Source organism: Protopterus annectens, chromosome 13.part0, assembly GCF_019279795.1.
Source record: "Protopterus annectens isolate FY-2018-M chromosome 13.part0, PAN1.0, whole genome shotgun sequence".
Classification (NCBI taxonomy): Eukaryota; Metazoa; Chordata; order Ceratodontiformes; family Protopteridae; genus Protopterus; species Protopterus annectens.
In genome coordinates this window covers 983,772,680-983,895,179 of record NC_056747.1, presented here as the reverse complement: position 1 = coordinate 983,895,179, position 122,500 = coordinate 983,772,680, and the positions used below count along the sequence as shown (strand labels likewise).

At 38.8% G+C, this 122,500-nt stretch overlaps 1 long non-coding RNA gene across 1 annotated transcript; it reads left to right on the top strand.

Moving 5' to 3' along the window:
- The first annotated feature begins 885 nt into the window (after positions 1–885).
- Positions 886–56,152, top strand: LOC122788394. Its single transcript, XR_006362651.1, has 3 exons — positions 886–970; positions 10,438–10,653; positions 55,809–56,152. It is a non-coding gene; the product is annotated as an uncharacterized LOC122788394 (long non-coding RNA).
- The last annotated feature ends 66,348 nt before the right edge of the window (positions 56,153–122,500 follow it).

The window sequence follows — 122,500 nt, the reverse complement described above, 5'->3', positions numbered from 1 at the left end:
TAACCATCTTCTTATAAACATGATAAGGCTACCTGTCTCTTTGCTACAGTGCATAGAAGTTAGAATAAAGCTTTTAGCAGACCTGAATTGAAGTGGTAATTTGCAAGACAAGAGTAAAGTGAAAATATATGCTAAGCTGCTGAAATGACTTTAAACAATTAAGGCTGCATGAATTCTGCTTAATTTGGTATGTCGTACATAGTCCAGAAGGCATCACTGTAACACAATTAGACTGCAAAACAATGTGTACTTAATAGAATCGTTCAGTAAACTAAAATCAGTGCAGTATCGTTACCCAGGTGTACTGCCACACAACAGGAAACTGTCATTTATAACAGAAGTTTCCAAGCAGACACTTTTTAGTGGAATAAAGGTCATTAAGAGATGTATGTGTTTATGTGGCCAGAAGAGTGCTTGAATAGTGCTTTCCATGGGGTCCATTTGAAATAGGAATGAGAGAGAAAGAGATTTTCAAGCAAATGCTGGCTTTTAATATTTCCTGTGCTACAGATTCAGTAGATTAAAAATATGACAAAAACAGTAACAAGAAAAAATAAATCTCTGCATGAAGCAGAAAAGGGAAAGGGAGAATAAGATTTTTTTTTTGTTTCTGGAGCCTTAATAGAGAACTACTACAAATAAACATGATCCTAGACGTTAGTGTGACAACGCAGCCTTCATGAGACAAGAATGAAGCAAAGTAATTTAACCTTTAAATATGGAAAAAAAGGTCTATAACTGACATTAGCATCATTTATTTGCTAAAAATAAGAAGACAGATAAGAGAATGGTGCTAGGGGAGGGGCTATCTTTCCACACTGTAGTCTCTCCTTCTTGCTTAGGTAATAGGTTTTCAAGCTGGGTTAGGTATATAAGGATGTTTTAGTGACAGGGACCTAGAAAGGTTCGACAGAAGGTGGCACCATTACTGAATGCTGGCCAGGACTCTTTGAAGAGGACATTATAGCAGGTATAAACTTAACAATACGCTACTTGAATTAGAAGAAAGTTCTTACAGGCTTATTGTGTGCTAGCCTAAAGCATGAGCTGAGTATTTCAAAGTTCGTTTAGTTTTGCTTTATTTGTTAATACTGCAGATTGTTTCCTTCCATTGCTGACTTTAATATCTGCTTTAACTTCTGAAGTAAAAATACAGTTCATTTTATATTCTGAAAATGCAGTAAGATTCAGATATTTGATATGTGATGAAATAACATGTTCTGTAAAACCAAGCAGCAGCTGAAATTTTAAAGAGATCAGACGTCTTCCAGCCATGATATACTGCACTTTTATTTTAGCTACAACTTGAAGTGTAGTTCTGAACAAGACATTTCATCAGTCAATATTCCTGAAGCACCCCTAAAATAGACCCATGTCTCCAGTGGGCTTAACTATTTAACAAATAAATAAATAAAAGAAACTGTTAATTCAGACACAATTTAATGTTTCTGATTGAATTTATCTTTAAGTGTGAATTTGTTAATTTCATACTCAAATTACTTTTACCAACAAACAACACTCCTTAGGAAGAAACAAAATGCTAAAATGTTTTGCTGTTGTTACAGAAGTGGATATACCTATTCAGTCTCTGTGCTCTCATTTTAACTGTGATTATTAAATGTCAATATAGAGTCATCGCTTGGATTTCTAGTTCTTTACTGGAACCATGTTGGCTAGATAATTATTATTTCTGCCTTACAGGTCTCAAATGATTCAGGCATTGCCTTAATGCTAACTCTACCTGCATGCTGAAAGCAAAACATACAGGTGAAATTTGGCTAGACTGAGGTCTGTTCATTAACGTGCTCCAGAATGTGATATTATAATCGCAAAATCTATATTAGTGAAAAGCTCTGTCTTAAATATTTTTAAAATATTGTCCAAAATTCTACACAATTCTATAGAAGGTAGCTGAGTATCCAAACATAAAGCATGCAACTCTGGAGCAATTTCCTGATAACTATAGCTCTGAGAAAGCTACCATGTTTGCCTACTGTGGAAATACTTAACAATTAGGTAAAGAGTTTATGCAATCTACATTTTAAAATAACTGATGAAATAAGTCTGTTCATTTAATCTCAATGATTTTATATATTTCAGCCTACTTTTTAATTACTTTTCAAGCTTTTCAGACAAGAATATAAAATAAGGCTCTATTATTTTATTTAAAGCTGTTATGCTGCATTTTGGTGGTCTTCATGCTGTGAGCCAAAAGGGTTTGGGAGGTCAGGTGGCCAAGTAAACATCTCATATTTGCATAGGTGGTAGTTGTGGTGAGGGTTTGCCCTGTGATCCTTTGCATTAGAAATTATATATCTGAATCCATAGCTAACAGTGCTTAATAAATGAGCGTAGTATATAAATGACCCTTAAAAGAAAGCACCCTCCCCCAAAACAACGCTTCGTCTGCGCAATGAATTCAGTTTCATGATTGAAAATATAATAATTTTAGCCCATGTCTTTCCAGAGTGAAATATATGCTATACATGCCATGTGGTTTAAACTTGGGATTTATGAACAGTGTGAATTTGTAGTTTACATGACCACATTTCTACACTGAGATCAGCAACTGTTTCTGTGCTTCTCCAAGGGCAGAATGTACTATATGCTCACTTTATATTACTGTAATGCATGGGCAAATCAAATGAGTTTGGGCTTGCAATTCTTTAATAGCTGAACTTCCTGCTTCAGCAGTGTGACCAAGCATAGCCTAACATTGTCCAGAGGCAATACATTTGTCTTAGACAACCAGCTCAAAATTTCTCTTAGAGATAAAGTAAAGCACTTGCTGCTTCAGCTTCAGTGACATCCTAGAGTTGCCTCAGACTACTAAATGGTTAAAAGTGTGTCAAAAAATAATGTACACGTATACCCGGCATTTCTTCATTCAAGATGTAAGACTGGGATCACAGTTGCATAGTGCCTGCGATATAGCAGCATACGCTTTAGGTGACACATGAATAAATAAAGAGCCCACAGAGGTATGTTAAAGCAGCAACAGCCGTTTATTGACAGACAGTTGTGATGTCATTCAGCTGGGAGGAAAACACTGAGAGAGGAAAAGAGAGGTTTGGATTATTTTGCTCTTCTACAGAATTCGGTACCTTCTTTATATCAATTCAAGGTCAACTTAATTTTAAACAACTAGTATTTTAGGTCTTAAAGGGAAATCACAGCAGCATAGACCTTAGAATACCATTACTTAAAAATATGTTTTCTTTAATCACCATATATATATATATATATATATATATATATATATATATATATATATATATATGTGGGTATTAGTTTAATTTTGGTTGTTAGTTTTTAGAAATGCAGAATGCCTACTATACTGTTATTTATGCAACAGTGTGTTGTTATCACATCTTTTGATAGTTCATATTTTGCCATTCATAAACAGCCCCTAAATAAATAAATCAAATGCATACTTTTGCTGCAGAGTCTTAACTATTGATTCATAACTGGGTGAGACATCTATGCTGGTCATTGAAGTGTTTAAACTTGAATCACATGCAAAAGATTTTCACCATTAACATTTATCTTGCTTGGAAACTTCTGTTATAAATAACAGTTTCAGTGAATTTTACAAACCAAAAACAATTATAAAATGTAGGTTTTCAATTAGGCATAGTATAAAAAAAAATCAGTGGACAGCTTCATAACCCCAGCAACAGGGCATCCTTCTTTACATTAAAAAGCCCAGGTTCAAAAATAAGCAAGGGCATTACAGCTTTAGCGGGTGATACAGCTTGAGAGTCCAATGGGCTGCTGAACTTATTCAGAAGTGGGAACAGGCAGCCTAGTTGAAGGTCTGGGTGAAAAAAAAAAGTTTCTGTTGTGCAAGATGTGGCCAGGAGGCAACCTTACATAGACATATGTGAAGTACTTGCAGCCCCACCAGTGTGCACAGCTGAAAGGTATGCAGCCTCACCAGTGTGCATAGCTGTAATGCATGCAGCCTCACCAGTGTGCACAGCTGTAATTAGGGTTACCACCTGTCCCACTTTGCGAGGGACAGTCCCTCTTTGGGCAGTTGTGTCCTGCAAAATATTGTGAGAAAATGGCAAATGTCCTGAGATTTTAGGACAAAATTATTTTCTATATTGTATGTAATAGTTGCATAAAACAGTTATTCTGTATCTGAAACCCCTAAATGTTATACGAAACAGAATAAAGAACAAAAATGCTACAAGAATAAACTTTTATTCAGGCAAACAACTGAAGTTCTGTCCTTTGTACTGGCCGTGGGTATGTTTTGCCCTGCAAAATCTGATGTTTGTAGCACAAATGTCCCACTTTGGCCATTTGGAAAGGTGGCAACCCTAGCTGTAATGCACACACCCCCACTGATGTACACAACTGTAATGTACCCAGCTCAACCAGTATGCATGGCTGTAATGTACCCAGCCCCACCAGTGTAAACAGCCGTAATGCATGCAGCTCCACCAATGTGCACAGTTGTAATGCATGCAGCCCCATCAGTGTACACATTTGTAATGCATGCAACCCCAACAGTGTGTATAGCTGTACAGTGGAAGCTTTGACAGAAATATGGAAAGCAGATAAATAAAACATCTGTCACACACCAAGATAAGAAGTGCAGACAAGGACCTCTTAGTAATCTATGTAGCAAAATGTGGAATTTGACAACTAATGCTGGTGGAGAAAATGCTATTGTAATGGAAAAATAATGTTTTTCATTAAACTCATTTTTGAAGGCTTTGGTTAGCTTGTTCTTCCATATTCAGCTTGATTGCTAATGTCTGCTGCCAGCTAGAAATAATACTACGTGGATAGGTGTCCGTGTCTGCTGCCAGCTAGAAATAATACTATGTGGATAGGTGTCCGTGTCTGCTGCCAGCTAGAAATAATACTATGTGGATAGGTGTCCGTTTTCAGATTTTCTAAATTCTTATTTCCATTGATTTAGACAAGTACAAGGAATATCTTGTATTCTTAATTTGGGAAAGTGCTTACATTTGTCAGTGTCAAGCAAAAAATAATATCTGATGAAAGAATTCAAAGCTATGTCTTCAGAAAATATGAATTTGTTTCCCACAAAGTTTAAGCATTTATTCATTAATTTGTTCATTCATTTTATTCTTATAAATTTCTGGCTTTAACAAAAATAATTCTATGAAATGTATACAAGTAAAATGTGTATTGTGTTTTGTTGCATTGCTGACCTGTCTGCTGATTGTTATTTACCGCAGGGACACAAAATTTAGCAGTAAGCTTTTTCTTAAGCCTTGTCAATAGACTAGCCATGCTTAGCATAAAAATCATAAGTGTAAATGTGAGCAGGTAGGTTTACTTGTCATGGAAGCTTTGAGTGTGCTGTATTTAAACACCTGAAGGAGTGTTAAATAGACATTTAAAGTGCCAAGTGGATGCCTGTTCAAAACTTTTCTGTAACAATAAATTCAGGTATTATTTCTGAATCATTGACTCAGAGCAGAATAGAACAGGATTTTAGCTTTCATATCATTAACATCTCAGACTCCATGGTACCAACTGCTTGTATATTGCAATTATATTTTATAATTAAATGAGGATTCTAGACTAGAATGGTCATTATAGTAGCATTAAGGTCATCGCTGGTTGCTGAAGTACCCAGAGTTCATAACTAACCAGTGAAGATGAGTTGTGCTACATGTAAACTTCCTAGAGCAGAAATAAGAGAGGTTCGTACAAAGTACAAAAAGATCAAAAGTACTCTGCCCATGCTGTGAGCATGTCCATTACTGAACAAACCCGAGGGGCACTAAGAGAGAGAAAAGGACAGCACGGATTAACATGCTTTCTGTTGCACACTTTCAACATGAGTTGCACGCTTCTCCAACTCTTCGGCAGAATGTAAAATAATGTTGTTTACAGCTAGTAATCCTGCTTCCAGGCAGATTTTATATATATATATATATATATATATATATATATATATATATATATATATATATATAGGCCATGAAGAAAAGCCTAATTGCAGGTAATCTGAACACTGATTTTCAGAGCTAATTCACTTCTGCAAACTAGCATAAAATCAAATAGTTTCATAGGTTTGGAGAAGGCCATTTAACTGTGATACGTATGCATACAATTTTTTATATGTAACTATTTTAACAAAAGTTACTTAAAGATATTTTAAGTGTAATAAGTCACTCTGCCATATGCCTTAAATGAGTATTACATTTAATGTGAGTAAGACAAGCTAAATGCTGTAACATTCATGCTAAACAGCACTTCCACTGGCTCAGCTTAAGAAATCAATGCTTAAATGAATAAGGAGACCAGGGCAATAATGTGCCAACAGATGACAGTGAAAACAAAAAAAAGAATAACAATTGCAGAGCAGAAGTTATATAATACAAGGTATGCCAAAAGTGTTACTATATCAATGTAAGCCATACCCCCCAGAGAGGGTGTGTCAATAAACCCACTGGGCTGTTTCTCATGCACTCTTCACAGCATTAGGTGCTCAGACACTGGCCTTGTGCCATATTATGTCACTAAGCACACAGTAGCATAACTTAATGGCCATCTTATCATAATTTTATACTTAGTTTTTGTGTCTTTCGGCTTTTCCCAGTTAGGGGTCGCCACAGCGGAACTCCGGTCCGCTAATGATTGGCAGTAGATTTTTACGTACTGGCTTGCCGGGCCTAACACATGACCTTCAATGAAGGAACGCCCATTCACGCATGTCGCTACACAGAAGACGCTCTAACTGAGAATCGAACGGGCAACGTATATAAATATCCTGTACCATGTAAATTACTTCATATAACAATAGTAGAGTTGTATTTCTTCCACAGATCAGTGCAGTGCACATCTATGCAATAGTTTATAAATTACAAACTCCACCTTGTATTAATCTAAGTAGTACAACTACCATCAGAAAACGTAGTTCCCAGCATCCATTTTGACAGTATCCACAGTCTGAAAAACATTGTCTGTATTGTTAAAGACAGTGTGTTTCTAGCAAGGTTGCTGCAGTCACAAATTTCACTTTCTCCAACATGCAATGAACGTGGAGTTAACTCTGTTATGTTTGATGATGTTCTCCCTGCATGAGAATGTAGGGGGGACACATTCCCTACAAAAAGATGATATTTTTGTTTTTAGCCATTTGAAAACACATTTTGATATCACTATGGTTGCTGACAGATCAGTCATCAGGATATAGGAAGTTAAGCTTCACAGAGTTGTGCTTATTGAGTTGTTTCCTTACCCAGTTTGCATTCAATAAATAGTAGAAAAGCCATTTGGTGATGAGTAATGCTGCTATTTTAGTGATTTCTTCTCCTGCAATCGTAGTGGTGTCTTATACTAACTTGAAGCGTTCTTACAGAAAAGTGCTTCTTTGGATCATTTCCCACTTCGGCTTATAATGACTTAATAAAGCAGGTTATTGTAAGTGTATCATAGGTTATTGGATGTTATCACTTAAGTAGATTCACTCAGTAACTTACATACATCCTAAAACACTAAACTGGGAAAGTAATGGCTGTAAAAAGCCATTTAGTGTGTTCATTTATTCATTTATTTGTTTGCTTTAAACATGCAGCATGTTAGAAGATACACATTTCAGGATTAGAGTGGGTTATAAATTGGAAAATACAAGAGATAAAGTAGTTACATTGTATTGTTCAAGTAAGCAACTTAGAAACAAGCACTTAGCATGAGTAAAACAGTCATAATGTAATGTCTGACAGAGCGAACGCAGATACTTAAATAATTAAAACAAGAATGGTTCCAGGTGTGTGAGGACAGGTGTGCTTAACGAGGTTGTGAATAATGACTGCATCTCTGAATAAGTTTAGGGGTGGGTGGAGTACTAGCATAAGATTTATGGTCAAGAGAAAGAAAAATGATTCTAGAAGCACTGGGCCAATATCTCAGATCTCATTCATAAGCATTAGCTGCAATTTAATCCAAAATGAACTCTGAAGGATCAGTCAAGTGATGTGAGTGAATGAATGAATGAATGAATGAATGAATGAATGAATGAATGAATGAATGATGTATAGGTACAGAAGAGGTGAGGCACTTTATTGCAAACCACATGAGTAGGGATGTGAATGCAGGATTATATCTCTTGCTGTGATGTCTGAGGTTATAGACATAATACACAGACAGACAGACATGGAATGTGAGATGAAGTTTCATTTTAATCTTCTGCAGCTAAAGCAGCTACTACTGTTAAGGGTAAACTGTGGTTCAAATATAACAGCAGTGTATTTTTGGTTAAGAGTGAGCTCCAACATCTCTGACTAGACCCAAGGTAGCCAACAGAGGTTAGTGCAGATTTCAAGCTTAACTGCAGAGCCGAATGGCATTCCCTGTGTTTTAGTATTGTTGAGTGCATGTTGACTTAATGGGAGTGAGAGGACATGCGATGAAGCCTTCATCCAAGGTGGCTGAATAAGCACTCAACATGGGCTTCAAAAGCATGTTTTGCAAGCATTTCCTACAAGAAGGTGTGGCTTGCCCTTTGAAATGAAGTATGGCAGGTATTGTACTGTTTGTGCTACCCTGAAAAAAAAATCCCAGCAATCCGTTGTAGTGCTGGCATTGTTTTGGCTACCATATAAAAGTCAAACAATCCAAGACAAAAACTAAGAAAAGATAGTGGATAAACATTCCCTGGTGTTTTGATTATATATGTTTTTCCTTTAAAAAAAAAAAGTTTGTTGAGTATTAGAATGGGTTGACATTAGTGTGTTCACAGTTCATGTATTTTCACTTAACTTTCAGTCTAGGACTGCTTGAAAAATTGTTTTGTAATACAGTAGTCACAAAACACGCTGATTTTTCCTAAGAGTGAAATATATGATTAATTAGCAATCCTAACCTAAACATTTTCAGGTTCTGAAGAGCTACTAACATATATTCTCAGTCATATAGTTTAGGTAAAATCCCAAATTTTGCTGTTTAAATAACAGAAATAAAATTAATCAATATTGCTTACTGTTTTATTGACTTCCTGTCATGCTACAAGTAACATTTTATGTCCTTAATGAGTCTTATTGCAGACTTCTGATCTTGAGTCTTTAAGAAAGCAATTAAGTATGGTAAATGGATTATATAATTCAATTGCACTCTGCATAATAGCTGAATGAAATGTCACCAGTTGCTGGTTGTATTTAAATTTTCATTTGTTAGGAGAATATGATTACTCATCAATGGTTTAAATTATACCCAGTTTTGTTTTACTTTCAGACATTGTTCTACCATCTGTGCCTAGCTTTTAAATGTGAAGAACACTCCAGAAAACATTGATGCTCTCATTCGAATATTCTGAACTTTGCTTACTCTGTTCTGTGTGAATATGAGTAACCAAGAGAGGACAGAGAAAAGCATCCGTAACTGAAGGAGGCATACTTTCTGACTCATAATGTTCACAGGCTCTCTTGTTTGTCCTGACTGGAAAGAATCTGGCTAGGAGACGCCCCTCCCTTAATGTCATTCTGTCAGCCATCCCAGTGCCTCATATCCTATTCTGGGTCTACTGGCACTTCAATTTAAACCCTGGCCCAATGTCCGAGTTTACACTAGGGCCAGTGAGGAACCTAAGGGTGTTCTGAGGAGGTTCACTGTCCATCTTACATCTGTGGGGGTTATATATGACTTACTTTTCCCACCCTCTCCCCTGTGCTCATTGACATACATCCGAGGACAACTTCCCTCTTTGAAGCCTCCCCCCTCCCAGGATGAGCACCCCCATCCCTTCCTGCCATTTCATCAGTCACCATGTCCACTAATCAAAACTGGATCTCCTTGGCCTTAGTCAGGGCTTTATCCTTCCATGTAACCAGAGCTGATTAAGTTTTCTTGACAGTGGACACTAACTAACAACAACAACAAAATATATGAGCTTTTCACTTGTGCCATTGGACCCTACATCCTGTACCTGTCCCACCTACTAAATATTATCAAGTCTGTAGCCATGATACAGTAGTTGCCACAGTCCATCACTGCCACAGCCAGCAAGTATGGCCACTGCATTGTACCTCTGAACATTTATATATCATTGTGCAACTAGTATTATGGTTTTAGATGAGCTATATCATTTATTAAAAGTCCATAACTGACCTAGGCCCACACCATGAAATTAAAGGAACCTGTCTACATGTCAGACAAAAGTCAAATCGATAGTATCTACACAAATATCATTGTCTAATATTTTCCTTCAAGTTATTTAAGGTTATTGTATTTAACTTTCCTGTAGCCAGAATTCTACGATTCTGTATCACTGGAGTTGCTATAGAATGTCTCATCATAGCATCTACATTTTAAATGATGAATAGTCTACTGAAAATGACTGTATACCTTCATCATTTACTATTAAAGTTAATTAATCCATTTCTGAATTACTGGAAGCATAACATGGGCTGTCAGTAACTGACATATTTTCTTTCTTTTCCTTTTCAGCCATGAATAGAAAACTGTGTGCGTCCAGTGCCCTGGTTTCTGTTTTATTAGTGACATGTTTTGCAAGGCCATTGACTGACTCCCACAGACTTGGCACAACCTCTGCACAAAACAAGATGTCAAAAAGAAATGCATATTCAATGGACATGATCAGGAGGGACTGGACAGGCACATTTTCTGATGATCAGAAGCAGCTTTTCTCTAAACTTCTTGCAGGTATAGTACTGAATTCTTTTTCATTAAATTTCTTGCACCAACTTTTTTTTCATGTTTATTTTGTTCTCGAGTGTACAGCCTATTGGCTTAGGTTCATTTACAGAGTTCCTTCTTTTGCTCTGCAAATAAGATATCTCTAGTAACATAGAGCATCTCTTTTCTTTGATATTTATTGTTCTTGTGCTGACTGTTGTAGTTTCCTAGTTACAGAAAGGTCCCTTCCCCCATTTATTTTGCAGTTATACTTCACCACATACCCATGCGACTGCGGTGGTGGTGCTGCGGTAGCGTTGTCGCCTCACAGTTAGACGTTGCCCGTTCGATTCTCAGTTAGAGCATCTTCTGTGTGGCAATATGCGTGAACAGGCATTCCTTCATTGAAGGTTGTGTGTTAGGCCCGGCAAGCCAACACGTAAAACTCTACTGCCAATCATTAGCAGACCGGAGTTCCGCTGTGGCGACCCCTAACAGGGAAAAGCCGAAAGCCACAAACAAACAAACTTCACCACATACCCATGCCTCCCCCTCTTCTTTTTCTTTCTGTTCTTGGATGAGCACTCACATATAAATAAAAAGATCCCTAATGCACTGTAACACCATTTCTGCAGTTAATTTCATACCAGTTGAATTTGCATCGTCCTTTGGTTGTGCAATAGTGATATGTCATCTTGATTTACACATAGTATGATTTGTAGGTGTTCAGGGGACATTTTACCCTGCTTTACCCCTGCCATTGGCAGCTAGTACATCCATTTTCTAATTGCCATAGCTCATCATAAGCATTTTATGGCTGTTTGTTTCCAGGACAACTAAGGCACAGTGGTAGAAAATTAAATTTTTCTATGGGGGGTGTACAGATTATAAAAGAAATAAGAATACCACCATGTTATGTGGGACAAAGTGGGAATCTTTTACACTACTAAGAAATATATGGTTGAACTATATGGGTGATGATATAATATGTTATCATCTGCAGCCCAAATCTTTGAAAATAAAGTATATACTATCAGACTTTTAGATTTAAAGGAAAACTAGAAAAAGGATATGCAGGAGCCAACACAACATGGAGAGCAGGAAAGAAGGAAGGAAGAAAGGAAGGGAGTGGGCAGGAGTGGACACTCAGGAAGCAAGGGCTAATAATTACAATGTTACAACAGTGAAAAGTAGTAGCAGTATAGACCAGGAGGGATAAGAAAGAGATGAGGCACAGCGCACAGTGGAAGACAGCCAAAACTGTAAGGGGGTGGATTAAATGGGTCTGGAATAAGAAAGGTTGCAAATAGGAAGGCTAGTGACATGGGGTAAGATGTGCAGGAGATAAGAACTAGAATGACAACAAATAAGAGGAATTAACAGTCTTAGTAAGGGAGACAGGAGAAACCAGAAGACAGTGAAACTGGTCTGGGGGTCTACACTTAGTAAGACATGGGAGATAATTGGTAATGGGGTTACTAGTGGGGAGGGATGAATGCATATTCCAGTTCATGAAAGCAACAACTGTGAGAAGTACCAGATGAGGTGGTAAAAAGTAGACCCAGAGAAGTATCAAGGACATGCCAAGATAGAGTTGAGGAAATAAAACTCTCAGAAGTGATGCCTATTTCAGTAGCCAGGATGTGGAGGAAAGAGAAAACTGGAGATTATAATGACTAGCTAAAGGCACTGGACACAAGGTAAGAGAGCTTTAGAGTGGTGGAGGAACAGGGGTGGTCTGGTAAAATGACCAACTCTATTCAAGGGATGGACATCATCTTAGACTACAGGAAACATCAGTGCTTACAGTGGATCCACGAGGATTCCTTAAAACATCTGAGATCAAATCACAATTGTCTGACAACAGTTGTTCTTAAATGACAAATCAAGTACACAAATGCTTGCAACACATTTAGTTGAGCTTGTCAAGTTATAAGCAAATGAAACAAAATGGCAAAGATTATGCAAGTGTCTTTTGCAAGAAGGTAATCCACCGTGCACACCACCCACAGGGGACTTTATCTCCACCTTTTATTTTATTATTCTCATATTGACATCATTGTACCTCAAAGAAAGAGCAATCACTAACAAACAATCAAATCATTCTTACTGTTTCTCTGGGAGAATGTGAGATCAGACCACTACAAACTCACTGCAGTTTGAGCAGAGATATTACTCATTTAAGAGGAAAAAAGAACAGATAAGCAACTGCCACCTTGAACTACTACATTTGAGCAAGTATGAAACAAGCAGCTGTGACATGAGCAACTGACTATAGGCCACTTACAGCTGGACTGGAAATGTGCTTCTTAATAACATACCTTTAAAACAGAATGGAAGTGAAGAGGGAGGGTCACAGCAGCAGAAAGATTTAGGTACCCAGGATGCAAACAAATAATGAAAACAGATACTGCCTATCAGAAGAAATCCAAAAATGTGTATATGGCAAAAGACACCACGCCAGAGGCACAAGATAAAACCAGCTGAAATTTGTATTAAAAACAGAAGTAAGCACTTTCAGGCAAACGTGCCTTTCATCAGGCAATAAAAAACAGTTAAAAACCAACATTTAAACATAATGTTGTCCAATCACATTCAGTAATTTACCCTCCTTTTTCTCAGAACAGGCTTTAAAGGCACAGTTACATTTAAACCAGGGCTCTTATCCACCCCTAGTCTTATGATCCACTTTGATTCACTGCACTCAGTTTCATTAATTAAATCACCACCCCTTATATTTTTATGCATCACTTGTAGCACCATAAACTTGAAAAAAATATCTGAACATTCTACAATATGTAATGCTAGGGCATTTCGTACATCATGATGTCTGATATCAAACAAATGCCCAAAAATTCTCTCCTTCATTATACAATTGGTCTTGCCAACATAAAATGAATTACACATTTGGCATATAGCTAAATAAACTACATTCCTAGTTCTGCAGTTGGCATAACCCCTCAATGAGTAGGTCCTCCCTGTTCTAGGATGTACAAAAGAATTGTTGGTACAAATGTGGGTACAAGCCCTACAGTCATGACAAGGATATGTCCCTACACGTCCAATTTTCATAATAGTGGATGGATTAGTCATAGGTTCCTTACAGGGAATGTCTTTCAAATTTCTATTCCTTCTAAAAGTAAACCTAGGTCTATCCCCAACTATTGCTGCTATCCTGTGATCTGATTGTAACACTTTCCAATTACATTGTATAATGTCAGAAATCCCTCCCTATATCACTGCTGTATGTAAGCAGTAACTGTTATCGTGGAGGACCAAATCTATAGTGTCTATTATTGATCCCTCCATTGATACCCCTATGATACCAAGGTTTAGCAGTTCCATTACGCTTAATTCTAATTTCTTGCATGGACCTATCTATCAACTGTCTACTATATCCTCTTTCTACAAGATTCCCCATGAGGACATCTGTCTCAATGTCAAACCGTTCCTCAGTGGTACATAGCCGAGAAATCCTATGGGCCTGTCCTTTCAGTATGTTCGTGAAAGTATGTCTAGGATGCATGCTGTCAAAGGAGAGCAAGCTGTTCTTCCAACAATGCTTCTTGTACAGCATGGTTTCTATCTTACCCAATGTATCTTTCACTAAATGTTCGTCCAAATAATCAATGTCAGACATCGAAGAACTAACAGTAAATCTAAAAACTCAGTGGTGCCCTCAAGGTAACCCACAAAAGAAGACAATTGCTCAACTGTGCCCTTCCACAAAAAGAAAACATCGTCAGCAAAACAAACATATCCCAGGTTGTCAGACCAAGGATGCATTTGCTGAAATATCACCTCATCTTCCCAAAATGCTAATACAAGGTTAGCATAAGAATTGGCACAGGGAGTGCCCATTGCAACACCCTGTGCCTGCCTATAATTAGTCCCTTGACATGTGAAAATATTATGTTCAAGTATCAAAGTCAGCAATCTGCAAACTCTTTCATTGCTGATGTCATCCATCTGTGCCTTATTTGCCAAGACATTTTCTATGGCTTTAAGCCCATAGTCATTGTCAATCACAGTAAACAAATTTCTCACATCCAGAGTGACAAACGTAATCTGGGCAACTAAAACCCTCCATATAACAAGACAAACTGGTTAAGAAATGTGCAGTATCTCTTAAAATCCTGGGGTATAACTCAACCACTGGTCTTAGAGCACATTCAACTCAAATAGACACATTTTCCGTGACCCAACCCCTCCTCGAGACAATAGATCTCAGGGGAGGATTAGAGTCATCCTTATGCAAATTAAAGCAGTGCATTGCTCTTGTGTTAAATTATGATATCTACATCTATGTTTATCTTGCACATATTGTTCAATCTCTATCTGACACATCCTGATAAAAGTGGTAACAGTAGGATTGTTATTCGGTAAGAAATCACTCGGTTTTCACAACTCTGTAATAACATCACATGCCCTATCATGAAACATATTTTTCAAGGAAACATTTCTAGCAAAACACATAACATCAATGATTACCTGATTGTATTCAGACATGTTATCTGGAACAAACGTCAAACCCTTATTTAACACCGAAAGTTGCTCAGTCTGCTTTAGAGCAATTGCAGCAGGATGATCGGATTGTAATCAAATGAGCTGACAAGGGAGGGGCTATAGTCATTTTAAATAAGAATGATTATTGTGACAAACTTCATTCTTTGTTGTGTGATACATCTACTTTTGTACCTTTATCTCCTGTGATGGTAAATATTTTAAAGGGTAAAATTAGGACCCGGTTAATGAACATGCAGAAGAGTGGTTTGTTAATGCAATCCCAATATGAATTTCTCCACATTGATCATCCAAGGATTCCCAAGTTTAAGGGTTTATCTTAGTTGCATAAGGATTACTCTAATCCTCCCCTAAGACCTATTGTCTCAGGGAGGGGTTGGGACACGGAAAATGTATCTATTTGGGCTGAATGTGCTCTAAGACTGGTGGTTGAGTTATACCCCAGGATTTTAAGAGATACTGCACATTTCTTAACCAGTTTGTCTTGTTATATGAAGGGTTTTAGTTGTCCAGATTACATGTTTGTCACTTTGGATGTGAGAAATGTGTTTACTGTGATTGACAATGACTATGGGCTTAAAGCCATAGAACATGTCTTGGCAAATAAATCACAGTTGGATGACGTCAGCAATGAAAGAGTTTGCAGATTGTGGGCTTTAATATTTGAACATAATATTTTCACATGCCAAGGGACTTATTATAGGCAGACACAGGGTGTTGCAATGGGCACTCCCTGTGCCAATTCTTATGCTAACCTTGTATTAGCATTTTGGGAGGATGAGGTGATATTTCAGCAAATGCATCCTTGGTCTGACAACCTGGGATATTTTTGTTTTGCTGATGATGTTTTCTTTTTGTGGAAGGGCACAGTTGAGCAATTGTCTTCTTTTGTGGGTTACCTTGAGGGCACCACTGAGTTTTTTAGATTTACTGTTAGTTCTTCGATGTCTGACATTGATTATTTGGATGTACATTTAGTGAAAGATATATTGGGTAAGATAGAAACCATGCTGTACAAGAAGCATTATTGGAAGAACAGCTTGCTTTCCTTTGACAGCATGCATCCTAGACATACTTTCACGAAAATACTGAAAGGACAGGCCCATAGGATTTCTCGGCTATGTACCACTGAGGAACGGTTTGACATTGAGACAGATGTCCTCATGGGGAATCTTGTAGAAAGAGGATATAGTAGACAGTTGATAGATAAGTCCATGCAAGAAATTAGAATTAAGCGTAATGGAACTGCTAAACCTTGGTATCATAGGGGTATCAATGGAGGGATCAATAATAGACACTATAGATTTGGTCCTCCACAAGAACAGTTACTGCTTACATACAGCAGTGATATAGGGGGGATTTGTGACATTATACAACGTAATTGGAAAGTGTTACAATCAGATCACAGGATAGCAGCGATAGTTGGGGATAGACCTAGGTTTACTTTTAGAAGGAATAGAAATTTGAAAGACATTCCCTGTAAGGAACCTATGACTAATCCATCCACTATTATGAAAATTGGATGTGTAGGGACATATCCTTGTCATGACTGTAGGGCTTGCACCCACATTTATGCCAACAATTCTTTTGTACATCCTAGAACAGGGTGGACCTATTCATTGAGGGGTTATGCCAACTGCAGAACTAGGAATGTAGTTTACTTAGCTATATGCCAAATGTGTAATTCATTTTATGTTGGCAAGACCAATTGTATGCTGAAGGAGAGAATTTTTGGGCATTTGTTTGATATCAGACATTATGATGTACGAAATGCCCTAGCATTACATATTGTAGAATGTTCAGATAATTTTTTCAAGTTTATGGTGCTACAAGTGATGCATAAAAATATAAGGGGTGGTGATTTAATTAATGAAACTGAGTGCAGTGAATCATAGTGGATCATAAGACCAGGGGCAGATAAGAGCTCTGGTTAAAATGTAACTGTGCCTTTAAAACCTGTTCTGAGAAAAAGGAGGGTAAATTACTGAATGTGATTGGACAACATTATGTTTAAATGTTGGTTTTTAACTGTTTTTCATTGTCTGATGAAGGGCATGTTTGCCTGAAAGCGCTTACTTCTGTTTTTAATAAAAATTTCAGCTGGTTTTATTTTGTGCCTCTGCCGTGGTGTCTTATGCCATATACACATTTTTGGATTTCTTCAGTTTTTGGCATAGAGACTTTGGTGCTGGATGTCTCAGTTTTTTGGCCAATCAGAAGAACTAATAAGAGTGTTTAATAGTATGACTGGATAGTAGTAAAATGCCATGAAAACATCATGGTTAGATAGATAGATAGATAGATAGATAGATAGATAGATAGATAGATAGATAGATAGATAGATAGATAGATAACATTTAAAGTAATGATGCAGGGGGAAGGGTAAACATTGTTCATATCACAGAAACATGAGCCAGTGACAAGAGGGACATGGAGATACCTGGATATAGGCAGAGCCAGATCCAGCACTAGGCAACCTAGGCAGTTGCCCAGGTCCTGTGTTGGGTGGGGTCCCTGAAATCTCCTTTAAATAAAAAACTAAAATCCAACTCACCACCAGCATTAGGGCCTTGTATGACATGCAACATGCTGACGTCTATAATCACCCAGTAAAGTATGGTCCATTACAAACCACGGGAGGTTTAAGACATCTCCATAGGTAATGGATTTGGAGGAGTGCAACTTCCATCATGGTAATGGACAGAGCACTAGCCAAGCTGTGAGTGTGTGCAGTAAGCTGGTAATGGATTGTACAGATACAGAACAGCAGTTTGCCAACAGCAACCTCTTCATTAGTTACAGTTATATTTAATGTGGAATTATTCAGATGCCTTTTAACTTCTGCAAAGATTGGACATAAGGACTGCTATTGGTGGATTATAATGACAGCAGTTTGAGTGGCCTTTTATGACTGAACTGTTTTAAAATGGGTAGTTTTGTCATTACTGGTTCATATGTTTTGTTTCACTGGTTACTGGAAAAATGTTAAAAACTACAAATTTAAAATACATTCTAACAAGTGTTGCTGTATTAAACAAGGACTATAATTTAATGCAATCAGGTAGGTGAATTAAATAAAATGTGTGCAGAAGCCAGTGGTTTGAAAACAGCCTAAAGGTACACTTAATCTACTACTGGCCAAATGCATTTTATGGGGGTTTTAATGCAGTTTCACTGAATGTGGGTTTGAAGGACAGAAATGTGCATTGCTGCTCATGTTAAGTCTGCTTTCATTGCAAGAATGCATTGTTTTGTTTAGCAAATCACTGTCAGTGTTTGTGCTAAAAAATTTGATGTAAAAGTTTTAAATTAAATCCAAATCTCTATCACCATTGCAGAAGTAAACAAGAAGAAAATCATAAGCACATTGACAGATTTGAGCACTGTTTATGGTAACTAGGGAGAGATGACCAAGTAATGGGACACTAGGATTGCTGCAGGGGGTTGGCTGTGTGGGGAGGGGATTAGCTGATCCATTACCCTTCCTAGGCCCTATTTGACCATGATCCAGTTCTGGATACTGGTTATTCAGGACTGACAGAGAAAGGAGGGCAAGAAATAGAGTAACAGTCTACTTAAAGAAGGGCATCAATTGAGATAAATCACAGACATTTTAGTGGAAGAGGATACAAGACTAGGGAATCAAATGAAAAAGTGGGTTAGGAGAAGGATGGTTATACTCATGGAATTTTTTAAGCTGTTAGTAGCAGACTGTGAAATTCCAAGCCTCATGATAGAGAGTGAGAGGGAGTTGACTGAGGTCTTTGACTATGAATAGTTCAACCAACTGGTGTACAACTGTAGCAGTAAGGAGTGACTTTTGGATCTGGTCCTTACCAAGACAGATGGGATCATGACTGTCCAAGTGAAGGCACAGTTAGTCAACAATAATCATGACACTTTGTGATTAAAGTTAGGAGGAGGGGTAAAAATACAAAGACACATCATGGTATTTTATGATAGTGAATGATAGTAATGAGCTGCTGGAGAGGATAAAAGATAGGTAAGTGATGGGAACAATCTGAGGGACTAATCAAAATTCTGGAATGGGTCAAAATGTGATATTCTGGACTTAAACAGGAGAGTTCCAGTAGACATTGTCCACCTGGACTTCACTAATGCCTTTGATTTGGTGCTACATATATTACTACTAGGAAACCTGAACAGGTTGAGGGCAACACCAAGAGAAAGGAAACGGACTGCTGTACTGTAAAATAGTTGAACATGGAGGATTTTTGTGAGAGGGGTGATGTTAGAAATTAAGAATGTGAGTAACTGGGTGCTGTGGTGATTAGTTCTAAGGCCAGTACTCTTCAGTGTGTTTGTTTTAGACAGATAAGAGGGGGAACAGAAAACTGACCTATATTCTTCACTGATGACACAAAAGTATTTACAACAATGGAGGATGGGTGGAAGAGTCTAAGGAAGGGTTTGGAAATGCTGACAAAGAGGGCTGAAAGGCAACAGCCAGATGAGGCCACAGACAAATTCAAAGTAATGCTCTTAAATTACAACAACTTTGGTGTAACATATCAGATGGGGGTGAAGGAACTAATAACAAAAGAACAGGAAAAGGATCTGGGAGTGTTGATCACACCTGGATGGGAACACCAGATATAGCAGTGGCTGCAGCTAACAAAATGTTGGGGTTTGGCTTCAGGAGAATAGATTTCAGAGGCAAAGATATCATTCTTATGTTCTTTGGAGTTCTGGAAAGGCAACATCTTCAGATCTGTTTGACATCTGGAAGCCCATACAAGGAAAGGGGATATTAGGCTGCTGAACAGAGTAGAGAGGAAAGCCGCCAGTACAGTGTGTAGGGTGGTGAGTAAACGATATGACTAGAGACAAGGGGAGATGGAATTCCTTTCACTAAAGAGCCGAAGAGATGGGCTTGGGGTAATGGCAGAGGTGCCCAAGATCATGTCAAAGATATGCGAAACAGTCATCCTCAACAGGAAGAACAAAACTGGAAGAGGAAGAGGATGAGGCAGCAGATTATAGGGTGTAACTACTCTATGGATTTTCAAAAGTACTTTAAAAGGAGGGATGTAGATGCATGGGGTGGCTAGCAAAACGGGTGGTATAGAAAAAAAATTACAGGTGCATTCAAGTGTGCATGGGACAGGTAGAGAAGGGGTGATGAGGAATATCAGGATGATGATATTGTAGAATATTAAATGCACTTAAAAGGCAGAGTACATAATCTTATTGTTTCCTTCTGTCATCAAACAAAAGCAGTGTTATACCTCCAACCTCAAGACTTATTTGTTTGAGCAATTTCTACCCCCATTATTAATGTCAGAGTTCTTCACCACACTTTTGAAGAGTTCTCTTATAATATTTATTTTAACTGGAAACTGTTAAAATGGAGCATAAACAACAGTCTACAGAGTTTGAATGGCATCACTAAATTATCCAAGTGGCCTATAGATAACCAGACTAAATTATCCAAGTAGTATACAGCTGCTATATGATTGGCATATAATGTGGCTGTTATATACAGTATGCACTCTGGATAAACATATGTTTTCATTTATTTGAAATCATCAGCAGCAGCTGTGTGCACTTCCAAATTCAAATACAGCGGTACAACTGCTTAAAAAGGCACATATGGATCAGGCATTCCAGCTCTGCAGCAGACACTCTGTCTTCACGTTCATGTGACAGGCAGATTGCTTTTATTAACATATCTGGATTTGCTGATGTAAGGAAAGTAGTATGCAGGTTGTTTCTCAAGAGCATAACTTTTCAAATAAAGGGCAGCATGTTTTACAACATATTTTTCACCATCTACAGCATGAGTGCTAATTAATGTTCTGGGTGTGGGAAGCAGTAAATCTCTAGCTAGAGCAAAGCTCTTCATTGGTTGATTGAATTACTTTAGTAATTTAAATGGTTAAATACAGCAGCAGTGCAGTTGGGAAAAAAACTATAATGCTTCTGCCCTCACTAATTCTTCTGCAATTGGTGTTGTTTGTGTCTCATGTTACAACAAAATTATAGCACAAAGTCAATTTTGTGCAGTTGTAATGCAGTATTTATTCACTCACTGACTTTATTGCCATTTTACTGAATTTCAAGACAGCAGATTAATCAAGGCAGGACAAAGTTATCTTTCCCATTCCACACATTCCAGCATATCCAAATAGATCCCCAAGCAGTAAACTGATTGTATCATCCAGTCCTATTCCATCTCTGGAACTGTTAGGCAAACTTACTTTTCCCTTGAACCGATACAGACTTGGAGGCGATTATATTTAGTAATGGGTGAAAGGGGTGAAGCCATCTTAAGAAGGGGTATGAAGTGCTTGCCCCAGAATACCAAGGGATGATGTTTTAAAGTTTTGGTTTCTCAAGTAAGAGTCTCATCAATGGAAAGGAGACTTGGCAATTCATACCATATAATTCTCAAGTGAGTTCAACCCTGCCAAGTATTACAATCCGTCCAAAATATTCTGGATAAGGAACTTCTTCCCAGTGATATCTTCTCAGAAAAAATTTAATGAGAGGCACCTAGTGGGCTTCCTTATTTGATGCCTGAATGCCAGATTGTTAACTCCAAGACATCATAGGTCATTGAGTTTCACAGTATCCCACAGAATGTAATCCTGCTGGCCCTGAAAATAAACCAGATTTCTAATGCTTGCTCCCATGATCTCATTCTTTTGGTCATCACTCACAGCTTGTGACCAGTGTTGAAGATAAGGAAGTATACTGACTGACAAAACAGAGAGCTTTGTCCATGAGCTCAGCTCCTGTGTCAAAACAGACCAATTCAGTATTTTCAAGAGTGTACCCACTAGCCTGTGTCCATGACACACAAAGTTGGAGCCCTGACTATGACCCAGGTGGCTGTGGTTTTATTATCTGTCCAGCACTGGATGAGCTAGGCAGGGAGGGGGAGGGGTAAAGGAGCGTGACTCACTTACCTCTTCCATACTCAGGTACACATTGGGTGGTGAGGTCTCTCTAGTGGAGGCTGAAGAAACCACTTCTCATGCATTGGAAGGAGGAGCAGATCTGCATGGAGGGAATGCTCCTTGTGGAAGTGGGTGGACATTCTTTACTATCAGCCTATTCCAAGTCCTTCTTTAGCACTTTTCCAGGTGCATGCATGGTTTGGATATAATGCAGAAAATCTCAAACCATCCCTAATGGCTGTTTAAACAATGGTCCTTCCTGTTTAACCCTCTCATCCATGATGGAGAATCGATTGTCCAGGAAGAAGCTATTGATTGTCAGACTGTGGTGGTAAAAGGAGCAAAAAAAAAAAAACACTGCACCCACTGCTGTAGTCTATTTTTCAGACTCATGCTTTCCCTTGATATTAAGCTTGAGCAAGACTCTAAGGTACTTAAACTCCTCTGCCGAGAGCTGCTCTCCCCATATCAATGAACAATACACTCTCTTCTGGGAGAATACAGAGGTCTCATACTAAGAGGTGCTAACTTTTCATTGCAGTAGCTTTGCATCAGTATAGAGTCACTTAAATGCATGCTGGAGGTCACAGTCAGATAAAACCAAAAGGAAAAATAGTCTGCAAACAACTGAGATTCTATCTCTTGGTTCTTATACTTACCACCATGTCAACTGCAGCTGAGCCTTATTATCCTGTCAGTGAATATCTTGCACAGGAATGGAGATCAGATGCATCCATGGCAACCTGGCACCCACCTTGAGTGAATTCAGCTTAATGCCAAGAATGTAGACATGTCTTTTACTACATTGTTACATGAATCATGTAGTACACAGCAACAGCTCCAGTAGCCCATATTTCTACAGACCTGCCACAAAACACATAGGAAGATATTGTCATAAGCCTTCTTCCAGTCTAAAAAAACTATAGTTGGCTAGGAAACCAAAGTCCCATTAGTGCTAATATAGCCGTGCAATGCTAAAGAGGTAGTCAACAGTTCCATGATCTTAATAATCTATAAAGCTGCTTCTGAACATAACATACACTATCATCTGTAGTCTCCCATCTATCACTCTGGCTTAGGATTTTCCAGGGAGGCTGAGGAATGGGATCCCCCTCTTACACCATTTCTTAAATATAAGAACTACTACAACAGTCTGCCACTCCCGAGATACTGTTCCCACTTCTGATGCAACACACTAAAAATGATGCACTAACCACACTATCTCAGCCATACTCATTGTCTTCATATCTTTGACAAATACCAAAGATATCAGGTAGTATCCCCTGAGAAGAAGGCACGTTCATTGGCTTCAGGTGTTACTCAGTGGACTAGCTCTTCAACCCTCTCCTTGCAATCTTACTGAAATTCATCAGCACCTCCATGCACTTGCTTAGCACAGTTTGGGTAATGAATAATGTGAAAAATACCAAATGGAAATAATGTAGGAGTTCACTAGGAGCCAAAATGGCATAAAAATACAGCTTAGCTCAAACACAGAGGAGAGGCTACTTTTGTCTTTATACGGGGCACTCTGGTTGATAAATTAGAGGACATCACTACCTAATTTTTAAGATTTTCTTAGTGTGCTTATATTACCTTTCAGTTCAAACAAAGGGAGTGCCATATTAAAAATATATTCAGAAATCATGTTTTCTATGAAAAAATGTTTTGTTTTTTAATTTATTTATTTATATTTTGTAAAACCTCATATTATGTCATGCCAATGTTTGCCTCGCTATCTATTACATCATGTAAACAGTTTAGTAAGGAAAGCAGTGTGTACATCTAAGACATGGACTACATTGAGAAACCAGAGTAGACAGGTTACTGACACTAAAATCTCTTAAACAAAGGCATAATGTGATAAAATGCACCTCCAAAAATTCTACAGCTAAGAAATTAAGAATCCATTTTAAAGATTGGTTGTTAGATAAAAGAAATCTTTCCAAAATGCTGGGAATGTGATGCAGCAGCCCAAATGTATTTCGGGGACATTCCTTAGCTCATATCCAGTAACTCGGTACCCACTGATATTTTTCTGTGCGGGGTTTGCTATTGCTCTGGAAGTCTTTTTCTTCATACACTTTCATTAGATACTCCTGAACATACCTCTCAACTGCCCAGATGTTTGTAGAATGTCTAGATTTTTCCCTCATGCTTTTGGTCTGTTCCTCATAAAATGTGTGGTTTTCTGGCAAGTCATTAAGGACTGAAGTCACTAAATAATGGCATAAATTTGAATTTCAGACTTCACATCCTTTAGAAAAAAGATGCTAACACACACCATGTTATTCTAGCAACTTTCTAAGTTTAAATTGCAATACTTAAAATCTGTTCCTATTTTGGGGCTTTGTCCCCCATCATTTTATGCTTTGCCCAGATTTATTGGGCTAAGAGGTTGAAAAGTATGCTCCTAAATGATACATGTAGGAAGGAGATGCTCAATGGATGAGCAATAAATCAGGAAATAAAAGACCACAAATCAAGTTAGTTGAATAACGCATACTGTGACAAAGGAGGTACTGCCAGCACAGCTATCTGGAATTTTGTAAATAATTATATGTCATTTGTTAATATTAACATGATTTATATAGAGCTATAACAAAGGGAGATACTGCCAGCATAGCTGGCTGGAATTTTGTAAATAGTTATGTGCCATTTGTGAATGTCAACATGCGTCATGTAAGATGCTTGTGTTACAAATGTATTAGAACTGTATGTTATGTATATATCAAACTAGGTTTGTACAGACATGTGTGTTGAAAAGATATTTTATAAAGTACTGAGCTTAAAAATGGATCCACAGTGTGGCCTGCTGGAAGAGAACAGAAATGTACATACACAACTGTAACTGTTTAAATGTAAATATTTTAACAGTGGAAACTGGAACACAAGGGGGTTAACTTCATTCTAGCAAAACTTCAGAAAAATAGCTGAAATTAAATTCCTGTATGACAGCAAGGGACAGGATGTCTATACTAGGGAGGTCTCTGTGTTGTCCTGAAGGAGAAATAATTACCAGGCTTGAGATGTGTAAGTGTTTTATTGTTTTATGACTTTCAGGATTTGCAAAGATCTGAGAATAAGCCTCTGTCTATGTATTTTCACAAGTAGATGGTAAATGCTACCAGATGTATCGAGGGGGTTTTACCTGGGATAGAGCCATATGAGAGGAATGATGTAATTCTGCAAGCTTTCCCAGCAATAATATCTGAGATATTAATTTGGGAAGTCTCTTAGTGAGAGACTGCATTCTGTATTCTGTCTCTGACCTGACAAGAAGATCCATTCATCACACATTTACCTTGCTCTGAAGTAAGTTATTAGGGTACAATAATTCTCTTAGATACAGTCAGGAATAAAGCAAAACTTAGCTTAGATGGTTTTCTTTATTTATTTGAGACTGCCCTACAATGTCGTTTTAAATATTTCTTGTGATTTGAACTCTGATGTTAGTGTGATTATATACTGAGCATTTTCTTGTTATTTTATTATTTATTATTACATATATTTAAACCTATCATTGTGGCTGATCTGTCTAGAGATATTTAAGTTCTGGGAGTACGTGCATATTTGTTTGGTAACACTGTATAGGCCACTCCTAATAGCCTTGCTCTTGGTCAAACTACCATTTGTATTAATAGTAACATTACACAGTAAGATAGGACATCCTTTATTAAGGGCTTTAAAGTGGCTGATAAGGAGTAGTTGGTGGCAGTGAAAACTACCTTATAGTCTGAGCAGAAGGGGTCATAGCTAGTAAACCTGTGCCAGCTTTTCCCAGGTGTGTGTGTGTGTGTGTGTGTGTGTGTGTGTGTGTGTGTGTGTGTGTGTATATAAATCAAACCTCAAAGAGTGTGTGTCAGCTACTTGGGAAGGGATACAAATCACTGGTTAGACAGAGAGGGTGCTGGAGGTCTTGGCTTGGTCACTCAGCTGAGATCTCAATTGTATTGCTGTGCCAGTGGGTAGTCTTTTTGAGGATCTGGAGAAAGAGGGAGAAACCAGCAACAGACTGACTGTGGTCTCTGTGTGCTCTTAAGGGAAATTGCACTTGCTGCAAAGAGCTGCATCTGTAAATACTGTGTGTGTAATTATCATCCCTGTGTACATCTCCCACTGGTGTTAGTGGTGAGGATTGAGGCCCCTTGATTACCGGTCCAGTGGTGGGGTATCACATTTATTGGTGGCAGTGGTGGGATATCCACATATTGGGATTCAGTGGTGTGGATATTGAATTCCTGTAGCCTGTAAACAGTGGTCACTAAAGAAGATATTTGTACTCTCAGTCAGCCACACAGTGAATATTCAGTGTCATATCACAACAGTTTTATTTTTTTTTTGTTAGCTTAGTTAGTCGGGGAGATCAGGCAAGAGTGTCAGCAGAGGAGTATGGCATGCTGACAAGGAGCCAGTTGGCTGAGACATGCCATGCCAACGTATTTGTGCATGCCAACCTGACTAAAGCAGAAATGATTGTAGCTTTAGCCACAGCTGAATCACAGACCAGCAACCAGGAAGGCAATAAGAGTAGCCCAGGGATGTACATTTCTCAGAAAATGGACAGTTCAACCTTTCCACAGAGGACTTAAAAATCCATCTGGTGTTAAATAAATTTAAACTGGAGTCCAAATGTTTGGAAATAGAATCAGCAGACAGACTGTGACATTTGGAGGCTGAAGAAAAGGAGAAACATATGACATTCAAATCAGCACAGAGATTGAGACATTTGGAGGCTGAAGAAAATGAGAGGTTGAGGCAACATGAAAAGGAGATATTGACTCTTCACCAGGGTTATGGATGTAATGAGGAAGGAAATAACTGAACCACAGATGCTACAAAGGTCAGTAAATTTCTTCCACAATTTGCAGAGGGTGATAACTTTGATAGTTTTATTAATATGTTTGAAATGGTATGTAAACAGTATAATGTTGATCAAGGGCTCTGGGTAAAGATCCTGACCCCCTTACTCCATGGTAAAGCTGTGACTGCTATTATTAAATTGTCTGATAATGATTGCTTAGATTATGATACTGTTAAAAACTGTTTATTAGAGTGTTTTAATTTAACACCTGAAGGTTATAGAAAAGAGTTTCATGAGCATAGATGCAAGGCAGATGAAAGTGTGTGTGAATATATTGCAGAGTTAAGCACTTATTTTCATAGATGGGTGAGTGGATATCAGGTCACCACTTTTGAAGGGGTGGCAGACCTTTTGGTGAGGGAACAAGCCTTTACGACTTTGCCTGAGGACATGAGAATCTGATTAACAGATAGGGAATTTAACACAGCGGATGAGTTGGGGAAAAAGGGAGACCTATACCTAGCAAGCAGAGCATCACTGCACAGGAAAGGGATACCCAGTGCTCCTCATGTGTCTAAGGGAACCCATAGTGGGCAGCCTAAACTGTCCCAACAGAGTCTGCCAGTAGCAGGGGAAGCTACTCATTCAGGTGCATGGCCAAGACCAAGGGTAAATGTTGTAAATTCAACCAGTGGAGCCATGTAGCACATAGATGTCCATGGAGGTAAGATGGGAAACAAATGGTGGGAGAGCCAGTAACAGAATGCCAGTAGTAATTTGTCTGGAGACAATAAGGGTACCCAACTGCCACAAGAGGTTATATCCTACCTTAGTAGATGGGAAACATGCCACTTCTAAGAGAGACACAGCCCTGGACCTAACCATCATGAAGCCTGCAGTGCTTAAAGAGGAGTACTACTTGCTTGGGCAGTTTACTCCAGTCAGAGCTTTGGGAGGGACCACATTCCAAATACCTTTGGCTAGGGTTCACCTTGACTAGGATGGTAGAAAAGCAAGCAATCAGGTGTGTTTGAGGATATCCCTACATATGTCCTGATAGGGAATGGTTTTGATAATACAGTACCTTGTGTTGCATGCAGTTACATGCAGTCAGGCTTGGAGACAAGCATGTGGGTGTGGTAGCCTGGGGGTACCCAGACAGGCTGCACACTTGCAGCCAAGACTGGTGATGTGGTCACTTCAGGAAGGGAGCTACCATGTAGCACTAAGGCTGAAGGTGAGCCACAGCTGCTTGTGGGTACTGATGTTCCCTTGGACAGAGTAACTGCAAGGGCACAGGTAAGTAGTAGTACCCAGGCTGACACTGAGGCACCACTGTCAGAGAATACCAGACTTCCTGTGGAAGGGGAGCTGGGAAGGGTTACAAAGAGAGAGTTGAGACAGGTTCAGCTCTCAGACACTACATTACAGGACTTGAGAGAGGTAGCCAGAGAGGTGCCTGATTCTCAAGGAAAGGGGGAATCTGTATAGTGGGACAGAGGGTTACTGTATAGAGAGTGGACCCTTAGGGAGGGCTAGTGGGTGAGAGAATACAGTAGTTGGTAGTGCTCAGAGCCTACCATCTGGCACTTCTAGTCATAGCCCATGATATTCCCTTTGCAGGTCATATGGGCATAAAACATACAATGAGACATATTATGCACTTTTATTGGCCTGGGATTTCCAGAGATGTAATAGGGTACTGCAGGACCTGTCAGCAGTGTCAAAAGGTAGGCAAGGCAAGAGACATGTTCAAAGCTCTTTGATGCCTTTGCCTGTGATTGAGGAGCCATTTCAGAGGGTAACTACAGATATTGTGGGCCTTTGAGTACCCCATGCTCCACAGGGAAGAAGTATATCCTAGTGGTTGTAGATTATGCTACCAGATACCATGAGGTGGTGGCTCTGTCCTCCATCAAGGCAGAAAAGGTGATAAATGCTTTGTTAGAGATTTTCAGCAGGGTAGATTTCCAAAAATAAATACTTTACTGACAGACATGCCAATTTTATGTCAGACCTGCTGGCTTGTCTATAGAAGTACTGTGGGGTGAAGCACCTAAAGACCACTCCCTACCATCCGCAGACTAATGGTCTTGTTGAAAGGTTAAACTCTACACTAAAGACCATGCTACTGGCATTTGCAGACAAGTGTAAGAAGGAGTGTGACAAATACTTGCCCCATCTGTTGTTTGCTTACAGAGAGGTGCCCCAGGAATCCTCAGGTATTTCACCCTTTGAGTTACTCTATGGGCATAGGATGAGAGGACCTCTAGATTTGATTTGTGATGAGTGGCATATTGTGGCATATGTCCTAAACCTCAGAACAAAGCTTAGAGAACTCATGGACTTGGCCCAGGACAATCTGTCAGAAGCCCAACAGCAGAAAAAGGTCTGGTATGACAGAAATGCTTGAGCTAGAGAGTATGCTGTAGGGCAGCAGGTTATGGTTCTCATTCCTGTCAAACACAATAATCTGCAGGCAGCTTGTGAGGGACTCTTCAAAGTAGTTAGAAAGGTCAGTGATATTAACTACATGGTAGAACTGTTAGGCAGTAGGCAGGGGCATAAACTGTATCATGTGAACATAATGAAACCTTACCATGATAGGGAGGCCCTGGTGCAAAATATCTGCAGTAGGAGGCAGGAGGAATCTGAGGGAGATTTATGGCTACAGGGACCCAGCCAGCAAAATCCCATATTACTATGGTGGAGCCTATGGTTGCAGGCATATGATAAGACAGTGCAGCACTGTACTGGGGTTAGCAATGCCAAGGCAGATGGGCTCTCAAGACAGGGAATGGGGTAAGGTATTCCCATAGATGCTCATTCTTCTCAAGCAGCATTTCCCAAGGGTCACTTGAAAAACTAGCTGTGTCTTCAAGACGGGAAGACATGTGACAAAGGAGGTACTGCCAAGCACAGCTGGCTGGAATTTTGTAAATGGTTATGTGTCATTTGTGAATGTCAACATACTTCATGTAAAATGCTTGCGTTACAAATGTATTAGAACTGTATGTCATGTATATATCAAATTAGGTTTGTACAGACGTGTGTTAAAAATATATTTTATAAAGTACTGAGCTTAAAAATGGATCCACAGTGTGTCCTGCTGGAAGAGAACAGAAATGTACATACACTATTGTAACTGTTTAAATGTAAATATTATAACAGTAGAAACTGGAACACAAGGGGGTTAACTTCATTCCAGCAAAATTTCAGAAAAATAGCTCAAATTAAATTACTTTATGACAGCAAAAGGCAGGATGTCTATACTAGGGAGCTCTCTGTGTTGTCTTGAAGGAGAAATAATTACTAGGCTTGAGATGTGGAAGCATTTTATTGTTTTATGACTTCCAGGATCTGCAAAGATCTGAGAAAAAGTCATTGTCTATGTATTTTCACAGGTAGATGCCAAATGCTACCAGCTGCATCAGTGGGGGTTTCACCTGGGATAGAATCAGATGAGAAGAAATGATGTCATTCTGCAAGCTCTCCCAGCAGTAATATTTGAGATATTAATTTGGGAGGTCTCTTAGTGAGGGACTGCATTCTGCATTCTGTCTTTGACCTGACAAGAAGACCCATTCACCACACATTTGCCTTGCTCTGAAGTAAGTTATTAGGGTGCAATAATTCTCTTTGATACAATCAGGAATATAGCAAAGCTTAGCTTAGATGTTTTTCTTTATTTATTTAAGACTGTCCTGCAATAGTGTTTCAAATATTACCTGTGATTTTGAACTCTGATGTTAAAGTGACTCTATACTGAGTATTCTCTTGTTCTTTTATTATTTATTATTAAATATATTTAAACCTTGCATTGTGCTGATCTGTGTAGAGATATTTAAGTTTTGACATTTATTATTATTATTTATTTTATTTTATTTTACATTTGTTAACCGGGATGATCCGACTGGATACATGTCCTTTTTCAGCGGAGGCCCAGGGAGAAAAGCTCCAACAGAGTTACATTGATAATTAGGTACAGTAAATGAGCTGAAAGAACTTAACAAAAACATAGGCTATATACATACAAGTACAAGACTGCCATTACTATTTCTGAGATTACTACAAATGTAACATTAATAACATATTAGCAAGGACGGTAGGCAGTATAATGACATAGAGTTAGACAGGATACATATTTCTTTATCACAGTATACAAAGTACTTATCATCTTAGCTAGTTGTTTATGTTTTAGTTAATGGCACATAGCTAGTCTGGGTTTGAGCAAGGACATAGCCAGTGTGACTTGAAGTGGAGTTTTAGACTATTTTTGAATTGACTTAGAGAAGTTGCAAGCGTGATGTTATTTGGGAGAGAGTTCCATATTTTACCAGTGGTGTTGGCAAATAGCGCATCACCACCTAGGTTGAGAGATTTAGTTGTTTGGACAAGAAGTCTGTTTGCTGAGCGAAGGCAGCTTAGATTGGAGTAGGGAGTCATTAAGTTTTTTAGTGCTGGGGTATTCTCAGGTTGTTTAAGGATTTTGAGGGCCTCTATGAGTTGGGACTGGTGAAGAAGGTGTGGGAATTCTATCCATCCAAGCTTTTTCAGGTTAGTACAGTGGTGTGTTCTGTAGGGTAGGCCTGTAACGAACCTGGCAATGTGATTATAGCAGGATGAGAGCTTGGCCAGATCAGATTTGTTAAGGTGAGTGAGGGCAGGAGAGGCATATAGTAGGGTAGAGAGAAGGTGTGAACGGGCTGTGGCTGCCCTGGCATTCGGGGTAAGGAAGGCTTTAATTCTATATAGGGTCCCAAGTTTCTTGTTGACTGACTTAATGGCTTGGTTGATATGTATATCAAATCTGAGTTTATTGTCAATGTTTACTCCTAATAGCTTTGTATAGGTGTCTGGGGAGATGATGGTCCCATTATTGGATTTTATAGTGAAGTTTTCAGTCGGAGATCTATTGGTTGGGTAGAAGAGAAGTAACTTGGTTTTGTTTGGATTTAAGATCAGGAGATGGTTGGCAAGCCAGTTTTCGACTTTGGTGAAGCTATGTTGGGTGGTAGTAGATTTGCAAGAGAGGCATTGGAACATATCATAGTCGAGTCATCTGCATATTGAATGCAGGTGGCTTCAGGGATGACTGTTTGGATGTCGTTTATGAAGACTGAAAAGAGGAGAGGTCCTAATATGGAACCTTGAGGAACTCCTATGGTATTTGGTAGTAGGCAGGAGAGCTTGTTTTGCCACATTACTGCTTGTTGTCTCCCAGTGAGGTAAGCTTGAAACCAGTCAAGGGCTGGAGTATCTAGATACAGGGTTTTAAAGTATATAGAAGTAACTGATGGTTTACCATATCGAAGGCTTCGATAGGTCCAGGAAGAGAGCGGAGGATATTTTTTATTATTCCGGTTAAGATTAATGTTTTCAGTAAAAGAGAGGAGGGCAGTGGTTGTACTATGATGGGGTCTGAATCCATGTTGAGAGTCTGTGAGTAGTTTATTTTGGGTTAGATAGAGCATTAGTTGGTTGTGCATGCACTTTTCCATAATTTTGGCAAGTGGTGATAGTATGGCTATAGGTCTATAGTTGGATAGTTCTGTGGATGAACCTCCTTTGTGGAGTGGAATAACATAGGATATTTTGCAAATTGAGGGGATTGAGGCCTCGGTTATGGTTCTGTTAATTAGGATTGAGATAGGATAGGCTACGACATCTGCAGCAATTTGCAGGTATTCAGCCGGCAGAAGATCGGCTGAAAGGGTGGTTGGCTTCAGTTTTTTCAAAAGGGATCTGATAAAGGATGTGGACAATGGCTGGAAGTTAAAAGAGAGTGGTGAGTCGGGTATAGTGTTTATAGAAGTGTGGGGAGGAGAAAGTTGGTTAGCTAATGACTGGATGGTTTCTGTGAAGAAAGTATTGAATGAATTGGCTATATCTTCTTGGCTCTTGTCAGATAATGTTCCTGGGGTCGGAGTAGTGGATTTGCCTGGTTGGAGAAGTTTATTTATGCCTGCCCAGTACTTTTGAGGGTTATTCTGATGTTTATGTTGCAGATTGTAGAAGTAATTTTTCTTATCTAGTATGATGGCTTTTGAGTCTCATTTCTAAGTTGTTGGAATTTGATACGATCTAGGGGTAGTTTGGTAGTGCACCATTTATCCCACGCTTTGTCTCTAGTTGTTATTTTGGTTTTGGTGTCTGTTGTTAGCCAGGGTGCTAGTTGAGTTTTAATTCTTATTGAGTGTTTAGGGGCATGCGAGTCAAGTATAGTAAGGAATGAATTGTTAAATGATGACACTGCCTCATCAAGGGGAAGGAACTTTAGTTTTGTCCAGTTACATGATTTGAGTTCAAGTTGAAATTTAGTTGGGTCAACGTTTTTCTTGGATCTGATAGACCTATAAATAGGTAAGCTTGTACAATTAATTTTGTCTTTCATGATGTATGTGAGCAGGTGATCACTAAGATCATTAGGGAGAGTTCAGACATATAGTTCTGGGGATGACTGTTGGTGAGTATCCAGTCTAGTATACTCTCTTTTGGTTATTGTTACCTGTACGTGTGGTAGATGATATTATCTGAGAGAATCCATGTAGGTTAACAGGGATGGGGTTGGACTGTGCTGTGCATTGGTTCCAGTCAATATTAACATCGCCCAGGACAATGGTTTCTTGAGGGTAGTTGTTGGCTATCCAATGTAGAATGACCTCTAGTGTTTCTACATTGTTCCCAGGGGGTATATAGGTGACAATTAGGTTAATGCCCTTATGATTATTTAGTAGAATTTTTAGAGCTAGTATTTCAGCGTTAGAGACCTGGGGTGGTTGTATAGGGTTAGTTATGATGTTAAGTGTGCTATTATATAAGACAGCTATTCCACCTCCTCTTTTCTTTACTCTATCTGCCCTAAGTATATTGTAACCAGGAGGCAGGATCTCATTGTCTTTGGTTGATGGCCGGAGCCATGTTTCAGATAGACACATTATGTTGGGGAGGTATGTGGCTAGTACAGCTTGCAGGCTATGTATCTTATTGTTTAGGCTTCTAATGTTTAAGTGGCATATTAGGAGGGAGTTGACCAGTCGGTGGGAGAGTGGTGGGCTGGTAGGATTTTGAGTTAAGGTTGGGCCTGGATTAGGATGGATGTCCCCATCTTTGGTTATGTTTTTTCTTAGATACACTAGTAGTCTAATAACTTTGAATAGTAGTTTTAGTTCCTATTTAGATTTTGGTGTTGATTGGAGTGGTTTTTTTAGAAGCAAGTGGTTGGAATTTATAATTTTTGGGGTAGTGTAGTAGTGGGCAAGTTCCACAGTCAGTGGAGGTAGGGGGGTCTTGGTTTGGCATTTTGGATAAGAGAAACCTACGAATGTGAGATTTTCATAGCTAGTAAGAAAGTATGGCAGAATTAAGAGTGGTAAGATAAGAGGAAGGAGTTTATAATTATTTATAGACATGTTATATGTCATCAATGGGTGGGGTCAATGTGCTTCAGAGGAATAGCAGTGGTTAAACAGTAAAGTGGTGGGGGGGGAGGAAATTGGAGAGGAAGTTGTGTAGGTTGGAGAGGAAGTAGTAATATCATTACTTGATATTTATTTGGTGACATTGTGTGGGCCACTCCTAACAGTCTTGCTCTTGGTCAAACTACCATTTGCATTAATAGTAACATTACACAGTCAAATCAGACACCCTTTGTTAAGGGCTTTAAAGTGATTAATAAGGAGTGCTTGGTGGCAGTGAAAACTGCCTTATAATCTGGGCAGAAGGGGGCATAGTTAGTAAACCTGTGCCAGCTTTTCCTAGGTGTGTGTGTGTGTGTGTGTGTGTGTGTGTGTGTGTGTGTGTGTGTGTGTGTGTGTGTGTGTGCGTGTGTGTGTAAATCAAACCACAAAGAATATGTGTGTCAGCTACTTGGGCAGGAACACAAAGCACTGCCTGGACATAGAGGGTCTTGGCTTGGTCACTCAGCTGAGATCTTAACTCTATAGCTGTGCCAGTGGGGAGTCTTAATGGGGATCTGGAGAAAGAGGGAGAAACCAGCTCCAGATTGACTGTGGTCTCTGTGTCCTCTTAAGGGAAATTGCACTTAATGCACAGAGCTGCATCTGGATACTGTGTGTGTACTTGTCATCCTCCCAGTATACATCCCTCACAGGTGCTAGTGGTGAGGACTGACGGTCTTTTATTACTGATCCAGTGGTGTGGCATCACACATACTGGTTGGAAATTCAGCTGATACTCTGTAAAGAAGCACTATGTCATGTTGCTTTGTTGCTTAGCTTTTAACTATGACTACAGGTTCTTGAACCTGCCCTAGCATCATGAGATTTGTATAAACACAAAAACACGTCTTCTGTGTGGTTCTCTAACTGCATGCATATAAGGTTTTATGAAATCGACTGCCTGGTCATCTTAGTCTAGGTCTAGGGAAAGTTGTGATTTGCTCACTTTAGAGTACTCATAAGTAACAGTAAGAAGGTGGTGATAAGAATTATGACATTGGTCAAAAAAAGGAACTTCCAATGAGAAAAATTACAAGCTCACTTTCCCTGCTACTAAATAAGAGAAACTTAAGATATTGAAGCAAGGAAAGAAATTAGGGTCAGGATTCAGAAATCCATATCCCAGTGAATAAACCTCTTTCTGGCAGGTTTGCTTAATGCAATATGGGTTTCCAAATTCAGAGGCTGGTGTAGCACCACTACATTAGGACTCTAGCATGCTGTTTGGTGGAACTAAATGATAATGTGTACTCTGTCTTTTAATATCACACACCAGTTCATTTTAGTGGCAGGATCATGGCTGGTGGCATTGCAGCAAGTAAGTGCTGCAAAGCTCTCTCTGTGTGTGTGTGTGTGTGTGTGTGTGTGTGTGTGTGTGTGTGTGTGTGTGTGTGTGTGTGTGTGTGTGTGTGTGTGTGTGTGTGTGTGTCTGTGTGCATGATGTGCATGCTTCTGTGTGCTTGTTTGTGAATGTATGTATGGACATGATTGCAATTGTTCCTATTTTTGGCTTTGCCCAGATTTGTTGTGCAAAGAGATTGAGAGGCATGGTGTGTGTGTGTGTATGTGTGTGTGTGTGTGTGTGTGTGTGTGTGTGTGTGTGTGTGTGTGTGTGTGTGTGTGTATGTGTGTGTGTGTGTGTGTATGTGTCTGTGTGCATGATGTTATTGCTTCTGTGTGCTTGTTTGTGAATGTATGTAAGGACATGATTGCAATTGTCCCTATTTTTGGCTTTGCCCAGATTTGTTGTGCAAAGAGGTTGAGAGGCATTGTGTGTGTGTGTGTGTGTGTGTGTGTGTGTGTGTGTGTGTGTGTGTGTGTGTGTGTGTGTGTGTGTGTGTGTAACAGGGAGGTAGGGGTGTGTGTGAGAGGGAGGTACGTGTATGTGTGTATGTGTAAGAGGGAGGTAGGGTGTGTGTGTGTGTGTGTGTGTGTGTGTGTGTGTGTGTGTGTGTGTGTGTGTGTGTGTGTGTGTGTGTATGAATGAACACACACACACACATAATATATATATTTATATATATATATATATATATATATATTTATGGGATCCGGACACATGCTTGACTAGCATATGTCCGAATCACAAAACATCAAACACACATACATGAAAGCTCTTAACATCGACAAGCACTTCCGTGTATGTGTGCCTGTTTCATAGATCGGACTACAGTGCGGGTAAGGGAAAATTCTCTTTTCCCCACTGCAGTGCGATCTCAGAGTGAGAATAATAAAGTAGGGGGGTGGGGGGTGCAGGGAGGGCCCCCCCCCTGCAGAAATGTAGATTTTTTTTTGAGCTACACATACACGGAAGCACTTTTTGATGTTAAGCGCTTTCGTGTATGTGTGTTTGATGTTTTGTGATTCGGACATATGCTAGTCGAGCATGTGTCCTAGACCCATATACATATATATATGTATATATATATATATATATATATATATATATATATATATATATATATATTGCTCAGCATAGAGTGATTTGCAGTTAAAGCGACCTCTGTATTGTTGGCACACTTTAGTCAACATATAGAAATGGTCGACAAATGTGCAAGAGCTACAGTCCTCAGGGTAGGGATATATACGAAATAAAAACAGCAGTCAGAGAATAAAGCACTTCAAAAATAAACGAAAACTCCAGATAAAATCACAATGAGGTGGCAAACATGGTTCCAGTACTGAAAGATTTAATAAAATAAAACAGCACAAACAAAATATAAAACTATGTGAGCGCTTTCACGTCTGACAAGGATGCTTCTTCAGACAAAACTGCCAACATCATGCCTATTCTTTAAATACACGTTGAAAGAACATCTCATTAAACAATTAACCAATCAATAAAACATATACATTATGGATACATAAATCAATGCACCAAACGTTTAAATTGCCCAAGCAATGTATAAGGAAAACTATATACATAAAATTAATTTAGCATAATACATGACCATAACAGCACCATGATGAAAGAAGTAAATAACTCAAAATGCATTGATTAGCATTCTTGAACAGTCGAGTTAGTATATATAATTATCAGGGTGTGCAGGAGGGCAAAAAAAACTCTACTTCATTTTTGCATGCTTTGCTTTGAGGATTAATTAGCCTTGGAACATGCACAGTAGGGTGTCACACTAAGCATGTTGAAATTTGCATGGATTGACTAGTAATAGAAGATCAATTATATATATACAGATATATATATATATATATATATATATATATATATATATGGGTCTACTTCAGATGCGAGACCAATTCAGCAAAACCAGATATCGTCAAATGCAGACATCATGGAATCTGACTTCATCGAACTGTAGATATATCCTGTTTCTAAATAGCAACACTATGAAACAGATCTGAGATGCTGAGCATGTTTACCTCACTGGGTGTCTCTCGGGTAGATGTTGGCGTGCCGTGGGTGTTCACCCTCATCTGCAATGTAGTGTGATCTCAGACTTGGTATATTTAATTTTCAGGGGGTGTGGGGGCAGCAGCCCCCCTGTAAAAGTTAGGATAGGATAGATTGGGTTTCCGGTGTTTTGGGCGTTAAGATATGGTGTGGGTGGAATTTGTGTGCTTTTCTTTTCTAGTCCGGGGATGTTTTCGATTATGTGAAATTCGATGTTTTCTGTTTTTGAAGATATCTGGTTTCACTGAATTGGACTCGATAAAGTGTGATTCAATGATGTAAATATATATATATATATAAACGCCAACAAACAGCACAATAAACACGGCCAGGATCAATCAACAGGTCAATGTGCTGTTCAAGCTTTTACTTGTTGCAAAATATGTTCAAACTACAAGCAGTTACACAGCTTTTAACTTTCTAGAGCACAGCTTAGTAGCTCCATAACTCCATATCACTCAGACATGCCATACGCAATATATTTCCTATTGAAGCATATACTCAGGCCAAGTACTAAATAGTCCATGTATTTATTAAAATAACAGTAAAACAATAATAATAAAACAATAAAAAGGAAGAACATAGGATAAGCGCTTTCGGGTCACCAGCACGACCCTTCCTCAGATCCTTATAACAGATATTGCATCATTTCCTTCTTTTAAAATAGTAGGTTTGCACCATTAGGGCAGTCTTTTGCATATTAATGATATTACATCATTTCCTTCTTTTAAAATAGCAGGTTTACACCAATAAGGTAGTCTATTGCATAGTCACACCTACTCAGACAGGTGTGTCATAAGTGCCTCTTCAGTCTCTGCCTTTTCAAGGAGGGTTTCATAGGGAATGCTGTATTAAGTCCTGGTTTCTGATGTGCTCTAAGCTTCCCAATCCAAAACATTTCCTCCTGCTCGAGTCTGGTGTTAATATCACCTCCCCTTTTTGAGGCAAATACAATTTTCAAGACTCTAAACATAAAGTTGTGTCCCACATTGTCTCTAATATGTTTTGCCAGCGGGTTCTTATAATCCCTTAACCTTATGTCACTAACATGTTTGTACATTCTTTCTTTCATTTGTCTCACAGTTTTTCCAACGTAGACGTTGCTGCATGTGGAACATGTAGCCAAATATACAATGTTCTTGGTTGTGCAGTCAGCATAAAAATTGGTAGTATATTTCTTCTTAGTGGTTGGATGTTCGAAGCAGCTATCAGTGCATATAAATTTACACATTGTGCATCTTCTACAAGGAAAAGTTCCAATTTTTTTTGAGGTGACATATGGTTCCAAGCAATTATCTTTGCATAATATTGTTTTTAAATTTTTTGCATTTTTGAAACAGAATCTAGGTTCTTCTACTACCAGTCCTTTGCATTCCTCATTTGACATTAATATTTTCCAGTTTTTCCTAACAATCTCATTTCCTTCTTTTAAAATAGTAGGTTTGCACCAATAGGGCAGTCTTTTGCATATTAATGATATTACATCATTTCCTTCTTTGAAATGATGCAATATCTGTTATAAGGATCTGAGGAAGGGTTGTGGTGGTGACCCGAAAGCGCTTATCCTATTTTCTTCCTTTTTATTGTTTTATTATTATTGTTTTACTGTTATTTTAATAAATAAATGGACTATTTAGTACTACTTAGTACTTGGCCTGAGTATATGCTTCAATAGGAAATATATTGCATATGGCATGTCTGAGTGATATGGAGTTATGGAGCTACTAATCTGTGCTCTAGAAAGTTAAAAGCTGTGTAACTGCTTGTGGTTTGAACATATTTTGCAACAAGTAAAAGTTTGAACAGCACATTGACCTGTTGATTGATCCTGGCCGTGTTGGGGGTACATTAGTATGGTTATCTATAACAACTTAGTATTTGATTCAGGGCATGATAATGAATCGCTAATGAGATGTTGTTTTATCATGTGTCTGAATTGTATTATATGACCATCATGCTACTGGGTTCAGTAGCACTGTCCAATTAGCACTGGTAACAATAGTTTTCTGAATGCCTAAGTAAGAAAATTATTTTTCATTAGGTTTTCATAGAAGATTGCCACAAAGAGTGGTTCAATAAGTGAAGAATATAAAGCTATGACTAAACGAAGAAAATTCAGCAGAATTTGCAGTACATTATATACAACCTAAATTGAAAGATAACGAAGGGCCCAGCCTAGAAGAAGCACTACGGAAAATGAAGTATGGGAAAGCAGCAAGCTCAGATGAGGTCACAGCAGGCATGATCAAGATGTCGGTTGCTGTATAGGGAGAAATGGCTACTGAGGGTACTTATTGCAATATGAAGTGTAAGGTGTTTCCCAGATGATTTGAGAATATGCATTGTAGTGCACATATAAACAAACAAAGGAGACATTCTCAGCTGTGGGCAATATAGAGGTATCAGACTGCAGGTCTCACTGCATGAAACTGTTGGAGAGGATGAATGATAAAGACATTTGCAGAGTAGTAAAAAGTAAAATGGGAGATGAACAGTTTGAATAGAGATCAGGATGTAGCACAACTGACCTGCTATTTGCAGTGAGACATATAGTGGAGAAAAAGGTAAAGATGAGAACAGAGTCCAAATGGACATTCCTAGTCTTCTAGAAAGCATACAACATTATCCCAAGAAAGCTGATTTGGGCAGTTCTGTGATGGTTCAACATCCAGGAAACACTTGTAGAATTAGTGCAGGCTATGCAGTAGGAGCCAATGACTCAATTAGAAACAGTGCTCAGTCTCACAGAGGGGCTCCCAGTGGGAAATGTATGGTGCATCAGAGTTCATCTCTGATCCCACTGCTATTCATACTGGTGATGGACTACATTAGCAAACAAGTTAGAGGGGACAGATCAACAAAGTTGCTGTATGCAGATGATGTGGCATTACAGGCAGACACTGAGCTAGAACTTCAGCAAGGGATAGGGGAATGGAATGTAAAACTGAAGGCACATGGGATTAGTGGCACCAAATGGTGTAAATCAGAATAAACTGACAATTGAGCTAGAAGGGAAAATAGTGGAACAGGTTAACAGCTTCAAATATCTTGGAGAGGTGGTTGAAGAGAAGGGAAATCTGAATGAGGATGTCAAAGCTACAGTCAGAAGTGTTGCAGCCAACTGGCACATAGTTTCAGGAGTAATGTGTGACAAGAATGAGAAAGAAGCTGAAAAGCAAGATGTACAAAACAGTGGTGTGACCAGTACTAGTGTATGGTACAGAAACCTGAGCAGTGAAGGCAGAGCAGCTAAGGATACCAGAGGTGATGGAGAAAATTTGTCTGAGATTGGTGGTAGAATGCACATGGTGAGACAGATGGCTAAAAGATGCAGAGTAGGACAAAGAGAACAGATTACAGTGGTTCAGGCATTTGTGCAGGAAAGCAGAAGACAATATGGTGATTTGTGAGAGACACTAAGAAGGCAAAAGGAAGCAAGGATATCAAGCAAACAGACAGATGGATTGCAGATGGAAGGAGAACATGTCTGTGTTGTTAGCAGGACCACATGACATATCTGATAATTTTCTTCTTCTTCTTTCAGCTGTTCCTATTAGGGGTCACCACAGTGGATCATCTGTTTCCATTTCTTCCTGTCCTCCGCATCTTGCTCTGTTACACTAACCACCTGTCCTCTCTCACCATATCCATAAACCTTATCTTAGGCCTTCCCCTCTTCCTTTTACCTGGCAGCTCCATCCTTAGCATCCATCTGCCAATATACCCAGCATCCCTCCTCAGCACATGTCCAAACCAACGTAATCTCAGCTCTCTGACTTTGTCTCCAAGCTGTCCAAATTGAGCTGACCCTCTAATATACTGATTCCTAATCCTGTCCATCCTTGTCACACTCAATGCAAATCTTAACATCTTTAACTCTGTCACCTCCAGCTCTGACTCCTGTCTTTTCATCAGTGCCACCATCTCCAACCCATATAACATAGCTAGTCCCACTACCCTCTTGTCACTCCAGACACTCTTCTCCACCCACTCCATCCTGCCTGTACTCTCTTCTTCACCTCTCTTCCGCACTCACCATTACTCTGAACTGTTGATCCCAAGTATTTAAACTCATCCACCTTCGCCACCTCTACTCCCTGCATCCTCACCATTCCTCTATCCTCCCTTTCATTCACACACACATATATTCTGTCTTAGTCCTGCTGGCCTTCATTCCTCTCCTCTCTAGAGCATATCTCCACCTTTCCAGGGTCTACTCTCCCTACTCTCACTACAGATCACAATGTCATCTGCAAACATCATAGTCCACGGGGGACTCCTGTCTGATCTCCTCTGTCAACCTGTCTATCACCATTGCAAATAAGAAAGGCCTCAGAGTTGATCCATTATGTAATCTCACCTCCACCTTGAAAACATCCACCACTCCTACTGCAGATCTCACCACTCACACTACCCTCATACATACTCTGTACCACTCTTACATACTTCTCTGCCACTCCTGACTTCCTCATACAATACCACAGCTCCTGTCTAGACACCCTGTCATATGCTTTCTCTAAGTCCACAAAGACACAATGCAACAACTCCTAACCCTCTCTATACTTCTCCATCAACATTGCATCTGTAGTGCTCTTTTCCAGCATGAAACCATACTGCTTACTAATCACCATCTCCCTTCTTAAACTAGCTTCCACTACTCTTTTACATAACTTCATGCTGTGACTGATCAGTTTTATCCCTCTGCAGTTACTACAGCTCTACACATCACTCTTATCCTTAAAAATCAGTACCAAAATGATTCTTCTCCACTCCTCAGGCATCCTCTCACTTTCCAAGATTTCATTAAACAATCTGGTTAAAAACTCCACTGACATCTCCCCTAAGCACCTCCATGCTTCCACAGGTATGTCATCTGAACCAACAGCCTTTCCATTCTTCATTTTCTTCATAGCTTTCCTTACTTCCTCCTTGCTAATCCATTACACTTCCTGATTCACTATCCTCACATCATCCAACCTTCTCTCTCTCTCTCTCTCTCTCTCTCTCTCTCTCTCTCTCATTCTGTTCATTCATCAGCCCCTCAAAGTACTCTTTCCATCTGTTCAACACACTCTCCTCACTTGTGAGTACGTTTCCCTCGTTATCCTTTATCATCCTTACCTGCTGTACATCTTTCCCAGCTCGGTCCTTCTGTCTAGCTAATCGGTACAGGTCCTTTTCTCCCTCCTTAGTGTCCAACCTTTCATACTACTCTTCATATGCCTTATCCTTAGCCTTCACCACCTCTCTCTTCACCATACACCTCATCTCCTTATACTTCTGTCTACTTTCTTCATCTGTATGATGATCTCACTTCCTCTTCACCAACCTCTTTTTCTGTATACTCACCCATACTTCCTCGTTCCACTACCAGATCTCCTTGTCCTCTGTCCAGATGTCACACCAAGCACCTTTCTAGCTGTCTCCCTTATCAGCTCTGCTGTAGGTACCCAGCTATTTGGTAACTCCTCACCTCCACTCAGTGCCTGTCTTAACTCTTCCCTGAACTCCACCTTACAGTCATCCTTTATCAACTTCCACCATTTGATCATTGGCACTGCCCTCACTCTCCTCCTCCTCTTCTTGATGACCAATGTCATCCTACAGACCACCATTCTATGCTGCCTATCTATGCTTTCCCCTGTCTCCACTTTACAGTCTCCAATCTCCTTCAGACTGGCCTTCCTGCATAGGATATAATCCACCTGTGTGCATCTTCCTCCACTCTTGTACATGACCCTGTGCTCCTCCCTCTTCATAAAATATGTATTGACCACAGCCATGTCCATCCTTTTAGCAAAATCCACTACCATCTGACCTTCTGCATTTCTCTTCTTAACACTATACCTACCCATCACTTCTTCATCCCCTCCGTTGCCTTCACCAACATGCCCACTGAAATCTGCTCCAATCACCACTTTCTCACCCTGGGGTACACTCATCACCACTTCATCCAACTCACTCCAAAAATTTACTTTCTCATCCATTGTACACCCAACTCGCAGAGCATATGCACTAACAACATTCATTGACACACCATCAATTTCCAACTTCATAAACATCACCCTGTTTGACACTCTTTTCACCTCCATAACACTCTTGGCATACTGTTCCTTCAGGATAACTCCTACCCCATTTCTCCTCCCATCCACACCATGATAGAACAATTTGTACCTGACTCCAGTACACCTGACCTTACTCCCCTTCCATCTGGTCTCTTGCACACACAATATATCAACCTTCCTTCTCTCCATCATATCAAAGGGTCTATATTAGATGATCGAACTTTTAAAAGTTCGAACATCGTATGGTCGACACCATATGATCAAACTTTTAAAAGTTAGAAAACTACTAAAAAAAAAAAAAAACTACAGAAAAACCTACCTGAATGTTTTAAGAAGGGGGCAAGCCCCCCCTGCACCCCCACACCCCCCTCTTTAAATATACCAACTCCGAGATCGCACTACAGTGCAGAAAAGGGAAATCTTCCCATTCTGCACTATACGGAGATCTCCATTGAAACATTCGAACTTTTAAAAGTTCAGTCATATCGTGTTGGCTAATATAGACCCCATATCAGCTAGCTCTCTCCCTAAACCAGTCATACTGCCAACATTCAAAGTTCCTACCCTCACTTTCACACTCCTAACCTTCCTCCTCTCTTCCTGCCTTCAAGCATGCCTTCCCTCCTCTTCTTCTCCTTCTCCTTTGGCCAACAGTAGCCCAATTTACACCAACACCCTGTTGGCTAACAGTACTGGTGGCAGTCATTGTTAACGCAGGCCTTGACCGATCCAGTATGGAAATCTGTATTGTTGTCCGCATATGTCATTTGGCTAAAGTTTTATACCAGATGCCCTTCCTGACGTAGCCCTCCCCATTTACCTGGGCTTATATCTGATAATATAACAGATTACCTGATAGTCAGTCATGCTGAACCAACAAAAATGCAATGTAAGGCAGAATAAAGACAAATCCTCACAGATGTATTACAAAAGGCTAAGGGCACTAGGGGAAAATAGTGAGTTTACATATATTAATAAAGAAATTAAAAGACAAATAAGATAGCCAAAGGAAAGTTAAGGAGGATAACTCCAAATGAGTCAGGAAATATCCTAGATAAACTGCCAGATACATCCATTAAACATATCAAAAATTCAAGTAAAGAACATAAATATGCAAGGAAAAGTAGTGAATTAAATAAAGTTAGAAAAGGATCAAAGTTGAAAAAAGGCAAAATGAAACAAAATAAAATGTGTGAACGAAGCACATTCTGCACATTAGAACACAAGGCAGAGGCCGAGGTGGTAAGTCTTCTTAAAGGGACACAAGAATGCCTTGTCTAGTGTGTGTAGAAAAACAGAAAAAACAACTGTATTTACAGAGGTATGCAAAACATACAAATGGCACACCATAATTTAGGGAATGCAAAAGTAGAAAACAAAAAAGACTGAATGAGACACAATAAGAAAGTATATGTATATGTAAATAACAGCATACTGCACTGGTAACAAAATATAAGGTATAGTGACAAAGAAAAAAAATCATAGAAATGTCTACACTGCAGAAAAATGAATTAGAAACAACTATATAAAGATAGGAAATAAAAATGATGCTCATTCAAGAGGCTTTCATAAATATAATGTCTGATGGAGATTGTAATAAGTTGGAATCATAGTCAGCAGTGAAGAAGTTGGATGTCAAAAATATGCATACAAATGAGAAACTGCTAAATGGATGAGAAGCCTTTATTTGAAGATATTGAAAAAAATAAACTTCTTCCAGATTAGCTACATATAGACCTAAAGGTGTCCCAAGAAGATAGCCTGACAGGAAGAACCCTTTTCGTGTAATGAGAAAATCTGAAGAGTAAGAGGAATTAGAGAATTATGGAAAACTGGGTCCCATCTCATGGATCTTACAAACACTAACATAGCTATTGCCTAAAAGACAAAGTGAAGTTAACACTTCTGTGAATTTGGGAATTGCTGGTATAACACACAGACAAAACATCTTATACCTCTGTTAGGTAGTGTTATAAGTGAAATTATTGTTCTGAGAGCATTCAGTAAATTAGATCAGGGGTCTAAATATCACCAGTGTCAGTCCTGGTGAGACACAGGGATAAAGTCCTGAATTTGCCACAGTTTGCATGAGATTGACTAGCAACTCAAACATCTACTGGGGATGTCAAGGATGATGAGGGTGTCTATCGTAGCAGAAGGGAGTATGTTGAGTTTGGCAGAACTCGCGTAGAGCCCTGGTGGATGCTGAAGCTCAGAGAGATTACTGGTTTGGGCATGTGGGAAGGGATGGGAAGGCATGGCTGCTGTACTCGCCCAGCCCAGGTACATCATCAAACCACAGCTTATTATTCTCACAGCCTAACAACAATGCAAACATCAGCATGCTAGGATTAGGGTTTAGAAAAAAAAATGCACACCAGTCAGTATATGGGATAGTGCTGGCTCTGGTTCCACTCTATACCACTTTCCCAAGCTACTGAGGATGGCTTCAGCTAGAGGAATAAACTAGTGTTCACCTATGCCCCCCAAACTCCCGAAAGAACCATATACTAATTTAAGCACTGACTTTTATTCAAGGCAGTGTATTTGTTAAACACAACTGATGATTTTCCAAGATTCCCCATCATAGAACCATGGCCTTCCACTTTTTTCATGTAAACATTCCTGTTTTCCAGTAACCAGAGGACCTGATAATAGTCCACCTTCAGTACTCACAATTTCAAGCACTTCTGTGAGAATCAAGATATAACTCTTAATAAAGTAAATATTTTGTGATTGCAAGCCAATGGAATAGTGAAACACTTTATGCAAAACATCAGCAAGACAAACAAAATTGTCACAACACAAGTGAAACTCTGAAACCAGCAACTGAATAGTATGCTGGGAGCCTTACAAAGTTTTGTGCATCCTAATGCTGAAGTTACATTAAAAACTTTCAGTACAAACATAGTTTTGGAACGATATACCTTGTATGGCTGAATCCAGAGTGACAGCAGATGTATTTGTCAGGAAAAAAAGATACAGTGAGAAAAAAAGAAAAAAGATGAAAGGATAAATTAGGCCAAGGAGTATTTTTTCTACAGAGGGCAGGCCATATTGTTGAAAAATAAGTAACCACCCAAACATTACATTTTATGCATTGTAAAGTCATCTCACATTGAACACAAAAGGATCACTGTAAACAATATATAGCCCTCTATTACCATGCATTTTACATTAAAAACACAGGTATAACAGTGGTGGGAATGAAATGACTGATTTTAATTCATCTTTTGACATTTTATCTGGTAAATGATGATGCCATTGAGAGGGTTCCATCACAGACACATGCTAATATCAAGAAGGTCACACACAGCTACAAATAGACCCTTATATTGAAGTGACTGTGTTTGCACATCCATCACTTGAAATAGCCACAATATCAACAACAACAGCAGCAACAACAAATACTAATAATTATTTTACAGAATGTTTGAAAAATAAAGTATAGATGCTTTTATTAGACAAAAAAAAAAAAAGAAAAATGCTTTCTTCTAATGAAACTGGTTTCCTTCTTAGATCTATGCATACAGGCATTTGACGTGTGTGTGTGTGTGTGTGTGTGTGTGTGTGTGTGTGTGTGTGTGTGTGTGTGTGTGTGTGTGTGTGTGTTTATATTTATAACAATTTTAAGTTATTACATTTAATGTCAAGTACTGATGCACTGCCCAGAAGTTTCATAAATGTGGAACATTTAAAGTAATTGCATTTAATATCTCACGTACTGTAGTATTTTCCGTTCAGTAAATGTGAAACATAAATTTATGTTTCAGTGAGGTTAGTCTGCTAACTAAATGCTGGTCTGTTTAAAAGAAAAAAAGATTAAAGTGTCCTATCCTTAACAAATAAAAAAGAAGGAGAGAGTAATGTTATAATATTAATCCCCAAAGACGTTTTTTCTTTTTTTTTTCTGCTGAAGTGGTAAGTAAGCTGGTTTGATATGTGGATCATTTATTAAATGTGATTCATAACTGCTGAACCATTCTGACTTCAAGACATTCATTTAATAAGAGAAAAAAACACATTTTCTATGTGGCACCACTACGGTGTTCATATTATATTTTATAGTACATACTCTTTCATGTATGGGAATTTTGGATGATTGCCTCTCTCTAGTGAAAGGGATTTTTCTCTTAAATGGGAAAAATGGTGTTAAATGTGGAACTGCAAAAATGTAACAACAGTGCACTCTGCTGTAACAAAGCTGATAAGTCAATTCTTTGATGTCAAAACACGGCTTGTTTTGAGGCCAGAGTTAATGGCTATAATTTGCATGTCTAATTTCTTTTAATGCTCTGATTCCTGACCAGCTGCAAGATCAATAGGGTTATTAACCTCTTGAGAGTCTGTTAGCCTGGGAACCAGAAAGAAATGATGTTATCTAAAATGAATCAGTGGTACTGTGTTATCAATTTAAGGACAGAAAGAATGAGAGCATTTGAGCATTTGTCTTGAGAACATCCAAGTCATCACTCTGCCTGTGTCTATATGTAAGTAGGATTTTAGAACTGTTTTTTCTCTTAGAAATAGCTAGGAAATAGGAAGATTAGACTAGTTTGTTTTTCTGTGATGTTAGAACTTTTCTACTGTATTATTTTAAGTATTTCTCTATAATCTCTGAACTCTTGACTAGCATTGTGTAGTAAGAAGTATTGTCTTGTGTTTTTTATTCATTAAATATTTTTAAACCTTTCAACTGTGGCTGCTTTGTGTAGAGATAATTTAAGCTCTAAGAGTGCATTGCATGCATATAGTGATACTGTACCATGTCACTCCAAATAAGTCTTGACTGTTTGGTTGCACTTACCATTTGGATAATAATATTCCACAGTATAATTGGACACCCTTTCTTAAGAGCCTTTGAGTAGCTGATAAATATTAGCTGGGTGGTGGCAGTGATTTCTACCATATAGTCTGGGTAAAAGGGGCACAGCTGGAGAACCTGTACCAGCCTTCCCCAGGAGTGTCTGTGTGGTTCTATAAACTCTTATCTCAAAGTGTGTGTGTGTGTGTGTGTGTGGGTGTGTGTGTGTGTGTGTGTGTGTGTGTGTGTGTGTGTGTGTGTGTGAGAGAGAGATAGAGAGAGCTACATGGGCAGGGACATGAAGCACTGGTTGGACAGAGAGGGTGCTAAAGGTTTTAGCTTCCCACTAGCCTGAGATCTGGACCCTATATCTGTGCCAGTGGGGATTCTTACTGGGGACCTAGAGAGAAAGGGAGAAACCAGCCTCAGACTGACTGTGATCTCTGTGTGCTCTTAAAGGAAATTGTACTTTACTGTGTATGTATGTATTTATTACCATTTCCCTATATGGACACCCCTCACTGGTGTTACTTGCTCCTTGATTGCTGGGCCAGTGCACGGGCATCACACATAAAGTAAATTTGTATTTATTCTAACATATTCTTTACTTTTATTTTTATAATATCCATATTTAATCATATCCATGTTCATTTTATCCCCTTCTTTAAATCTTTGAAAAAATCTCCTTTACATAGTTACCCCATAACATTTTTACTCTTACATTTCAAAACATTTGTTCCATAGTTTCTTCTTTTTGAAACTGTAAACATATACTACCACTTTTCTTTTTATATGGCATATTTCCTTTTACTGGCAAATTATCTATTACCACTCTCCACAAAAAAATCTTGGCAGACTACTTTCTGATTATACTATTTGCTTCTTATTTTTATAGCTTTAATTTTTTTATCTGTTAGATTTTCCCCATGGTTTAACATAGTAATGTTTTAGCATTACATTCTTATAACATAATTTTCTGTCTTTTTTATATCATCAATTTTTATTTTCCACAAAAATATTTTTTTGGTAACATTTTATTTTTTCATTTATACACTCTTTTTCTCTTTTACACTTTTTTGCCATACCCCAAAATTTATCATACTTATATTTATACAGTTTTACTACTAATCTCCTTTCTCATTTGTCTACTTTAACACTTTGTACACATTTAATGAAGTAGCATATACCACTGGATTAATTAACCATAAGCCTTCTCTTATTTACATACAAAACTCATCTTTTACTCTGCTTAATCTAGAACTCCATATAAATGAAAAAAAACTTCTGCAATAATTCCTTTTCAAATACTGTTGGCAACATATATATACTTGATAAGTATGCTATCCCCCCCTTCAGTACTGAATTTATCAAATAAGCCTTTCTTTTCTGAATGATAATTTATATGTTCTCCAGAAAAGACAGGTCTGTTATATTTCTTCTATTGTTATCCCATTGGATTTTCCTCACATCTTTATTCCCAAATGTTATACCTAACACAGAAATTTCATTCATTGTAAAATATATACCCCTATATTTTTAATACATTGCATAAACCTTTACTTTTCTCTTTATTTAAAGTCATCCCTGTCACCTCTAGTCACTCATTTCTGCAAATTATTACTTCTTCTATCAATTTTTTTTGCTATTATTATTATATGTCATTTGCATATTTTAACAGAACTAAAATTCTTACCTCTTCAGGTGTTACATACCTCACCTCCTTCATTTGTAATTTATTTCACATACTATCACATTCATAACTAATGCAAAGAGCATGCAACTCATTGGACATCCCTGTTTTACACTACTCTTCATATGTATCTCTTAGCCTAACCAGCCATTTACAGCTTACAATCACTTTGTTGATTGCACTTCATGCAATTGACATTTGTGCGAAACTGCCTTTGGCCGAACTGAAATTACAAATGCCACAATGTCGAACCTTACAATAGTGAGCATTCGCTGTTGTAAGGTTCGACATTGTGGTGCAGATTGCACTATAGTGGGGATCAGGAAATGTACCCTTTCCCTCACTGTAGTGCGATCTCTGAGTTTGTATATTTAAGTAGGGGGCTGTGGAAGGTGCAGCCCCCCACATGGGGGTGAAGGGGCTTGTCCCCCTGCAAAAGTGTTTGTTAATGTTGAGCAGAAGTGCAGCATTTCAGTAAAGTTGACATTTTCGAAATTTCTACTTTACTAAAATGCTGCCTTCGACATTTTTTGTGTTCGGTGTTGAGATTTCCGAAGATGTGATTCGGACATCTTAACACTCAAATGGAGTAGATTCAAGTATGTGATAGTAAACTGCCTTTTACAAGTATTTTTACTTTATTATTACTATAAGCTGGTATATATTTGAGATTATTCCTAATTTCCTAACTTTCTCACTTATATTCTTTCATTATTACCCATAAAATTTAAAATGTTATCAAATGCTTTATTAAAGTCTCCTATCATAATTTTCACATCTTCTTTTCTATTTATAATATCATCCACATTTTTTATCATTAATAATTCTTGACAACCCTTCCCCTTTATACTATATATACTACCTTCCATAATATTTTCCATTTTAGTTTCTAATCTCTTTTGTATTATTTTCATCAAAATCTTATAACCATTATTATTTAATACTATTGGTCTCCAGTTTTTTAATTGTCTTCTATCTGCTGTCTTCCATATGAATTTAAGTATTCCACTGCATAATTCTTTATACATAAAACCTTAATTTAACCATTCATTCAAAATCTTTACAAACTATTTTTTTGCCAAGCCCTTAAATGTTGTATAAATTTTATTCCCTATTCCATCTGGTCCTGCAGTCAAATCTATATTTACATGTCCTAAAAATTCATCTAGCTCATTTAAATAAATCTCCTTTTCCAACTTAATATTCTCTTTTCCTATTAAATGTTTTTTACTTTCCATGTTTTTTTCACTAACTTTTTTTTATTTTCTTTAAACATTTCTTGTACATATTGTACTACACTGTTCATAATATTTTCAAGTTCTTTCTATTTCTTCTTTTACTTTTTTATTTCTCTCATTATACTACCTTCTTCCTTTAGTAAGCAGCTTAAGTAACTTGATACATCTCTTTTTCCTTGTAAATATATCTCTGTTTATATAACAATTCTTATATTTTTCTTGAGTTCTTTTAAAGTACTTTCTATCAGTATGGTCTAAGTCTTCCAATGCATCAGTATATATTATTTTATATTTTTCTTTCTCTACTTTTCTCACATCATATTTCCACTGTAAAAAACATTTTTATATTTTTCCTTAAATAGCATCCAAAGGGTTGCCTTCACATGGTAGACATTTCAGAATGTCGAAGACCATAAAGCTGAGACCATATACTCGACATTCAAAATGTCGACCATGTGAAACCGACATCTTTGTGCAGTGCAGAATGGAAAGATTTCCATCTTCTGCACTGTAGTGCAATCTTGGAGTTGGTATATTTAAGTTCTGGAGGTGTGGAGGGCGGAACCCCCATGGGGATGCAGGGACCATAGCTGTGTGAAGGTAAGTTATTGTTGTGTTTTTTTTTGTTTGTTTTTTTCATTGCATGGTCAACATTATGAATGTTGATCATATGGTCTCGGCCATATGGTCTTCGACATTCTAAAATGTTGACCATGTAAAGTAGACCCCATCCAAATATCATCCAACATTCAGACCAGTTTTTATAAAATGTTCTCATAGTATTATGATCTTTTCATAACTGTATTACTAATCTCTTTCCTTCTTCATTCCATACTGTCTTATTTATTATTTTATTCTTTTGCCTATTTTTATTTATTCCTTGTTTTCCTTTATCTCTAGCCAAATTGCAAGATGATCAAAAAATCTTGTTTCAACTACCTCCCCTTTTCCTATAACTAAACCTTCTGATACTATAAACTAATCTAATTCAGTTCTATACATACCCCTTTTGTAAGTCCATGAATTTTTATCCCGAAGTTGTAACTTACCACATAACTTCTAATATTTTTCTTATATCATTTTCTTTGCTTTTACACTTGCCTCTTAAATCACAATTAAAGTCCCCTGTTATTATAATACTCATATTTATCACTACAGTCTAAAATCAAATGAAATAATCTTTCCCTGTCCTTACAATTAGTATAAGCATAAAATGTTATAAGTCTATATACTTATTCTTTCCATTTTAAATCTATAATGGTTAATCTTCCCATTTTTGCTAAAGTTACATTCTAAAATCTTTACTGTATTTCTAACAAATACAGCTATTCCAGAACATATTTTATTTCCCAAATTTCAGATTATCTTTCCTCCCTATAGTTTCTCTGTTTGTAATCTTTCTTCATTTGTTAAAACTCTTATGTCTTCTAATATAATTACATCTACATCACATGTATTATACCACTCAAAAATCCTTATTCTTCTTACTATATTCTTAATATTTTTCACATTTACAGAAAGTACTCTGATATTTTTATTTTCCCTTACATTCATGGTTTCACAAGTTTATAACTAATTACTCGGCTAGCTTTCTTAATAGCTCATTCTATGGCTAGCCAATTTTTCTCCCAAGAGTGAGAATCAAACACTGTACCGTATGTATTTGAGTCAAGCACCATACCAGCCCACAATCATTAGTCCATGCATTCTTTTTCATCCATTTCCTTTCTTTTTTCTTTTGTACTTATCCCTTTACATTTTCTTTTTCTGTCTTTTACTCTTTTACTAATAGGGTTTTTTTTTTACTACCTCCCAATTTATGTCTTCTTCATCACTTATTTCAGAACCTTATTCTGTGTCCTCTTTATTATTTTTATTCATATAATTCTTTTTCTATTTCTACCACTTCTAAAATTTCTTCTCTCTTTTTTATTTGCTACTCTTTCTTTTTCTTTTCCTTACTCTTATTTTCATTTTTTGCAATCTATCCAACAAATGTCCAATTTTGTTACATTTATAACATTACAATTCACGTTTTTTCATCATGTCCCTTTACTTTGTCATTGTTACTTACCAAATGTCCGTCTTTTCCACAAAAAACACATTGTATGATACCCTATTCCTCTCCACATTTATCATGCTTGGTATATTTGTATATTTTTATCTTTCTATTTTTAACACAATAATACAATTATAGCCACCAATTGATAAATCCCTTTTGTCATAAACATTTGTAATGTCCACTACTTTTTTTACATAAAGTTTTCAAATGTCCTTTCAAAGTCTCTCTTTCTACCTCTGATTGAAATTATACATGGATTTTCTATTTTGTTGCCCTGTTAAATTCTTTTATCACATAAAGATTCCATGGGGTACAGTCTTTCTTTTTTTTTCTTTTTCGTATTCTCCAAGAAAATTTTCTATTGAAAAAAAAGTCTCATATATAATGCCACAAAATAAATGTCTCTTTTTTAATAGGAATAAATGCTCTTATGTCATGTGCTGTTACACACAAAGGAGCTATTAAATTGTCCCACACTTCATACTGGTCCATTTCTTTTGTCTTCTTTACTTCAAAACCTTAACAAGTACTATTGTTTTTCATTTTCTTCTGCCTTATTTTCTGCTGCTCCATGTTTGCCTTCTTTTACTTTCTCTAAACATGTTTTCTTTTCCATCTCACCACTATCGTCAAGATTGTCTCTGCATTCTCCTTTTGTACTTTCTCCATAATGTCCCCCCAGGAGACATCTCCTTTATCTTCTGGCTCAGTCTGCACTGCCATTTCATTAAGTAAAGCATCCCACAAACCTCCTGACTGGAGGGTTGTAATTATCAGTTACTGACTCATCTCTATCAAACAGATTTCTTTGAAACATCTCCTCAGAATCATACATAAATTCTCTGATCTTGATATTTGCTTTCTTCACCATTTCTGTCTCCACTCCATCATCTCCTTCTCTCCCCATCTGCCTCCCCATTTCTCCGGGCCACCTCTGTGCCTGGAACAGAAACAGGAAGTGCTCCTCCAAAATGGGTCCCACTCAAATCAATGATGTGTAGGGGAAGTTTCCCATTGCATTGGCCAAATTTCCCTTAGCCAGTATGATTACAAGGTCTATCCTGATATGAGGCTATTGGCCTAGTGGGGTCAACAAACTGTAAATAAATAAATTATCCTTTTCATACATCAGCTGCAACTATGTCTTGAAACTACAATTCTTAGTCTGAAAATAAAAAAATAAAATAACTCAGCTATTATATTAAGTCTAACTTTCAGACAGACATCAAACTATTGTGTACAAAGATGACTACTGACAAAAAAGTAAAGTTTCAGAAAAAGGCAAGTTGATATTATTGGTAACAGTCAAAAATGTAGATCACAATACTGGAATTACAAACTAAGAAGAGAAAGGACATGCAAATGAACTTGTTACTTATTATAATACAAAACATTTCTCATCACTCATTACTCATTCATTAGACCCATTATAGAGTACAACGCCCCTTTTGGTATGTACCTCACAAGACATCTACAACAACTGGAAAGGCTGGAGAAATACCTCACAAAGAGGATTTCCGGCCTCAAACAGATGCCCTATGCTGACCGTCTCAAAAAACTCCAGCTTTACTCTGTCGCATATCGCCTACTCAGAGGTGATCTCTGCCTAACATACAAAGCTATGTCAAACCCAGAGCTGTTGGACATGCTCCACTTAAAGAAATCACAATCTCTCCGAGCTACACGCTCTAGGGACCTAAACCTTGTTACCACAATAAACAGAACAATGCCAGAGGTATAGATTCCTGTCCCAGAGACTTCCCATACTCTGGAATAAACTACCTATCTATATCAAACAAAGCTCCTCATTAGCACTCTTCAAGAAAAATCTTGATGATTGGATGGGAAATAGGAAATTCACCCTGGAGGTCACCTCTGTGGCTCTGCTCGACAGTGGCACAGGAAAATAATTTTCTTGGATGGCAAAAGCCAGGGTACCTTTTTGGCTGGGCTTGTATAGGCCCCAGGGCCGATAGCCTAGTACCTACCTATGAACCTATGATCATCATGCAGGTCTTCATCTGTGTACACTTGAAAACAGCTGTAGTTGCACATTATCAGAAATGTTTATTTACAAGTAGGAGTGGACATGATTTTATGTAAGATATTTGCATAACTGCGAGAACTCAGAACAACTCATTTTTAAAGTATCCAGAGTATTGGTGAAGAAATATTTAACACCCTATGTTTTGACCTACAGAGATGTCTAGCAAAGAAGGCTACTGGCCAGCAGATGGTGTTCATCCTATGCATGACAGAGATTACGCTGGATGGATGGACTTTGGACGCAGAAGTGCAGAAGCCCTAGAATTTGATTCCTGAAGAAGTTGTTTTACCAGTGAAGATTTTACTGAGCTGCTTATTCATAATTCTTTCAAGTGCAGACAGTTTGCCCACAGTTTATATTAACTACATTTGAATATCAGTTTCTCTTTTTATGTTCCATAAACTCATATTTTATTATACCATTATGCACTATTAAGTACATTTTCTGGTGATTTAGAAGAAATTATAAATGAGAATATATATGTTATATACAATAAGCATATTTTGTCTGTCCTTTTGTTTATTCATATGTGTTTAAAAGAGAGTCTATGGTTTGCTTCTCCAGGATGCATAGGAGACTTGAATATATTTCTGACACCCTCGGTACAGACATAGATGTAAAATAAATCATCTGTCTTACAAATCTTCTCATATCTGCTGTATACCTCCCACCTGTACACACACACACACACACACACACACACACACACACACACACACACACACACACACACACACACACACACACAAACTGTCCCATGATTCTTCAGGGTAAAAATAGGAATTCTTGCTTATGTTTTGCAAATTATATTAATATAATGAACATTAACAGAGGTTAAAAACTGCAAACCTGTACAGCATTAGTGCGAACATCATGAAGCTAGTGTGGGAGAATCATGGAACCATTGTTGCATGGAATGAACTACAGAGTAATTTCAAGTAATGTCAGATTTCTAATGCATTTCCCTGTGTAGGGGAACAAAGCTGTAGGGTAGGGAAGTTTATGAATATGACCAAACTTCATTTTAATTTCCACCTGAGCAGATGACCAAATAATGTAGGAATACAACACAAATATTAGAAGCTTTTATTTTAAATAAATGCAGCACTGCATTGGTTCTTTTATTCCTAACTAGGTGTTTACCAAATTTAAGTATATCCATCCAAAACACTGGATCTGACATGACTTAAATAATGGAATTTTAGCTTTCAGATTGTAAAACAAATAATCATACCATTGCATGGTAGACTGAGGTGGTAAGATTTACAAATGGGAAATATATTGGTCATGTTTTTTGCAAAGGAGTTTTCCTGTACCAGCCAGTTAGATGCTTCTCATTTTAAATGGAGTAAAACTGAATATTAAGGGTGCCACAGGTTTACCGTTCCATTACCACACCTATAGTGCTGTATACTATGCACATCTAATTTATCAGTGCATTTTAAAAGCTTTTCCCCTTTGTGTCCGCTAGCAATCAGCCCCCTCCAATGAATCTAGAGCCAACCTGCTCTCCTGGTACACTGTCTTCTCAGAATCCATTGGCACAGGCAAAAATTGACCAGAAGAAGCCATTATCCAAAAGGCCATGGGGGAGATTTATCCCACTGCACCACTCCTCTGCTTCATCTAGGTTATATGCAGCCCTCATTTCAGGAGTCTGAGGGACTGGCTTCACCCACCCATAACAGGGCTGCTCACTTTTAATGGTGGTCCCTTGATCTTCCCAAGTCAGAGAACTATGTAGATCCACTGGATTTGTATCAGTCAAGTACAGTACATTACATTTTTTCTAGTAATCCCTAGCCTCACATCTGCAGCAGCCTGGCATTCATGCATTTCCATTACACTGTTACAATCATTTTTGCATGCTTCTATATATGAACAAAAATGCATCAGCTATCAGCAGCTTACATAACTTGGTGGATACAGATGTCTTAGCCCTTCTTGCTTTATGCTAGAACACCTATGTCCAATGGGTGCCAGTTCTACAGGAAGCAGGGATGCGCCTCTCTGCCCCCTTCCCCACCAGACGGGCAGGCCTGCATTAGCCATCCACTCACAACTGCCCTTGTCAGCTGTTCCACCAGCAAGGTGACATTTTGATCCTAGGTAATCCAGATCTAATAGGTCATAGCTTTATCCCTTTGCAACACAAAGCAAGTGTTTCCCAGTATTGTTTTCTTTTTGCTAACCAAAACCATAAATGACCTGAACTCTTACAGTTCCTTTCCGCCATAACCCAGCTTGTGAGTGAAATGATAAATACAAAATATATATAGACCATTTAAAGAGTCAATGAGCTAGTATGTTTGTCGGTTGTAGGAGAGAGGTGCATTTGTCAGGGGTTTGGGGCACCTAGATCTGGATCCAGCACTAAGTGACCAGAGCAGTCACCTAGGGCCCACTGGCTGGGAGAGGGCCCCCACTGGCTGGGAGGGGGGCTGTTGACTAGGAGATGTATTTTTTTAAATTAAAAAAAATATGTTTAAGGGCATTCTTCTTCTTTAAGAAGAATGCTGAATGCCATTTGCGTCAGCTAGCACAGACACGACAGGTTTGTGTGACCTTTTTTGTCTTCTGCGTCTGTGTGACCTGATGTTTACATCTTCATCTTCCTCGTGCATGAAATTTGAATGCCAGAAAACACTGGAAATGCAGACCATGAACATTCAAGTGAGAGGTAGGGGTGTGTGTGTTTGTTAATTTAAGTGGTTTGTAGGTGTGCGTGTATAAGAGGAAGGTAGGGGTGCGTGTGTAAGAAGTATGTAGGTGTGTGTGTGTGTGTGTGTGTGTGTGTGTGTGTGTGTGTGTGTGTGTGTGTGTGTGTGTGTGTGTGTGTTTCTGTGTGTGTGTGTGTGTGTGTGTGTGTGTGTGTGTGTGTGTGTAAAACAGGGAGGGAGTTTCTTTAAACTGTCCAGATTTTCGCAGAATGTCCAGATTTTTACCTCATATTTTTAGTCCATTCCTCATAAAACTTGTGGTTTTCAGGGTATATTATAGGACATCAGTGAGGACAAAATTCACTAAATAATGACAGGCATTTGTGTTTCAGACTTCATATCCTTCAGAAAATTTATGATAATACAATATCTTTTATTCCAGCGACTTTATAAGTTTGTGAGAGCAATATTTAAAGTTTGTCCCTATTTTTGGAGCTTTGTGCCCTCATTATTTTTGGCTTTGCCCAGATTTCTTGTGCAAAGAGGTTGAGAGGCATGGTGTGTGTGTGTGTGTGTGTGTGTGTGTGTGTGTGTGTGTGTGTGTGTGTGTGTGTGTGTGTGTGTGTGTGTGTGTGTGTGTGTGTGTGTGTGTGTGTGTCTAAGAGGGAGATAGAGGTGTGTGTTTAAGGGGAAGGTACATGTATGTGTGCTTGTCTGTGTGTAAGAGGGAGGCAGGTGTGTGTGTGTGTGTGTGTGTGTGTGTGTGTGTGTGTGTGTGTGTGTGTGTGTGTGTGTGTGTGTGGGTAGGTGGGCGTTTGTTCATGTAAGAGGGCAGTAGATAGGTGCGTGTTTGTGTGTGTGATTGTTTGTGTAACAGAGTGTTAGATGTGTGTGTGTGTGTGTGTGTGTGTGTGTGTGTGTGTGTGTGTGTGTGTGTGTGTGTGTGTGTGTGTGTGTGTGTGTGTCTGTGTGTGTAAGAGGGAAGTAGGTAGTTAGGTGTGTATTTGTTTGTGTATGTAAGACGTGGTTATGTAGCATACCCCTCAGTTGTCCAGATTTTTGCAGAATGTTCAGATTTTTGCTCCATATTTTGGTCTGTTTTTCATAAAATGGACTGAATTTGCTAAATAATGACAGACATTTGAGTTTCAGTCTTCATATCCTTTAGACAAATGCATACCAACATAAATCCTGTTATTCTAACAATTTTCTAAGTTCATGAGAGCAATATTTATAATCTGGGCCTATTTATTTTAAGCTGTGTTCATATTTCTTGCACTAAGATGTTGAGATGTCTGTGTGTGAAAGTGATATGCCCTAGTTAGAGATAGCAGGTGTTTATTAATTTACTTAGGCTCAAACCTCATTTCTTAGTTAACAGGAAACAAAAGCTTGAATCCTCTACCTCAACTACCAATCTGCATTTTTCAGGGCAATGAGTTTCAGGTACATTTTTCAAGGAATTGAGTTTCAAGTGTATTTTCAAGGAAATGTGAGCTTCAGAGGAAGAGACGTTCACTGCTGCTCTTGCTAAGTCTGTTTACAATGTGCAACTGTTTTGTTTAGCAAATTGAATCACTATTATAGTATATAGCACTATTAGTAGTACAACAGCTAGCATGTTTGCGTTTGATGCAAAAGGCTGTGGGTTCTTCTCCTACAACATATAGATGGATTACAGATGCTGAGTTGCATTTTAAGGGGGGTTGGGTTCTGCAGTCCTCAGTACACCCTCCTTTGGATGAATCTGTTTTCACTTTGCCATCCATTCCCTATTGCAGTATTACCAGCTTACCATTTTAAATGTGCCATGCAATGTATCTTCAAGGGGAACAGGCACTGAATTTATAGATGAAACACTGAAATATAAAGTTATTTGCTATCAGCAATCTCTTCATTAGCTAACAGATCTCCTTAATGTGGAATTATTCAGATGATGTTTACTTCTGCAGAGATTGTGCATACTGACTGATATTGGTGGATTGTAATGACAGAAGTTTCAGTGGCCTTTTATGGTTGAAATGTTCTGAATTGGCCAGTTTTGTCATCACTGGTTCATATGTTTTGTTTCATTGCTTAGTGGAAAAATGTTCAAAACTATAAATGTAAAACACAATCTAACAAGTGGTGCTGTATTATACAAGAGATATAATTTAATACAACTATGAAGGTGAATCAAAAAACTCTTGCATGTTTGCATGGTCCTAAAAATGTGCATAAGGGGTCTATGATTTGAAAACAACTCAAAGGTAAACTTAATCTGCCACTGGCCAGATGCCTTTTCTTTGAATGCGGGTTTCAATGCTGTTTCAGTGAATGCGAGTTTCAATGGCAGAGAAGTTTTAATGCTAAGTCTTTTTTCATTGGGAGACCGTATTGCTTAGTTTAGGAAATGTCTATCAATGTTTTCTACAAAATCTGAAATAGAAATTTTAAATTAAACCCAAATATCTTTATTCATTGTAGAAGTACTTCAGAAGACAGTATGCACACTGAGAGTTTTGAACAGTGTTTATGGTAACTGGGGAGAAATAGCCAAGTAATGGGGCACTGAAATAGCTGTGGGGAGGTGGTGTATGGGGGGCCCCCAATCCATTATCCTGTCTAGGGCCCCATTTGATCTTGATCCAGCTCTGGGGACACCAAATTGCCTTGCTGTAGCTCAACATACCATTGCATATTCTTTCTCATGAGAAAAGAGTGGGCTGTCCAGGTCACTGGAGAATTAAAGGTCAGCAGGGAATAAAATGATACATAAAACAAATATGCCACCATTTCAGAGAGTATACTGTAAAGTCGCCTACCCCATCAGATGAAATATTACTTCTGTGAGTCTCACAAGACAGCTATCCATGTTGATTATTTCATTCACATAAGATTTATAGCAGCATTAACTGTAATATTATATCAACACCGGAATAACTACTGAGATGGCATTGCTAAGCTATCCTTTAGTTCTCTGTGGAACACAGATGTTCCCAGGACATGTCATATAAGTTATTGTAAATATTACAGTCTTCTTCTTCTTCTACTTCTTTCAGTTGCTCTCATTAGAGGTCGCCACAGTGGATCAGTGGTCCACAAAACAAATGGCAGATTGTAAATATTACAATACACATTAGAAAAAGTAACACCCCCCCCCCCCCCAGTATGCAAGTTAACAGCTGTTGTATTGTTCCTAATCTTGGCATTTAAAAATGAAAAGTTGAAAAGAATTCAGATATTTTAGTAGGCAAAAGAATTTGATGACAGAAAAATCACGGTGGGGGGGGGGGTGCCAGAAGTATGTTTTATGAAGAGATAATACGAACAGGATGTTACCTGTTGTTATAACTTAGCATTACAATACTTCAGATAATTGGCAAAATGTACATCCGTATTCTGTTGGAAAATTAGTATTCTCCAGTAGGGTATCAATGTATAGATATCTCCTGATAGAAAACGTTCACCACTTCACAGGAGCATATTAAGCTGCTGTGAAGAACAGCCTGAGGAAAGCAAATGATCTCCATCTTTTTATGCTTTTTAAATGCATCTTTGTTGCCTAGCAAGCATAAAATAAAAAAAATAAATAAAAAGAAAAAACTCAGTAAAAGTGATTGCAACAGCAGTTACTTCCCCATACTACGTGATGCTTAAAACCCCTATCTGTCATGCCCTATCAGTCTGTCTGTGTGGATATGTTTCTATGTGTATGTGTATGTGTGTGAACCTGTCTTTGCCTCTGCATCTGTATATGTGATTTTGTGGGAAGGGCATTAAATACTTACATGAGTTACATTTTGGATGTAAAATATTTCCTCCATCAACAATTACATATGTTACAACAACTTTGAAACATTAGGCAGAGCAACTATTTTATATCAAAAATATAAAAAGTATATACTTAATAAAAAGCAAGTCTGAAACAGTTTAACAGAAATAGTCCTTTATCTATGTGCAAAATGCCCAAAAGGATAGGCATTAGAATGGAAATAGCAGACCTTCCAGGAATGGAAAGGAGTGTCATTGGGCCTTATTACACCCCTAGGCAATCCATTATTTTCCCAGTAACACCAACCCTGTCAAGCATTATACCTCACATAGCCCCTCCCCACAAAAGGCATACAATTGCCTAATTGATATTGTGCTACCAGAAGTAAGGTAACCTGCAAAGGTCCTTCCAAAGAGATGCAAGTATAAAATGCAGTTATGTGGAAAACACTATCAGTCACAGAGTACAGAATGCATGAGGAAAACAGGACCATAGTCAGTTACATAGTTCCACAGCTATGTTTTTGTGTAAACCTGATGTAGCCAGTGTGGCTATATCTTACAAACCATAATGACGTGGCTATATATTAAAAAAAACATAATGACTTGGGGTAGCAGCAGTAGTCAGAATGCTTCAATCAAATTTGTTATAAGGTAGAAATTCTGGCATTTAAAAATCCTCTGACTGGAAGGTATATTACTTGGCAACACAAAATTGTGGTTTCTATACCTATGCTTCACACAGTTTCCAAACTATGTAAGTAACTTCCAAATAATACTTGCACCAGAGAAGTTCATGTTTTACTTGCAGAACTTCAGAGAACATGTGTCTAATGAAAGACAAACAAAAATACTATAGTGAAATTCAAACTAAGCATAATACCAACCCACAAAAGCTTTGGGCCGCTATAAACAGTATTCTCCAACCAGGTAAATCATTAACTCCTCATCCAAAACACAGACACCACCACTATAAACACAGCCCCCCAATTCAATGAATTCTTTACCAACTCTATATTAAAGCTACCAACAGACCCATCCTCCTCAACCCCCACTATACTATATAACCCATCATATAATGCCAACTTCTTCACCCTTCAACCTATGATAACTTACACCATCTATAGACACCTCACCAAACTTAAACCCACCACCCTAGCAGTAGAAAAACTACCTGTCAAATTCCTACAAATAGCTGACAAAGCCATTTGCTACCCAATCACTATAATCATTAAAAGATCAATCTCAGAACAAAAGGTGCCACTTCTCTGGAAGATCTCCTACATTATACCAATACACAAAGGGGGAAACTCCACTGACCTAACAAACTACTGCCCTATAGCTATACTTTCCCCACTGGCTAAAATACTGGAAAAATGTATCCAACCCAGGTCCTAACACATCTTCTCTCCAAAAATCTTCTTGCCAAAACTCAACACGGATTCTGCCCCAAACATAGCACTACCACTGCGCTCATCAATTTTAGTAACCTAGTAAATATGCAACGCAACAACGGCCAACTAGTGTCTACAGTTTTCCTTGACTTATCAAAGGCGTTTGATACAGTCTTCCATATAAAACTAAAACCCCCCACTCTATTATGGTTTCAAGATTATCTCTCCAAATGCCAGCAAGCTGTTCAGTGAAAAAACTCCCTTACCCCCTACTTCCTGGAAAACTAGGAGTACCCCAAGGATCAGTCCTAGGACCCCTACTTTTCACTATATTTACAAATAATATTCACAAAGCCACCCTTCTGACAAACTTGGTTCAATACTCTGATGACTCCACCTTAATCTGCTCTACCTCCACCCTCCAAAAACTTCAAATCAAGACCCAAGAAGCCTTTACATCCATTGAAACCTGGCTTACAAACTCCCAGCTAATACTAAATCCTAAAAAGACCCAACATATGCTCTTTCATCCTTCCAAAGCAGCAGCACCTACTCTTCCATTCTCTATTTCTGCATCAGAAAAATACCCCTATCTCCCCCGTCACACTAACCAAATTACTAGGGGTCATAATTGATAATAATATGAAATTTGACAAACACATAGCTCATACAATAACCAAAATCAACAAAAAAACTAGATATTCTTTACAGATGTAAAAACTTCCTAACCAGCAACAGTAAAGTTACCCTAGCTCATACCCATCTTCTCTCTACCTTACTGTATGCTTCTCCTATCCTAATTAATCTAAACATGAACAATTTAAACAAGCTATCAGTATGCTACAACAAAATAGCAAAATTCGCCACAAACTCCTCCTACCGCACCCACCACTGTCAGGCCCTAAAAAATAGCTTTCCTGGCTGGAACTCCCTAACACCTTAGCTCTAAACCAACTTCTTCTAGCTCATCAAATACTGTACCAACCTGACAAAACTCTAGCCTTACAAGACCTGATCACCCTCTACTCCAGTAACCGAGAACTTAGATCCACTAACAAGGCACTAATTGCAATCTCCAAAAGCCATTACAGCTCTGGTGACTCCCTGTATTCTAGCAACATTGCCAAGACTTGGAACTCCCTACCACTACAAATCATGTTACAACCTAACAAAACAGTCTTCAAAAAACAGCTTATTTCCTACCTAAACAACTCCTGGACATGCAACTGCCTAGTGCCAGGCTGACATATTCTAACACCTTTCCACTACCCACTATCCAACCTCTTTAAAACTCCCACAGATGCACTATATATTATCACACGTTACTTACCAACTCACTACCACCTACTCCCACTGTCCCATCTATACCCACTAACTCTCCCCTAGACTAAGTTGAAAAGCTTTCCCTTAAAATGTCAATGTACCTCATACGAACGTGTCTATATTCTCTTCCTTTTTTAGTTTTCTTTTCTTATCTTCAGTACATCTTCAAGATTATCTCTACTAAACATACTGTATGAACAGACATAATATGTTACTACCTGCTATACATTTAATTGTATGTCTAAATCTCTATGCTTATGTAAACATCTTATGCAATCATATGTTATCTGCTATATTTTTATAAGTGAATGTGTAAACCACAATGCTCATGTAAATGTCTTATGTATAGTATGTTAGCAATTGTTCTGGAGCCTTTCTCCCCTGGCCTCCACTGAAAAAGGACAGCTCTGTCCAGTCAGACCTCTTACTTGTTGGTGACCCTGACTATAGCACTGACAAACAGATACTAGTTTGTCATTTGCTTGAATTAGTTTTATACAACAATGTATTTGCTTTTAATGATAAGTGTTACTTACAACAATGGGGGGTTGCCATGGGCACCCCCTGTGCCAACACTTATGCCAACTTAGTTGTTTTCTTTTGGGAGAAGAGTCATCTTTTTAACACCAATGAATTCAAAATGATCAAACTTTATAAGAGATTTGTAGATGACATCCTTATTGTTTGGGAGGGCACCAAGATAGAATTCGAACTCTTCCTGGCATATTTAAACTCCACTACCATCTTCTTTAAGTTTACAATGGAAGTATCCAGTGTCTGCATTAACTTTTTGGATGTCTCTTTAACAATTTCTGACTCTGGATTAATTATTCCCTCATTATATAGAAAATCGAGTTGGAAGAACACCCTCTTAAGCTATGACAGCATGCACCCTAGACACATATTTCCTGGGATAATCAAAAATCAGTTTGTGAGACTATCTAGAATCAGTGAAGAATCCACCACACTTCTGACAGAAGCTAACCGGATGGAACAACTGTTTATAGATAGGGGTTATGATAGCAAGTTAGTCAGGCACATCAAATTAACAACACTGGGTAGGTCTGAACCTAATAATAGTATTGTTAATATTCATAACAATGTTAAACCAGTAAGATCAGTGGGGAGATCTAACCCAATGGATGTACCCTTTATTATCAAATACACTAGCGACATATTATTGTTAAAGAATGTGATCATTAAAAACTGGAACATTTTAACTATGGATTTCGCCACTAAAAAGATAATAGGTGATACTCCTAAGTTTATGTTTAAAAATAGTGATAATTTGAAGCAGATCCTTTGTAAGGATCGATTTCTGATTTATACTCCCAATTTCCACAAGAAAGCCAGAGTAGGTACATATCCATGTGGTCACTGTAATAGGTGTGTATTTATAACCACCACACAAAACTATAAACATCCCACCACGAGTTTTGTTTTTTCCACTCGGTTTTATGCAACCTGTGACTCAAAAAATTTGATTTATCTAGCCACATGTTTAAAATGTGATGCGTTCTATGTGGGTCTTACCACCAGAAGATTGAAAGACAGAATTTACAACCATATTTATGACATAAGGAAAGGCAATGAAGTCAATGCTCTTGCCAAACATATTATGGATAATAGTACCCATAGTTTTTGTTTTAGGGTCTTACAAATTGTGGTGGCAAGCGAGAGGGGTGGGGATAATATGAACTGCCTTGCTAATGTTGAGCTCAGTTGGATACTAAGGCTGAGTGCCCATCTAGCTCCTGGAATAAATAGTCTCATCACAATAAAATCAGTTTTGGAAAACAGGAGACTTTGATCTTTGTATTCCCATAGTTGCAGGCAAGTTAAAGTTAGTTGTGTGTCTATTACCACATTAACATCTTACTGAGTTGTGATTGGTATCTTCACCTTACTGATGAAATGAATACTATATATATATATATATATATATACTTTTCATAACTTGTCATTAAAACCCAGTGTCATGTTTTAGGTGCATGGTTTGATATGCCTTTGTTCAAAAATGACTAATATTGTACATCCTTTATGCCAATCGGCAAATGGTTATATTTGACAGCGCTTTATTGCTGTTTTTCTTTATCTCCGAAACAGTGATCTGAATACTTTATTCATGACGATGTCTCCTATGTAACAATGTATTAAGATTTTAGATGATAGATACATTCAGTATTTGAAATTTGTTATTTTAAAGTGACATCTATTTATTTAGATTAGGTTGAAATGTGACTCATGGTTACATAGTCTTACAGTATATTAACAATGTCGTACGACAATTGTTGGTGTAATTGAATAATAGACATTTTAATTGTTTAATTTCCCGCCTCTTTTTGTATTTAAATGAAATGGATTTTCATTGTTTTACATCTGAAGAAGCGTAGAGGTGTCTACGCGAAAGCGCTCATTTTTTCTTTTAAGTGAATAAAGAATCTTTTATGGATCTTATTGGAACGTATTGATCACTTTCATCGTGGAGAGACGACCTGTTTCTTGTTTTCATTATTCATCTTTCCCTTAAAATGTCAATGTACCTCATATGAACTTGTCTATATTCTCTTCCTTTTTTAGTTTTCTTTTCTTATCTTCAGTACATCTTCAAGATTATCTCTACTAAACATACTGTATGAACAGACATAATATGTTACTACCTGCTATACATTTAATTGTATGTCTAAATCTCTGTGCTTAGGTAAACATCTTATGCAATCATATGTTATCTGCTATATTTTTATAAGTGAATGTGTAAACCACAATGCTCAAAATGTGTTATGTATAGTATGTTAGCAATTGTTCTGGAGCCTTTCTCCCCTGGCCTCCACTGAAAATGGACAGCTCTGTCCAGTCAGACCTCCCCAGTAAACAAATGTAAAAAAAATACATAAAATAAATAAAAATATTCTTCCAATGTATTGAACAGATGCATGTAATCTCCAAGCTGATTTCACTTATACTGCACTGCTTATTAATTTGCATTTATTTTTTACTCCTAAAATCCTTTCTGTAACATTATCCCCTTGAAGCTGATGCTATACAGCATGATGCTTTACCTAAAGAATGGAAAAAGACTAAGGATATAGGGGAATACCATTTTATGTTCTCTGTACTCAGTTGAGTGCCATTTCTTCTGCATGTCTCTCAAAAATAGAAGGATCAGAAGAAGAAGAAGTAAGAAGTTGGTATAATGTTTAAGGTGTTTATCTTACACACACAAGGTGTAAGGTTTGATTCGCAAATGGGATAACTGAGTAGGCTTAAAATGGGCCACAAAAGCAACTAACCTATAAAGAAAAAGCTATTTGTGGTGGGGCTTAGCATAATGGTTAAGGTATTTACCTCCCAGGCAGAGAGTACAAGGTTTGATCCTCACCTTAGTGGAAAATTGACTAATCTTAAAATGGCCCTGAAGGGGAGTACTTACCTGTAAACTTAAATTATTGCCCACAACTTTGATCTGTACTTAGCTTTTCTTTTTAAATATGATTAAGCATTTAAAAACATCTTGTCTTGATGGTCATAGAGGTTTCATGCCAAATGATTAAGTATTTGAAAACATCTTCTCTTGAAGGTCATAGAGGCATCAGGCCAAATTAATGGATATACTTCTTAACTACTTGTGGGTAGTATATAGAGTGATATTTGTAAATATGATTAAGCATTTAAAAACATCTTGTCTTGATGGTCATAGAGGCATCAGGCCAAAGTAATGGATACACTTCTGAACTACTTGTGGGTAGTATTTAGAGTGATATTTGTCCACCTCTTCAATGTGGAGAGGGTTGGGAGAGCTATAATATGTACTTGTGAATACAAAATGAAGAGCTGTGGTTACAGTACTATGTAAAAATCTTTACCATAAACTGTCATTCACTGACCTGTCACCGATGTACCCGTAAGTGATACATACTGACAAAATTCATATGTACTGCCAAAATTCACTACACATCAGATCCAAACACAACTCCCCACTATCCAAAAACCTCAAGTGAACAACATAAAATCAGCCTATACAGCAAGGCCAGTGATTTAATACACATCCAGAAGACACAACTTCATAAAAAACAAACTCCATGAGGAAAGGAACACCACTCGAAGGACAGAATAAATTATTTAATTAATACACTTCTGGTACCTCGGCTTTTCGCCTACAAATGGAATACTTTTCAAACACAATTCTGTCCCTATAAATACCCTATAAATAAGTCCCTTTTATGAAGGTCAGTGATTTGCCTGTGGCACTGGCAACCTTGGTAAAAATGAAAAGAAAAGGCAGTCAGTTGGATGAGAGAATGACAGGCTGTGGCCCAGGTCTCCTGCTTCATGGGTGCGATGGGGCTCCATCCCCAAAGAGGACCATTTTAGTGGGGACTTGGGTTTGTGCACCTGGTGGTAACTTCAGAGGAATAAATGAGCACCAAGACAGGTAAGCAAAGATATGGAGAAGAAAATCTGCATAGGGGCAGTAAACCAGAAGTAGATAATAAAACAATGAATTTTTCAAAGACTGCCAACATGGAAGGACCTTAAAATGTCATCAGTTTAGTGCAGGATGGTTCTGTGCAGGTGCATGGCTCTTTAGGAAGCACATTGTAATGTTTTCAGACCCAGTTATCACTGTGAATACAAAGCTTTAACTCTTGCTGTTAAACCTCTTTTGGATCAAAACTACAAACATGAAGTGTCTCAACACAGCAGGGCAGAAGTAATCAAAAATAAAGAAAATTAAATAAATAAACAAATATATACAAGTTTACAGAAATTTCTTGACAAAGCCCCATGTATGGATTGAAAGCTTCATTGGTTAATGCAGCCTTCTCAGGTAATACAGTTTGAACCATCCTTTATCTAAACTGGTACTTAAAATTATATCAAATGCAAATCAAAGAGAGACTATATACAAGATTTTTTAGGTCACATGTACAGGCCCCACCTTGATACGAGTCTTGTAAAGTGCCAGCCTGCAGAGTTTTACTGCAACAACAGCAAAAAATTGCATCTCCCCAAAATGATAAGCTGACAGTTATAACAAAACGCAAGATACTGTAGTCATGTGTGAATGTACTTTCTCAGTTCCTGCATAATGAACACATACTTTTGTGAGTCACTAAGAGAGCTGCATCTTTTTAACATCTTTTTCTGTCAGAGCAAAACTATTTAATCGTCTAAATCAATGAGAAGATTTTTAATGAAATACAGTGCTTTGTAATTTTTATTTCATAATGTACCTCTCCAATCTACAAAAATGTTACAGTTTTGGAACCAGTGGCGGCTGGTGACTTCGAATCAAAGGGGGGCTGCAGGAGACAGCTGAATGGGTGGGGTCAAAGGGAAGGGGTGTGGTCAACCAGAAAGGGGAGGGGCTATGCTCAAAACCACAAAAACTAACTTTAATTAAATACTCTGCCCTGGGTGGCAAACCATCATTATGAGAGTCCAATCAAGACAAAAATAAGTGTAGAAGAATAAAAATATTTCAATGCATTGGCTGCATGACAGCTTACTTAATATCTAGATGGAAACAAAAGGTTGTGAGGCATGAAAAAATAAATTACTTTTTAAATACATTACTGGAATGCCAGTCAAAATCAAGTACAAGCAAAACCAGAAGCACTCAACTCAAACCACTTCTCCTTGCAATGCAGTTCTAATTATAATTTATATTCAGCTTTATTAAAGTACCAAGTAACATGCTGAAAGTAGAAATCTCTGTGATGCCCCCACTTGTAAAAATGTTTCTTATCCAAAAAAGACCTGCTGCCTGACAACTATCTACTTGTTTCATGGGGAAAACATGTAAGTAAAAATGAAAAGCAAACAAGAAACAAGCTCAAGATACATTGCTTAAAGGATTACTGTACAGGTTATGGACAACACATGATTGGTATTCTGTTTAGTTTACAGGTAAAGTCTGTAGAGATGACTGGAAGTCTCCAACAAGTGTAATGAGCTTTTTAAAATAATGGAATCCTGTCCTTTAATACCCAAGGCTTATACATTATCTAGTCAAGTATTCTCTGCATGGCAACAACAGAAAGGCTTTCACTGTTGGCAATTCTTTAACAGTATGCTTATTAAAGCTTACTTGCATCTTACGATCTCAGACAAGCTTACATTATGGTCATTAAAGCATTGCTACTTAAACACAGAGCAACAGGCACTTTGAGTAATAAGCATAAATCAACAGTACAAAAATATGACAGAAACCAGACCTTTCTGCAAAATCAAGGACAGATGAAAAGCCACTGTAGTACTTGTGTCTACCTTGGATGGGGGGGGGGGAGACACACTGCACATTTACACTGCATAACTACTCCTTGCCTTGCTAGGACACATCCAGATTCAGTACATGGTGGAGTGGGGTGCAACAAGTATGTCACAATTTGAAATGTCTCTGGCTGACTGTGATGGCCCTGACACATGTGTCATACCTCTCAACCTCAGAGCAAGAAATCTGGACAAAGCCATACACAGAAGTGGGACAAATGCCCACAAATAAGGACAATTTTTAAACATTGCTCTAATAAACTTAGAAAGATAATAGAATAGGTCTTGCATTAGTATGACTTTTCTGAAGGGTATAAAATCTGAAACTCAAATGTCTGTCATTATTTTCTAACTTCAGTCTTTAGTGATTTGTCACTAATTTGCCAAAAAACACAATTTTATGAAAAATGGACCAAATGTGATGCAAAAATATAAAATAGCCACACAATACAGCTGGGAACCTGTCAAAGAAGGGACATTTTAATATTAGTAAAATAAAAGAATCTACATGCATTTCAAGTAATCTATAACTTTATTAGTTATTTTTTAATTGTAAACCCTCCATGTTTTCTTCCAAAATTGCTATTTTGCGGAGGGATTATTAGGGGGAAGAGCAACATTTTAAGCCAAAATCGGAGACAGTTGAGAGGTTGGCTATGCCTAATTCTATAAAGCAATTTATTTGCATGTACCTCTCAACCTGTTAATGCAGTAAATCTGAACAAGGCCAAATATACTGGGGGAACATATAAACAATACTAAAAATTGCTCTTGTATAAATTGAGACAGTTGATAGAATAACAGTTCTTACTTTAGCATGCATTTTTCTGAAGGTTATGAAGTATGAAACTCTATTTAGTGACAATTTCTAAATGATTTGCCAGAAAACTACAAATTTTATGAAGAACAAACCAAAAATAAGAAGCAAAAATCTATTCATTCTTTGAAAATCTGGACAGTTGGGAGGTATAGTTCAGCTGGGCCTGTCTGAGTTTGCTGCCCTTCCCCCCTGACAAAATCACGGTTGAATGGAGCCTCTGCAGCCATTCCAATGAACCATTACTTGGCTATTTCACTCCATTTACCATAAACACTAATGTGCATACTGCTTTACTTGTGTGATGAGTTGGACTTCATTTGAAAGTTTTATTTTGTATTTTACAGCACAAACACTAAGTCATCTACTAAACAAAGCAATGCAGTCTCACAATGAAAACTTAGCATTAAAACTTCTCTGCCCTTGAAACTCACATTCATTGAAACAGCATTGAAACCCACATTCAAAGAAAATACATTTTGCCAGTGGCAGATAAAGATTAATTTTGGGCTGTTTTCAAATCATAGGCCCCTTGCATATGAAACATACATGTGCTCTTTGATACACCTTCCTCATTGTACTAAATTATATTCCTTGTACAATATATTACAGTTGTTAGAGGGCATTTTAAATTTGTTTTGAACATTTTTCCAGTAAGCAATGAAACAAAATGCATGCACCCAAAATGACAAAACTGCCCAGTTCAGAACATTTATCATAAAAGTCTACTCAGACTTCCGCAGTCCACCATTATCAGTAAATATGCACAATTCTACAGTCCACCATTATCAATAAATATGCACAATTCTACAGTCCACCATTATCAGTAAATATGCACAATTCTACAGTCCATTATCAGTAAATATGCACAATTCTACAGTCCATTATCAGTAAATATGCACTATTTCTGAAGAAGTAAAAGTCATTTAAATAATTCCACATTAAAGAAATCTGTAACTAATGAAGAGGTTGCTGCTAGCAAACACCTTTATATTTCATGGTTTCATCAAAAAATAAAGTGCCTGTTGCCCCTCAGGAATAAATTGCCTATATTACATTAAAAAAATGATAAGCTAGTAATATTGCAAGAGGAAATGGATGGCAAACTGATAACGGACTCATAGTTAGTATCTTCACCAAGGAGAACATTCTCAGTACAGCAGCATCCACTCCTTGCGGGAGTAGAACCCACAGCCTTCTGCATCAAAGGCAAGTAGACAACTTGTTGTGCTATTAGCAAGGCAAACCAGCTTCACTTAAGCAGCACTAAACTACTGTTCCCCTGCAGCTCTCAGCTCCTTGTAAAATCTACTCAATACTCAACTTCGCAGCACAAGAAAACTGAAAAAAGCCAAAATGTATTGGGGGGGGGTCAAAAGCCCAACAACCAGGGACACAAACATTGCTTGTATAATCTTGGAAAGTTGCTAGAACCACACATTTTACTGCCAAGCTCCCTGTGCAAAACAGAGCAACATACCACTACGCCAAATCAGCTGCTTTGTAAAAGAGGAAGACGGAAACTTAAATGGCTATCATTTAGTGAATTCAGTTTTCACCACAGCTGTCAACCTCTTAGTACAAAACACCTGGACAAACCCAGTAATGAGGGAATACAGCCGTCAAACATTCAGTGAATTCAGTTCTTGCCATAGCTGTCAACCTTAGCACAAAAAACCTGGACGAAGCCAATAATGAGAGAATACAGTCCCAAAAATAGGGACAAATTTCAAATATTCATCTTATAAACTTAGAAAATTGCTATAATAAAAGGTTGTGTTACGATTGTGTTACTATGGATTTTCTGAAGAACATGAAGTCTGAAATTCAAGTCTGTCAATTTTACTGCTGACAGAATAAAAACAATTTTCAGCAGAGACCCAGGGAGAAATACTGCAGACACGTCTTTGTAAAATGACAGGGCACCAGAGCTAATCCACACAAACACAGGGTGAAGATGCAGACTCCACTCAGAAGGTACCTCAGCTAAGAATCAAACCAGAAAACCTATAGCTGTGAGGCAACAATACTACCACTGCACCATCAAATATGCAAGGACTTAAACATTCAGAAACCTGAAGTCTGAAATTCAAATGCCTGTCAATTTTATTTAACATTTGTTAATCAGGACAGTTTGACTTGGAATAAAAAAAAATTCAGCAGAGGCCCAGGAAGAAATAATGCAGACATGTCTTTGTAACATGGGAGGACACAAAAGCAAACCCACACAAACACAGGGAGAAGATAAAGAGACCACAAAGAAGGCACCCCAGCCAAGAAGCAAACCTGAGAACCTGCAGCTGTGAGGCAACAATGCTACAACTGCCCCATCAAATATCAAGCATTGCAGCATTTACAAACCACAGATATTATGAGGAACAGATCAGATCAAACATGAGGCAAAAATCTGCAGTTTTTTTTCACAAATGGTGGTGGGTAGGGAATTAAGGTCTTTAACACCTGCATACAAAGTACAGGGTTCAAGCCTGAGGTATTCCCTACCACACACAAACACCTGTAGTAGCAAGCCACAAAAACTAAGTATACTGCACTGGGTGCCAAACAGTTGTCATGAGAGTCCAATCAAGACAAAATGAAGTGTAGAAGAATAAAAATATTTCAATGCATTGGCTGCATGACAGCTTAATATCTAGATGGAAACAAAAAAGGTTGTGAGGCATGAAAAAATAAATTACTTTTTTTTAAATACATTAATGGAATGCCAGTCAAAATCAAGTATAAGAAAAACAAGCAGCACTCAACTCAAACCACTTCTTGCACTGCAGTTCTAAATATAATTTATATTCAGCTTTATTAAAGTAACAAGTAACATGCTGAAAGTAGAAATCTCCGATGCCCCCACTTGTAAAAATGTTCCTTATCCAAAAAAAGACCTGCTGCCTGACATCTACTTGTTTCATGGGGAAAACATGATCAAAGTAAAAAATTCAAAGCAAACAAGAAATAAGCTCAAGATACATTGCTTAAAATGATTACTGTACAGGTTATAGACCACGCGATTGGCATTCGGTTTATGGTTAAAGCCTGCAGAGATGACTGTAAGTCTCCAAGTGTAATGAGACTCTTAAAATAATGTAATTCTGTCCTTTATTACAAATACTGGCATATGCATGTCAATACCCAAGGCTTATACATTATCTAGTTAAGTATTCTCTACATGGCAACAGAAAGGCTTTCAATGTTGGCAATTCTTTAACAGTATGCTTATTAAATCTTACTTGCATCTTGCAATCTCAGCCAAGCTTACCTGATGGTCATTAAAGTATTGCTACTTAAACACAGAGCAACAGACACTTTGAGTAATAAGCATAAATCAACAGTACAAAAAATATGACAGAAACCAAACCATTCTGCAAAAATCAAGGACATATGAAAAGCCACTCTAGTACTTGTGTCTACCTTGGATGGGTGGGATTCTCTGCACATTTACACTGCATAACTACTCCTTGCCTTGTTCGACACATCTAGAGTCACTACATGGGGGAGTGGGGTGTAACAAGTATGTCACAGTTTGAAATGTCTCTGGCTGACTTGTGATGGCCTTGACACATTTGTCATACCTCTCAACCTCAGAGCAAGAAATCTGGACAAAGCCATACAAAGAAATGGGACAAAGGCCCAAAAATAAGGACAATTTTTAAATATCGCTCTTATAACCTTAGAAAGCTAATAGAGGTCTTGCATTAGTATGAATTTTCTGAATGGTATGAAATCTGAAACTCAAATGTCTGTCATTATTTTCTAACTTCAGTCTTTAATTATTTGTCACTAATTTGCCAAAAACACAATTTTATGAAAAATGGACCAAAAATGTGATGTAAAAATATAAAATAGCAACACAATACAGCTGGGAACATGTCAAGAAGGGACACTTTAATATTAGTACTGCTAACTTGAGCAGCTGACAAAATAAAATTATCTACATGCATTTCTGAAATAAAAGTAATCTGATTATTACAGTTATTTCTTAATTATAAACCCTCCATGTTTTCTTGCAAAATTGCTATTTTGCGGAGGGATCATTAGGGGAAGAGCAACATTTTGAGTCAAAATCAGGGACAGTTCAGAGGTTTGGCTATGCCTAATTCTATAAAGCAATTTATTTGCATGTACCTCTCAACCTGTTAATGCAATAAATCTGGACAAGGCCAGATATATTGGGGGAACATATAAACAGTACTAAAAATTTCCCTTGTATAAACTGGGACCTAAATCTGGACAAGGCCAAATATATTGGAGGAACATATAAACAGTACTAAAAAATGTTCTTCTATAAACTGGGACAGTTGATAGAACAGGTCTTACTTTAGCATGCATTTTTCTGAAGGTTATGAAGTCTGAAACTAGGTGTGTCATTATTTAGTGACTTAATTCCTAAATGATTTGCCAGAAAACCACAATTTATGAGGAACAAATCAAAAATAAGAAGCAAAAATCTATTCATTCTTTGAAAATCTGGACAGTTGGGAGGTATGGTTCAGCTGGGGCTGTCTAAGTTTGCCACCCTTCCCCCTCACAAAACCCTGGTCGAATGGAGCCTCCCTGCAGCCATTCCAATGATCCATTACTTTGCTATTTCACTCCATTTACCATAAACACTAATGTGCATACTGATTTACTTCTATGATGATTTGAACTTCATTTGAAAGTTTTATTTTGCATTTTGCAGCACAAACACTAAGACATCTGCTAAACAAACTTGGCATTAAACCTTCTCTGCCCTTGAAACTCACATTCACTGAAACATTAAAATCCACATTCAAAGAAAATACATTTTACTCGTGGCAGATAAAAATTAATTCTGGGCTGTTTTCAAATCATAGGCCCCTTGCATATGAAACATACATGTGCTCTTTGATACACCTTCCTATTGCTTTGAACATTTTTCCAGTAAACAATGAAACAAAACTGTCCAATTCAGAACATTTCCATCATAAATGTCTACTCAAGCTTCTACAGTCCACTATTATCAGTAAATATGCACAATTCTACAGTCCACCATTATCAGTAAATATGCAAAATCTCTGAAGTAGTAAAAAAGTCATCTAAATAATTCCATGTTAAATAAATCTGTAATGAAGAGGTTGGTGCTAGCAATCACCTTTATATTTCATGGTTTCATCGAACAATAAAGTGTCTGATGCCCCTGTGGAATAAATTGCCTAAATTACATTAAAAATAAGCTAGTAATATTGCAATAGGAAATGGATGGCAAACTGATAACAGGCTCATAATTAGCATCTTAACTTTCAGTACGGCAGCATTCACCCCTTATGGGAGTAGAACCAACAACCTTCTGCATCAAAAGCAAGCACACAGCCTGTTGTGCTATTAGCACTAAACTTCTCTTCCCTGCAGCTCTCAGCTCCTTGTAAAATCTATTCAATACTCAACTGCATCTCAACTTCGCAGCACAAGAAGTCTGGAAAAAGCCAAATTTATTGGGGTGAGTCAAAAGGGCAAAAACCAGGGACACATTAAACATTGCTTGTATAATCTTGGAAAGCTGCTAGAATAAAATGTTGTGTTACCACGGTACCACCATACATTTTACTGCCAAAGTCCCTGTGCAAAAAAGAGTCAGAACAACATACCACTATTTCAAATCACCTGCTTTGTGAAAGAAAAATGCTGTGTTACCACCGTACATTTTACAGACAAGGTCCCTGTGCAAAACAGTCAAGAGCAACATACCACTACGCCAAATCAGCTGTTTTGTGAACGAGAGGAAGACTGAAACTTAAATGGCTATCATTTAATGAATTCAGTTCTCACCATAGTTGTCAACCTCTTAGCACAAAACACCTGGACAAACCCAGTAATGAGGGAATACAGCCCTCAAACATATTCAGTGAATTCAGTTCTTGCCATAGCTGTCAACCTTATCACAAAAAACCTGGACAAAGCCACTAACAGGGTATTACAGTCCCAAAAATAAGAAAAAAAAAATTCAAATAGTCATCTTATAAACTTAAGAAATTGTTATAATAAAAGGTTGTGTTACTATATATTTATTGCTAGAATAAAAAGTTGTTTTACTACGTATTTTCTGAAGACTATGAAGTCTGAAATTCAAATGCCTGTCAATTTTACTTCTGATGGAACAAAAACAATTTTCAGCAGAGGCCCAGGGAGAAATACTGTAGACACGTCTTTGTAAAATGGCAGGATACCAGAGCAAATCCACACAAACACAGACTCCACAGCCAAGAATCAAACCACAAATCCTATAGCTATTAGGCAACAATACTGCCACTGCACCATCAAACATGTAAGAAATTAAACATTCAGAAACCTGAAGTCTGAAATTCAAATGCCTGTCAATTTTATTTAACATTTGTTAATCAGGACAGTTTGACTTGGAACAAAAAAACAATTTTCAGCAGAGGACCAGGAAGAAATAATGCAGACATGTCTTTGTAACATGGGAGGACACAAAAGCAAACCCACACAAACACAGGGAGAAGATACAGACCCCACAAAGAAGGAACCCCAGCCAAGAATCAAACCTGAGAACCTGCAGCTGTGAGGCAACAATGCTACCAGTGCACCATCAAATATCAAGCATTGCAACATTTACAAACCACAGATATTATGAGGAACAGATCAGATCAAATATGAGGCAAAAATCTGCAATTTTTTTACAAATGGTGGTGGGTAGGGAACTCAAGTCTTTAACACCTGCATACAGGGTACAGGGTTCAAGCCTGAGGTATTCCCTACCACACCACCATGAGCACCTGGGGCATTTACACACACACACACAGTCCCTATCAACTTCAAACACTAAGTCCCTATCAAAATGTTAAAAGCACCATAATTAACACACTTACCTGTCCATTCTCCATAATGTATATCCACATGCCTGTGCAATAATACAAAGACCTGCGAGATCCGATGAAACCCCTTCCCGATGAGAGACTGCTGGTGTTACAGTCTGGCCCTGATGTGTTTTCCCAGCGAGTCTGTGCACAGACTCTGCTCGTGTTACCCTACCAGGACAGCCGGACTGCCTGGAGCATGCGCAGTAGACTCACAGTAGTCTGGACTACTGTGCATGCGTGAAGTCTGCGAAAATTTAAAACTTTTTTTTTTTAATTTCTTTTTACTTTTTGTTGAGGGGGCTGCAGTCCGGCAGTCCAATAGCATGGGCCGCCCCTGTTTAGAAATAGCATGGGCCGCCCCTGTTTAGAACTATCTATTCATGGAGAACATACATTTTAATTGCACAAATCAAAAAGTAAGCATTGCAGTTCAGAATATTGGCACTATATCTGAAGTATTTACGTGTGTGTGTGTGTGTGTGTGTGTGTGTGTGTGTGTGTGTGTGTGTGTGTGTGTGTGTGTGTGTGTGTTTACCCTACAGGAAATTATGGAAGACAGCATGAATTCATTAAGGAAACATTTTTTGCACACAATACCAATTCAGAATGCACAGCTCTATGAAAAATTCTTAAAGGCTAATCACCACCACCACAAATTTCATGGTACTCTAGTACTACTGGTCTTGTTCTGGTGCTATTATAAATATCTCAAGGGTGTTCAGACTGCTATTAGGCAAGTGTTTATCCATTGCTGTATAGTAACTACTGAGCCTGGAGAATGCACTGCACAATGTGGGGTTGTGCCTGTAAGGGCTACCTTTAACAGAGTATCAGAAAAGAAAATTACAAAGCAGACAGGCTGACCAAAATTTAGCAAAGCTTTTTAGCAACCAAAGAGGGGCAGGTGAAGTTTGAGGTATGATATGGTCAATACTTATGGAAGAAATCAGATTCCTGAATCCTGCATCAAGAGGGGATTACAGAGAGGAGTCTCCAGGGAGCTGCAGAAGGTAGTCTAGAAGGTGTTTTTGAAATCCAAAGTCTGGAAGGTGTCCCCGAAGTTTAAATAGGAAAAGGAGCTGTTGAGAATGTAGTGTAGCTTACCCTACATGTGTGGTAAAGCCTGTTGAAAATATTGATGACTGCAAGTACTGTTTTGCTCTGGAAAACCCTGTATGAAGGAATTCTGCAGCTGTGAGCTGAATTCTTGATAGATTGCTTTACACAGAAATTGTTTTAATTTTTTTTTTGCTTCTGGTACTTCCCAAGTTTTGCTCCAAGAAAATACTTTTCTTTTTTCCATGTAAATAACATTCATCTAAAAACTGAGAAAGTTGTATGTTGGACAGTTTTAATTACTGTAAATCTATAGAATGCTAAATTGGAGGAGAATGCAGACAAAAAACTTATTACAAGTTGTAAATTTTTAAGCTACCTGAAAGTGCTATGACCAAATTGTTTTCCCCTCCCCTGTAAAGGAATTCAGCTTTCCTTACTGAAATGCAACGTCTTAAAGTGAGTAATGACCCAGAATATTGACTCCTGTCATACTGTGTGAAAGCATAAAACCTTTCCACCTATATGAGATGTGCTCTGGTAAACAAGATCTCTGTGGCTTGGTTGGTTTCAGGTTTTGTGCTGATTCGTGTAGAATCAAAACTTGTGTGTAGCTCCCAATCCTGTCTGTGAACTTTTTCTGAGAAGTGTGGCTACAATATTCTGTTCAACAAGAAAATATAACTGCAGCTTCAGGAATCTCAACCAGTGATGAACACATACTCCATCTTCAAACTGCTCTTCAGGAAAGAAGTGCAACTACTGACAACCACCTGGTTAGCCTCCAGAAACAGCTAGCAAGCATGATAACAACCATCCACTCACCTGGGAGTTCCAAAACTTAGCATGCCTCTGAAGAATCTCAGACCAGGGGACAACGTGGAGGCTTGTATGGTGACATTTGAGAGGTATGTGGCGAGAGGAAAATGGCCCCAATCAATTGGACCAGGATATTGTTCTGACATTTAACTGGGGGGCTCACTAAACATGTACACTTACCTTATGGATGTTGATACACACAACTATAAGAAACAGAACAAAGAAAGTTTGGTTTCATCCAAAGTAGAGTCCATTACTTTCCACACTTAAACATTCATATGGACAGAATAGTAGGGTTACAAATGGATGAGTTAGTACATATTTTGAAATTATGACTAAAGCCTCATGTAACTAATAAAAATAAATCTTTAGAAATCATGATCTAATTTTAAATTTAGAAATCTAAAAAGGCATTCACTAATAAAGTACAGTTTTGTACCTACCATAAATGTAGATGTTCGAAGATCCACATTGCTGCAGTCCTTACACTTGGGTAGTCCGCTGTCCTCGGTATATCGGTCAAGGCGCATTTGACTGACATCAGGACGTCAGGGTACAAATGCGCATGACTGACGTCATATCCTCAGTCTTTTCTTGCCCCAGATGTCAGAAGACCCTAAAAAGAAAGGTCAAAACCAAAAGACAGCAAACAACCAACCAACCACCCTAGCACTAAAAATATGTACAATATATACAATATACACCATATTGACAACCCAACCCACACAACCGCCTCTAACTACAGAGGGGAAGGAGGGTATTGGACTGCAGCAATGTGGATCTTCGAACATCTACATTTATGGTAGGTACAAAACTGTACTATGTTCTTCATCTCACATTGCTGCAGTCCTTACACTTGGGTAGAATCCCAAAGCAGAGGTAAGGGAGGATGGTAAACTATAAGGAAGCAGGAGCTGCCAAAATGCCCTGCAAAATAGCAGTGGCAAAACCAGCCCTAGATTTAGAATAAAGTGGAAGGTGATAATGCCTAGAGAAAGTATGCACTGAACTCCAAGTAGCTGCCTCCAAAATATCTTTAGTTGCCACCCCTCAAAAAGCTGTTGAAGTGGCAGTAGCCCTAGTGGAATGAGGCCTAATCCCAGCTGGAATCTCCTTGCCATGATGGGAATAACAGAAAGCAATGCAAAACCCAATCCACTTAGAAATAGTTTGTTTTGACACAGGCTTGCCCTGAGAACTCAAAGCAAAAGAAACAAACAACTGCTGAGACTGCCTGAACCCTTTAGTTCTGTCCAAATAGTATCGCAACTGCCTGTGTACATCTAAAGTGTGCAAAATCTTTTCCCCTTTATTTTGGGGATTTGCATAAAAAGTAGGCAAATGAATAGTTTGGTTTAAAGCCACACTAGAAACCACTTTAGGCATAAAGGAAGGATTAGTACATAAAGATACCCTATCCTTATGGAAAATTAAGAAAGGCTCAACAGGGCCTGCAACTCAGAAACCCTTCTTGCAGAGGTAATGGCCAACAAAAAAGCAGTCTTCCATGATAAATATTTCAACTCAGTAGTAGCTGCAGGCTCAAAAGGTTGTAGAGTGAGTTTCTCCAACACAAAATTGAGATCCCAAGCAGGAGTAGGAGCTCTACGTGTGGGTCTTATATTCTTTGCCCCTCTAAGAAATTGCTTAAACAAAGGATGAGAAAACAATGGTGGGTCACAATCATAGTGAGCCGAAATTGCTGCAGCATGAACCTTAATAGAAGAGAAGGACAAACCTTTGTCCAGTAACTCAGTAAGATATTGAAGAGCCACACTTAAATTAGGCTCAGAAACATCAAAATCCTTTGCTGCACTCCAAAATAAAAATCTCTTCCATTTATCTCACTTTCCTTGTACTAGGCCTTCTAGCTTCCAAAATAACATTCAAAACTTGCTGTGGAAGGTGAGACCCACTATGGTTCAAAACAGAATATGCCAGGCTGTTAGGTGAAGAGAGTGAAGCTTGACATTGAGCAAATGACTGTCCTCCTGAGACAACAGGTGTGGAATCAAGGCAAAGGCCATGGAGGCTCCACCCCTGCATCAGGCTTCTCAGTAATGGGTACCAATGCTGTCGAGGCCAATCTGGAGCTATCAAAATCATCCTTGGTTTGTCCTGTCTGGCCTTGAGTAGTACCTTTGGGAGGAGAGGCAGAGGTGGAAAGGCACATGAAGATTGCTCCAATTGAAAGAAAGAGCATCCACTTTCCAAGCTGTGGGATGAAACCTTTTCGCAAAACTTTGGCAGCTGGTGGTTTAGTGGAGAAGCGAACAGATCTATGTCTGGAGTTCCCCATGACACTGTCAATTTCTGAAATACATGAGGATCCAATTTCCACTGTGGGGATCCATGATTTGTCTGCTTAACACATCTGCTAAGGAGTTCTGTGCTCGGCAGAAACCTTGCCTGAAGATTTAGTTGTAAACTGAGAGCAGTCTCCCACAAAATCATTGCTTGCCTGCATAGAGGATAAGAATGTGTTCCCTTGCTTGTTGATGTACCACATGACAGTTGTGTTGTCTGTTAGAATCAACACCTGCCCTGGAAGAAGTAAATCCTTGAAAGCTATTAATGCAAACTGGACTGCTAACATCTCCTTCAAGTTGATATGTAGATGTTGGAGTCTGGCAGGCCACTTGTCTTGTATCCACTTTCCATTCAGATGAGCTCCCAAGCTTTGTCTGAGGCATCTGTCGTTAGAATCTGACTCGCCTCTGGCCGGGTCACAGAGAGTCCCTTGTTTAGGTGACATTCCTGAGCCCACCACAACAATTCCTTTTGAATGCAAGGTATTATTTGAATGACAGTGTCCAGATCCTGGCAGTGCTGTGTCCATACATTTTGAGATACCATTGTAACTTCCTCATATGCAGTTTGGCATTGGGAAGCACCAGAATACAAGATGCCATGAACCCCAAGGCTTGAAGGACTGTCCTTGCAGTCAGCCCGGACTGATGAGACAATTGATGAAAGTAAAGGGAAAGATTCTTTTGTTTGTCTGGGGTCAAAAGGCCATCTGGGATGCTGTATTCAGTCTTACACCCAGAAAGCACATGTCCTGAGAGGGTACTAGACTGGACTTTATTTCGTTCACAGAATACCCCAGGCATCTTAGCACTGCTATCACATATTCCAAATGATGAAGAAGCTCGCCCCTTCCTTGAGCCAGAATCAGGCAATCGTCCAAATAAGGATAGATCTGTATTCCTTTTAGCCTGAGGAAAGCTATCACTGGAGCCAGAACTTTCGTGGAACACTCTGGGCAGTAGAGAAGCCAAAGGGAAATGCAGAGAACTGATAATGAGAAGTCCCAACGCAGATACTTCCTGCAACTCAGTCTGATAGGAACATGAAGGTAAGCCTCCTTGAGATCCAAAGTTACCATCCAATGATCTTTGCCCAGCAGAGGTAAAAGCTGTTGTAACGTCAACATTTTGAACTTGGGAATGTCCAGATAAGTGTTGAGGATAGACAAATCCAAAATTGGTCTCCACTTGTTCCCTTTCTTTGGTACTAGGAACAGGCGAGAATAAAATCCTAGGCCCACTTCTAGCATAGGGACCGCCAGTGCCCCTATTTGAAGCAACAGAGAAATTTGTTTGAGAGCCTCTATTCTTTGTTGAGGAGGAACGTCTGGCATGCCTTTGAAAGGAGGCAAGGTATGGAAATAAAACCTGTAGCCGTGGTGTATGATGTCCAATACCCATCTGTCTTGGGTAATTAAACTCCAATTTTCCTTGAAAAGTGCCAACCTTCCTCCCAAAGGTGCTGCCAGACGAGCAGGCTCTGGCAGCTGAAAAGGTAGGTCATTGGGTCTGTTTACGAAGGACTGACCCCTGCCTCACCAAGACTGTGCAGGTGAACTCCCTGTTCTAGGCCTGAAAGAGCCCTGAGCTCTGCCCCTACCACGTCTAGACCTACCCCTAGACTGGGAATCATAAGAAGGATACGCCCACCCCTTGGTAGGCCAATTTCTACTAAACTGAGGCTGAACCTGCAAAAAATCTTTAACAGTCTGCATAGACTTAGCCTTGTCTTCCATTTTCTTTAAGACTGACTCAACAGGAGTACCAAACAACACATCAGATTGTAAAGGAGCATCTAAAATCCTTGTCTTAACATGGTCAGATAAATTCTGATCCCTCAGCCAGGCGTGCCTGCGAAGAACTGACCCAGTGGCAGCCACCCTAGACGAGGCCTGTACAGCATCAAAACCACATTGCAAAGAATGCTTACCCACCTGTTCAGAAACATGTACTAAATCTTGTAACTCTTTACACTCAATACCTTCCGCCAGAGCATCTACCTTAGACTTCAATTGTGAAAGGAGATAGTTTTGGTATTTCAACATGTGAAACTGGCAATTCAAAGCCCTCATAGCTAGGGTGGAAGAAGTATAAACTTTCTTTCCCCATCTATCCAAAGCCCTGGCCTCTTTATCTGGAGGAACCGGATTTTTAACAACAGAAGCCTTAACACCTTTAGGCCCCTGACTAACAGTTTCTGGGTCTGCCCTAGGACTCTTAAAAAGATACTTATGAGCTTCAGGCACCCTGTAATACCTATCCGGTTTAACAGGAGCAGGAGGCAAAGAATCAGGATTAAGAGAAGCCTCTGCAAAAACATCTTCCACCACATCCAGAACAGGAGGTATAGCCAAAGGCCTATGCTGGGGTAAAAACAAAAATTCCCTAAGCCTTTTCCTGGAATCAGAGAAGTCCTGACCTTCCCACTTAAAATGCTCCCTCATGGAATGAAGGGTCTCTGAAAAAAAAAATCCTCAGGAGGAGAAGCAGAAGGAGTGGAATCATCCACATCAGAATCAGAATAAGGAGAATACTCCTGCAAGTCTTCAGCCAAGACTCTGAAACATCCGAAGCCTGCTCAAAACTCCCAAGCTCAGGTTCCACCCTAGGTCTCTTATCAGGAGGGGGCATAGAACCTCTAATCAAAGTAATCAAATCTTCTGCCATTTTAAGCATATGCTTCTTGGGCACAGTCCCTGAAGAACTAGGGGAGACACCAACTGAAGCTAAACCTGGCCTGCCCCTGGGAGAAGCCTTGGAAACAGAAGGAGAGGGCCTAACCACCCTAGGAAGGGGAGTACAGTAACCTGAGAAGCCCTTCAGCCTGGCCTGCCTCCTGAGAGGCCACATCTTGCAATAACAAAGTCTCTCCCTGGGACTCCAAAGAAACCTCTGGCAGAACCACCGCTCCACCGAGACCCTCTAAAGAACGCGTCCGTCCGACGGTTCTTCTAGCCTAGGCTTAGCTGCTTTGTCCTTGCGCTTCGAGCATCCGACGGCATTTTATAATTGCACCGCTTCCCAAAGACTAACCTGGCACAATCTAACCTTCTCTTTATAGTGCGCTTGTTAAATCTAGCACAAGAGCGACACCCAACAACGTCGTGCTCAGGCCATAAACAAGGAATACACAAAGTATGATAATCTCTATGCGGTATCTGTTTCCTACAAGAAATACAGTTATTCACTTTTTCTGACATCCGGTAAACCACTGAGGCAAGAAAAACTAAAATATTGTACTTAGCCAACTTTGACTCGGTCTGAAACTAAAATTTCAGAATTCTGCATCGGACCATAGGGCAAAAAAGACTGAGGATATGACGTCGGTCATGCGCATTTGTACCCTGACGTCCTGATGTCAGTCAAATGTGCCTTGACCGACGTCAGCCTTATACTTTGATATTCGGGCCGACCGAGGACAGCGGACTACCCAAGTGTAAGGACTGCAGCAATGTGAGATGAAGAACATCTTATACAAATTACTATTCCAGAGTGACCCTATCTTCTCAACAGCCATTTGTTTTTGTAGAATGTTTATTTTTAACTGAAACTGCACACCCCAAGTCAGACTTGTATACACCAAAGGCCTTTACTTTAAGTATGTTTCTTTGTCTGCTAACAAGAAAAACTGTTATAGTCTCAGATGGCTTGTTTAAAATGTTCTAGAAAAGAGGACTTAGCAAAATACTGCACCGTTTCTAACAATACTATACCTAAAAATGTTAATGTTAGCTAATAAAATGTGCCTGAAAAAATGAACATAATAACTGTTATCTTTTAATTCCTAAAAGTGTACAGTCTACTTTTTGTCACTGTGCTGTTAATAAATATGTTCAATGCAATCCTGCAATAGAGGAACAAGTAATACAAGTGTTGTTGAAGTCAAGGAACATGATTACCATATCTAGATAAGAGTGCAGGCATAAAATGGCTAGTAACAAAAAGTAAAACAATTTCTGTACATGGAGACAAAAGGAAATATTACTCTGTAACAGAGTCAGAAATCCGAGTCCTTTTACATAAACTGCTATACCCATTATCTCTAGCACCTGGCTTATCACATGATGTCCAAGACTGTCCCCAGTTCAAAGAACTATGGACGATAAGCATTGCCAAAAATAATACAAGAAGTCAGTGTGGAGACTCACAGATTTGATGCTGAGTCTTCCCAAAATACTTCAATTGTTAAAATAATAGAAGTAGCCAGCATGAACACTGACAGGGAAGATCCCATAATTAATCATACACTAAGGAAAAGTAGGTGTAGAAACTGCAGAAGAGATAGATGAATGTCATAGTGTAGAAAAGGTAAATGGGAACTTAAACAGGGTCTTAAGCTTCTCTCTGTTGCACCAAAGCAGAAAGCCAGTCAAAAACAGAAGCAGTGCTGCAATGGTAAATAAAGTAAAATAACTATTAAAGTTGGTAGAGAGAAACTACCAACAACTCTGGAGAAGAAAATTACTTTCATGAGTTACCTATTATAGAGACTGAACTAGATAAAGGAAGTCTGCACCCATATTTATAAAAGAGACCCAAGGTTATATCCAGGCATATTGCTAATCTACAAACAATATTTGTAATAGTTTTAGGGGGAATAGATGAATATGTTACTTAAATTTATAAAGTGTTTTGGGGGGGAGCAGTATTTTGAGAGCTGTGTCCATTTGTAAGTGATAGGTTTCCAAGGGGGATATCACTAAGAACTTGTAAGTGTGAAATGGAATTTCCTTGCTACACCCCTTGGAAGAGACCACAGCTTTCATTTCATGTCAGAATGCTAATGAAAATAATGCTGACTTGGTTGCCCTTTAGATAACCCACGTCACTTTCTAGAAGGCTCATTGGGAAGACAATACACTAAGTAGAGCTAGCAAAAATATAGCATTAATGGGCAATGAAACAAGGAAACAAAATAGCCCACTTCATACTCACACTTTGATGTAAGAAATGACCTACTCTATATGATAACCAAAGTCAGTGAACAGGTACTGAGCCAGTTATTAGTTCTAAGGCCTTTTAAAACACTTGTGATGAAATTACACATAGCTAGATTTTGTTTTTCATTTATGAATGAGTAAAAAAAATATCGGGTTTTAGCGGCCTTTTCTTATAAAAGACATGCAATTTTGGTGCAGCTCACCTATATAATACCCTTACTTATCATGGAAGTCCCATTTTGGGCAATAGCAGTTGACACTGTAGGTCCAGTTGTAAAACAGAGTAAGAACTATTAGCATAGTATAGTAATCACTGATTATGCAAAAAAACTTCCTGAGACAGCACCCTAAGAAGAGTTAATGTAAAGTCCACACCAAAAGGACTAGTATTGCTTTTTTATAAGCTAAGCATTCTGTGAGAAATTCTTACTGAGCAAGGCACCCCAATCATGTCCAAAATAATGTCTGAATTTTGTCATTTTTGAGCTGAAAAAGCTACAGGCATTGGTATACGATCCTCATACAGATGGGGCTAGCTAAGTGCTTTACCAAAACTTTAAATTCTATACTACAAAAGGCTACAGAACTGAATGGGAGAAATTGAGGCCATCTACTTCCACATCTTCTTATTGCAGCAAGGGACGTACCCCAAGCCTCAGCTGGACTCAAACCATTGGAATTACTGTATTGCAGACATCCCTGAGAATTTCTAGATATACCAGATCAAGCATTGGAGGAGGACAGCATCCCCTTTAAAAGCGTGATACAGCATTTTACAGAGCTGCAGGACACGTTAAGAACTATAAGGCCTAAACTAAAGAAAATATCAAGAGAACACAGGAAATGCAGTAAAGACCAACTAACAAAAATGTGCCTCTCAGACAATTGTTGCTATGAAATTAAGTACATGTGTTAGTACCCACTGCTGCAAACAAGTTTATGACAAAGGGAAAAGGATACTTGGACACTAGAAACAATAAGTGAAGCAGTTTATAAGGTGAAGCAACAGGAAAAAAAAGGAAACCAAAACATTTATGCGTTATGCAACTTTGCACAGAACTAAAGTTTCTGTAGTATGTTGACAGATGAAATTAAGCACCTCTCACAGAAACATTATCAATGCCCTAGAACCAAAAAATAAAGTTCCACTCAGGAATAATGGCATTTTTAGTGTTGCCTGGCAGAACCAGTTTAACCCAGCACAATACAGAAACTGTGGCTGGAGAGAAAATATATTTGAAACTGTACCAAAGACCTAAATCGCAATGCCAAGCATTCAAGAAACAGGTACAAAAAATGCTAAAACATAGGGTCATAGAAGAATCTCAAAGTGGGTAGATTAGCTCCATTATACTGGCTCAGGCCATAAGGTTTTGCAACAACTTCAGAAAAATTAAACAGTATAGCTAAATTTGATTTCTATCCCGCACCCCAAGTGTGATGAACTGATTGAAAAATTGGGTAAAAAAAGATTATTGAAAATTCTACTGGAAAATATGACAATGGCATTTTCCAAACCAGATGGGCTCTTCCATTACAGAGTGTTGCCTTTTGGTCTCAACAGAACACCTGCAACATTACAGACGCTGATGGGCAAAATTCTTAGAAAACACCATGTTCCATGGTGCAGAGGGATAACCCTCAGACAGATTACACCTCAGATGATCTATGAAAAACTAAAAGTGCACATACTGGACAGATTGGGCAGGGAAGATGTGCATGAGTAACGCCTGTTGGTTCATCCATCCTGGGGAAGGGAGCAGCCTAGACTCACTACAATAGCAGCATTAAGAGCCTGGTGAGCTCCATGCTGCATGCGGTATACTGTTTCCAAACTCACTACAATAGCAGCATTAAGAGCCTGGTGAGCTCCATGCTGCATGCGGTATACTGTTTCCAAACTCACTACAATAGCAGCATTAAGAGCCTGGTGAGCTCCATGCTGCATGCGGTATACTGTTTCCAAACTCACTACAATAGCAGCATTAAGAGCCTGGTGAGCTCCATGCTGCATGCGGTATACTGTTTCCAAACACATCTCAAAGGCAGCCATTGCAGAGCTCATAAGAATGCTGTGGAGTGGTGAGGTTAGGACATAAACCCCAGTAGCAGTATGACATTGCATCGGCATTCTCAATCTCCTCACTGGTCCAAGACATGGATTGGGTGGAGCCCAGAGAAGACTAAGGAAAACCATGTAGACCTGGTGAATGAGAAAAGGAGCTGATCTCAGCCAGTGGTTGCTATGGGCAGCTAAAGAAACAATTTTGAAGACTCCATGCAAGATATGCAGCAGTTTACTAGTATGATGTAGTAAAATTCTCTAAAGATTTGTAAAAGGCATTTTCCTAGAGTTTAAGCAAATCTAGAGCCCCTGAATAGTTACCCATGGTAAAGCCTGATGTTTGGGATATGTAATACAATGGGGATAGTGAATCTACACTCAAGGTAAACTGAAGCAATCAAAATTGACCCATGTCAATTTCTAAGCAACAGATTAAGCCTTTGTAGGCCTGGCTAGATATTATTGTTTGCCCCCAGGATGACCTGACCAAGAGTAAGGTTCCCTTGAAGATTAAGTGGGCAACTGAAGCAGCATTTTGGAGTTGGCATAATGATTAGGGCATTTGCCTCACATTCACAATGTACAGAGTTTAATTCTCACCTTCAAGGGAAATCGCCTAGGCTTAAAATGGCCCACAAGGGTAGCTAAAATAGTACTTGTCTACAAACTGAAATAAGCCGATCAAATAAAATGTAGTCTCACTAGAGTGAATGGGAGTACAGGACTGAGGCAAGATCTCTGAATACCACACAGAAAACAATTTTTGGTTGGGGGTTGGCATAATGGTTAAGTTAGTTACCTTACAGACTAGAGGTACAGGGTTTGATTCTTACCAAGGGAAATTGGCTAGGCTTAAAATGGCCACAGGGGCAGCTAGCCTAGTAAGTACCTATGAAAAATGTATTTATTATTGTCCGAGTAGGACAGAGCCTATTTTCAGCGGATGCCTGGGGAGAAACACTCCAGATGCACGTATTTGGATTGTGGGAGGAAACTGGAGGAAAGCCAACACGAACGAAGGGAGAACATGCAAACTCCGCACAGAAGGCACCCCAGCTGAAAATCAAACCAGAGCACCTCTTACTGTGAGGCGACAACATTAACCACTACACCACTGCATCACCCAAAAAGCCTGTTAGTGACTAAAAAGACATGCTGCATTCAAAACGAATGCTAGTAGTTCTGTAGCCAAGAATTGAACTAGTGAACCTCTTGCTGTGAGGTGACAATGTTAACCGTTGCACCACTGCACTGCTCAAAAAGCCTGTTAGTGACTAAAAAGATATGCTGCATTCAAAACCACTACTAGTAGTTCTGTGCTTTTCCTGAGCAAGTCTCTGTGCACACAAATATCTATGATGTAGGCAGAGGTGCACTCTTGTCTCTGGTTGTAGATGGAGATGAGTATCCTATCCAAGTAGGAAACTCAGCAATGATGAAAAACATTATTGAACTATAGAGATACAATGACTTCCCAAAAAATGAGCCCTCACTGCCCAGAATTTGTGGTAACTACATTTCATGCCCCTCTACAATGCCTCTACCTACAGAAAGATTGCATATCAAAATTGTCCAGATTGGCTTTGACCCATCCAGCTTTACGATGTCAAGCTCTAACATTATCCAGGACGTGTTCATTTAAATGGTGAGGGACTGTCTCAGGCTTATGCCCCATCCAAGAGTGCTAGAACCAGTGTTTCTACATGGGGGGAGGGGCTTATAGGTTCATTGGTTCATAGGTAAGTACTAGGCTATCTGTCCAAGGGCATTTATAAGCCTAGCCAGAGTGTGTTGGTTTTCACCACCCCCTTAGATTAGTTCCCTGTGCCTCTGACTAGCAAAGCCATTATATCTCTACTCATCACTTATTAGACTCTGTCCAGCAGAGCCACTGCAGTGATCCCCGGGGAAAATTTTCTGTTTCCCATCCACCCGTTAAGGTTTCTCTTGAAGAGTGCTAGTGAGGGGCTCTGCCCGATGTATATTGGAATCTTGTTCCAAAGCATGGGGAGTGTCTGGGTCAGGAATCTGTCCCTCCAGCATGTCCTATTTATCGTTGTGGTAAGGTTTATATCCCTAGAGTATGTGGCTCTCAGAGATTTGTTTTTTTTTTAGGTGAAGCATATCAATCAATTCTGGGTTGGACATGGCCTTGTATGTCAAGCAGAGATCACCTCTGAGTAAGCGGTATGCAACCGAGTACAGCTGGAGTTTCTTTAGTCGGGCTGCACAGGTCATCTGTTTGAGGCCAGTAATCCTCTTGGTAAGGTACTTTTGTGGTCTTTCCAGCTGTTGCAGGTGTCTTGTAAGGTACATCCCAAATGGGTTGTTGTATTCTATAATGGGTCTAATAAGTGATGAGTAGAGAGGCACAATAACCTCCTTTGTTCTGGATGCGAACCCTTTTGAGATTAGGTGGGCAACGGTGAAGGATTTTCTAACCACCTTGGCAATATGATTATCAAAGGAGAGATTGCTATCTACTTGGGTCCCCAGATCCCATTTTACTTTTTCTGTATTTAGGGGACTACCACCTATGTGGTAGTTCACGGGTACTTTGTTTTTTCCAAAGGGGATGACTATGCACTTTTTGGCATTCAGCCTGAGGCCATGATTTTGACACCAGGTATTCGTCTCAGTGAGACCCATCTGGAGGGTGTCTGTATCAGCTGGAGAATCAATTATGGCCCTTAGTTTGCAGTCATCTGCGAACTAGGTCAGCCAAAGTCCTCCTGTACTTGCCTGTACCTCTGAGAAGTATATACCAAACAGGAGGGGTCCTAGGACTGAGCCCTGGGGGATGCCACTTGTAACCGGTTTAGTGTCAGACCTAGAGTTTGCAACTCTCACCATGTGGGTTCTGTCCATGAGCCAATTTGCAACCCATCTTGTGACATAGGGATTAATATTCAGGTTGGTGAGTTTGTCTATAATACCAGAATGGGGAATGGTGTTGAAAGCCTTTGTGAGGTCTAGGTAGGCTGTGTGGACCTCCTTAACCTCATCTAATGCCTTGGTAACTGTCTCAAAGAAGTCCACCAGGTTTAGGAGGCATGATCTGCCCTTAACAAAACTAAACTGGGTGGGGTCCAAAGTTTGGAGGTTCCCAATGTCTCTGTTAATGAGTTCCATGATGATGCGCTCCATAGCCTTGCAGACCAGGCTAGTCAGGCTCATAGGGTGATAGTTCCCAGGGTCTGTTGTGGTGCCACCTTTGTGGAGTGGGATAACTGTTGCTGTGCGCCACTCTGTGGGTACGTAGCCTGTAGAGAGGCTGAGTTTGAACAGTGTGTTTAGGTGAGGGGTTAGTTCATTTTGGAGTTCTTGTAAGACACAGCCTGGGACACCATCCAGTCCCATTGAGGCTGTGTTTTTGGCTTTGGATAGGGCTGTTTTAACCTGTGTGTCGGTGATTGCTGTGGCCTTACCTTCTTCTGGTATGGTTATGGACCCTTTAGGGGGTGAGAGGGGTGTGAAGTTTGCACTGAACCTGTCTGCCAAAATGTTGGCAATATCAGTCGGTTCAGTGCATTTTGTGCCATATTGCACCATCTCAGAGCAGATCTGAGAGTTTCCACTTAGGTTCTTGCAGGGGGTGGCTCATGCTATAGGACTGCAAGACTGCAGCCCTCCCACCTAGAAAACAAAAAGAAAACCCACATAGAAAAAAAAAAATAAAAAAAATAAAAAGAACAGTTAACTACGAATCCTGGAAGTCCACGCATGCGCACACGCACTGGTCGGAACCCAGAAAAACTCAAGATTGCTTTGTCAAGCAGTCCGGATAAGGGAAAAGGCATATCTGCCACGCAAATGCCCAGACATCTGTGTGGTGATGACCGCACCACACAGAAGAGCTCCAGACTGCACCTTCTATAGGCTAGACCAATCAGGACAGCTTTGCACAGCTGGAACCAATCGAGAGAGAGGTGAAGTTTGTCTTGCGATGACTGGAGGATTTACCGTTAGCTTGCGCAGGTGAGAATGGATGCAGGATTGGATTTTTTTACCATTAGCTTGAGCGGGTGACGAGATCTCTCCAGGAGGATTGGAATTTGTTTCCCTGTCGCTCGCAGGGCTGGATTTATTTTCTTGATGGTCTTGCAGCCATTCTAGGTGAGGAGCGTGTGTGTGCCGTTCTAAGTGAGGACTGTGTGTGTGTGTGTGTGTGTGTATGTGCTATTCTAGGTGAGGAGTGTATGTGTGTGTGTGTTCCGTTCTAGGTGAGGAGTGTGTGTGTGTGTGTGTGTGTGTGTGTGTGTGTGTGTGTGTGTGTGTGTGTGTGTGTGTGTGTGTGTGTGTGTGTGTGTGTGTGTGTGTGTGTGTGTGTGTGTGTGTGTGTGTGTGTGTGTGTGTGTGTGTGTGTGTGTGTGTGTGTGTGTGTGTGTGTGTGTGTGTGTGTGTGTGTGTGTGTGTGTGTGTGTGTGTGTGTGTGTGTGTGTGTGTTTAGGTGAGGAGTGTGTGCCATTCTAGGTGAGGAGTGTGTGTGCCGTTCTAGGTGAGGAGTGTGTGTGCCATTCTAGGTGAGGAGAGTGTGTGTGTGTGTGTGTGTGTGTGTGTGTGTGTGTGTGTGTGTGTGTGTGTGTGTGTGTGCGTGTGCATGCGTGTGCCATTCTAGGGGAGGAGTGTGTGTGTGTGCTATTCTAGGTGAGGAGTGTGTGTGTCGTTCTAGGTGAGGAGTGTGTGTGTGTGCCATTCTAGGTGAGGAGTGTGTGTGTGTCGTTCTAGGTGAGGAGTGTGTGTGTGTGTGTGTGTGTGTGTGTGTGTGTGTGTGTGTGTTCTAGGTGAGGACTGTGTGTGTGTGTGTGTGTGTGTGTGTGTGTGTGTGTGTGTGTGTGTGTGTGTGTGTGTGTGTGTGTGTGTGTGTGTGTGTGTGTGTGTGTGTGTGCCGTTCTAGGTGAGGAATGTGTGTGTGCCATTCTAGGTGAGGAGTGTGTGCCATTCTAGGTGAGGAGTGTGTGTGTGTGTGTGTGTGTGTGTGTGTGTGTGTGTGTGTGTGTGTGTGTGTGCCGTTCTAGGTGAAGAGTGTGTGTGTGTGTCATTCTAGGTGAGGAGTGTGTGTGTGTGTGTGTGTGTGTGTGTGTGTGTGTGTGTGTGTGTGTGTGTGTGTGTGTGTGATTCTAGGTGAGGAGTGTGTGTGTGTATATGTGTGTGTAAAATGCCCTATTTGCTACATGGTGGTGGGTAGAGATTAAAGCTTGAACCCTGTACCTTGGGCCCAAGTGGCAAGAGCCTGAATTCCCTACCCACCACCATTTGTAAAAAAAGTGCAGATTTTTGCCTCATATTTGTTCTGTTCTGTTCCTCATAAAATCTGTGGTTTCTGTATTTTTGTTTCTTAACACAGCCAGTAGTGCAGTGGTAGCATTGTTGCCTGACAGCTACAGGTTGTCTGGTTTGATTCTTAGCTGGGGTGGAGTCTGCATGTCCTCCCTGTGTTTGTGTGGGTTTGCTCTGGTGTCCTCGATGGATATTTGAAATTTATCCTTATTTTTTTGACTGTATTCCCCCATTGGCTTTGTTCAGGTTTTTTGTGCCAAGGTTGAGAGCTATGGTGATAACTGAACTCACTGAATATGTTTGGGGCTGTATTCCCCCATTATTGGCTTTGTTCAGCTGTTTTATGCTAAGATGTTGACAGCTATGGTGAGAACTAAATTGACTAAATGGTAGCCATTTAAGTTTCAGTCTTCCTTTCTTTCATAAAACATGATTTGGTATAGTGGCATGTTGCTCTGACTGTTTTGCACAAGGTCCTGGGTTCAATACTTGGCAGTGAAATGTATGGTGGTAAAACAGGATTTTATTCTAATAACTTTCATAGGTTCATAGGCAGGTACTGGGCTATCAGCCCAAGGGCCTACTTAAGCCTAGTCAACAAGGTTCCCTGGCTTACGCCACCCAAGAAAGTTATTTTCCTGTGCCACTGTCGAGCAGAGACACAGAAGTGATCCCGGGATGTATTTCCTATTTCCCATCCACTCATCAAGATTTTTCTTAAAGAGTGCTAATGAAGAACTTTACTTGACATAGATGGGTAGCCTGTTCCAGAATATGGGAAGTCTCTGGGACAGGAATCTGTCCCTTCAGCATGTATTGTTTATTGTGGTGACAAGGTTTAGGTCCCTAGAGCATGTAGGTCAGAGGGATTGGGATTTCTTTAGGTGTACCATGTCCAACAGCTCTGGGTTTGACATAGCTTTATATGTTAGGCAGAGATCACCCCAGAGTAGGTGATATGCTACAGAGTAAAGCTGGAGTTTTTTGAGACGGTCAGTGTAGGGCATCTGTTTGAGGCCAGTAATCCTCTTTGTGAGGTACTTCTGTGGCCTTTCCAGCTGCTGCAGATTTCTTGTGAGGTACATTCCAAAAGGGGCGTTGTACTCTATAATGGGTCTAATGAGTGTCAAGTAGAGGGGAACAATGACCTCTTTTTTTCCTGGATAAGAACCCTTTTATGATGAGGTGTGCCATGTAGAAGGACTTCCTGACTACTGTGGCGATGTGACTATCAAAGGAGAGACTACTGTCCACCTGGGTCCCAAGGTCTCTTATCGCACATTCGGTGTTAAGTAGATTGCTGCCTATGTGATAGTTCATGGGTACAGAGTTTTTACCAAAGGGGATGACACTGCACTTTTTGGCATTGAGCTTGAGGCCATGGCTCTGACACCAGGCATCTGTTTCAGCGAGGCCCTTCTGTAGAATGTCCACATCATTTGGGAACTTGACTATGGCTCCTAGTTTGCAGTCATCTGTGAACTTCATTAGCTAGAGGCCTTCTGTGTTAGCCTGTACTTCAGAGAAGTAGATACCAAATAGGAGAGGTCCCAGGACTGAACCCTGTGGTACTCCACTTGTCACTGGTTTGAGGTCAGATTTGGAGTCTGCAACTTTTACAGTGTGAGTTCTGTCAGTGAACCAGTTGACAACCCATCTTGTGATGTAGGGATTTATACCTAGTTTATTGAGTTTAGCTATAATTCCAGAATGTAGGATGGTGTTGAAAGCCTTGGCGAGGTCAAGATAGGCTGTGTGAAACACCTTATCCTCATCTACGGCTTTGGTGACTGCCTCAAAGAAGTTGATCAGGTTCAGGAGGCATGATCTGCCTTTCACAAACCTGAACTGGGTGGGATCCAGAGTTTGGAGGTTACCAATATCTTTGTTTATGAGTTCCATGATGATACGTTCCATGGCCTTGCAGACCAGGCTCATCAGGCTAATAGGGTGATAGTTCCTGGGATCAGTGGTGGCTCCCCCTTTGTGGAGTGGGATAACTGTTGCTGTGCACCATTCAGTGGGTACAAAGCCTGATGTGAGGCTATTATTGAACATGGTGCTTAAGTGGAGAGCCAGTTCATTCTGAAATTCATGCAAAACGCAGCCTGGGATATTGTCCGGTCCCATGGATGCTGTGTTTTTGGTTTTATAGAGTGCAAATTTTACCTGTGTAGTTGGGACTCTGCATTCTTTCTGTATAGATATGGGGCCTTTAGGGGGTGAGGGGGGGTAAAGTTAGCAATGAACCTATCTGCTAGGATGTTGGCAATATCAGTTGGTTCTGTAATTTTCGTGCTGTTGTGCTGTAACTCAGAGCAGATCTAGGTGTTGCCATTGAGATTCTGGACATAGCTATAGAATACTTTGTGGTTGTCCTTAGAAATAGTGGTGATTTTGTTTTTTGTAGCCAGCTTTGGAGGATCTTATAAGGGATCTCATTTTCTTACTGAGGATGACCAGGGAGCTCCTCCATTCATGGGATTTTACTCTCTTTTGCAACAATTTCTTCCTTCTGTTGTACAGTTTGTTTATGGCAGAGGACCACCAGATTGGCTTCCTTTTTTTGGAGGATAGCATCTTGGTTATGTTTGGAATAGCAAGTGCTTATAGAGGGCATCTGAGTAGGATTCAGCAGTTGTAACTGTATTGTCCATCTGCATGGGTGTCATGAAGTTCGCCACTTCTGTCTTAAGAAGCATGAAGTTGGCTTTGGAGAAATGTTTTACCGTGGTTTCCTTAACGGGGGGTGGGGGCAGGATGTGGATATCAAGGGTGATTAGCTTATGGCTGGATTGGACTAATGAGGAGTTGACTTCAGGTGTGGAACACCGGTCACTCATGTTGGCAATGACTAGGTCTAGGATATTGTTGCCCCTGGTAGGGGTGTGGATAAGTTGATCCAGAGCATTGGAGTTTATGAATTCCAGAAAGCGTTGAGCTAAGGAGTTAGTACATGAGTAGTTTTCCCAGTTAATGGCGGGGTAGTTGAAGTCACCCATTATTAGGGTGTCCAGTTAATGGTGGGGTAGTTGAAGTCACCCATTATTAGGGTGTTTGGTTGAACCCTAATATTTTTCAGTACATCAAGAAAAGAGGAATGTGAATCCTGGGGCATGGTGGGGGATCTGTAGCAAGCTACAATTTGGATTGCAGTTTTGCCCAGAGTTAGTTGCACTTGGATAACCTCAGATGCATTATGCTGAGCAACTAGCCTGGAGGTGTGGATATCCTTAATGAATATGGACACACCTCCGCCTTTGGTGTTTTGGTCTAGGTTACATGGCCGGAAAGTCTGGTATGAGTTATAGCCTGGTAGTGCAGGGGTGCTCTCTGTAGCCTTGAACCAGGTCTCAGTCACTGTACAGATATCGATGTTCTCCATTTTAAGGAGTGCCTTGGGTGAGTGCATTTTGAGATTTAGACTTCTAGAATTGAGTAGTATTACCCTCAGTTTTTGCTTGCCTGTTCCTGTTACGGTGGTGAATTTGTCATTTGAACCTTGCCTAAAAAAGGCACTATAGGGGCGGCAAGAACCTTAGCCAGTATCAGGAATCCCAGGGGTGACAGGTGCAGGCCATCTGTGGCAAAGCATCGTGGTCTGTCGACCATGTCATCCCAAGCAGACAGATACTGGATCCCCTTAGAATGACACCAGAAGCTTAGCCAATTGTTGAAGTCAATCATTTTGTCCTTGTACTGCGGTATCATTCTGGGTGATGGCAGAATGCTACTCAGGGCTAGGGTCATACCTGCCTGGGCTACAAGATTGGAGAGGTCTTCCATGTCTCTTTTCATGTAGTCCAGAGAGGTACGTCTCAGGTCATTCGCACCAACACGGACAATGACAGAGTCATATTTGTACTTGTTGTGGAGTGACCTGAGTGTGTGGGTTATGTGGCAGATCCTGGCACCCGACAGGCAGCTGACAGTAACCTTCTCCTTGTTTAGCCTGGTGAGTGGGACATCAGTGTGCCTGACTACAGAGTCACCTATGACTAGTGTGTTGGGTATGTTGTTTTGCCTTATTGGCTGTGGTTGAGTGGCACACTGAGTCTGTGGGCTTTGTGTTATTTGAGTTGTGTTGGGGGATGGAGATTGCTTGCTTTTCTGCTTTGCAGGTCTCTGTTGCTTAGACAGATTATCATTGAGAGCCTCCGTGAATGTTTTTGTGTTACTATGTGTGGATTTTGGTGGTGTAGATTTAGTGAGACTATGTGATGAGTGTGGTGTGGTGCAAGTGTTTAGCTTCTCCTCTTGATTCTCTAGTCCAGTCTTGGGTGAAGAGAGCTTTGCTTCCAGTTTGGCTATATAAGTGCATCTCTCACAGGTTGTAGTGTTGGGTGGTAGGAGGAGAGGGTTGTCTGTGTACATTAGGCAATTTCTACAGTGCCTCAAGATGCCCAGATTCATCAGACAGACAGAAGAGAACACTGGGAGCTGACCCTTGGACATGCCTGAATAAAAAACTATTTTCCTCTAGATAAGTGAGGAAAGTGAGTACAAGAGCTGTTTTTCTCTAAGTGAGAAAAGTAAGTACAAAAACTGTTTTCCTCTAGGTAATGAGGAAGGTTGAGTGCTATAGTAATTAGTAGCTTATTTAGTGCTTACAAGTTCTGAACAAGTGCTGAGCACAAATAAGCAAATTTAAGTGCAAAAACTAAGAATTTGTATCTGCACTACACGAGTTACAGGACAGAAACAAGTGCAAATGCAGGCTTTCAAATCAAAAAGTTTTTCCAACATTATACAGGCAATGTTTAAAATGTGTCCCTGTTTTTTGGTCTTTTGACCCCCCCCCCCTAAATTTTGGCTTTTTCCAAATTTCTTGTGCTGCAAAGTTCAGAGATACAGCTGAGTGTCAAGTAGATTTTACAAGCTGAGAGCTGCAGGGGAACAAAAGTTTAGTGCTGCTTATGGAAAGCCTTCTTGCATTTTTAATAGCACAATAGGTAGTGTACTTGCTTTTGATGCAGAAGGCTGTGGGTTCTACTCCCACAGTAGGTAGATGCATTGCTGATACTGTACTGTATTGTAAAGGGGGTGGATTCTGCAGTACTTTTTGGTGAAGATACCTAGTAACTATGAACCTGTTATCAGTTTGTCATCCATTCCCTATTGCAATATTACTAGCTTATCGTTTTTCTAATGCAACTTAGGCAATTTATTCCTCAAGGGCAACAGGCACTTTATTTGTAGATGAAACAATGAAATATAAAGTTGTTTGCTAGCAGCAACCTCTTCATTAGTTACAGATTCCTTTAATGTGGAAATATTTAGATGACTTTTACTTCTTCAGAGATTGTGCATATTTACTGATACTGGTGGACTGTAGAAGTTTGAGTAGACTTTTATGATAGAAATGTTCTGAATTGTGCAGTGTTGTCATTACTGGTGCATGCATTTTGTTTCATCGTTTACTGGAAAAATGTTCTGAATTGGGCAATTTTGTCATTATTGGTGCATGCATTTTGTTTCATTGTTTACTGGAAAAATGTTCAAAACAAATTTAAAACGCCCTCTAACAACTGTACTATATTGTACAAGGAATATAATTTAATACAATCAGGAAGGTGTATCAAAGACCACATGTATGTTTCGTGTGCAAGGGGCTTATGATTTGAAAACAGCCCAAAGTTAATCTTTATCTGCCACTGGCAAAATGTATTTTCTTTGAATGTGGGTTTCAATGCTGTTTCAATGAATGTGAGTTTCAAGGGCAGAGAAGTTTTAATGCTAAGTCTGTTTTCATTGTGAGATTGCATTGCTTTATAGTGTTTGTGCTGCAAAATGCAAAATAAAACTTTCAAATTAAGTCCAAATCATTGTAGAAGTAAAGCAGTATGCACATTAGTGTTTATGGTAAATGGGGTGAACTAGTCAAGTAATAGTTCATTGGAATGGCTGCAGGGGGGAGGCTCCATTCAACCATGATTTTGTGAGGGGGAAGGGTGGCAAACTGAAAGACAGCCCCGACTGAACTATACCGCTCAACTGTCCAGATTTTCACAGAATGAATAGATTTTTGCTTCTTTTTGGTTTGTTCCTCATAAAATGTGTGGTTTTCTGGCAAATAATTTAGGAATTAAGTCACTAAATAATGACAGACACTGAGTTTCAGACTTCATAACCTTCAGAAAAATGCATGCTAAAGCAAGACCTGTTATTCTATCAATTGTCTCAGTTTATACAACAATTTATAGTACTGTTTATATATTCCCCCAGTATATTTGCCCTTGTCTAGATTTCCTGCATTAACAGGTTGAGAGGTACATGCAAATAAATTGCTTTATAGTATTAGGCATATCCAAACCTCTCAACTGTCCCCGATTTTGGCTCAAAATGTTGCTCTTCCCCTAATAATCCCGCCGCAAATTGCCAATTTTGGAAGAAAACATGGAGGGCTTTCAATTAAGAAATAACTGTAATAATCAGAGTTATAGATTACTTTTATTTCAGAAATGCATGTAGATTCTTTTATTTTGTCAGCTGCTCAGGTTAGCAGTACTGATATTAAAAAAGTGTCCCTTCTTTGATAGGTTCCCAGCTGTATTGTGTGGCTATTTTATATTTTTGCATCACATTTTTGGTCCATTTTTCATAAAATTGTGTTTTTTGGCAAATTAGTGGCAAATCAGTAAAGACTGAAGTTAGAAAATAATGACAGACATTTGAGTTTCAGATTTTATATCCTTCAGAAAATTCATACTAATGCAAGACCTACTATTCTATTATCTTTCTAAGTTTATAAGAGTAATATTTAAAAATTGTCCTTATTTTTGGTCCTTTGTCCCACTTCTATGTATGGCTCTGTCCATATTTCTTGTTCTGAGGTTGAGAGGTATGACAAATGTGTCAGGGCCATCACAGTCAGCCAGAGACATTTCAAATTGTGACATACTTGTTGCACCCCACTCCCCCATGTAGTGACTCTAGATGTGTCCAAGCAAGGCAAGGAGCAGTTATGCAGTGTAAATGTGCAGAGTATCCCCCCATCCAAGGTAGACACAAGTGCTACTTTTATTCTGTCCTTGATTTTGCAGAATGTTCTGGTTTCTGTCATATTTTTATACTGTTGATTTATGCTTATTATTACTCTTAAAGTGTCTGTTGCTCTGTGTTTAAGTAGCAATGCTTTAATGACCATCAGGTAAGCTTGTCTGAGATTGTAAGATGCAAGTAAGCTTTAGTAAGCATACTGTTAAAGAACTGCCAACATTGAAAGCCTTTCTGTTGTTGCCATGCAGAGAATACTTACATAACTAGATAATGTATAAGCCTTGGGTATTGAAATGCATATGACAGTATATGTAATAAAGGACAGGATTACAGTATTTTAAGAAGCTCATTACATTTGTTGGAGACTTGCAGTCATCTTTGCAGGCTTTATCCATAAACTAAACAGAATGCCAATCTATCATGTGTGGTCCATTACCTGTGCAGTAATCCTTTAAGCAATGTATCTTGAGCTTGTTTCTTGTTTGCTTTTCATTTTTTACTTTGATCATGTTTTCCCTATGAAACAAGTAGATAGTTGTTGTCAGGCAGCAGGTCTTTTTTGGATAAGAAACATTTTTACAAGTGGGGGTGTCACAGAGATTGCTACTTTCAGCATGTTACTTGGTACTTGTGACTGGCATTCCAGTAATGTATTTAAAAAGTAATTTATTTTTTCATGCCTCACAACCTTTTTGTTTCCATTTAGATATTAAGTATGCTGTCATGCAGCCAATGCACTGAAATATTTTTTTTTCTTCTACACTTCATTTTGTCTTGATTGGATTCTCATAATGACAGTTTGGCACCCAGGACAGCGTATTTAATTAAAGTTACAGTTTTTGTGGTTTTGAGCATAGCTCCTCCCCTTTCTAGTTGGCTGCACTCCTTACCATTGACCCCACACATTCAGCTGTCTCCTGCAGCCCCTCTTTGATTTGAAGTCACCAGCCGCCACTGGGTTCTTGACATAGCTAAAGAATGCTTTGTGGTTATCTTTGGAGTCCTTGGCAATTTTTGTTTCGAAACTAGCCTTGGATGATTTAATGAGGGATTATATTTTCTTGCTGATACTGATCAGGGATGTCTTTCCTTCTAGGGATTTTGCTCTTATCTGTACTAGTTTCCTCCTTCTACTGTAGAGCCTGTTTATGGCAGGGGTCCACCAGACTGGTTTCCTTTTCTTGGAGGAGTGAGTCTTGGCTTTACTTGGGATAGCACGATCCATGCATTCCTGCAGATGATCATAGAGTGCCTTTGTATAGGTTTCAGCAGCTTGGACAGCATTGTCCATTGGCATGGGGGCTGTGAACCTTTCCACCTCGATCTTAAGCAATGTGAAGTTTGCTTTTGAAAAGTTTTTCACAGTGGTTTCCTTGATTGGGGTTGGGGGCAGAATGTGAATATCCAGAGTGATTAGTCTATGGTCTGATCTAACCAGCGAGGGGTTGATGTCTGGGGTGGAACACTGGTCACCCATGTTGGTGATGACCAGGTCCAATATGTTGTTCCCTCTGGTGGGGGTGTTGACCAGTTGATCCAAGGCATTCGAGTTTATAAATTCTAGGAAGCGTTGGGCATGGGAGTTAGTACTTGAGTAGTTCTCCCAGTTAACATTTGGGTAGTTGAAATCACCCAGTATTACGGTGTTTGGTAGGACCTTCATATTTCCCAGTGTCTCCAGAAATGCGGAATGGGGGTCCTGGGTCATGGTGGGTGATCTGTAGCAAGCTACAATTTGGATTGCAGTTTTGCACATTGTTAGTTGAACTTGGATGATCTCTGATGCATCGTGCTGTGCCACTAACCTGGAGGTGTGAGTATCCTTGATGAATATGGATACACCCCCACCTTTTGTGTTTCAGTCTGGGTTCTGCGGCCGAAAGGTATGGTATGAGTTATAGCCTGGTAGTGCTGGGGTGCTCTCTTGTGCCTTAAACCAGGTTTCTGTTACTGCACAGATATCGATGTTATCCATACTGAGGAGTGTCTCGAGTGCATGCATTTTGAGGTTTAGACTTCTGGCGTTGAGTAGCATTACCCTCAGATTTTGGTTACTAGTGCTATTTACAGTGGTGGGTTTCTCTTTTGAGCCTTGCCTAAAAAAAGGCACTATGGGGGTGGCAAGAGCCTTTGCCAGTATTCAAAAGCCTAAGGGTGACAGGTGCAAGCCATCTCTTGCGAAGCAACATGACTTGTCGAACATGTCATCCCAGGCAGGCAGATACTGGATCCCCTTTGAATGACACCAGAAACTTAGCCAGTTGTTGAAGTTGATCATTTTTAATTTATACTGTGGCATCATTCTTGGTGAGGGCAGGATGCTACTCAGGGTCAGGGTCATACCTGCCTGGGCAACATGATCAGAGAGCTCTTCCATGTCTCTTTTCATGTAGTCCAAGGAGGTACGTCTCAGGTCATTCACACCAACATGTACAATGACAGAGTCATATTTGTACTTGTTCTGGAGTGACCTGAGTGCTTGTGTTATGTGGCAGATCCTGGTGACCGACAGGCAGCTAACTGTAACCTTCTTCTTGTCCAGCCTAGTTAGTGGGACATCAGTGTGCCTGACTATAGAGTCGCCTATCACTAGTGTGCTGGGTATGTTATTTTGCCTTAAGGGCTGTGATTGCATGGCACACTGATTATGTGAAGTATGTGTTTCATGGTTGGTGATGGGTTGTGGAGGTTGCTTGGATGTCTGCTTTGGAGGTCTCTGTTGCTTTTGCAGATTTTTATTTAGAGCCTCCGAGTATGTTTTCATGTATTTATGTGTGATATTTGCTGTGTTGGTTTGTTAGGTCTATGTGAGACTGGTGGTGTGTTGCAAGTATTACCCTTCTCCTCTTGACAGTCAGTTACAGTCTGGGGTTGAGAGAGCTTTGCCTCCAGTCTGGCTGTATAATTGCATCTCTCGTATATATTAGTGTTTGGTGGTAGGAGGAGAGGGTTGTCTGTGTACATGAGGCAGTTGTAACATTGCCTCAAAATGCCCAGATTCACCAGTTGTACTGGAGAATACTCTGGAAAATGCCCTTTGGATATGCCTGAAAAGGTAGTGTGAGCTGTTTTTCTGATTGACCGGTGGGGACGAATAGAGAGCCTTGTCCTTCTGGACAGTATAAGGGGGGCTAGTGCTAGGGGTATTTAGTGCTTGTTGTAAGTTTTAAGCAAGTGCTGGGCTGTAAAATGAGTGGTTTGAGTGCTAAAGTTGAAGGTTTGTCTAGCTCCAAGGGAAAAAACTGAAGAGTAGACTTCGTGGAGTTGGGAATAGTTTAACCCTAAGCTAACCGGTGCTGCCCGGTGTGCAAAACTGCATAAATGTGGTTTTTATATCAGAAAGATTAGAGAGATAGAAATTAGCCCAAAATGGCCAATAAAACATCAAACCTACTGTGGCCTACTGACTGCTGACCCTGGGAAATACACTGCTCATCATGGGGTTGTGTTTGTGAAGGTTGCCTTTACCAAAGGTTATATCGCATGAGAGAACTACTGAGCAAGCAGACACAGAAGAAAGAGATACGTCTCCATAACAACTAATGAGGGGCACGTGCATGTGTACATATATAATGACCAAACGACAAAAAGTAAAGCTATAAGGAGCAGACCAAAGTTGCACAAGGAATACCATCGGTACCATGCCACAAAAAATATATAAGTCATTATAAACTGAGGGCTTTTGTCCCTCAAAAGTGGGGACTTCTTCAGGATCAATAACATATCTATTTCACTTTCTTAATCTACCAATCAATTAAGTCAGTCATCAAAACAGACCAATCAAAGGCAAACACTAGTCTCTACAAAGACTCCACAATCCACATATAAATATGTTTCCTTTGTTCATAAATAATACAATTTCATCTACTAAACAAAACTAAGAATACATGTTGCATGTTAAATTGATCAAATAAAATAAAAAATATAGATGTAGATATAGATGTAAATATAGATATAGATAAAGCATATGTTATTCATTCTGAAGTTGTCTCCCTTTCTGAGGGATGAAAGTGTTCAATGCTGCAGAGTATGGGGGAAAATCAGATTGTTGGGTGTATGCATACTTTGCCGTGCTCTACTGTAGGTGCTGCCTGCTTGATTGGCTACCTATGATGCATTGCATCTGCCTAGTATATCATTGACATCATTTAATGGCCCTAGATTAAGTTAAGCAAGGATCAACGCTAATTAATACATCACTGGCCTTTTAGATAGTCTGAGCACTATGGCACACAGCACAAACATGCACCCCATAGGTAAACAATACTTAGCAATCAGTAGACACCTCCCCCCCCCCCCGCAGACTTGCACACTCAGCACAGTGGCACACCGCCCAAACACGTGGAAACATGCACCTCCTAGGTAAACAAAGCTTAGAAGTCAGTGCATATCCCCCCCAGACTTGCACACTCAGCATGGTGGCATGCCGTGCAAACAGGAGCAGCTATACTCCAATCAGCTCAGAAGTTGGTGGACACACCCACTCCTGATGTCAGCTACCTCCTCTGTGGACACCAACATGGTTCTCTGCCTACACAGAGGGGATCTGCGGACATGATTACCCCATTATGCTATTCAGTAACTCCACCTCATTTGCGTAGGGATCCGTGCTCACATCCTGGATACTACACGCTTCCAAGCCCTACAACGTTAGCAACAGCATCAATGCACCATTGTAGATACTGCACTCAGGGTCCTGTAATACATTTCTGATTCATGATATGTCCGCCACCCAGCAGTGCTTACTGTATCGCAAACCTGCTTACTTTCACGTAAGCAGCGTGGCACAATGCCTACATGGTAAAAAAGACAGTGTAGACTTTATTAATCCCCCCCTTTGTTTTTTTTCCTTCTTTTACATGATTTAATATGTGGTGGCTATAGTGATTTGGTATACTCTGGCTCAGCTTTCTGAGCCATACAGTACTGTTTTTCCTTAGTCCAACTCAGGCAGATAGGGCCTAAGTGAAAGAACTCAACCAATGGATGGTACCTTTGGAGTGCAACAACCTGCCTTAGGTTCCACTACAGTGTCAGTAGTGGAGCATGAATCCAAGCCCCTGTCAAAGGCATAGCACCCTCAGTCTTCTGATCTATCTAGCGTCAAAGGTGAATATGCTTATTTCCTTCCTAGTTTCCTTGCTGCAACTTATACATAATACCATTTTCTAACTTTATAGCCATGGTCTCACTTATCCTATTATCATACAAACAAACTAGTGTGTTGCACACTGACATTTATGTATCTGTCACACATGGCTTTGTACTTCTATAATTCAGGATCTTGTTTGTTGCTATCTGCCTTTGTTTGCAACACTTGGACCGTGTCTTTACATGGAAATTAACTTGTTTAGGGAAGTAAGCCTTCACCAAAACTCAAACTAAAGAATTCTTTTTTTCCTATGCCCAAATCCTAACACCTGATTAAAGTAACTTCTGTTAGTGCAAAGGTTGTTTTAACATAATGTTACTTATTAAAAAAAGTTCCAGGAATTTCTTCAACTAGGTGTGTGTGTGTGTGTGTGTGTGTGTGTGTGTGTGTGTGTGTGTGTGTGTGTGTGTGTGTGTGTGTGTGTGTGTGTGAGTGTGTATGTTTTCACCAGACATTTTACCATGCTAGAGTAATTTATATATAAACACAGAAACTTTTCAGGGTGAGAAAATACCAAACTAAGAAGTCTTTCTAACAAGCTATGAGATTTTCTTTTATTTCACTGCACTGCACCACCTGTGAAATGGCACCTGTATCTTTTTCTACATGTGCTTTTTTGTGTGAAGAAGAGTGATATTTGCATTCTTTGTCAACTTCTAGCCAGGGTAGTGGCTAAAACAGGATAATAGCTGTGGTCACAGAAGGGTCTACAGTGCTAGGGAGGTCACTGCCTATGTGGTCAACTCTAACAAAGTGTTGTGTCACAGACAAACTTTACCCTCAGTTTGTTAAGCCTCTTGACTCTCCATCTGTCAGCCCAACAGATGTGTAGAAAAATCAGAGCTCCAACTTTGTGTGGTACCAGAGGCAGGGCAAATCTATTAAGGTCTGGTACTTAGTAAGGTTACTCTAAAAGTAGCCAACAGACATCTCTAAAAGTGGTGTTTTACCATTCCTGACTCCCACATATTGCATTTCCCCTGACTGTAATTCCTATTACATTGCCATCTATGAGATCACAGTGGATGTGGTTTGAGTGCTCAGCCTTGCAGGGCATTTTTCTTTTCTCTGCAGTTGTATGATCATGTTATAATAACTAAGGGGTACATGATGTGCAGCATTTCTGCTGTGAGGTATGATGTTACAAGTAGGTATAGTGTTGATCATTTGTGCACCACAAGTAATCTGTCTGGAAAGCTGGGAGTTGATTTTTCATAAGGGAACCTGCACATATGTGCACAGCTGAAGGTATCTGTGAGGTGGATAGATCACTGACAATACAGTGCAACATAAGGGGAATGAGGTACTCCTGAGTCTGTTATCCTTTGGATGAGAAGTTAAACTGAGGTTCCATCTGCATGAGATGGTGGTAGCTCAGGTGGATGTAAACGATCCCATGGCACCTATCAAAAATAGAAGGGATCCTTTATTTTACACAACATAAAAAAACTTATTATTTACATATTTACAAAATGTACATATTTAAAGGCACATATATACATATTTCTAATTTTTAATGTTTATTATTTTTCTTCCTCCCAGTAAATAAGCACACGCTTTCAATTGTCTTTTTATATGACATATCCCTGTTTACTAGTAACTTATTTATTACCACTCTCCATAGGAAATCCTGACACTCTGCTATCTTGGTACACTGATTTGTCCCTACATTTAGTTACTTCTTCTGGTAAAATTTCCCATGGATTTAGAGGATAATATTGCTTAATCACATTATTATACCACATACTTCTTTCTCTGTATCATCAGTTATTATTTTTCATGTTAGTATTTTTCTTGATAACCTTTAATTTCTTCATTTACATATTCTTTTTCTCATTGTCTTATTATTCTCATCTCCCAGAACCTTTTATACTTACATTTAAACATTCTCACTATTAATTTCTCATTCATTCATTCATTCCTGTATCCATTTTAGTACTCTATACAAGTTTAAAGAAGCAGAATAAACAACTGGATTTAGTAACCACACCCCGCACGCATCTTCATTCATATACAACACACTTTTCACTGGTTTTAATCATGAATTCCATATGAAAAAAACATCAACTGCACAATTTACTTTTTCATATTTTTGTGTGATCATATAAACATTTGACATATATGCTATTTTCCTATAATGCAGAATGCACCAGATAAACTTTTTTTCCTGAATGCTAATCTATACATCCTCCACAGAAGACATATTTCTTTCATTTTTTTTCCAAACTCTCCCGTTGCATCATATGTACATAATTTTTCCCAGATTTTATCCCTAACAAAGACAAATTCATTGAAAAATACACACCCAGTTTTCATCACATCACCCAAACCCTTACATTTATTGTTATCTTTATTCAAGGTCATTCCCATTTCCTTTAAACATATGTTCAGACAAACCAAATCTTCCCTCATCCATATTTTGTTCTTAGCAAATACAACTATATCATCTGTGTATGCTAAATCTACTGGAATCACCACCTCCTAATAATTATGTAAATATTAACACTGGTAGCACAGGTGGATGTAAAGGATTCCACAGCACCTATTGAAAAGAGTAGAGGAAGTTCACTGATGCCCTGGCCAAACTCTCCTAGTAGTATAAATACCACCCTGGGTCTTCCCTGAAAAGAGGCCACTAGCCTAGTGGGACTAATCCAGTCAACAAAGGATAAATAAATAAATAAATAAATAAATAAATAAATAAATAAATTGTTCTTATTATGACCAATAGTTCAATATTTTATTGAATTCGACCTGCCTCTAGTTTGCATGTCCAAACAACAGTTACATGCACTAATAGGCAAGGAATTACAGAATTTCTGTCCCACAGCTGCAGTCCACTGTGCACATTTCAAAAGCAAGGCAAAAACTACTGAACTAACAGTTACACTTTATGTAAGTCCCAGATTCTGTATTTCTTTTATGGATTTAGTTTTGAATGTAAAGTTTTCTGTTACAAAAGTCACATCTCTTTGGAGGAAAGCTAAAGTCCTAATGAGGTTAACTTGGAGTATCATTTCAAGCAACACTAAGCTTTAGACATTGCAAGTATGTGCACAACTGAAAAGCCATTTTCACTTTTTAACAGCTCTGCTGCATTTCCATGAAAGCAATTATATATTCTGTATAGTTTATATTTTCTCCATGCTATACATTTTACAAGCTGCAATGATTACTGATTGTGACAACTACAGTTTTTATGAAAAAAAGAATTGTATTTAATTCAGCTTAATCCAGCTTTTCTATATATTTCACTGGCAGACGATTGTCAGTTGCACTCAGTTGGGAGGGTGGCCTAATGGTTAAGGTGTTTGCCTTACAAACACAAGGTACAGGGTTTGAGTCTTACAAGGGATAATTAGCTAGGCTTAAAATGGTTTGCAAGGGCAGTTAGCCTAGTACTAAACTATGAACCTATGAACCAGTCTGTCACAGTCATATTGTTCAGTGCCGAAATTAGGAAGGAAAGGTGGGTGAAATTTTGTTTCAAAGATGGGTCACAGACTGTTTTTGTTAAAAAAATACTATCAAAGGAACAGGATATGAAGTACCGCTACATAAGGATACTTTCTGGGTCCATCCATCTGAAGTATGTATGCCCCTGATATTACAAAAAAAAACAAAATCTTTTCCACCTGATACCAAAATAAGTGGTGGAATGTTAGATAGGTTCATAAGTTTATAGGATTTTACTATGCTTATTGCCAGAGGACCATTAAGAATCTCAGCCACATCATTTAGTACTGATGGGAGACTAACAATGTCTCCCATTAAGTAGATTTTCCTCACATATTCCAGTTGAAAATGTGCAATCATCCATGCAGTAATCTGCTTTATATGTAAAGGCAGTTTATTCCATGAATGGAGAATATTCTGGGTTAGTTGCCTGTGTCATGCTCTTTGAGTTTACTATTGTTTGTAAGAACGACATTCAATCAGTTGCAATGTGCCGAAAAACAGAATGTTGAACGCACAAGCACTTTTGCACCAGATAGTCGACTCCACTTATGCGAATGCACAACTGCATTCGCATAAGTGGAAATAGACTATCTCACGCAGATCGCGGAACAGTGGGGAGTGGAAATTCATCCATATCCCCACTGTAATGTGATCTTGGAGTTAGAATATATAAGTAGGGGGGGTTGGGATGCAGGGGGGCTTGCCCTCATGCAAAAACTTGATAGCCGTATAGGAGTTTGATTTACATCAGCTCCTATATGGCTATCACGTGGTGGTTTCGACAACAATGTCGAGTCAAATGCATCGAGCATTTGGTTCGGCGTTGTGAAAGGTATTTTGTTTTACTTTCAGTATTACCATTCGTTTATTTGAAAGGAAAATGTTTTTCCATTTGAATAAACAATAGTAAACCTGCTGTTTGATGATGTTAAATTGGTAATACAGGTTTTGGTGTCTAGAGGGGGTGTTTGCTTTATGACTGTTTTGTTCAGATGAAGGAGTTAGAAGACATCTGGGTCAATCATTGCATGGAAGGCTAATCAAAGATCACCCCTCAGGAATCTATATATCACGGAGTAGAGGGACAGGACTTTTAGTTTATCAGAGTAGCTCTGGGTAGTGAAACCAGAGGTCTTTTCAGTGAGGAAATGTTGAGGTGTCTTGAGTTGGTTAGCTGCTTAACTAGGTGCAAGCTAAAGGGGTTTTGTACTTAATGATGGGTGAACATGAAAGATAAGATGTGCAAGGTAGAAGGATTTTCTAACTACCTTTGCAGAGACATGGCTTCTGACATCTGTGTCAGATTTAAGTGGAATGCTGTCTATAGGGTAACCAGATGTAATGTTTGCTTTACCAAAAGAAACTATACTGCATTTCTTGGTATTTAGTGTATGCCCATGATTAATACACCAAACATTTGTTTGGTCTACCCCTTAATGGGAGAATATAAGTATCAGAAAGGAATTTGTTAACTGCCCCCAGTTTGCAATCATCACCAAACTTTGTTAATTGTACTCCATTGATCTCAGCTTTCATATATATCAAAGAGGGGAGGACCCAGGACAGTGCCCTGTGGGACACAGCTGTTGATACTTTTCCCTCTACAGCAAGCATCCCTGAGCTAAATGGTATGGCTTCTATCAGATAGTAAGTTACTTATCCAGTGAACTGTGCATGGGTTAATGTTTATTTGGGTGTGTTTGTCAATGATATTAGGGGATAGTCTCAAAGGCCTTGGCCAGGTCCATACAGGCAGCATGGACTGTATACCTCTTATCATGGCATTAGTAACCTTTTCAAATATATCAAACAGTCTGAGCAGACATGATCTTCCTATTACAAAGTCAAATACTATGGATCCATGGATAGAAGGTTATCTATGTCATTGTTTATTATTTCAGCTATAACACATTCCATTCATCCATCCATCCATCCATCCATCCATCCATCCATCCATCACCTTTTTTTCCCATTTTTACAAATGGGATTACGGTGTCACTTCAACAGTGACAATCATCTGGAGCCAAGGTTTATACTGCCAGGTGCCTATCCCTGCCATGGTAGTTCTTCTACACCACATGCTCGTATTCACACTTACTTCTATAACCAATTTAGAGTGTCCAATCCACCTACCAATAGTCTTGTAAATAATACTAGTGAGACTAATAAGCCTGTAATTCAGAGGGTCAGAAGAAGGGATGAGTTTATGTAAGGGCACCATAATAGCTGTTCTGCATACTTTGGGAATGTAACCAGTAGAGAGATGCAGGTCGAAGAGATAATAGTGGGAATTTGCTGGATGAGACTTAGCACTTCTCAGCATACATCCAGGCATATTTTCAGGACCCACGGAACTGGTATTTTTAATTTTGGAAAGTGCAATAAAGACTTAGTCCAATGTAATTTAAGGAGAGGAGGGGAGACAGGGAATTGAGAGGATGGATGGTAGGGTGGGTGGGGTGAAGTAGGGAGAAAACTTTCCTGCAAGAAATATTAGCAATGTCCTTGGGGTCGTAGAAGGAGGTATCAGTAGAGATAAATTGAGTACAGAATTGTTAGTTACTTCTGTCCTTCCTAATACAGCTGAAGAAGGCCTTATGGTTGTCTGTCACATTAGTTGCTACCCATAGTTGGTCTTGCATTTCCTTATTTAAAAATAGACCCAACTGATTAATATCTCCTCAGATTTATTGAGGAAAAGTACATCATACTTCAGTACATTAGCTGGTTTCTACCAAACAAGAAAGGAGTTGTCAGGCAGTTGTGGTCCCTGCAGAGAGTGTATTCCCATACAAGGACATACGGATTTTGATTACAGAAAATAAGACTGAGAAAGCAGTAGTAAAGGCCAAAATAATGTATGGATGTATATTTATGGGATAGACCCATGGCACAAGCACATAATAATGTAACTGTAACATGTTCTGGATAGATCACACCTAAAGCAATCTGCATATATAGATTACCAGTAATTATGCTTATGGTCAAGGACAAGAAATGTTCCTTTAGAAATGGTTTCAAAGAGCTCACCAAAGTAATGAGGGGGATATAAGGCTATGATTAGGAAGAACAAATTGTCTATTTATCCACTGAAAGACAGAAGACATATACCATAAAGTGATCCCATGTAAATTAATAAACAGTGATATACCTTAAGAGGAATGACAGGGAGGGGAGGTGGAGGCAGAAACATTAAATTAATGGCAATCATTTCAGTATAGATGTGAGGAAGTATTATTTCGCTAAGGGACAGGAAAATATAACTTTGAAAAGGGTAGCAAACTGCAAAACCATTGAAACAATAAAAAAGTCATGGGCTAGATGTGCACCAAAGAGGGGGAAAGAGAGATGTAGAATAGAATAAGGTTAGATTTGTAACAGCAGGAAGCAAGCCATAGAAACTGGACAAAATGAATAGGAAAATGCATTGTATTATGCTAGCATCAATATACAGTACATACAATTGCAAATCTTCTTTCCAGCTGCCATTTATGTTCTTTTCTGACCACCTGTCTTTTTTATGTACTACCAGTACCTCATTCTCCAGACCAAGCAACCAGTTTATTATGTTAAAACCAAATTAACCTTTCTTGACTCTAATAAGTGCATTACCACTTCATGTGTCTGTTACGTTTCTTTTTATAATTACATCACTCTTCCTTTTCTTTAATGCTTTACTTTGACAATGCTTATTTCTTGCATTGTGCTTGTTGTCCACAAGTGTACCTGCACCGCAGTGCATGATGTAATTCCTGACTGACTTCAGCATTTTTGTGTTTCACAGTTTTATTTATATGTCTATTGCATTCCCATAATCTAATTATGCTCTAGGGCTACGACACCAAGTATTCACACATAATTGGACATAATCTAATACTGCACTACATCCCTAATGTTACATTTCTGCTAACAAATGCAGGTTTGTAGGTTTTGTGACAACATTCTGACTGTTACCTCCTTGCTGGCTTTCATATCAGTGTTCCTATCATAACCAATAAGATGATGGGAATTTTCCCAGCTCCTGTGTATTTGTGACATACATGTATATAACGTACTTGCCACTGACCACCATCAATATGGACACATCACTGAATCTGCGCTCGTTAACCAACACTTCTGATTGCCCCTGTGTTTTCTGAATCCTATCACTATTTTTGGGTTTTTCACAATACTTTCAAATTACCAGAAAATGTATGTGGCTACTTGGTCTATGACATAGCTTACAAAATGGTCAGTATGAATTATGACCCCATTCATAATTACTTATCTTTACCTATACACTTTTCTAGTTTATGTTTAAACTGATTTTAAGATTTAGATAGTCTGATGCTTAAAATTAGTTGGTTCCACAATCCTGCAAGTTGAAATTTGAAATGTTCTCCCTCGCCAGATTCTTTAATAAACTGATAATTGTAGCAACAACATTCATTTCTGTGTAACTCTAGATGGGTTATACACTTCCAAATATGAAACCTTTAACATTAAAGGATAATTAATCCCTAAGAACATATTACACAGTCATATCTAGGTGAATATATACCTAAATGGAGAAACTGCAACACTGTTTCATGCCACTGTTAATCTTACTAGAAGAATACCTTTGCACCTATATGAATTGTGAAAGAGGGTAGTTGTTATAGTGGCACAAAACATCAATGTACTTAAGAATAGGTCTTACCAAAGATTTGTATTGGAGAAGCATAAGATATCAGCTTCTAGATGCTGTTGCATTAAAAACTGTGAGAATTATACCATACATTCTTCTCACTCCTTATAGATGATATATTTTGATTAAAGTTTAGATTTTCATTAGTAATATTAGCCAAGTACTTATAACAGTTTTATGACTTTATTATCAGTCAAGTCACTTCTGTAAATGTAAGGTGGCATGAAAAGTGTCAAAGCTAATTTTCCTGTGTTTAAAGATAATCCTTTTGAATTACACCACCTGTTCAATTTTGATAAGGTGTTTTCTAATTTAGGAAGATCATGATTATTAGTTGTAATGGTACCTAATGTATACTCATGAGAAAATTATTATAATGAACAGCCACTGCCACTTAACTCAGAAAATAAAACATTGAAATGGATTGGGCCTATAATCAAGCCCCATGATACACCACTACAAATGTTTCTCCAGTCTGGTGACTGGCATTTAATTAAAATAATACATTTTCTACTCAAAAGCCAGCAATTCATCAAAGTTTCTAGCTATGGATTAATACTTAACTTAGTTAATCTTTCTAATACTGCAACATGTGATATTCTATTGAATGGCCTCACTAGATCTATAACAATTGTCAAGGGTCCTAGGCCAAGATCCTAGTCTTCATTAACACAATTGCAGAAACCAGTCAGATTAGTAAAGCAAAAGCTATAAGCCATATTCATAATGATCTAAGCTGTTTAGGCCTTTTAGCAGTTCAGTAAAATTTTCCAGTAATATTCTGTTGAAAAGCTTCCCTAATACACAGGTAAAATTTAGTCAGCACATAGTTAAAGCTGACTGTGTGCATATGTTTTTAGAATCTGTCAAATGTACAGATTTTTTGAATGATGTTGGCAGTTTTCAAGGTTCTTCAGTCAGATAGTTATTTACTCACTGGAGAAGCAATTTTATGAATGTTCCAGTACCCAACAACCAATCGCCCCATACTTTGATTGATTAGATTAACATCTCACTAAAAAACAGAAATGATAGATATCAGTCATTTGCCACTAAGGTGGAACAAAATAATGTTACAAAAAGAATGAATAAATACAATAGAATTTTCATTTCCTCTTTGAGAATAAAGACAAATACCCAAGGTACACCACTGATACCTATAAAGGAAAATTTTCATAATTTTAATATAGGGTGTACATAATTCTAGCATAGTAAATATATAGCACAAATTTATTTTTTGAGAAATATTTCATTAATTTTAAAATATGTGCAGACCAAGTAACTACATAAAGGAAGACATAACTATTAATTTCATAGCAATAAATAAACAAATGTGAATTATTAGACAATCTGAATAGGTATTAAAACATTTAGCAATTAACATTTCTATTTTATCACATAATTTTGATTTTTTTTCATATTATAGCAATAACACAATTTTATAACTTATTTTTTTATTTTACATACTGTAACAGCAAGATTAAAATACTTCAAATAAGGGGCATTCATTAGTTTTCCACTTTCTTGTTATAACTTTTCTAGCCACTGCAAACAGACATCAAAACAGTTATATGAGTTTTTATATGAAAAAACAGATGGTACTGGAACATTTATAAAATTGCTTCCCTAGTGAGTAAACAATTATCTGACCAAAGACCTTTGAAAAAAAGTGTCACCATCATTGTAAAAATTGCATGTTTGACACATTCTAAAAACATATGTACACAGTCAATTTTAGCAATCACATTACATCTCCATTTCAATGAATTTTATTGACAAAATTTAGAGCTCTTGAATATTGTGATTAAAAACTCTGTGAGCATATTTCAACATAAAGACCTTCCAATACATAGTAGATGAAGTTTGCCCTACAGAGATTAATAATAACAAGAAATGTCCAATAGTTCTTATCTAGGCTAGTATTGCTAGTCAAAATTAAGTTATATAATTTAGAAAGGCATCCCTCTAAATTATTCATAATAACAGTAATCGTATATTCATAAAAGTTTGGTATTCTTTTCTTTTCATCATAATTAAGAATAAGTAGATGATCATTTAATGTATCTATTATGGCATTAATAATTAATAAATGTGAAGAATAAAGATTATGGAATCTCTGTAAATCCTTTGAAGAAATTGGTGCACCTTTATAAAAACAGCCATACTCCAATAAAATATTATTATTTTTAATGAATACAAATTTTCATGGTGTCTTGATTTTTAATAAACCCAAGTAAGTATGCTATTTGATAAACTAGAAATTCCTATTTCATAAGTACTGGAGACTTGTAAATATAATTTATATGATTTTACAATTGCATTAATGCAGTCTGTGTCTAATTTCAATATTATTTTCCCCTCCAACAAATTTCTTAAGAAACACAAAGGCAAGGTTACTTCCAAGCTGGCTGCATATTGATCAACAGTTTAACTTTAGATCTTCCACTGTAAAAAGAGAAACTGAGAAAGAATAGTCAGTGATATTCTCAGCCTGAGTAAAATTCAGTTACTGTCTGGTAAGTACACTGCCTGGATGCCTGCAAAGAAGAAACTAAGAAAGCCTGAAATAAAATCAACTAGAAAAGGTGAAGAGAAAACATTGACTGGGAAGAATCCTGCAGCTGTTTAACAAAAAGCAGTTTAAGCTCAAGATTTGGTGCAAGGCATGGTTTCCAGTAATCTAGAGGGAAAAAAAGTCAAATGTACTCAGAGCTGATTAAAATAAATGAAACACTGAAAGAGTATATAAATTCAAATAACAAAAGGCTGGAAACAATGGAAGAAGCTTTAAACCAATATTCATATGAACTAATAAAACTACAAAAATTAGAGAGTGAAATGATGAAAAGGTTGGCTGAGTATAAGACTGCTCAAGAGCAGATGTTTCCGAAAATTGTACAGTTAGAGGACAGCGCATGTAGAGAAAGCCTGAGATTGTCTGCTGTACTAGAGAAATTAGAAGGGACATACAGTATTAAATTTATGAAAGCACAATAAGCAATTGGATTGGTAGTCCACTGCAGGAACTATTAATTGAAAGGACACACCATGTGTAGGTACCAAATCTGGCCAACAGAAAGCAGCCAAGATCTTTATTAGTCCAGATGAAAACCTACCAGCAGAAAGAGTTGATTCTGGCAAAACTGAGGCAAAGGGTCAAAGTATAATAGTAGTCTTTGTAAAAAATGACACTACGCAGAAGAGAAACAAATTTATTCCAATAATCAGGGAATGTCAAGAGGCAGGTGTGAGATTCAAGCTGCTGTATTCAGCTGTCTTCAGAATATTTTTTTTTTCCTTGAAGATTAAAGTAATGTTTTGATGCAGAATAGGAATGCAAAAGTTTTTCCAACAAAAAATAAGCCATCATGCAGAAGGATAATAAAGCACATGGAGAGACTTTACCAGTGAAACCACTTCCATTGATCCAAAGGAAATACTTGAGAGACAGAGAAAAGCACAGAAGTTAACCAGAAGAATCAGGAGTACCATGGAAATGAACTGGAATCTGGAAATGGGAGAGGAAGGTGGAGATGAACAGGAAGAAGACTAGCAACATTGAACCTAGTGAATGAATGTGAGACAGCAGATTATCAATCATATTTGTGAATTTGTAAATTACTGGAACTGCTCAACTTTTGCCAGAGATCTGGAGTGAATCTGAGCTGAAATCCAAGGCATCCACTGAAATCCACTGAAAAATAAGCATATTTTAAGCTTGCATTGCACTTTGAGAAATGTATTTAACTAAATTGCTGCTTCATTTCTGCTGTTTTTACTGTTGAGACTGTTTTATTCTGCACTTCAAAATTTTAAGTACTCCTGCATTATATAGCATAAGCTAGATTCAGACCTGTTGAATTTAGACTGTATGGTATCACTTCAGCAACAAAACCAGCCATCTGATATTAAGAGGGCCTCCATACAGCCTTGTGGCAGATGTGTGTAGCTCAGGACCCATCTGAGTTGGGGATTGCTGGAAAAAGGCTAATTTTTGGGCTTTCCTATTGGTTAGCTTGTGTTAAAACTGTTTAACTTCACTTGTATTTAAGCCTCACATTTGTGTGCAGCTGCATACCATGCAACGGATTTAGTGCTGCCAAGCAAAGATGTAAATGCTTAGAAAGACAACATTTTCTGAGATATCAGCTAATGAACCCTCCCAAACTCCCTTGCTACACTGTGAGCAACTCAGTTGCACACTGAGAAGTGTTGTTGCAATTTTTCAACCCTGGCCTTCTACAGAATAGACCACTTTGTTAATCCTAGAGCAAAATCTAGTCTAACTAGCCCACTCCCCACTAGTAATTATTGTATAAAACTGCCATAATGGATGGTCAGTTTTCCACCATATCTCCAGCCAGCCTGACTGACATGGGCATCCTGAGGCAATGTAGTAATTGCCTTATGTATACCGACAACAACTTACTCCTAAAACAAACAAATGCAATATGCAAGAGATGTATTTACACTATGAATTTGGAATCAATTCTTTCACATAACAACAAACCAGACATAAAACAGGTTGTTAGCACACACACTTCACCTCTTGCACATAACAAGTCCACAACACATAAACCCACATACATAGAGGTACTCATTAGAAGCATACCAAAATTTCAGAGACACCCCAAGCGCAAACCTATTACACACACTGCAGAGCCAATAGAATCCACTACACATAATAGGACCACTCATCCTGATCCTGAGGAAATTGCCAACCTGCTAGCTGACAGATTTAGCACAAACTTCACCCCCTGTCCCCACCAGTCATACTCCAAAGCACACCGGCCATCAGTCCTCTACCAGTCCTCTACCTAGAATCTCCAAAGAGTAGGTCATAACTGCACTCTCTGAATCCAAAATCACAACATCTATGGAATCAGATAACATCACAGGCTGCTTGCTAAACAGTCTATAACAGGACCTAGCTGAACCACTTGGCACTCTATTTAACCACAGCCTAAGCACTGGCTTTGTTCCAGCAGAGTGGAAAACAGCAACAGTAATCCCCTTGCACAAAGGGGGTCCATCAACTGATACTGGGAACTAGAGACCCATAAGCCTAACCAGCCTTGTGCAAGGTCATGGAAAGAATCATCATGGACCTTATTAACAAAGACATAGGTGACCTTAAAACTCTCGACTCAACCAAATTTGGCTTTAGTAAGGGTAGATCATGCTTATTAAACCTGGTAGACTTCTTTGAGAATGTCACCAAGGCCCTAGATGAAGGCAAAATAGTGCATACCACCTATCTTGACTTAGCCAAGGTTTTTTACACAATTTCCCACTCAGGTATCATTGAGAAATTCTCCAGGTTGTGGATTAGCCTTTAGAGTACATCACTAGATGAATAGCCAACTGGCTCACTGACAGAATGCATACAGTCAAAGTTAGGGATTCCACCTCTACCAGTAGACCAATTCCAGTGGCGTACCACAAGGATCTGTGCTGGGCCCTCTAATATTTGGAATCTTCTTCTCAGAAGTCCAAGTCAAAGTAGAAAGCATGTGGCTTATCAAGTTTGTTGTTGATTGCAAACTGGGTGCAATCATTTTTGTCCCCTAATGGTATCAACATATTACAAAAGGGGCTTACACAGACAAACAATTCGTGCCAAAGCCACTGACTTAAAATAAATACAAAAAGTTATCCCATTGGCAAAGGGGAAGTCCCTGCAAATTACAATATAGACAATATCCCCCTAACCTCTAACCCAGTGGTGCGGGATTTGGGAACACAGGCTGATAGCAACCTAAAGTTCAATCACCATGTATCCACAAAGGTTAAAGTATTACAAAATAAAGGGTATCCTTAGAACAAGAAGAGGTGTAATTGCAGACTGTTTAAGATAAAATGAGGGAGTACATGGATAATATGCATGAGTTTAGAAAGGTTGGTGTTAAGCAACTATTTTCTGATAATAACTCTTGATCAAAGAAACGTTTTGGCACAATGACTTATGCAACAGAAAGTAGAAAGGGTTGCTGCCAAACTTTGTGAGCCTATAACAAGAAAATAACTGGAGATCCTGTAGAGACATTAGAGATATTTTGGAAATTGTATGAAAAGTTGTATAAAACAGAGAAGTGGGGAAATTAAGAAAAAGCACAAATGGAAATATTTATGGAAGACAAATATGCCAAGGTTAGAGGTAGATGGGGCTCAACAATTAACAGTTAAGACAGGAGGAGAAGTTTGGAAGCTAGGAGGGAAGAAATTGATAATGTTTTGGAAGGTTTTGTTTAACTGTGTTTTAAAAGAAGGGGGAGGCACCAAAATCCTGGAAAAAGGCTGTGGTGCCAGCAATACCTAAAGACAATAAAGACCCATCTGATCCTGCTTCATGCAGGCCCATTTCAATTTTAAATCTTAATTATAAAGTGTCTGTGTCTATAATGGCTAATAGAATAGCAAAGGTGATGCCAAGATTGCTAGATATGAACCAATGGTTTTGTGGAGGGGAGACAAACATTAGACAACATTAACAGAATAATGATGATCCAGAGGGAAGTGGAATGAATGAAAATATCAATGTTATTGGCGGGTCTTGAAGCAGAAAAAGCACTCAACAGAGTAAGCTGTGATTTTATGAGAAGGGCAATGAAAGCATTTCCATTTCTTAATAAAATAATAACATTAATTAGAAAGATATATAAGGGATCGACGCAAAAAATCTGAACAGAGGAACCAGGCAGGGGGTGTCCTCCTTCCCTTTGTTATTTGCATTATATTTAAAACAACTGGCAAAAAAATAAGGAACTCAGAAATTCAAGAATAGAACTGGTATGGTGTTCAAGAAAAGTAAGCTTCATTTGCAAATGATATTATTTTGTACCTCATGGAACCAGAAAAGGACATTTCAGTGTTCTGGAATATTCTGAGACAGTTTTGTTTTTTTGTTTGTTTTGTTTTGTTTTTTTTTGGTGGGGGATACAAAATTAATGAAGATAAAACAAATGCCATTGTTATAAACTGTGTACCCACACATGAAATGGTACAGCAATACCCATATTTATGTGGACATGATAA